The following is a 129245-nucleotide window of genomic DNA, read 5'->3' as shown; positions in this document are numbered from 1 at the left end:
TCCAAAAACTCTTTGAGACTCCCACACACAGACACCAAAAAAAAAAAGCTCTCCTCACATCTAAACAAATAGAAGAGAATGAGACATAATCTCACCATAAACCCCACCCTCAGCACAGAGACCTATAAATGGGAGAGACTCCCAAGTCCCAGCTTCTACTTGAGGAGGGGACTTGGACCCATCGCCTAGCATTCCCAGTGTTAAACTTCCCACTGAGATTGAGCTCCCAAGAAAGGAGCTCTGAGAGCCAATCAGTGTGAGGCCTTCAGACCCAAGCACTACAGCAAACAAGAAGCAGTTCTCAGTGACCTGTGAGGGCCCACTGTAGCTATCTGCCAGGGCTCAGCACGGAGGCGGCAGAGAGAAATGCCCATCTGCCAGTCTTCTTGACAGAGGCCTGTTTGGTTTCCATAAAAGCTGCAGTCTGAGGGCCAGGCTCTTAATTTAGCCCACATCTAAGGCCAACAGTCCTCTCCAGACAGCGGGGAGCTGGGCGGTATCATCTGCGCATTCTCCCTCTGCTGCACACCGGGTCCTGGTGTCCCCCTGAAGGAGCCTGTGCACACTTCTGGTCCCTTGACTCTTGTGGCTGCTGCTCGGGGGATGCAGCCACTGATGGCCTGGCTCTGGTGGCCATGGGGCTTGTGTTAGTGGGTCCCACAGGCTGGTATAAAACAAAAAAGAACAGTCCTCAACTGGCTACACTCCAAAGGCTTCGCTCTGAGACAGCAGTCAGAAACACCAGTCTCCCGGTCTTTACATGACAAGGGTCTGCGTGCATACTTTAACAGCTGCTGCCTGCTAATCTAGATTCCAATCAGCCTGCAACTGGGTGCTGACCAAGACTCTCTTCTTGGGACACTGAAATGTCAGCTCAAGTATTGGGAGCCACTGAAAACAAAGAATGCAACTTGAACAATCACAAAGTTTGAAGACACAAGCAAGTGCTAGAAAAGCACTAAGCAATACAATTTATCTCATACAGACGCCACTGAATCAAGAGTGGAAGAGGTGCCTCTTTTCTTTAATGCACAGAAAGCAACACAGAGAGTCAAGGAAATCGAAGAAGTAAGAAAGTATGTAACAATCAAAAGAATAAGACAGAACTTCAGAAATATACCTTAATAAAATGGAGACAAGTGATTTATCAGTATTTTTAAAATACTGATAAAGATGGTCACCTGTTTTGGAGAAGAATGCATGCATAGTGTGATAATTTCAACAAAGAGATAGAAAAGATGGAAAGTACCAAACAGAAATCACGGAAGTGAAGAATACAATCACTGAACTGAAAAATTCAATAGAAGGGTCAACAGCAGACCACCTGAAGCAGAATAAACAGGTGGGAACTCAGGAAAGAATGTGACAGTCATCCAATCAGGGGTTTGGTGCAGCCTCTATGGAAAGCAATATGGAGGGCCATCGAGACTGAATGGAGCTGCTATATGACCCAGCAATTCCATTTCTGGGTCTACATCCAAATGAAATTGAATCACTGTCTTGAAGTGATGTCTGCACCACCACGACCACTGCAGCATTATTCACAGTATACAGGTAACCCAAATGTTCATCAATAAATGAATTCATAAACAAAATGTATGATATATATCACATCTATGTGTTACATATAATGTGTAACATATAATACATATTAATATAATATATAATACATATTACATATATACATATGTGTCTTTCTCTGTTGAACTTAGCGTAATGCCCTTAACTTCCATTTATGTTGTTGCAAATGGAATAATTTCCTTCTTTTGATGGCTGACTAGCATTCAGTTACATATATAACTGTTTATACATACACACATATATGACAGGAAGTATCCAGCCATGTAATATAAAAAATAGAGACATTTAATGAGGAAGATACAAGAAACACTGTACATAGGACAATGACACCTCAGTCCCCTTCAAAGTAGGCACCGTCAGACCTCACACAGTTCTCCCAATTGCCATCAACTGCCCCATTGCCTTCTCCTGAATCTTGTCAATAGTCTGAAATCTCTTCCCTTTCAAAGGTGATTTTAGTTTGGGGAAAAGCCAGAAGTTGCCGGGCACCACATCTGGGCTGGGGGAGCTGAGTAACCTGGTTGATTTGATATTTCACCAAAAATGAGCAGGCATCTTGTCATGATGAAGCTGCCAATCACCAGTTGCCCGTAGCTGTGGTCCTCTGAATCATCCAAATAGTTTCCATGGAGAAATGTTCAAGCTTAACACAAAGTTTGATGCAGATTCATTGCTCTATTTGCTCATTTTGAGTACAATGGCCACACAGTACACATGCTCACTCAATGGCATTTACCGCCCTCACTGACGAGTACAGTGAAGTTGTCGTTGTTCACACATGCACATTCCAGTCTACTCTTCTTGGCTGCCAGGAAACATCAATGTCATGAAAATCATTCTCATTATATTAACAATGGTTGGACTCTTTCTGGACAGACCTTGTATGAGTGAAACCATGTGGCGCTTGCCTATCATTGGCTGGCTTATTTCACATAGCATAATGTTTATACATCCATCCAAGCTGTCACAAAGGGTGAAATTTTCTTCTTTTTCATGTCCAAGTAGTAGTTCATTGTGTAAATGTGTAAAAAAGCAGACTCTAAATGGACATAGGAGTGTGGGAAGCTCACTGTGGGGGGCTGTCAGGGTCCACATGCCTGGGGGAGTGAGGGAGCAGCAGAGGGGGCTGCTGGACTGCAGTGCAGGCTCCAGACTCGGCTGCTCCACAGAGGCCTGGATGGAACAGTCTTTGAAAATTTCATACACGGAGGAGAGGAGCCTGAGCCTTTATACTCCTAGTTCAGCCAGTTCTCTGACCTGGGCTGCCCTCTAGGAGGTGGTGTAACCTTGGCAATGAAGTTCTTCATCTGAGGGAAAGTCCCAGGGAACTCTCAGCAGGTAACTGCCATTCTCCACCACCACAGCGGAAAAACACTGAGGCTTCCAATCCTAATCCTGTATTAAAGATTATGTTAATTATAAGAAATTGTTTTGACGCCTTTATTTTTTTATTTAAACCAAAACTGCTCATTGTAAATCTACAAAGAATCTATAAGTGTGCTTTCCCAGACCCAGCTTTCTGTGTCCAATAATAAGATATCAGCTGACATCATGACTGAATGATGTCTGAAGCCCTTCACACGTATTCAACCCTCTTTGCTTGAGTCACAGGGTTTTCCCAGGCAGCAGGACTCAGGCTACTATGAGTTCTTCTTCAGCTCTTGAGAGTATTGCATTACCCAGCCCTGTCCATGGTGCTAAGCAGAGCAACATTGCAGCTCTACCACGGAAACTTGTCCTCACTCCTCCCAGATGCCCTACTGACATTGATCCAGTAACTTTGAGGGCTGGGTCTTATCCTCATTTGAAAGTCAAGGTCTGAGGGTCATCAAATGGGAAAACGGTGAAGCATTTTTCTAAGCTCGAATCCCATTAATTTATTACCCTCCCCATACGCTTTGAGCTTCAGTTTCCTCATCAGAATGAGAATACTACTTGCCCCATAGGGGTGGGAGAACTAAGTTAAGTTCCACACTGAGGTGCTATTGAGCACACATTCTCTCCACCCCTTCCCTCATAGAAGGCAACCCTAGCAAGCTAAGAAGAAGGTGATTAAGGAAGAGAACACTTTTTGAAAATCTTCAACCAAGGACATGCTTATTGATTTTAGAGAGAGAGGAAAGCAGGGAAACATCAATGGGAGAGAGACATTGCTCTGTTGCCTCTCGTTCACACCCAGTCAGGCACCAAACCCACACCCCAGACATGTACCCTGACTGGGAGTTGAATCAACTGATCACACCAGCCAAGGCAGGGAGGGTGACCTGATATCTATCTGCCTTTTGCCTGAGAGCAGAGCAGGATTCAAGAGATTCAGAGCATTGGTGGGTACAGGCAGCCACAGATAGAGTAAGTGGAGGACCCTGGGAATGGTCTCCTCTAATGACTCCTCCCGTTTCTCTGTTTTCAGGCCAAGGACCATCTACTGACATCCTCGTAGGTGTCTCCCTAGGCTTCAAGGTGCTGCTGGTGGTTGCTGTCTCTGCCCTCTATGTCCACAGGAAGTGGAGAGCCTGACTGTAAGTTGCAGGGCAGGAAGGGCAGGTCAAGGTCTGACCAAGAAGGGACAAGGTCAGCAGGAGCAGCCAGCCCACACATCACACAGCATCAGAACCATCTAGAGTAAAGAGAAGGTGACACACCTCCATTAATACTCTCAGTTGCTTCAGAGTTCCCTCTAAGAACTTTCTGGGAGAGCCCCATCTCCCAGGAAGTGTTTGGGGTCTTATAAGTTGGCTTCCTCAGGAGTTTTCAGGCATTTCCACAGAGTCCTAGGCATTCCATGGAGGAAGTGGGCAGAGGGAGCTGAATGAGGGGGTCCTGGGTGGGTGGTTGCTTAGGATGCCACCTCTAGATTATTTGATCACTGGGGTTTCTTCGGGTAAAAGGCTCCATATTTTAGAGCAATGCTGAAGTCTTGGATCAGCTGCTCTGAGGGCTGTTTCTGCTCTGACCCTCTGTGTGACAGAGTGGAAGGAATGGAGAAAGATGATCAGAACCTGGGGAGCAAGGCTGAGGGGGCAGAGTCCTGTCTCAAGGACTACCTGAGTGGGTCATAATAAACAGAAAGGTACAGTGGGTAGAGGGACATGAAGGGAGCTAGGGAGGTTGGTGAGCATCGGTTGCATAACAGGCCCAGGAGAAAAAGGCAAAGATTGTGGAAGTTGGGGTAATGGCTTCAGAGTTATGGGGATCCTGTGGACAACTGACAGCATAACTAGTGCATTTGAGGGTGGCTGGATATAGAAGACACAAGGAAAAGGCTGATGTCACTCAAATGGCTGGGGAAAGATAAAAGTAAAAAAAATAGGGGAGGAAAGTCGAAGGGCATGGGGGTGATGGGAGGTAACATGGGTTTGGCTGAGAGCTCTCGAATCAGGGCGACGGGAACTTCGTGGGAAAAGAGGTCTAAAGTGCACAGGTTGGACACAGAAGGGCAATGCATATGTTTAAACAGCTGTTTGTTGGGGAAACTGAGGTCTGGTGGATGGTCACAGAGCACTGGGTGCCACAGATCGAGGTCGCAAGAGGGGACAGAGATGAAGCTGTAGAGATGCTGGTGGACAAATAAAGATCGCGGAAGGCCGATTGAAGGTCATTGTTGTTTTTCCATTTATTAGTTCCAATTTGTATTTGATTCACAGTAACCTCACATACATGAAACACCCTTAGCAGTCTCTTCGTTTAGACATACAGATGAGGACAGGTAAATCTTAGAGAACAACGAGCTATCAGTTTTGTCTCTTCTATGGGACACTCGTTCCAAGCTGTGACCACGAAAGGGCCACTTGGAAACAGAAGACGATGAATCTTACTAACAACCAGAATGGACCTGGAAGTGAATTTTCACCCACAGGCAAGGATAAGAGCCCACGTGTGCTGCCACTTTGATTTTGACCTTGTTAGGCACTAAACAGATACCCCACAAAGCCTACCGCACTTCCAAGCTATAAACTGCAGAATGATGTTTTAAGCTGTTAAATGTTATTTTATGGCAGGGATACAAGACAGCATTACAGAGAAAAAGTGTTTTGATTACGATACAAAAAATCATAACATGTGAAAGTGTAAAACATTTAACCCATAAAATAACACAAAAGATCCCCTGATTACCACACAATCAGTGAGAATTTGATCTCTAGAAATAAACATTTTAATCAGTTTGATGTATATCTTCCTTCTTATGCGATTTCAGAGTGTATTTAATCTTGCTATTAAAATTTTATTTTATACACATGCACACACACACTCATGAAGGAATAAGGAATATGTCACCACAAAATATGATTCCCTCACATCAAAATTATTTTGAGTTGAAAGCAATTAAGATGCAATAAATACAGAAAAAACTCCCTTTTCTGCCTACAGGCAGAGAATAAATTCTTCTTTTTCTGAAGTCAAACTCTTATCTGCCCATACTTGATACCCTGATACCAAAAAATCTGAAAACATATCTTTTAAAGTAACATTATCTCCAGAGAGACCCAGGTTCCCTACCAGAAGCTCCTTTATTTTGTTACTGCTTCACAAATTTACTGTTTGTGTAAATGGTATAAGATTTACCCATTATGGTCACTTTCTTGGATCTTCATGCTCTAGTAAAGAAGCCTATTCATGTAAAAAATTAATAAAATTTGTACTCTTTTCTCCTGTTAATCTGTCTTAAAGACAGATTAGTTCTTAGGCCTAGCCAGAGACCTAAAATGGGTACAGGAGAATTTTCTTCTCCTGATAAAAGCATTAAAAATCTGTACTTGGGCCTCAACTGGTGTGGCTCAGTTGGTTGGGTGTCCCATGAAATGAAAGGTCGCAGGTTTGATTCCCGGTCAGGGCACATGCCTGAGTTGCAGATACGGTCCCTAGTTGGGGCATGTTCAAGAGGCAACCCTCTCTTTCTAGACAGGGGAAGGCAGGGAAACATCATATGTTTATATATATCTGTCAGGGAAAGAAAATATACAGGTCTTTTATGCCATTTAACTACTTTTGGTTTTTGACAAATTTTGAATACTGGCCCTAGAAAGGAGGGAGAAGCAGCCAACAAAAACTCTGATCTTTTCTAATCTGCTGTGTGAGAGCCAGAAAGATCCCAGGGAGGGGTCAGGCCTGGGCACAGCCCTGAGGGGATGGATCTGGGTACCTGGGGCAAACTGCAGGCCCTCCACTTCTTTTCTTGCATCTGGGTTATTTTCAGCTCTGGCTTCCTTAAACCTGTCCAAAAAACTTAATTTTTACAGTTGGTTTAATGTTATTCTACCTAACCTAATAGTGTATTTTAAAACATAAGCAATTTCATGTACATGCTTAGAGTTTTGGAGGGACAATTGCACTAGAAACTATTTTGTACTTAACCAGGTAAAAGAAATACAGATGTAAATACTTCTACTAATGATAAATACCTCTTTGCCTGTTGATAGCCTTTCAAAAGGTGACATCGGATTTCCCATAACAGGAAAAGGAAACTGACCAAAATGAAGCCAAAGACTCCAGTGAACCACCCCTTCCTGGCACTCCCCCCACAATCCTGATTCAACCGGTTAAGCCATTTGCTCTAGACTGAAAATTCTTGCGTGATAAGAAACACGACTGCTTCATCTGTTTCTATGACAACCAGGTAAATAGACACAATTGACTTCTCTGTCGTTGCTTGGCTCAGAATTTCTCACCTCACTACCAGAAAATGGAGCAACACCCATCTAGCTGAGATATCGATCCTACAAATGTGTTGAGCCTTCGACTTTGGTTTGTACAGAATGAAAATGGGGGAGCCACTGCCAAGGCACTGAGCCCTCAACACAGCAGTGATAGGTGTGAATGCTGCACATGGTTAAGGATATAGCTATGTCAGAAAGTATAGTAGAACAGTACTCAATATCTACAGTTTCTGTGATGTCTGTGTTGTTCTCTTGGGCCGACATATGCATGTCAACTCCCATGTCAACCAGCATGTACGAGATCCAGCACAGGGTACTGGAGGGGGGTTTACTATAAGCTCTGCCTGCCCAAATATCCTGGGGCTGATGGTGATGGACTAGAAGACACTCAATGGATAAGCAGTGTTAATAGACACACCTCTGGCCATGCTATGAACTAATATAATAAGCTTGTCCCCAAAATCATGAAGAAAATATTTTAAATCAAAAGCTGCCATGATCTCTGCTCCGGGATGTCTCTAGAAAGACTAATCAACAGTTGGCCATATTCAGATCGCTTCGAATAACCTGCAGGATTTACCCAAGTGCCAATGCAGTAAAGGAGAAGGTTATAATGTAAAGTTCTAATAAAACTGGGACTGGGAAGATCATTCAGATTTTTAAGTGCACAGAAGCATGTTTTCCAGCGTTTAATATTCACATCCAGAAAGAGAAGTTTCAGCATAAAATTATGAGTTGAGAGTTCCCATTTTCATGAAAAATACAATCTAAAATTTTCAACAAAATCTGATGTTTTTTACTGTAACCCATAATTTCCAAACTACTGATGATAACATACAAAAAATCTGCAAAGAGGATGTGGGATGGAGAGAAATGCTACAGCCACAGCACTTAAAATGAGAATGGCTTAATGTCTATGTAGACAGAAGTGAAAAGAAATGAAGAAACTGGAGGTAATCAGGTAATGGAAGAAGCATATTTATCTTAATAATTTCATTTTTTTAAGATTTTATTTATTTATCTTTAGAGGGGAAGGGAAGGAGAGAGCGGGAGAGAAATATCAATGTATGGTTGACTTTCATGCATCCCCTGTTGGGAACTGGCCTGCAACCCAGGCATGTGCCCTGACTGGGAATCTAACCGCAATCCTTTGGTTCGCAGACCCACGCTCAATCCACTGAGCTACACCAGCCAGGGCTTATCTTAATAATTTCAGAGTCAGTAGTGCAGCCTGGAAACAGGTATCCTTTCTCCACATGATTAATTCATATCAATGTTTCATCCTAGATATTTTCCATCTTTGACTTAGGACAACAATATCACCCTTATTAGAATTATTCTTCCTGCCCTGGCTGGTGTAGCTCAGTGGATTGAGCGCGGGCCTGCAAACCACATGATTGCGGTTCGATTCAGGCACATGCCTGGGTTGCAGGCCAGTTCCCAGCAGGGGACTCACAAGAGGCAACCACACATTGATATTTCTCTCCTTCTCTCCTTCCCTCCCCCTCTAAAGATAAATAAATAAAATATTTTTAAAAAAGAATTATTCTTCCCCTAATATGGAGTATCTATTACACACCCAGAATCTACGACATTCCCAACATGGTCCGTGTGTGTTTCAACTTCATATAAGTGTCAAAACACCATGATTTACGACGTCACCAAGTTTTTACCTGAACATGTTGGCAAAGAGCAAAGAGTGAGTAACTTTGGTGACATCCATAACAAGTAAAAACAATCACTAAAGCAGTGTTGACTCAAACAGTTTAACACAAGAAGAAAATAAAGTGCACAAAACAAACTAGAACTTAATATGCTCATTGTGGAATTACTTCCACTTTCACATTTCTGGACACCACTGAAGTCAACGAAAGCCATACTTCAAATGCCCGAGTATGACATATAAGCAACATGTCATCTATGGAACAAGGAAAACACATGGCAGATCTTACATGAGACAGAGAAATGTAAATAAGACGGAGCTAGAAATATTCTCAAAACTCATCAGATCTGGGAAAAAATAAATTCAATGTAAAGTACAGAAGATAATTTATTTTATAAATCTGTAAGCTTTCTTGTTTGGTACTGAATCATCAAGTATTTTAAATTACCAATATTGATCCATTATTTCCCTTTCCTGCTGAACATGTGTGTACGCACATACATACCCACTTCTCTGCTGCTCCTCTTACACCTGAGTTGCATCTGTGTATTATTATATTCACACATCGCATTTAGATCATATGCAAACCATGTAAACATGTTTGTCATGTAGGCTCAGCAAAAATACGTGTAGGGAAAATGTTATGATTCAAAATCCCCAAAACACAGCTTCTAATTACACTTTTTAAAAGTTGTTTAAGTAGCATTTGTTAAACAAAGCCCACTGGTACTGGAAGGTGACCAGCAGTCACACGAGAGACCACAAAGTAAAATGGGAAACAAAGGCTTATAAGGCAAAGGCCTGGAGGAAGTGCACCAGGACTACACGGGGAGGCCAAGACAGGATGCGGGCAGAGAGGGCAGGACGCAGGGCAGGTGCCTTTATTAGGATCTCTGTGTGGAGTGTCCGCGGTTCTTGAGCTAGGTCCGGATGGTTGAATCCAAAGCAAAAGCAGCAACATTTTGGTAAGTTCTTCAGAAATCTTATATAAAGGGCATACAAAATGCAGGCACTGAGGTTCATGAAAGACTAGTCCTCATAAAAACTGCTTGAGAAGTCGTAGGAAAAACTTACATTTACTTGTGACACCGAAAGCTGGTGTCTACTTTGTGCACTAGGGGGACATGGGAGTTCAGTTCAAGGCTCCTCAGCTACACAAAATAAATGCCAATACAGCAACCTCGCAGAGTATTTTAGAAAAACTCTCAGAAGTACTCTCACTAGACCCTTATTATAAACATCATAATATCCCAGTAGATACAATAGGAAGAAATAATATATATGCATTTAAAAAAATTTTTACACATTACGTAAGGTTTAAAGCCCCTGAGTGAAGGGTTACTGATGATATTGTTCCACTGCACCACAAATTGTTACCTGTGACCTTGAATAGGTGAGAAACGTTAACACTGATGGCACATTAATACCTCACTCATTACATGTCAGCTAACACATTTCAATTCACTCAGCTTTATGAATAAGAATATATTAAGTTCACACACAGCCCAAAGCAAGCATTGCAAACCCACTGTATTATTACCACTGGTCAAAATACACATTACAAGCATTCATAGTATGAAGTGATTTGGGATATAAATCATGTTAATACTTTTATTACAAAAAATGTACAAATAATGTTACAATAAAAGGTTCAGTGTTAGTAATTACATTTGTCCAAACATCCATCTCCTTCATATTTTGAATCATACTAAGAAGTAACACAACTTTCCTAGTTGGATTCTACAAACTAAGTATTCTGATTTAAAATAATATTCAAAAAGTGTCATCGACTTACTATTTTCTACTGTAAATTCTGATATTCTAGATTTCATTTTTGATTACATACTTTCCCACATTTTAAAAAGATTTTGTTTATTTATCTTTAGAGGGGGGGGGGAAGGAGAGAAAGAGAGAAATATCAATGTGTGGTTGCCTCTAGTGTGTCCCCTGCTGGGAACTGGCTCACAACCCAGGCATGTGCCCTGACTGGGAATCAAACCATGACCCTCTGGTTCACCAGCCCGCGCTCAATCCACTGAGCTACACCAGCCATGGCTTTCCCACATTTAACTATCAAACACAAATTCTGAGGGGCTTTCTGAAGTGTATATTTTGGACACAGGTCTTTCTTCATTTACTAAAATGTAGAATTTCTCTCCAGTATACATTCTCTGATATTCAGTAAGGCTCTACTCCAGCTAGAGGGTTTGCTATATTCTTTCAAGTTTTAAGGTTTTCTTCCAGTATGAAATCTCCTGTGTCGATGAAGGTGCAGACGCTGATCACAGGCTTTGCCCATTGCTTCCATTTGAAGGTCTCCTCTCCAGTATGAATTCACTGAAGTGACGCTTGAGCCATGGTTAAAGGTTGTGCCACATTCTTTACATTTGCATTGTGTCTATGCAGCATGGATTCTGCAATTTCAGTAAAGCTAGAGCAGAGGTCAAAGGCTTTGTCTCAACCTTTACATTTGTAAAGCTTCTTTCAAACATGCACTCTCATATGTTTGGTAAGGTCTGAGCAGTGGGTGAAGACTCCGCCGCATTCTCAACATCCGTAAGTTATCTCTCTGCTGTGAGTCCTTTGGTGACTGATAAGGCTTGCACACCATGTGAGGGCCATGCCATACTTTCTACATTTAAAAGGCCTCTCCCCAGTATGAATTCTCTGATGTGTGGTATGAATTCTCTGGGCAGGAGCCAGACTCTCAAACCGGGTTTTCTCCTGGGAATCAAGCCTAGAAAATGCATCCAGACTGTTATGGCTTGCTCTTGCTAAAACTCCCTCACCCTGATCTGAAACAGTAGACGTTCATTGCCCATCTTCAAGGTAGTTTCCGAAGCCTGCGTGCATTTTCCCTAGGATGGAATATAATCAGCTCGCCACCTTTCTCTTCTGCATCGGTTATTTTCATTGCCTTGATTGTACCTAAAATGTAGACAACAATATCCTATGTAGTAGATAATGTAGATAATTAATCCTTCTTTGATGTAATACCCGAGAAAAACAATAGAAGACTGTCCTGGCGAGGGTCAGGGCGCTCTCCTCTAAAGAGAGTGGCCAAGGCACTCTCCACTTGACAGAAGTGGTGACAGGACTCATTTTAAGAGAGTACCGTGCCTTCCCTTTTTCTCCACAGGATCGCTGTAGCCTGTGCATTTGTTTTCATTTTCAGTCACAACACATGGACTCTGCGGGCCAGAATCTGCAGGCCAGTGGAATAAAATATTAATTTATAGCTCCAAGGCCTGACCGATAAAAACCTCCACTTGCAAAGCTAACAACACCAGTAAACAAACAAACAACAAAAAAGCCTCATTTCACAAAGCAACATACAAAGAGAAACTAAAAAGAAAACAGAGTTTCCAGATGCAATGTGATCATGCATGCATCTCTCTCCAAAAACTGGTCCAAGACCCTTATAAATGAAAAACAAAAAGTACTAACCCTATAGCTCAGGAAGCTGACAGAGAACCTCTGCACCAGTGAGCATAAGGCCTAAAGAGGGTGACATCAGGTGACTGAAGCACTCGGAAGGACACATCGCCACTGCTAACATCAGTGTTATGCAAATTTCAATCCACACAAACCTCCCATATTCTGTAAATTAAGCAGTGATTCCGAGATTAAGTCTATCTTGCCAATGTGGTGAGCAAGTCCCTTCTAATTATTTTTTGTTTTCAGAACTTTCTGATCGACTCTGGGCCACTGAGGTCACCCTCATTAAATGTGGATTTTCTCAGTCCTTTTCCTCAGAGCTCATGCTGCAGCCATACAAAACCTAAACCTGCATTTCCCTTCCTCCCACCCCACCTGCATAGGAGCCCTGGATATCAATGCCTGCCCACACTGGTCTGTCAAAGAGGGACTGTCTTCAAACGTACAAGGTGTAGGGGTTCAGAACAAGCCGCCCAGATGTGCTTTGATGGTATGTGGATTGTTTTCAGTTTAAGGTACCAAAACCCTGTGGGCTCAAGAGAAACTTCTGCTCTCCCCCGAACAATCCAGAATAATTTAAATGAGGAGACTGGTCCCTGGCAAGTGTTAAAACCAAAAATGACGGTACGTAAACTAATAATTACTGAACACACAGTCTCTGGGCAATGAACTTCTGAGGTCCCGGGGTGCATTACCTGATCCCAGGCTCCAGTGTCTTTAATTTCCCCGTCTATCTCTGACCCTGTGGTGCATGGGGGTCTTCGAATCACATGTGTGGAGTTCCCACACACATTGTACATGTTAAATTTGGGTGTTTTCTCTTACTAAGCTGTCTCATGTGTATTTCATTAGATCACATTTCTTCTACCCTCAAAGGTGGAAGAAAGTACCTTCCTTTCCCACAATGGACACTAATTTGGGGAAAAACTCCTTCATGCCCTATAGGGACATGATGGAGCCATTGTAGAGATGGCTGTGGGACAAAACAGAAAAGTATTCCTGAGACAGTACAGGGCCATCACCACCCCTCAGCTCCCCACTCAACAACGCAGAGGGACCTGGCTTTATCCCCCTTCAGAATGCCTGCCGCCCTGCAGATGTCGGAGCTGCTGACGCACAGGCGCAGCTGACGGAGGCCTGAGGGCTATGAGACCTCCCTGGGGCAGCTCCATCACAGGCACCGACACCCTTCCCACAGCAGAGGTGCTCCCAGCCAGCTGACCTAGTCGGAAAAGAGAGTAACCTGACCCTGAAACGGAAAATGCAGTAAGCACGCCCTTTTCTCTTCCTTTTTTTAAAATGATTTTATTTATTTATCTTTAGAGGGGAAGGGAAGGAGAGAAATATCAATGTATGGTTGCCTCTCATGAGTCCCCTTGCTGGGAACTGGCCTGCAACCCAGGCATGTGCCCTGACTGGGAATCGAACCGCGATTGTGTGGTTCACAGGCCCGCGTTCAATCCACTGAGCTACACCAGCCAGGGCAAGCAGGCCCTTTTCTAAAAGCCCAAGGTGTCCCACCCAAGCTTACCAAAGCAGCCAAGCAGAGCCAGCCCCTGAGTCACTTCAGAAGACCTTCATTGCCTCTGCGTTGTCTCCCACATGCTTGAGCATCAGCCTAATAAAATTTGCCCAGAAATTTCTCTGGGGTTTCCTCTTGATTTCCATCTTGGGCAACCCAAAAACCATAAATGCCAGTAACATTTTAAAGGGAGAATTTGGACAACTGTACGAAAAAAAAAGCAAGTAATTGAAAACAACCTTGCTAGGCAGGATCAGCAGAAGTAGAGAAGTAAATGTTTGCAGCTTTTGAACCCACGACCTTTAGAAAGAAAAGCGGACACTGAACTGACCCAAGACAGAGCCTTTACCTGAGAGGCAGCCAATTTGCCTCTTCCTCCTCCTGCTCTGGGTGTGTCCTCAGGGGACCTCACGCTGAGGTCACATCTGCATCTTGAGGACATGCCTTCAAAGGCCAAAGCCCCTTCCTCTGCTTCCAACACACTCACAGGCAGAAGGACCTTGAAATGCTGAGAAATGTCACACTCCCCTGTCCCTCGTCGCAAGAAAGGCTCAGGAACAATGAGATCCCACAAGAAGACAAACTGAGTATTTTTCTCTCCGATCTTCCCGTGCTCTGCCCTCCCACACATGCACACAAATCAGGACACAGCAATGGGAATGTGAGCCGCACCCGTGCCCCTCCCAAGCCCAGCAGAGCCCCCCATGACCTCCCCTGGACCAAAGCCTGCTCTCCACCCTCACAAATGCATCCGGGCAGGGCCCTCCTGCTAAACACTGGCCTGATACTTGAATCACCTGGCGTGCTACATTTAAACAACAATGATGTTCCACCCAGACCAGGTGTCCAGCTCTACATGCCAGGAGAGAGCAGTCTCGTGAATCACGGGGAGAGAAAGCCTTTACAAAACTCTCCAAGAGTGAAAATGCTCAGGGTGTTCCAGTAGCTTCAGCCAGACTGGGATGGGTGTGGGTGGAGCTTTGAAAAATGCCACAGGCAAATCTAGGCCTCAAACACCAGGCAAGGGTGCCAGGACTTCCTGCCCAGACAGCAGCAGCACGGGAGGCCTGTGATGGAATAAAGAACCTGGAACAGGAGTGGGCACCGGAGGCAGTGGACTGAAGTATGTGTGTGTGTGTGGGGGGGGGGGGTGCGGGGGCGGGGCAGGAGGAGGAAAGCTCCAGTGGGTTCCTAATGAGCCCAGAAGGATCTAAGAAAAAAACATTTTGTAGCAGTCACATGCATTTTGAGGTACATATAGTGCCTCAGTGACACGGGTATGTATGTACTGGTGTTTTCTACAAATTCACGCACTTAATTACAAAGCTGGAGCCATTATTATCTCATTTCACAAAGGCTGAATCCAAGGCACAGAGAGGTAAATAATTTTGGAAAGTCACATAGCTTGTGAGTCACAGAGCCAAGATTTCACTTCACTCCAGGCCTTCTGCTTCCAGCATCTGAGCCTTTCACTCTCATGCCTGTTTCCTTAACTGTTCAAAAGACACTAATAATGGTCCTTCTATCATAGAACTGTCTGTCCCCAGGTCAATTAAAAAGACACAAGCATTTCCTTCATCTTTTCAAGGAATTCACAGCAAATTATTTAAAATATATAAATGATGAACACAGATTCTAGCACTGAAAACTTTGAAAAAATGTTACCTATAAAAATATGTTGATCACATACTTCACTATGAATAGATGAACTCTGTTAGAACAAAGTTTCGTGTCCATCTTTCAACACCTCAGAGAATGGAGAACAGGCCCTTGAGAGCAACATCTTCACGGCTCACAGCTCACTAATTAACAAGTCATATAAAGGAAAGAAAAAAAGCAGCTCAATGTCAGACTCTGTCACTAAAACTAGGTTCTGTTAAGAACAGACACACCCCTTACCACGTACACACTGGAAGAGCCCAATGGTATTTACTATGTAGCAGTGGGTGTCTCCACCTGTGATAAAGAGGAGAAACAAGGCTCATCACCTACACTGTACACAGCCTATTTAAAAGAGAAAACAATCTGGAATTTTATTTTAAAAATATAATGACTTCTAGGGTTAATTTTTTTAAACTTAAGACACCTCACATTTAGAAAAGAATGATAACAGCCGGTTACAAGATATCATCAATGCTAATTTCAGAAATTAATGCCTACAAAAAAGCAGAGATGTAATAGACTAAGATTTATTTCAATATGCTTTTGAAAACACGGAGTAAATGTAAGAGGTAGAAAGAAAAAAGTAAATCCATTTCAAAGTAACAAAAGACCGATACTTTCAGTTTTTTTGTTTTAAAAAAACGTCATGGAGTGACAGATTTGGTCTTTTCACATCCCAGTTCACCTCTCTCATCCCATCCCTGGAAACAACAGGACACCCATGACTGACTGAGGCAAATCTCTCCTGTCTGGCTGAGTAAGGGTTGCAAATGGAAGCCACCTGGTGATGTAAATAATTATTAGATGCACGAGCCTTATAAACTGGAGTCTTTCAACTCTCATTCTCATCTGTATAATTGAAATAATTAGGTGAATTTTAAATTAAATAGTTATAAAGCCATATGTCAACATACCAGAACTTAATCATTCACATCCCATAAAATCTCCACTGCTCCAGATCTCGGCTCCCCTTCTTCCTCCACTACCAGGTGTTTCCCTTCATCAGTCTGTTTAGGTGCCTCTCTCTTTCCTCCGTTTCTCCCCACTGTTGTCCTTTCCTGGGCTCTGCCCCGCCCCCCGTGCTCTTTCTCCCCTTTTCTCTATTCTTTTCCGATGCCTCATCTTCAGCAGCACTTTCTCCCTCTCCATCTCCATATATCTCTGCCTCTTTCCTCCCCACACTTGTGTCCCCTGGGCTTCCAGCTACCTAGTCTTTTCGGTTTCACCCTCCTCTGTCTGACTCACTCCTAGCCCGCGGCTAAGCTCTCAGTGCTGTTCCTTCCTCGGTTCTGCCGTCCCTCCCCCTTCCCTGTCAATGAGCTGGGCTTCTCCGACCCTTTTTCTCCAAACTCTCTTCGTCTGAAGGGCCTTGCCCTTTGTGGCCCTAACTTCTTTCTGCTCAGCAAGAACCCTTCTCCATTTCTGCGCCCCTACGTCTCGCTCAGCTTCTCCCACTCCTCCATGTTTCTCTGTTTTCTTTCCCAAGTTACTCTTCCAGTTACTGTCGATTTACAAGGCCCTCTCCCAACTTCAATTTTGCCGTCCCTTTAAGGACCCCTCACTGACCTTTGTGCCCTCTCGCTGCTCTACTTCTTTCTCATTATCTCTTTCTCGTGACCCCCTTCTCTCCCGCGCTGAGCCTCTTTCCTTGGCTCCCCCCTCGCAGGCACCGCTTCCACAAAGCCACTCACCGCGCGGGGGCAGGTGCCCGCTTCTCGGGACACCCTGTATCCATCAATCCTAAACCCCACCTCACTGACGAGTGTGCTCTTCCTTGGCAGCCAGATTCTCACTTATTAAAGGGGAGATGGGGGCGTCTCCGGGAAGTTGGGGGCGAGGTCTGCAGAACCCCAGGCCAGGGAGGAATCGGGGCCTCCCCACGCGGAGAATTGCAGGGCCGACGTGGCGGGGGGCGCGCAGGGTGTGAACCCATCCCCCAAGACTTTAAGGGCGTAGGGAGGGATGGTTGGCCAGGGAAGGTTTTAGTCAGGTTAACTGCAAGGCGGGCCGTGTCCCGTGGCCCGAAGACGGAGAGACCATAGGCAAGGCCAACTCGGAGAGAGTTTAACCAGAAACTAACTCGGACTCAACCCTGCAGCAAAGTCCTCGGAATCCGGACGTCTCGCCGGGACGCGAGACTTACCCCTCTGGGAGGCGCAGGTTTGGGGATTTCAAGGTCCCTCGCGTCCCCAGGCTTCATACGTGCAGGACTGTGGACAGAGATGCTCAGGTTTAAACGACAAAGACCAAAACTCGCAGACGCCAGAGTGACCTCCCCTCCGCGCTCCGCTTCAGGGACTGAAAGAAACTGCGCGTGCGCGCTGTGTCGCCGGAGACCCCGGGGCTCCGGCGCCCCCTGCAACCCGAGGGTGGGGGGCGTGATTGGGAACCCGGACGGCTGCGGAGACCAAGGTAGGACCGCGCGGGACCACGCTGGAGGGCGAGAGCAAGAGGAGGTGGGCCGGGGCTGCGCCGACCTCGAGGGGTGGGCTAGGCTGCTCCTGGGGCGGTGGATTGAATGAAGAACTGCTCACCGAAGTGGCGAGTCCGCGGGAAAGGTGGTGCTGCCGGTGGAAGGGTGTGGCGGGGCCGCCCAGAAAATGTGGTGTGAACGGCTCAGCAGGGTGTTTACTGCGGGAGGGTGGGATGGGGTGGGGGGCGGGGGTTCTCAGGAGGACGCCAATGTCAGCACCGCGGTAGAAAACGCTGGGCCCCCCACCTCCAGTTTTCTGGTCTCTTTGTACTGCCTGAGTCCTGAATCTGTTCAATTTCTTCCTTTTTTAATTTTTAAATATATTTTTATTGTATATTTCTATTACTATTTGCTCCCCGTATACCCCCTCCACCCACAATCATCACACAGATGTCCCTGTCGCTGAGTCCTTTTTCCTATATGCTGGATCCTTCCAACCGCTAACCTCCCCTCCCCCTCAGCTGTCATCTGCTCTCCATCTGAGTCCGTCTCTATTTTCCTCTTAGCTCAGTTTGTTCATTAGATTCCACATATGAGTGAAGTCATATGGTATTTGTCTTTCTCTGAGTGGCTTGTTTCACTTAGCATAATGTTCTCCAGGTCCATCCATATTGTTTGCAAAGGGTTAATTTTTCATCTTTTTTACAGCCAGGTAGAATTTCAATGTGCGAGTGTCCCATAGTTGCTTTATCCACTCATCTACCAGTGGACACTTGGGCTATTTCCCTGTCTTGGTGATTGTAAATAACACTGCAGTGAATACAGGGTGTTTATGTTCTTTCAAATTAATGTTTTGAGTTTCTTTGGATATACTCCGAGAAGTGGGATCACAGGGTCAAAAGGCAGACCCATTTTCAATTTTTTGAAGTATCTCCATACTGCTTTCTACAGTGGCTGCACCAGTCTGCATGCCCACCAACAGCGCAAAAGCGTTCCCCTTTCTCCATGTCCTCACCAGCACTTGTTGTTGATTTATTGATGATGGCCATTCTGACTGCTATGAGCTGATATTTCATTGTGGTTTTAATGTGCATTTCTCTGATGATTAGTGATGTTGAGCCATCTATATGTCCTCTTCGGAGAAGTGTCTCTTCAGGTCCTTTGCCCATTTTTTAATTGTATTGTTTGGTTTTTTTGGTGTTGCATTTTTTCTTTTGTGCCCTGTGAGACAAGCTACTCCCTGCCCATTTTAAATTGATGTTTCAAATCGTTTCATGTAAAATTTAGAGTTCCTTGGCCACTTATGTTGAGAGCTAAAATGTCTTTGTTTTAACCAGCAGAAAATGGTTTTACTGAAAACTGCTTTTGGGAAGTGGTGGACATGCCTGCATCTTGGCTGAGAAGCCAACTGGACTCCAGCTCCGGAGTCTGGAAACCTGGACATCCATAGCAAATTGCAGTGGAGGTCTCTTGCAATTAGAATTTAATTTAAGCAGTTAAGCAAGGAGTGCAGTTCTACACATGAGGAATGAAAACTTGAATGTGAAATTCAAAACTCCACCTGTGTGAAATATACCATCATATACCCACGTCTATCAGAACATCATTTCCATTCTTGGTCCCTGGTCACCTGGTGCTCAGTCCTGAGCTCAGCTGAAGAGACTTTATGAGGACAAGACCTAAAGGGATGAAGCATGTGATCATTTAGGTCACCATCCATTTGAAATAAATACTTCAATGACTTTTATGAAGTAGATATAAATTGTATTATTCATTATGTATTTGACACGAGTGGATTGATAAACTCAAATATTTTCAAGATAAACGTTTGAAGGAGCATAATTTGTCATTAACTTCTGCATACTAGCATAACACAATTTCAAATTCACTTTATATTTGCACACAAGTAACTAGAGAGACTATTTTTACCCCTTTTTGTTGTTGTTTAACTCTTTTCTCTGTTTTCTACTTACTGAGGTTCTGTCAGGTATGAATAATAAGCCATGTAAAATATACATACCCTTTAGAACACGGTGTCAAACTCATTTTCACCCGTGGCCACATCAGCCTCCCAGTTGCTTTCAAAGAAGTATTGGAAGTCATGAAAGGCAGAGACCTACATCCAAGATTGCTCTATCCAGCAAAGCTTACATTTAGAATGGAAGGGCAGATAAAGTGCTTCTCATATAAGGTCAAGTTAAAGGAGTTCATCATCACCAAGCCATTATTATGTGAAATGTTAAAGGGACTTATCTAAGAAAAACAAGATAAAAAATATGAACAGTAAAATGACAACAGACTCACAGTTACTAACAACGNAGTGGATTGATAAACTCAAATATTTTCAAGATAAACGTTTGAAGGAGCATAATTTGTCATTAACTTCTGCATACTAGCATAACACAATTTCAAATTCACTTTATATTTGCACACAAGTAACTAGAGAGACTATTTTTACCCCTTTTTGTTGTTGTTTAACTCTTTTCTCTGTTTTCTACTTACTGAGGTTCTGTCAGGTATGAATAATAAGCCATGTAAAATATACATACCCTTTAGAACACGGTGTCAAACTCATTTTCACCCATGGCCACATCAGCCTCCCAGTTGCTTTCAAAGAAGTATTGGAAGTCATGAAAAGCAGGGACCTACATCCAAGATTGCTCTATCCAGCAAAGCTTTCATTTAGAATGAAAGGGCAGATAAAGTGCTTCTCATATAAGGTCAAGTTAAAGGAGTTCATCATCACCAAGCTATTATTATGTGAAATGTTAAAGGGACTTATCTAAGAAAAACAAGATAAAAAATATGAACAGTAAAATGACAACAGACTCACAGTTATTAACAACAGAATCTAGAACAAAAACAAAAACAAACTAAAACAACTAGAACAGGAACAGAACCACAGAAATAGAGATCACATGGAGGGTTATCAGTGGGCGGTGGGGAGAGGGGGGGAAAAGGTTCAGAGAATAAGTAGCATAGATGGTAGGTAGAAAATAGACAGGGGGAGGGTAAGAACAGTATGGGAAATGTAGAAGCTAAAGAATTTATATGTACAACCCACAGACAGGAACTAAAGGAGGGCAATGTGGATGAGAGGGGGTACACAGGGTGGAGAAGAATAAAGGGGGGAAATGGGACAACTGTAATAGCATAATCAATAAAATATATTTAAAAAATAAAAATAAATATGCGCAAAAAATCTCTGCATGAAACCTCACAAACCACTTTTTACATGTTCAGTCAGTCACAGCACCTTCTCTATACACTGCACAAATCTTTTTCTGCATTTCAGCTGCATTTTCACCTTTCTTAAAATCACAAAGCATAATATGCCAAAATGTTGCATATTTTCTCCCATCCTCAATATTAAAATGGCCACACAAAAATTCACAAATTTTGATGAGCTTTTTAAAAAAATGCATGATGATGACATATATCACAATACAATCTAATGAAATTGTTTCAAATGAAGTTAAAGACAGCTAAGCACTACTAGAGCCACCTTACAGAAAAAAATGGGCATTTTGGCCAACCCAATATTTAGAAGAAAACATAGATATATGAGGTCTGTCCAGAAAAAGTCCAGCCATTGTTAACATAATGAGAACAGTTTGCATGGCATTAATGTAACCTGGCAGCCAAAGAGAATAGACAGGAATGTGCACCTGTGAACAATGATGACTTCACTATACTAGTCATTGGGGGCAGTAGACACCACTGAGTGAGCACATGTACTGTGTTGCCGGCACATTCAAAATAACTCAGCCAGTAGAGCAATGAATCTGCATCAAATTTTGTGTTAACCTTGAACATTCCTCCACAGAAATTATTTTAATGATTCCAAAGGCTGCAGCTATGGGCAACTGGTGATTGGCAGCTCCATCATGACAACATGTCAGCTTGTGCATCACATCTTGGGCAGAGTTTTTTGGTGAAACATCAAATCACCCAGGTGACTCAGCCCCACTACAGCCCACATTTGGTGCCCTGTGACTTCTTGGTTTTCCCATCACCTTTGAAAGGGGAGAGATTTCTGAATGTCAGTATAATTCAGGAGAATATGACGGAGCAGCTAATGGCAATTTGGAGAACTGTGTGAGGTGCCTACATTGAAGGGGACTGAGGCATCATTGTCCTATGTACAATGTTTCTTGTATATTATATTTTCTTCAGTAAATGTCTCTATTTTTAATACTGCATGGCTGAATACTTTCTGGACAGACCTCATAAATCATCCAGACATTGGGTCAGGCAATGCATTTTTTTAAATATAATTTTTATTTAATTCTTGTTAGCATTTTTAGGTATTACATAAAAGTTCAAAGAACCCTTCATAAATTAAAGTTTTATTAAAATTTAAAACCTGGGTATCAAAAGACACTGTCAAGAAAGTGGAAAGATAATGTACAACACAGGGGGAAATTTTTGCAAATCATGTAGCTGATAATAGAATATTTGTCCTAAACAAAGAATACTTAAAGCAATCCAAAAAAGACAAATAACCTAATTTAAATGCATATATAGCAAATGAATAGATATTTCTCAAAACAAGATATATTAATGGACCAAAAATAAAAGAAAAATGCTTACAATCATTTGTCATTAGAGAATGCAAACCAAAACCATGAGATGTCACTTTACATTTATATGAAATGTCCAGAATAGGGACACACGTGGAGACAGAAACTACATTAGTAATTTCCATAGGATGGATGTGGGATGTAGTAGAAGTTACGGGATTTTGTTTGAAGGTGACAATTTTATAAAACTTTGAATATAAAAATACCCATTAAGTTATACATCGTAAAGGGCTCAGTTTTATGGTATGTAATTATGTATAAATAAGAAGAAAAATCCAGTTCTTTCCTTAAACTAAAGGCATAGAGGAATCTCTTTCTTTACATTCATGGGGTATCTACTTTGTACCTGCCCTTATTCCACGAACACTTTTAAGGAAGTGACTGTCCTTTCCCCAGTGTACATCCTTGGGGCCTTGCCATCCACAGGGTTTCATCTGGGTTTTTGCACAGCAGCTGCAGACAGCAGGATTTGAAACTTTTCTTGGTTTGTTTCTGCTCTGCCTTTGTTTTGCCTTCTTACAGACTAAAGAACAAATATGTAGTTCCGGAACTAGTGAACACCAAATGTTATAATAGTAATCATAGATGTTATTTATTAAGCTCCTTCCATATACCAGGCTCTGTATTTTACATACATCCTCACTGCTCTTACCAGGGAGGTGTTTTGATCGACTTAGTGCAGAAACAGACACTGCGGCTCAAGGATAAAGAACAGAGATGCTGAAATTAACCCGAGTGCAGTGAGATGAGCTCTACCCTTTGCTCCCCGCGTGACCTTGGCCAGCAGGGTTCCCCTCTCAGCCTCCTGCCATAAGCAAGTCCACCAGGTCCAGCCAGCAGGGCGGTGGGAGGGTGAGCAACTCAATGAAGGACACAGTCCAATATCAGGACACCAAGAGCCTCTCAACCTATGGTAACTGATCCCAGTACCTCATCCCTCCAATAATATCCAGGCTTCTAGGGTTTGTATGACTTGATTTAGTCAAGTGACACCCTCTTAACTCTATCCTCAAAATCTTTGATGAGTCTTACGAAGCAAGTTAGATATTTGCAAATGCACACACTGGTGAATATTCACTATCTGCCTGCTGTTAGAGAAAGTGTTAGGTAACCATTAACGATTTTGATACACCCTACAGAATCTTTCCACTGAGAGAGTCACTCACTTTTTATTCACTGGTGAGTGGATGCTTTCAGGACCCTGGAAGAGCCCTGCCTGCCTCGTCAGCCTGTGTCTGGGTCTCTTCTCATTTAATAACAATTAGAAAACTAACAACCTTTGGCATTCTTAGCCCTAAGTGACCTTTGTCAAACCAAAACTGACCCAAGTGAAAAACTCAGATTCAGAAAAACATCCCATCTCTGCCTGTTCTTTCAAATCAGGATTGGCACCGATCAGATAGGCCCTGCTGCCAGTGTGTAGGGTGGAAGAAAACTACTTAGTAAATCAAAAATACCTGAAGGGAGAGCTCTGGATGGAAAGTAAGTCTGGATTCAAGATGGATCTGTGTTTAATTATTTTTGTAAAGCTTCTTTCATTTTGCTAAAAAAAAAAAGTGCTTCCATTGCCTGGTTTAACCCTCATCTGCTGTCCTAGGAAGGAAAATGCCTGCTCTCACACCTCACAGAGTGGGACAAAAATGAGCCCTGGCCTCACCTCTCCTCGGCTGCCAGCCTAGTTCCCCTATCACGGGGGTCCCACTACCCACTGCTTCCCCTGCATGTACTTCTGTAACATTTTCTCTGAAGTTTGGAAGGTTTTCAGAAGATGCCAGCTAGAATCAGTTAATAAAAAGAGTGAGATCACTCAGCAATTTTGTGCCTGTGTCCAGATGGGTGAGAAATTGCCTGGGGAGGAAAGAAGGTGGACTTTGAACTTGGGCCTGGAATTGTTCTCAGCCCTGCCCCATCACTCAGGGTCCACTTCTGGGGACCTGAGTGTCCTCATCTATAATTTGAGGATAATGACATGCCCTCTCAGCATTATTAAAAGCATAAAAAACAATATATTAAAAAGTTCTTAACTGTGTCACATGCTTATCATTAGGGTTGATAATCACAGCCATTTTCACGGTTCATTGTGCTCTTTTACAGCCCCACCCTCTCCCCCCGTGGCATCAGCCCACCAGGGAGGGCCCACCTGGGCAGACAGTGAGCTTCACCTTCGAGTCCCACGGCTTCTCCCCCAGGAGCATCATCCTGAGATGGTTCAAAGATGGGAATGAGCTTCCAGCCTCCCAGACCTCCGTGGACCCAGAGGAAGACAGCCCATTGTACAGCATCTCTATCACAGCCTCAATGTGGTTGGCCCCAGGGGATGATTTCTCCTAGATCATCTATGAGGTGGCCCGCAACACCCTAAAGGGGACACTGCTCTCCGTCAGACTGTCAACTTGTCTGAGACCATCCACGCTAGATGCCAACTGTCCTCTCCAGACACCAGGGGGGCGGGGGGAGTATCGTCTGCACATTCTCCCTCTGCTGCACTGGTGTCCCCATGAACTTGTGCACATATCTGGTACCTTGGCTCTTGTAGCTGCTGCTCAGAGGATGCACCCTCTGATCACCTGGCTTGGTGGCCATGGGACTTGTATTAGTGGGTCCCACAGGACTGTAGAAAACAAAAAAGAACAGTTCTTACCTGGCTGTTCCCCAGAGGCTTAGCTCAGAGGCTGCAGTTGAAACAACTGTCTCCCAGTCTTTTCATGACGATAGTCTACACAAATACTTTAATAGCTGCTGCCTGAGGATTTAGCTTCCAATCAGGCAGCAACTAGGCTTTGACTCAGATCCTCTTCTTAGGACACTGAAGGATTGGGATCCACTAAGAACACAGAAGGCAGCTTGCACAATCACAAAGTGCTAGAACAGGGATGAATTATAAGTTTCATTTCTGCAAAAGACCTCTCCCTCAAGACTGGAAGAGGTGCCTCTTTTATCTAATGCACAGAAAGCAACACAGAGAGTCAAGGAAAATTTTTTAAAAAGAAGAATATGTATCAGACAAAAGAATAAGATGAAACTCCTAAAATATGTCTACATGAAATGGAGATAAGTGGTTTACCTGATAGAGGGTTTGGGGATTTTTTTCATAAATTACTTTATTGTTGCTCAATTACAGTTATCTCCATTTTCTCCCCACCACTTCCCCCCACCCCATCCAAACCCACCTCCCTCCCTTGCTTCCACCCTCCTTCTTGGTTTCTTCTATGTGTCCTTTACAGTAGTTCCTGAAAACCCTTCTCCCCACAGTCCCCTCCCCCCACCCTTCTGGCTGTTATTAGATTGTTCTTAATTTCAGTGTCTCTGGTTATATTTCATTTGCTTTTTTCTTTTGTTGATTATGACAGCATGAATGGAACTGGAGAGCATTATGCTAAGTGAAATAAGCCAGGCGGTGAGGGACAAATACCATATGATCTCACCTTTAACTGATAGAGGTTTTTTGAAAATGCTGATAAAGATGCTCACTTGTGCAGGAGAACAGTGCATGCACAATGTAATGATTTCAACAAAGAAATAAAAAATATAAGAAAGTACTGAGCAGAAATCACAGAGATGAAGAATATAATCACTGAACTGAAAAATTCAATAGAAGAAGTCAGCAGCAGATTAAACAAAGCAGGAGAAAGGATCAGGAAACTCAAGAAAGGATGTGAAACTCATCTAGTTAAGTCTGGTGCAGCTACTATGGAAAACAATATGGAGGATCATTAAAAATTAATACTCTGCTATATAACCCAGCAATTCTACTTCTGGGTCTGCATCCAAGTGAAAGACCGTCACTATCTGGAAGTGATGTCTGAACCACCACAATCATTGCAACATTACTTATAATATACAAGTATAAGAAGTAACGTAAGTGTCCATCAGTGGGTAAATGCATAAAGAACATGTGATAGATATGATCTGTACAGGAAGTATCCACTCATGTAGTATTAAGAAAGAGACATTTATTGAAGAAGATACAAGATACAAGAAACAGGAGGCATAGATAAAGATGCTTTGATAAATAGATAAATCAAGATGGAGGCATAGATAAACACGCTTTGCCTCCTCACACAACTACAGAGAAAAATTACAACTAGATTGCAAAACAAATATCACCCAGGACCATCAGAAAATTGAACTGTATTAAAGTCTGATAACCAAGGACTTAAAGAAGCCACATTCATCCAGACGGGTGGGAGGGGCAGGGATGTGAAGAGAGGCAGAGAAGTGCAGAGCCATGGAGTGGCATGGAAGGCAACAGAATGGATGGTCCGACATTCGTGTGTGGTGGGTAAAAAGCAGGAGAGATATCTCAGGAGCAATGGATCCCAACCCAAAATCAGACCAACCAGCAGCGCATGGTCCCGGCTCCGAGAAGATACAGCCCCATAACTTCTGACTGTAAAAACCAGTGGGACCTGGGGAGGCAGAAGAAATGGCTGGATCTTAGGAGACACCTTTTAAAGGGCACACATGGACATTGCACTTATGCAGACCCACCCATTCCAGTCTTTAGCACCAGGGAAACAGCTGGGAGGTCACAAGTGAAATGCAGGAAGAAAGCGAAGTGACTGGAGAAAGGGTGAGTGTGGGGAGACAGCTTCCTCCAGGGCAAACTTCCAGAAGCCAGGCAGCAGCATTGTCTCTTCTCCATGCCCTTCTCACACAGAGCCACAAAGCAGGAAAACAGGTGACTCTGCTCTGGTGAGTACCTAAGGCTCTGCCCCACACAACTTACAGGTGACTTTTCTACAATAGGCCACACTACTGAGAGAGGAAATCAAATCAGCTCTACCTAATACACAGAAACAAGCACAGGGAGCTGCCAAATTGAGGAGACAAAGAACTATGGCCCAAATGAAAGAACAGAGCAAAACTCCAGAAAATGAATTAAATGAAATGGAGGTAACCAACCTATCACATGTAGAGTTCCAAACACTGGTTAGCCAGATGATCAAAGAACTCATTGAGTACAGAAACAGAATAAAAAAGACCCAGGCAGAAATGAAGTTTACATTAAGTGAAATAAAGAAAAATCTATGAGGAACCAACAGTGGAAGGGATGAAGCTGAGAATCAGATCAATGATTTGGAACATAAGGAAGAAAAAAAGCATTCAATCAGAATAGCAAGAAGAAAAAAGAATACAAAAGTGAGGATAGACTAAGAAGCCTCTGGGAAATCTCCAAACATACCAACATCCAAATCATAGGGGTGCCAGAAGAAGAAGAAGAGCAAGAAATTGAAAACTTTGAAAAAATACTGAAAGAAAACTTCCCTAATTTGGTGAAGGAAATAGACATACATTTCCAGGAAGCACAGAGAGTCCCAAACAAGTTGGACCCAAAGAGGACCACATCAAAACACATCATGATTAAAATGCCAAAGGTTAAAGATAAAGAGAGACCTTAAAGGCAGCAAGAGAAGAACACAGAGTTAACTACAAGGTGTTCCCATAAGACTGTCAGCTGATTTCTCCAAAAATCTTTACAGGCTAGATGGGACAAGCAAGAAATATTTGAAGTGGTGAAGAGCAAGGACCTACAACATAGATTACTCTATCTAGAAAAGCTATCATTTAGAATGGAAAGGCAGATAAAGTGCTTCCCAGACAAGGTAAAACTAAAGGAGTTCATCATCACCAAGCCATTATTGTATGACATGTTAAAGGGACTTATTTAAGAAAAAGAAAAAGATCAAAACTATGCACATTAAAATGGCAACAAACTCACAACTATCAAAAGCTGAATCTAGCCCTGGCTGGTGTAGCTCAGTGTATTGAACACAGGCTGTGAACTGAAGGGTCACATGTTTGATTCCCAGTCGGGGCATATTCCTGGGTTGTGGGCCAGATCCCCAGTGGGGGCCTGTTATCATTTCTGGCAAGATTTTATACTTTTACAACATAGGCGTAAATCCTTAAGCAATACCTAATATCACTTTGCAGGTTTTAAGTTTTATTTAAATGCTATTATACTGTGCTAACATTCTGGAACTTTATATATGTATTTTTTAATTGATTATACCATTACAGTTGTTCTATTCCCCCCTTCATTCCCCTCCACCCCCACACTCCCTCCCCAACCATTCTCCCCCCCTTAGTTTATAACCACCTGTCTCAAGTTCTTTAGATTCTATATTTCCCCTACTATTCTTGCCCTTCCCCCTATCTATTTTCTACCTACTGTCTATGCTATTTTCTGTGCCTTCTCCCCCCTTCTCCTCCTCCCACTCCCCTCTTGCTAACCCTCCAGGTGTTCTTCATTTCTATGGTTCCACTCCTGATCTAGCTGTCCTCTTGGTTTGCTTTTGTTTTAGGTGTGGTTGTTAATAACTGTGAGTTTGCTGTCCTTTCACTGTTCATATTTTTCATCTTCTTTTTCCTATATAAGTCCCTTTAGCATTTCATATAATAAGGGCTTGGTGATGATGAACTCCTTGAACTTGACCTTATCTGAGAAGCACTTTATCTGTCCTTCCATTCTAAATGAAAGTTTTGCTGGATAAAGCAATCTTGGCTGTAGGTCTTTGGATTTCATGACTTGGAATACTTCTTTCCAGCCCCTTCTTGCCTGTAAGGTCTCTTTTGAGAAATCCGCTGACAGTCTGATGGGTACTCCTTTGTAGGTGACTGTCCCCTTATCCCTTGCTGCTTCTAGGATTCTCTCCTTCATTTTAGTCTTGGCTAATGTAATTATGATGTGCCTTGGTGTGTTCCTTCTTGGGTCCAACTTCTTTGGGACTCTCTGAGCTTCCTGGATTTCCTGGAAGTCTATTTCCTTTGCCAGACTGGGGAAGTTCTCCTTTATTATTTGTTCAAATAAGTTTTCCACTCGTGGCTGTTTCTTTCCCCCTTCTGGTACCCCTATAATTCGGATGTTGGAACGTTTAAAGATGTCCTGGAGGTTCCTAAGCCTCTTTTCATTTTTTTGAATTCTTGTTTCTTCATTCTTTTCTGGTTGGATGTTTCGTTCTTCCTTCTGGTCCATTCCATTGATTTGAGTCCCAGTTTCCTTTCCATCACTATTGGTTTCCTTGCATCTCCCTTCATTTCAATTAGTTTAGCCTTCATATGTTCCTCTAATTTGTGACTATAATCAACCAGTTCTGTGAGCATCCTGATGACCAGTATTCTGAACTGTGCATCTGAGAGGCTGGCAATCTCTTGGTCACTTAGAGTTATGGGCTCTGGGGCTTTGAGTTCTTCTTGAGCCATTTTTTGGCCTGTTCGTGCCTGTTAAGTATCAGGATCGGAGCCCTAGGTGTTCACCAAAGCAGGGCAACTCAGTTGCTGGGTTGTCATGCTGTATGTGGGGGCGGGGTCAAAGAGGAGCACTGGTGGTCCCGTCTGCGCCTCCCACCGCTGCCACCACAGGTGCCGCAGCTGCCACCGTCACCGGGACCCGCGCATTTCATCCCACTGCATGCGAGTGTGCCACCGCCATCAGCCCTCGCCTCCTGGGGCCTGCGTGGTCCGTCTCACTGTACGCGAATGTGCGACCTTGGTCAGTCTGCCCCACACCCTGACTGGGTCTGGGCCACTTGCGGGCCTAGGTCGGGGGGATCTGTTCTGCTCGACCCTGCTCTGCTGCTGACTCCGCCCCTCTTACCATCCTGGTTGAAGGGTTAATTGTAGTCGGACTTCCATATAATTCAATTTTCTGTTCTTTGGCTATGTCTTTGTTCTCCAAACCTTTGTTGTATTCAAACTTGGCTGTGGGAGAAGGCACAGTGTTTCCACCTATGCCTCCATCTTGGCGGAAGTCCCACATTCTGGAACTTTTTATGCTTAATACTCTTTTGTGTATTCTAACAGTGTTGATATATGTAGCTCCATGTTATTAATTTTCCATGCTCTATAGTTTTCTGTTGTAAGACGTGCTACAATTGGTATTGTATTAAACCTCCACCTAATGTTGTGCAACAAGCACTTTGATTTTCGCTCTGTGGCGCGTATGGGAGAGTCCCTCCTGTTCCCCTAGTGTGGGCTGCACAGACGCAGGTCGGGGGCATTTGGGAGCTTTTGATTCACCAAAAATGGTTTGCAATGTCTGATCAACTTTTGCTCTTACAATTTATGCCTTTCAGATCACATTTATGCTTTTTTTCCCTAGATTTTATTTATTTATCTTTAGAGGGGAAAGGAAGGAGAGAGAGAGAGAGAAATATCAATGTACGGTTGCCTCTGGTGTGTCCCCTGCCAGGAACTGGCCCGCAACCCAGGCATGTGCCCTGACTGGGAATCAAACTGCGATCGTGTGGTTCGCAGGCCCGTGCTCAATCCACTGAGCTATACCAGCCAGGCCATATTTATGCTTTTGATTTAAGTATATTTTACTGGTGTGTGCACATGTGTATGCATGTATGTGTATGTTACAAGTGACGTGGGTCACTATTTATTCCGAGAGGATAAACGACCCAGCACTCACTGGTCCACACGGCCATCTTTGCCCTACGTCAGGTTTCTCTCAATACGTGGTTCTTTGTATGAGCTCTCTGCCCCACTGAGCTACTTGTCTCTTGTCAGAACTACTCTGTCTTAATTAGATTGGCTTTCTAATCAGTTTTCATGTCTCTTTTTGATGAATCTTCCCATCTTTTCTTGTTGTCCATCATGGTGTAATATTCTTGGTCCAATAGCATTTTAGAGTGACTTTGTCATGTTTCATGAAAAAACATTAGAATTATTATTGTATGTCACTGAACTTGTATATTAACTCAGGCAAACTGATATCTTTTCAATATTGAGTTTCCCAATTCATGGACATAGTAGACCAGTTTGCAGGTTTTCTTTTATGACTTTAAGTTTACAATTTCACATGCTCTTTTCCACAATGTTCTTATGCATCTCTAATTAGAACTAACTTTAAGACTTCCTAGTTCATGAAATTTTTAAACTTATAATCACTATTTTCCATGGTTTTTGGCTGCTGTTTAGCATGGTAATTGATTTTGATCATTATTCAGATCCACTTAACACCATTAACAGTATGGATTTTGTTTTTATTTGCAACAGTTACAACATTAATTATCCAGAATTCATTTTTATCTTTTTTGTGTTTTAAGTGTGAAATAGTTTTACAAGTTTTACTTAGGAAAACTGGTGTCCCTTTCCCCTCCTACCATTTCCCACCTCCAAGGACAATCATTTTCAACTGTTAACTGATTATTTAGATTTTACTCCCATGTCTCATATATTGTACTTCTATGCACTTCTTCATTTCTGACATTAGGATTTCATTTTGCTCACTGCTTTTTATGTGAACATTAGTTGCATTTTTCAGAGACAAATGCCTGGGAGTATAAATTGGATCATATAGTACACGTATTGTCCTGAAATGTGTGCGGAAATGATTTGTATTGTTGCATGGAAGCACATACAAGCTGTGAGGTCGCCACCACACTGGGCATTTGCATTCAGTTTCACCAGTTCCATCAATAAAGGGTAGAATATGGACTCATTTAGGAGGAGAACTGCTCCCATCCCAACGTTGACCAGGCTCTGGTGAACCCTCTTTCTCCCTCCCTCTGAGTAGTCCCTGGTGAGGCTGGTGAGAATGAGGCCACATGCCAGCTGCTCAAAGTTTGGGACACAGCCCATAGCTGCAGACCCTTCTCCTCCTGAGCATCACCACGAAGATGTCAGATGGGGTGAGGGGCTGAGCACAGAGCAGAGGCCCCAAGCAGGGGAAGCATTACTTCCTGCGGGCCTGTCCAAGTGTCTCTGAGAACAAACATGAGTAACTCCTCAGCCTGTGGCTAAAAACTAAGATGAGTATTTCCTCACTCTATATTTGTCTTCTCTGCCTGATTCTATGTCACAACCTAGAAGCAGAAACTATCTTGAATCTAGAAGTGGGCTACTGTCTCCCAGCCATTGCACCCCAGCCTGAGCACTTCCTCTTGTATCACAGGAGGTGGGGCCTCTCTCCTCTCACAGAGCAGAGTCCGGGCTCTCCCAGCACACATTAGGACAGAGCAGTCTCCTCAGGCCTCCAGGATGCCCGTCCCTGCCTCCCGGCCCCACCCTCCTCCTTGCCTGCTGCTGACTCTGCTGCTGGGCTTCACAGGTGAGCTCTCATTGGGATAGATTTTCCTCATTCTCCCCCTGGACATTTTTTTGCTTCTGAAAATCTAGAGCCTCCAGGAAAACAGGGAGCATCACCCAGTGCCATCACAGAGGGCCAACAACAAACTGATATCTGAGACCTTGAAATCAGGGACCTAATTGTTTTTTATGTGAGTCCATCACCTGAACCTGGGTACCAAAGGCATCAAAGTGGAATGTGCTTCAGACCATAACAGCAACAGTTTTATGGGTATTAAACACTCTAATAGTCACAACATCCCTGTGTGAGAACTGTGACTATCACCCCTGATTTGCAGATAAAGAAACTGAGGTAGAGAGATTAACTAGTCCAGTGTCACCTATGCAAGGCAGAATTTCAGCGAGATTCAAGTTCAGGACAAGCAGATCCAGAGCTCATTCTTTTAACCATGAGATATGGCTTCTCAGTAGAGGATGACTGTGGAAAAATTAGAAAACACAGAGAAGTAAATCAAAAAATAGTTATCTCCCATCATTCCACATATATATTTGCAGTGCTTGTATTGTGTATGTGTGCAAGGGGGTTTGAGGGAGTGTGCACACACCCACACGTGGGATTTTTTAAAAGACTCTCCAATTGTTCTCTTCAAATCCTCTTAATCTATATGCAATGATTGAAGACATGGTTAGTTCCCTCTGTCTCTTGGACACCCTCTCTCCTTTACTTCTCTAAATGCGCTCCTTACCCTCCCTCAAACTTTCAAGACAAGAAAACTTCTCTCTGAGTAAAATGAGTAGGGTTTTGTGCATTATGATCTTGGTGGCCCTCTTCCATGATGGATGAGGGTGAAGAGGGAAAATAGGAAATAAAAGATACAGAGAATCCTCCCTGTATGACCTCTACACATATCTGTGTCTACCTATGCCTATGTCCTGTAATGTCAGTTGAAGCACCCAGCCCCAGGAAGTAAAATGAGTAATAACCTGTCAATTTCACTCACCATGTACAGATACTGGTAGAAATTCTTATCTCTTTACCTCATGTGGTCATTATGTCCAAGGCGATTCCCTTCTCACCCCTAATCACAGAAGAGGAAAAAAACACAGAGAGGTTCCAGGTCACTCAGTGGTAAATGGTAGAGCTATTATTTGAACTCAAACAGCCTGATCCTAGATTCATAAATTTTATCATTACCTCACATCTGTCTTACGAGATTTCTACCATTTGTGCCAAACAGTGTGAGAAAGGGTGGGTGTTGGGGGAGAGGGTTTGTGGTTTTCTGCTTCTCGGTTCTTCCACTTCCTGCACATGGACAGGATACGTTTGTTTTCACCAGGTCATCTAGTTGGGAAACTCAGTGTCTGACATCATTTCCACCAATTTGCCCACTTAAAATAAGCTTCAGAGGTTCACAGAGAAGTTCAACGGGCTAATTCACACATACAATAAATATTTATTGGATATATACAATGTACCAAAACATGATAGGAACTTGGGCTGTATCGGTGAATAAAAGAGACCAAGTAGCTGCCTTCATGGAGCTTATGTGCCAGTGAGGAAATGACAGTAAACAATAGACAAAATACATTATATAGAATGTTAGAAAGTGATCATTGTCAGGATAAAATGAAAGTGCTAAGTAGGAGAACTGGGGAATCTGGAAGTTGGGATGTATGTTAGACAGTGTGGGTGGGCATCACTGAGAAAGGGAATTTCGAGCCAACATCAAAAGAAGTTTGCGGGGGGAATTATCTGGGGGAAGAGCCTTCCTGTCAGGGAACAGCATGTGCGAAGTCCACAGCAGTAGATTTTTTGTGCTGTTAATCTGTATTTTTTCTGTGTGAAAAAAAAATGTTTCCATGGCAAGGTTTTGAAGAAAGGAGTAACATAATGTGACATAAGGTTTAAAATATCATAGCATTTAGTTGGGAATAGAAGACAGCAGGACATAGAAGCAGGTGGAACATTCACACAAACAGAAAGAAGTGACTTGTACCAGCACAGTAGCCAGTGGAGACGGGGAAGACAGAGACTTGGGTGCATGCGAAACTGGAGCCGCAGGATTTCTGATGCACAGGATTTGGGTGGGAGAGCAAGACTCCACATGTTGGTGACCTGAGCATCTGAGAATAATGGTGCTCAGGTGAGATAGAGAGAGCTGTGGGGGGGGGGGGAATTCAGGAGTTCACTTTGGACATGTTAACTGTGAGATGTGTGTTTTCATCCAAAGAAAATGTGAGTGGACACTTAGACATACAGTCCAAGGTTCAGAGGAAAGGCCTGAACAGGGATATAAATATGAGACTTAGAGATGGACGGATGGCAGAGTTTTAAGTCCTCTTTTCTCTTTCTCTATCTACTCCACTTCTCCTGCGATGTTCATTCCCATTTCTTCTATTTTTGTCTCAGCTATTCAGCTTCCCCCTTCTCAATTTCCTTTTCATGACCTTAAAACTTGAACCAGGATATGCTTGGCACCAAAAGACCTGCCATATAGCAGTAGGTGGTGGCGATAGAGGCTGTGAGGCCACACACAGTGCAAAGTGGGAGGGTTTCAACAGCTCACACTCTGCAAAGGTGACCCACAAATTTTCTCCCTGAGGAGAAGCTGGGAAACAGAAAAGAACACAGGATTTATCTGTGGTGCCACAGCAACTTCCTTCTCTTAGTGACATTAGTTACTTTTTTTAAAGTAACCAATGCTATGAACCATTGGTTACTTCTTTTAAAATGTATTTTATTGATTATGCTAGTACAGTTGTCTCAGTTTTCCCCCTTTGTCCCCCTCTGTCTGGTACCCCCATCCTTTATAGCAATCCAACCCCCTTAGTTCATGTCCTGGGCCATACATATAAGTTCTTTGGCTTCTCCATTTCCTGTACTATTAACATCCCCTTGTCTATTTTGTGCCTACCAATTCACACTTCTTATTCCCTGCACCTCTTCCCTCATTCTCCTCCTTCCTCATCTAAGCTAGTAACCCTCAAATGATCTCCATATCTATGATTCTGTTCCTCGTCTGGTCATTTGTTTAGTTGGTTTTTTTAGAATCAGTTGTTGACAGTTCTGAGTTTGTTGCCATTTTAATGTGCATAGTTTTGATTTTCTTTTTCTTAAATAAGTCCTTTTAACATCTCATAAAATAATAGCTTGGTGATGATGAACTCCTTTAGCTTTATCTTGACCAGGAAGCTCTTTATCTGCCCTTCCATTCTAAACAATAGCTTTGCTGGATAGAGTAATCTAGGTTGTAGATCCTTGCTTTTCATCACTTCAAATAGTTCTTGCCAGTCCCTTCTAGCCTGCAAAGGTTTTGGGGTTTTTTTGTTTTGTGTTTTAGAAATCAATTGACAGTCTTATGGGAATTCCTTTGTAAGTAAATCTGCTGTTCTCTTGCTGCTTTTAAGATTCTCTCTTTATCTTTAACCTTTGACATCTTAATTATGATGTGTCTTGGAGTCGGTTTCTGTGCATCTAACTTGTTACGAACTCTCTGTGCTTCCTGGACTTGTATGTCCATTTCCTTTACCAAATTAGGAAAGTTCTCTTTCATTATTTTCTTGCTCTTCCTCTTTTCCTTCTGACATCCCTATAATTCAGATGTTGGTAAGTTTGAAGATGTCCCAGAGGTTCCTTATTCTCTCATTTTCCTTTTTTTAAAAATTTCTTTTTCTTCTCACCATTCTGATTGAATACTTTTTTCCTTCCTTATGTTCCAAATCATTGGTTTGAATCTTGTCTTCATCCCCTCCACTGTTGGGTCCCTGAAGATTTTTCTTTATACCTCTTAGTGTAACCATCATTTTTTTCCCAGAACTTTTGGTTGTTATCGTGGTACTCATTATGACTTCTTTGAACATCCTGACAACCAGTGTTTTGAACTCTGCATCTGATAGGTTAGTTATCTCCATTTCCTTTAGTTCTTTTTCTGGGGTTTTGTTCTATTCTTTCAACTGGGCCATATTTCTTTGCCTCCTCAATTTGGCAGCCTCCCTGTGTTTGTTTCTGTGTATTAGGTAGAGCTGCTTTGACTCCCTGTCTCAGTAGCATGGCTTATTGTAGAAAAGGCACCTGTAAATTGTGTGATGCAGAGCCTTAAGTAGTTGCCAGTGTGGGGCAACCCTCTTCACCACTCTGTGGCTCTGTGTGGGGGCAGGGCTCAGAGAGGGGACAGTGCTGCTGCCTGGCTCCTGGAGGTTCACCCAGCATTCACCCTATTTCCAGTCACTTGACTAACTCCCTGTATGTGACTGGTGCCCTTCCAGCTGAATCCCAGTGGGTATGGGTCTGCACACTTTCTAAGTCCATGCAGGCCCTTTAAGTAGCGTCTCCTGAAAATCCAGCAGTTTCTTGCATTTCCCCAACCCCACTGGTTTTTACAGGAAGAAGTTATGAAGATTTATCTTCCTGGGCTGTGCAGTCTAGCCTGGGGCTGGGAATGCTTGCTCCCAGGCTTTCCTCCCATTTTTATCTACCACACATGAATGTGGGCTCACCTGCTCCACTGTTGCAATCTCTCTGCACCACGCTGCCTCTCCATGCCTCTCCACACCTCTTCTTCATCTCTACCCCTTCTACCTGTCTAGATGATTGTGGTTTCTTTAAATCCAGGGTTGCCAAACTTCCACACAGCTTGCTTTTCTGAGGGTTCTGGGTGTTACTTGTTTTTAGGTCTAGATGTAATTCATTTTGTAGTTGTGTGAGGAGGCCAAGTGTGTTTACCTATGCCTCCATCTTGACCGGAAGTCCAAAACTTTCAATTCAAGTTGCTCTTCTTGTAGCATTAGTGTTGGATGTGGATGAAGCCATAATCTGCCAAAATCTGAATCATCCTTGCCAGGTTTGGGGTTTCTGCAGAGAAGTTACAGATACCAGGTCTCACTGCCATAGCTCAGGAAAATGGTGCGACCATTCCTTTTAGCATAGAAAATACTGGTGGTGCGTCGGTGCCTCCTCTATGGCAGCCCTTCTGCAGTTGCCACATTCAGAGCACCACCCTGTGGTGGGGTATGCAGAGTCTGTCAGGAGGTCTCATTACCCCATAGCACTGACACTCCTGCAAAATGCCAGTGGAGTCTGCAAACTGGGAGGTGGAGGGAAAGGGAGGGTAATTTAATGGTGACAGCTAGTTCTGTGCTGGATCTGGGAGAGGGGTGGGCGCTCTCGTCCTTCACTGCTGAATGCTCTGCCTTGGAGTCCTATAGTTCTGAGGAGGAAGGCAGTGGTGTGGTGATTCTGAGCAAGATGCACCCTCTAGCACATTGTTTATTTCTTTGAAGCCCATGCTTTCAATGTGAAATTATTGATTTTTCTGTGTTGTTTCATTTATTCACATTATAATGATCTCTACACTAATCTTTATATTATACTTCTCTTTGTTTCATTACATTAAGGGTTTATTTTGCCCTGTTTTTCTAATTTCTTAATGTGTGTAGTAAATTACTGAATTATGATATTTCCTCTCTTTAAATGTATTCATTTATAGCTATAAATTTGCCTCTGTCACTGCTTTGTCTGCATCATGTGTTTTTATTCTCATTCACCAAAAGGCATTAACTAATTTGTCCTGTGATTTCTGCTTTGACCAATGGATTTTTGGTGTGTATTGCTTGATTTCTTTTTATTTGTGAATACTCCATTTTCCTTCTGTGATTGCTTTCTAGTTTGATTTTGCAAACTGTTTCACTAGTCCATTGCTTCAATAGTTCTTCTTGTAGATTCCAGGCATGGTCTTGTCATTCATACAGTATGACAAGGCGATGTACATATGTGTTTTTACTTATAGCAACTGGTTTCTGGAAGAGTCAGAAGAGATGTGTGTATTAAACAGGGCAATGGCCCCACAAAAGAAGTCTATGTATTAGTACTCAGAACTTGTGAATAGTTTACTTTATATGGCAAAAGAGACTTTGGAGATGTCGTTAAGACTCTTGATATGAAAATGTTATCCTAGATTATCAGGTGGGCACAATATAATCAAAAGCGTTCTTACAAAAAGGTGGTTAAAAAAATCATAGAGGGAGTTCTGGCCAAGATGGAGGCATAGGTAGAGACCCTTCACTTCCTTGCACAACAAAAAGGAAGACAACGACCAATCTGAAACCAATAAACAACTCAAAGCGCTATAAAATCAAACTGCACAAAACTCCAACAACCAAGGAATTAAAGAAAAAATCAACCAGAACAACCAGACTGGTAAAGCAGTGGACCTCGCAGCCCGACTCAGAAAAACCACCCGCAGCAACACACAGACATTGGGGGCAGGCTGGCTGTGAGGGAGGGACTAACTTAAGGAGACTCAGAGGCGGCTGTGGGCTACTGCTGGGGTTGCTGCAGTAGGAGAAGCTCCCAGTCTCATAGGAGAGTCTGAGAGTCCATTGAAAAGTGCACTAGAGACAGGCCAGCCACACTGTTCCCTCTCTGGCCCCTCCCCCACAGGCAGCCCCCTGTGCAGCAAAGAGGGTTGCCCTACCCAGGTGAATACCTAAGGCCCCACCCCTTTACAACAGATTAGCTGCACTGAGACAACAAAATATGGCTCAAATGAAAGAACAGAGTAGAGCCTCAGAAAGAGAGCTAAGCAAGGAGGAGATCTCCAACTGATCTGTTGGAGAATTTAAAGCCCTGGTAATCAAAATTCTCACAGGACTGATTGAGCTTGCTCAAAAAATGAAAAACACAAATAAAGGATACCCAAAGTGAAATAAAGCAGAATGTTCAGGGAACTAACAGTGACAGGAAGGAAACTAGGATTCAAAGCAACGATTTGGAACCAAAGGAAAAAATAAACATCCATCCAGATCAAAATGAAGAAACAAGATTTTGAAAAACCAAAGAGACCCTCACAAACATCTGGGGAAACCTGAAACTTTCCAACATCCAAATTAAAGGGGTGCCAGAAGGGAAAGAACAACAGCAAGAAATTGAAACTTATTTGAACAATAATGAAGGAGAACATCCCTAATCTGGCAAAGGAAATAGACTTCCAGGAAATCCAGGAAGCTCAGAAAGTCCCAAGGAAGTTAGACCCGAGAAGGAACACACCAAGGCACACCATCATTAAGTTACCTTACCCAAGATTAAAGATAAGGAAGGAGAGAATCTTAAAAGCAGCAAGAGAAAAGCAGAGAGTTACCTACAAAAGAGTTCCTATAAGACTATCAGTGATTTCTCAAATAAAACCTTGCAGGCAACAGGGGCTGGAAAGAAGTGTTCAAAGTCATGAAAGGCAAGGACCTACATCCAAGATTATTCTATCCAGCAAAGCTATTATTTAGAATGGAAGGGCAGTCAAAGTGCTTCCCAGATAATGTCAAGTGAAAATAGTTCATCATCACCAAGCCATTATTATATGAAATGTTAAAGGGACTTATCTAAGAAAAAGAAGATCAAAAATATGAACAGTAAAATGACAACAAACTCACAGCTATCTACAAAAAAAACCAACAGAGAAGAAAAACAATGAAAACAAAAACTAAGCAAACAACCAGAACAGGAACAGAATCAGAGAAATGGACATCACACTGTGTGATTTCAGTGGGGAGGGGGAAGGGAGGAATAGGGGGGAAGGTACAGGGAAGAAGAAGCATGGTTAGTAGGCATAAGGTAGACAGGGAGAGATAAAAAATGGTATAGAAAACAGACAACTCAAAGAACTTTTATGTACAACCCATGGATATGAACTAAGGGGGGAATACTGGAGGGTTGGGGGGCAGAGCAGAGGGGGATAGAGGAGGGAAATTGGGAAAACTGTAATAGTATAATCAATAAAAATATTTTTAAAGAATTATAGAAAAGAGCAAGTGACCAAAAAAGGAAAGAGATTGGAGTTACAGGAAGCTGGAAATCATGAGAACAGGCACGTGGGCAGCCTGCAGAATTTGGAAAGGCAGGGCACAGAGCCTCCCGATGAAATCCAACTTTGGATTCTGACCGCCAGGACTATGAAACAATTAATTGCTGTTGGTTTAAGCCACTGAGATTTTGGTATTTTCTTAAACCAGCCAGGAAAACAATATAAAATGATTATACAATGGGAAAAAAAATCTCAGGAACTTGAAACCTTGTTTTTCCTCTTATTTGAATGACATGATCACTGTGTGTTGGGAGCTCTGCACGTCACTGTCACTTGGGTGCCCAGGCTGAGGGAGCAGAGCCCAGCATGACATGGGCATCTCCGTGGCAGAGGGAAGTTGCTCCATAGAGGGTCTTGCAGTTACATGCATGTCCCACAACACACATTCTCACCTGCTCACAGCTCAGTGGTCTAGAGAAGTCTCAGGGCCCCACCCTGCAATGCTCCATAAGTGGGACACTCCGTGAGGCAGAGAGTGCACAGCCAGAAATGTCTGGGGAAGCGTGGCACTTCCAGAGGTGACTCAGTACTTAAACCCACTCTTTCTGCTTATTTCAATGTCAGTCATTTTATTATTGTAATGACAACACAAATGATATTTTTTCAGATCCCCTTTACATTTATGCTAGGGATAACAATGCTTTCTCTATATGAATGTTACTTGTTCCTTTCAAAACATGTTATTTCCTATGTTTGGAATATTTTGACATCTTTAATAAAATAAATATATATGAAACATTCCAGTTGCATTACTAAGGAAAGTTTCTAGTTTTATACAATTTACATACAACTTTAAACTTTAGTAGTGGAAACAATGAAATTTTACTTCTTGTTATTAAACAATAACAACACTAGCTCCCCAAGACACGCACTGCAACCATATATCAGACTCTGTCATCAATGTGGTGTTCTTGGTATCTTAGATATTATGTTCCCACCTTGAAGTAAGTCCTATTTACTGATACAAAAGCAGGCAAAGACAATAAACAGGCAGTTCATTAAAAAAAGGATTACAAACAGCCAATAACAACACTGATAATTCGATCTTGTTTGTCATGAAAGAAATAGAAATTAAAAATTAAGTTATTATTTTTCACATATATTGGCAAAGTTGTATTATTTTAAAGAGATAGTATCTACAGTTTACCAGGGAGTATGCAGGTGGGAGGTGAAAATGTAGTCACACATATAAGAGTAACTGGAAATGTAAGTTGTGCAGCTTTTTTGGAAAACTATTAGGCAATACTTATCAAAGCTCTAAAAAAGTCTAATCCCTTTGAACCAATCGTTCCACTTCCAGAACCCTTCTCAAGGACATGACTAAGCACACACCTCAGAACGCGGTCACAGGGTGCTCCCTGCACCACTGCTCACTGTGACATCTGCAGATGATCAAATGTCTGACCCAGAGGAACACTGAGTAAGCGGTGGCCCCTCCCTTTCAGCAGGCCGTGAGCATCCCCTCGATGCCACCCTCCTAGCCTCCCTCAGCTCCTCCCTCCGCCACCCACAATCCACTTCTCACAGGGTCTAAGGATCACTTCCTCAGGGAGCTGACCCGAGTCCAGGGAACTGAGGAGGGATCTTCTGAGGACCCAGGAAAATGCACCGCTCACTGACAAACGGAGATGTGAGAGGAGGAGGAGCCTTTCCTGAGCTTTAGATGCAATTCTGTAGTTGCAGCAGCAGCTCTCGAAACCAGGAGATGAGCCTGAGGCCAAACACACTGAGGCTGAGGCCAAACAGAGTCCTTAATGACATGTCTGAGCGGCATGTGTGTGAGATAATGAATGTGCTTGGTCACTTAAGTCCATTATGTTTGGATACTTACCTCTGGTCGAAAGCGACCTAACTGATATCAACCATACAATAGAATGCTTTAGAGCAGGGGTGTCAAACTCATTTCCACTGGGGGCCACATCAGCCTCGTGGTTGCCTTCAAAGGGCCGAATGTAATTTTAGGACTGTATAAATGTAACTACTCCTTAACAGTTAAGCGAGAGCTCGACACTGCCACCGGGTAGAAACAAGGTGCTGGGCCAGATAAAACAAGGTGCACGCCCAGATTCAGCCCGTGTGTGGGCCTCGTGTTTGCCCCCTGTGCTTTAGGTCCAGTGAAAGTTATGCCACAGAAGTATTTCTGAGCAGTAAATGCACAGTTAAGGGGGGGAAAATTACAAAATAGTATGCTTCCATTTTTTATTTAAAAACAAGTATGTTAATGTGTATTTACTTGCCAAGAAAAGATTTTAGAGTTATCTCTGATATAGTTCTGTCTGAAAGCCAGAAATTAAATGTTTCTTCTTTGCATATTCGTATTTTCTGGTTTCCTACAAGTGTGTACAGGCATGCCTCTGAGATACAGAGAGTTCAGCACCAGACCTCCGTAATATAGTGAGTCATAATCTTTTTGCTGGTGGAGGGTCTCCTTGCCTTTCAATTACAAAGAACTCAACACCTGTGAACTCGACACCTGTGAAATGCAAAAAAACAAAGTGCAATTAAATGAAGCATGCCTGTGTCACTTAGAATTCTGTCACCCTTTTCCATTTCTTCTGTCTACTGAACCTGAGTCTGAGGAGAAAGAAAAGGTGAACGTGTACTCTGCTAAGCTACGTTGAACTGGGAGGGGGCTTTTTAAATAGGAAATGATGTGTTTTTCTATTTCCAAATGTTTGGTGAAATAATATCTGAATGCATCAAGCATTTAATGTTAGTCCTATCATGACTTTGTACCGATTTATACCAGATTTTTTTCTGTGAAGCAAAGGGTCCCAAAATAAAGGCCCATCAGGGGCCGTAGGAACAGCAGGTGATGTGAGTCCTTGTGGGGAGAACAGTAAACCGCCCCCGGGAGGGTTCAGACTCACCTGGAGACGAAACATCCTTGTGTCCAGATCCCCCAGGTTTCCTAAGAGCTGCTGAGAAAACATGGTGAGATCATTCTGTGTTCCTCAAACGCCCATTCCTTTTCTTCTGCTGCATCCAGAACCTAATGTGTTTTTTTATAAGCCTGACCTGTATCCAAGTTTACTGGGGACGTAGCAAATTCGGGTCACGCAATTCAAATCCTAGTCCACCACCTATGGCCTTTATGACGCTTTCTTTCAGTGCCCAAACCCAGTGAATCATACCCAGCTGAGTCCATTAATCTTTAAATCTTCTGATTGCTTCTAATTACTTATTGGTAAAGTTTTTTTTTCATAATATGAAAAGATTCTCAAATTGAACCATGTCCTGGAACACTAGTGTTCATTGTGTCAATCCCAAGTGTAGCTCAAGTTCAGCAGCAGTCACAGCACTGTCCGTTTGATGAGAGATTCGAAAGCTGAAATGGGGTAAGGATTCAGTGAGTCTTTTGCAAGAACTGGTTTTCCTTTGGCAGTTCTCTGCAAACAAACATTATTCCATGAGATACTGAATTTCTCTGAAACTCATTTCCTCATCATCAGAAGACCAGCCATGGCGGCCTTAGCGTCCCAGGCACAGACAGACTGACCAAGGAGCTCCTGCTCCTCAGGCTGGGTCAGTCACACCAGCAGCCACGAAGCAGAGCTGGGCAGCCAAGCATCACAGGAAAAGGCCCCGTGCGTGCCCTCCATCGCTGGCACCAAGGAGAACTGCTTGGCAGGGAAAGACTTAAACCCACTCTTTGCCACATCCCTTTACCTCTCTGTGCCTCAGATGCCTCATTCCTAAAAAGGTCTCACATTACAGGCTTGTTGTGAGGGTTACATGTATGGCACATGCCATGTGCTGAGCTCCAGGCCTGCTCAGGGTGTGCACTCAGTCAGTGAAAGCTGTTGCTGAGAAATAAGCCAGGCAGTGAAAGACAAATGATCTCACCTTTAACAGGAGCCTAATCAGCAAAACTAACAAACAAGCAAAATATAACCAGAGACACTGAAATAGAGAACAGGCTGACAGTCACCAGAGGGGAGAGGCGAGGGAATTTCAGGGGAAAAGGGGAAGGGTTTGCAGGAACAAGTATAAAGGACTGAAGGACAAAAACAAGTGGGGGAGGGGGTGGAAACGGGAGGGAGGTGAGGAGGGCGGGCCGGTGGGGAGGGCTGGGGGGCTGGGCTGGGCTGGGAGTATAAAAGGCAGAAAACTGCACTTGAACAACAATTTAAATAAAATAAAAATAATAAAAGTAAATTTAAAAAGAAAGCTGTTGCTGATAAAGATTTGACAAAACCCACAGGATCACACAGGGATGGATAAATAACTGCTTTGTGTTTCCCCCCAGGAGGCGCAGGTGAGGAGCTGCAGGTGATTCAGCCTGAGAAGTCAGTGGCGGTGGCAGCAGGAGAGACGGCCACTCTGAGCTGCACCATGACCTCCATTCTCCCCGTGGGGCCCGTCATGTGGTTCAGGGGGACAGGGCCAGGCCGGGAGTTAATCTATAGTTCCAAAGGAGGCCACTCTCCCCGAGTAACAAATGTTACAGACACCACAAAGAAAAACAACACGGACTTTTCCATCCGCATCAGTAACATCACCCCAGCAGACTCCGGTACCTACTACTGTGTGAAGTTCCGCAGAGGAAGGCCTGACACAGAGCTCAGGTCTGGAGCAGGCACTCGGCTCACTGTGAGTGGTGAGTACAGTATGAGATACTTCGTCCTTGCTGTGTGACAAGTCTGTAAAAAAGATCTTTGTTTATACAGCAGCAACTAGGAATCAGGTGTGGCAGTGGGTGCTTATAGCCAGGATCTGATTCATGGTTTGACTTTTTCCCTCGTGCAGGTCAGGGAACTTGAGGCCTTCAGAGGTCTCCAGGCCCGACAGCTGGTAAATGGTGGGAGACTCTGGAACCCTCATTTTCCTGATTCTCTAGCCTTAGCCTTCTTCAATCCCATCCAGCCCCCTCGTCCAGGGATGAGGGAACTTCAATACCACACTGAAGGTCTGAGGGACTTGCTCATCACGAGGTCAGCCCTCACCCCTGCCTCCAGAGAGCCCTCCCCTCAGTGTGGCCGAGCCCCCCTCACTGACACTCACTGACACCCCCTGGGAGCCGGGCTCCGCTCTGGGTGCTGTGGGAGCTGCAGGGGCCTGAGCAGGCAGAGCTCGTCCCCACGGAGCTCCGTTCTCCTCCCTGCAGTTGGGAGAGATCCATGCAGGGCAGGGAGGGGGCGTGTTCCTTTATTTCCTCCTCAGAAGCATCACAGGAGAAGATGTTCCTAAGGGGCACAGACTCCTGTCTACTCTGCCAGCCCTGCTGGGAGGAGGTGCCAGAGGTTGGGCACTCACTGTGGGTCTGTCTGATAAACCCCCTTTATTTCAGCGTCCCAGTCACACTGTCACTTAGGCTGTGAGCAGAGTTTTCTCACACTGTCCCTCACTTTAAGAGGAGGTGTCCTTTGTGGGTGACATAGGTGTCCTCCTTTTGAGACAGCAAAAATGCTTATTTAGGGGTTTTTCCTCAGAGACCCAGGGTACTGTATCCTGTAATGTCCCCACAAAGGACCTCTAGACCACGCAGCCTGACCCCACCCCATTTATAGTATGGAGCCTGAGGTCAAGAGGTGACAATAGCCTTGCTCGTGGTCACATGGCCAGTGAGTAATGAGATCATTCTAGAGCCCAATCTGATTCCAAAAGGGTTCCTTCCTACCCTGTCATAGGACCCTCTTTCCATGGAAGTCTTGGCATATGGTAGATGCAAATAAAAGCTAATTACAACAAACCATTGAATAAGCAGCCAGAATATTCCTTGCTTTGTTTTCACATGCCCCTCACATTCAGATGCTGAAGCCCAAGATCATTGAAATCCTCTCACAACCCTCAGCCCCATCCCCCCCAATCAAGCATCCACAGCAGCACCTACAGCTGCCCCTTCTTCAACTGCTACCTCACCCTCCAGCGTATGGACACAGCATCGTTCACTGACCATCTACTGATGGATATAAGTTGATTCCAACCTCTGGCTATTACAACAGTGGTACAGGGGATAACCTTATCCACGTGTCACTTGCCCAAGAGGGAGATGTCCTCTGGAAGTGGCATTCCTGTGTCAGAGAGCACATGCATTTTACTTTGTGTGGATATTGCCAATTTTCCTCCTAGACACGGTGGCAACAGTCTCCCCACAACCCCTGGACGTAGACAAAGAAGGTGGCTTTATCCTGAATTTCCAGATATTACAAAAGTTCCCAATGGGGTGTCCATTCCCTAGGCAACCACAGGTAGTGAGTGACTCCATCTGTCTCCTGGTAGATGCTCCTTCCTCTTCCCTAAACCGCCTGCCCAGATGACACCCGGGATGAGAAAGCAGGTAGGTGGGAGGGGCACAGGGGCCATGTTTTGATCATGGCATTTACCTTAGAAACAGTGCGGTGAGGGAGGGGCCTCTCTTGCCCTTTTGCTAGATGAGGACACTGATGCTCAGAGAGGGACCTGAACTGAGCAGGAAGGGGAGCTAAGATTTGAACCCCAAGCAGCAGAAGTCGCAGCCCCGCACTCGGCACTGTCCCTGTTCTTGTCAACGTGAAAGAAATCTCTAACCCTCTTCTTTCAAATCATATATTGTTTTGTTTTGTTTTGTTTTTTTAATATTTTATTTATTTATCTTTAGAGGGGAAGGGAAGGAGAGAAATATCAATGTATGGTTGCCTCTCGTGAGTCCCCTGCTGGGAACTGGCCTGCAACCCAGGCATGTGCCCTGACTGGGAATCGAACCACGATCGTGTGGTTCGCAGGCCCGCGCTCAATCCACTGAGCTACACCAGCCAGGGCTCAAATCATATATTGTTATGTTCTTCAGCAAAAAATAAAAATTTAAGAAGGTCCTGTGAGGAAGGCATCTCTAGCTTTACAACCTAAATGGGACAGATACTCAAATGTCCCGTCATGTCCAGAAACTACTCCTCAGTGACATGACTCAGCATTTAAAAACATTCATGTGTATTATCCCCAAATGCTGCGTTATTCCTTCACTGAGCAGCCTGCAGGAGCAGCCTGGGGACAGTGGCTGGGGTAGAGCAGAGATGGGCCACTGCACCCCCAACAACGCTGGACACCACCTGTCCTGTCTCCACAGACTGAGGATGAGGAGGAGGAGGCTCACCTGAGCCCAGCTGAGCAAGAGTTCATTTTCTAGACCCAGGTGTCAGGAGCCCATTCTTCCATTTATTGCTACGAGGTCCCCAGGCCTGGGCACTTGGAGGCCACCCATCCCTGGAGTATGTGGCAGTAAGTGACAGGCTCCTAAAGGTGGGCACTTGCTCTGCTGGTGGTCATGAATACTTGGGGGCCACAGGAAACAGCTCCTGAGCAGACTAATGGGGGAAACAACAGGCTATCATTTCTCAGCCTCAGTTTTCTCATCTGTAAAATGGTGTCAATCATGGATGCTTTTTAGAAGACTGGAAAGGATGTGAGGTATTCTTTCTGAGTCGCCCAGCACTGAATAGTCCCCCCAAATCAGGTGTTATGTCAGTGTTGTGACCCACTTAATTTTGCTGAGCCTCAGGTCCTCATTTGCGAAAAAGTTTCTATAGTATTTTAATGTAATGTTAATCAAATAACTGATTCATAAAATATTTATAATATGATCATACCAACCTTTACAGGATGTTACGAGATGAGCCTGGTGAGAGAGCAGACCCTCACTGAGCCATGGTCCTGTCCTCCCACCGCCGGGTGCTCTTGGGAAGTCTCAGTTGTGCTCAGTCCTCAGTTTCCCCATTTGATAAAATAGGATAATCATGGCTCCTGTTCACAGTTCTGTAAGGATTGCAGGTCAACTATAAAAAGTTAGTACAACTTCCAGTCAAGATGGCCTCATAGATAAATACCTCGCCTCCTCGCATAACCCATCAAAATTACAACTAAAATCTGGATCACCCATCGCCCAGAACCACCAGAAATCAGGTTAAATGGAAGTCTGATGACTATGGACTTAAAGAAACCACATCCATCCAGAGTGGTAGGAGGAGCAGAGAAGCAGAATGGGCTAGTCCCACACCCACATGTGGGGGATAAAAATTCAGCAGGGATATCTCAGGAGCAAGGAGTCCAAAACCAGCAACAGGTCCCCAGCTGAGGGTTCAGGTGCCAGGAAGGTAAGTGCCAATAGCTTTTGTCTGCAAAAGCCAGCAGGGATTAAGTCAGTAGAAGAAAATTCTGGAGCCCCAAGCAGTTACTCTTAGAAGAACCCACACATGGGCTTACTCAGACTCCCTCCCTCTGAGCTCCAACACTGGGGTAGTTGCTCGGAAGGCACCAGTGGCATACAGAGTGAAACTTAAGTGTCTAGGATCAAGGCAAGAGCTGGGGGGAAGCTTTCTCCCAGACAGAAAGGTAGGCAGAAGCCATTACCCTCTTCTGAACCCTCCCCCACAAAGCCATAGAGCCAGCAGGTGGGTGCCATATCTGGGACTCCATCAACCTGGCTAACTAACACTGTTTGCCACACTCTGGAGATCCCCAGAGACCATTCCACCCAACAGAAGGGCCCACCCAAGCTGCTTTTCCATATGAATGGTTAGTCTTGGCTCATGCTTCACAACTTCCTAAATCCTCTCAAACAAGCAACAGCTGGCCTCAGTGATCCCTCAGCCCCTGTAACTCTTACAAAGTAGCCCTGGGCCTGGCACTAGCAGTAACCAGCCTAGATTCACAGGTTGGTTTCACTTGTGAACCTCCAAGCCCAGCACAAGTAGCAGCCATCTCAGATTTATAGCTTTATAGCTCAGGCAGGGTGGCCCAGGACAAAACAGAGGTTGGGGCAGACCTTGTCCTGTACCACCTGGGAAACCCCACAGCCAGCGCCAGTGTACCCACTAGACAGCTACAGACCATGTTGGGGCACCACCACCCTACCCCTGTACAGCTGATCCTCCATGGAGTGGGGAGGTTGATGGTCAGTGGTAACAGCCAGTCCTTGCAGCAGACTGGCCTGGATAAATCACTCCCACTGACTTGCCACCAGCATTCAAGGCTTAACTAAAAGAGGAGGGAGTACTCAGCCCACAGGAAGGTCGCACCTCAAGTACCCAGCTTGGATGATAGGGAGGCTGTGCCACCAGACCCTACAGGACACCTACTATATTAGGTCACACTGCTAAGACAGGGAGTCATAGCAGCTCTGTCTAATACATAGAAACAAACACAGGGAGGCTGCCAAAACGAGGAGGCAAAGAAACATGGCCCAAATAAAAGAACATATCAAAACTCCAGAAAAAGAGCTAAGCAAATGAAGATAAACAGTCTATAGTGTACAAAGTTCAAAACACTGGTTATAAGGATGCTCAAGGAACTTAGAGAAGACCTCAACAGCATAAAAAGAATCCAGTCGGAAATGAAAGATATGCTAATTCAATAAAGAATGACTTACAGGGAAATGACAATAGAATGAATGAAGCTCAGAATCACATCAATGATTTGGAATATAAAGAAGCAAAAAAACAACCAGCCAGAACAACAAGAAGAAAAAGAATCCAAAAAATGAGATTAGTGTAAGCAGCCTCTGGAACAATTGCAAGTGTTCCAACATTCACATCATAGAGGTGCCAGAAGGAGAAGAAAAAAACAGCAAGAAATTGGAAATCTATTTGAAAAAAATAATGAAAGAAAACTTCTCCAATTTGGTGAAGAAAATAGATAGGCAAATCCAGGAAGCACAGCGATTCTCAAAAAGAGGCATGCAAAAGGCCCTCTCCAAGAGACAGCATAATGAAAATGCTAAAGTTTAAAGGTAAAGAGAGACTCTTAGCCCTGGCTGGTGTAGCTCAGTGGATTGAGCATGGGCTATGGACCAAAGGGATTGCCAGTTCAATTCCCAGCCAGGGCACATGGCTGGGTTTTGGGCCAGGCCCCCAGTGGGGGGCCATGAAAGAGGCAACCACACATTGATATTTCTCTCCCTCTCTCCCTCCCTCCCTTCCTCTCTCTCTAAAAATAAATAAATAAATAAAATCTTTTTTAAAGAGAGAGACCCTTAAAAGCAGTGAGAAAAAAGCAGTTAGTTATCTACAGGGGAGTTCCCATAAGATTGTCAGCTGATTTCACAAAAGAAACTTTTCAGCTTTTGGCTGAGTGGCCTGGAAAGCAGGAGAGACTTTGACTGGAACTTGGTACAAAGAACTCTTGCCAGTGGAAGGTGCCGCTTGACTTTGGATTAGTTGGAGATCCTGCCTAGACAGGCGACACAGCCCACAGTGCCAGCGACCTGAAAAACGGATGTGTGCTCTTTTCCTGATTTACGCCTTCCATGGAACACGGCAGAGCATCGAATGAGGAGTCCTCTCTGCATTTCACCACAACGGTCACAGCAGCTATGTCAGGAGTTAGAGTGCTAACAGCAAGCCTCCTACGTACATGCAGAATAGAATTTGGGTTGCAGAGATTCCATCTGCCTTTTACAACAGAGGCACCTAAGGATGATATTATAAAGATGGAGGCCTGAATTCTGATTCCAGCTTTGCCACATGTAGCCACCTGACCTTAACCTCTTAGAGCTTTAAGATCTTTGCTTAGAGTGACTTCCACCAAGATGGAGGCATAGGTGGAAACACTGTGCCTTCTCCCACAACCAAGTTTGAATACAACAAAGGTTTAGAGAATAAAGACACAGCCAAAGAACAGAAAATTGAATTATATGGAAGTCCGACAACAACGAACCGTTCAACTGGGACGGTAAGAGAAGTGGAGCCAGCAGTGGAGCAGGGTCAGGCAGGAAAGATCCCCAGACCTAGGCGCGCAAGTAGCCCAGACCCAATCAGGGTGTGGGGCAGACTGATCCTGGTCGCACATTCACGCACAGTGATACGGACCACTCAGGCCCCAGGGGGCAAACCCAGTGGTGGAGGGCTGGCGGCGGTGGCACACTAGTGTGCATTGGGCTGAAACACGCCGGCCCTGGTGATGGTAGCAGCTGCCACACCTGTGGGGGCCACAGCGGGAGGCAGCAGCCGGAAGGCCATTGCTCCTCTTTGACCCCGCCCCCACATACAGCATCACAACCCAGCGATTTAGTTGCCCTGCTCTGGTGAGTACCTAGGGCTCCGATCCTGCTACGTAACATGCACAAACAGCCCTAAAGATGGCGCAAGAAGTCCCAGAGCCAATAACTCTAAGCGACCAAGAGATTGCCAGCCTCTCAGATGCACAGTTCAAAATACTGGTCATCAGGATGCTCACAGAACTGGTTGATTTTAGTCACAGATTAGAGTATCATATGAAGGCTAAACTAATTGAAATGAAGGGAGATGCAAGGAAACCAATAGTGATGGAAAGGAAACTGGGGCTCAAATCAATGGAATGGACCAGAAAGAAGAATGAAACATCCAACCAGAAAGGAATGAAGAAATGAGAATTCAAAAAAATGAAAAGATGCTTAGGAACCTCCAGGACATCTTTAAACGTTCCAACATCCAGATTATAGGGGTACCAGAAGGGGGAAAGAAACAGCCACGAGTGGAAAACTTATTTGAACAAATAATAAAGGAGAACTTCCCCAGTCTGGCAAAGGAAATAGACTTCCAGGAAATCCAGGAAGCTCAGAGAGTCCCAAAGAAGTTGGACCCAAGGAGGAACACACCAAGGCACATCATAATTACATTAGCCAAGACCAAAATGAAGGAGAGAATCCTAGAAGCAGCAAGAGATAAGGGGACAGTCACCTACAAAGGAGTACCCATCAGACTGTCAGCGGATTTCTCAAAAGAGACCTTACAGGCAAGAAGGGGCTGGAAAGAAGTATTCCAAGTCATGAAATCCAAAGACCTACAGCCAAGATTGCTTTATCCAGCAAAACTTTCATTTAGAATGGAAGGACAGATAAAGTGCTTCTCAGATAAGGTCAAGTTCAAGGAGTTCATCATCACCAAGCCCTTATTATATGAAATGCTAAAGGGACTTATATAAGAAAAAGAAGATGAAAAATATGAACAGTGAAAGGACAGCAAACTCACAGTTATTAACAACCACACCTAAAACAAAAGCAAACCAAGAGGACAGCTAGATCAGGAGTGGAACCATAGAAATGAAGAACACATGGAGGGTTAGCAACAGGGGAGTGGGAGGAGGAGAAGGGGGGAGAAGGTACAGAAAATAGCATAGACAGTAGGTAGAAAATAGATAGGGGGGAGGGCAAGAATAGTGGGGGAAATATAGAATCTAAAGAACTTGAGACAGGTGGTTATAAACTAAGGGGGGAGAATGGTTGGGGAGGGAGTGTGGGGGTGGATGGGAATGAAGGGGAGGAATAGAACAACTGTAATAGTATAATCAATAAAATATATTTTTAAAAATTTTTTTAAAAAAAGAAACTTTGCAGGCTGGAAGAATCCAGCAAGAAATATTCGAAGTCATAAAAAGCAGGGACCTACAGCCAAGATTGTTCTCCTCAGCAAAGCTATCATGTAGAATCAAAGGGCAAATAAAAAGCTTCCCAGACAAGATAAAACTAAAGGAATTCATCTTCATAAAACCATTACTATATGAAATGTTAACGGGGACTTACTTAGAAAAAAGAAGATCAAAACTATGAACAATAAAATGGCAACAAATACATAACTATGGACAACTGAATCTAAAAAACAAACTAAGCAAACAAGAAGAACAAAGACAGAATCACAGATACAGAGAGCATATTGATGGTAGCCAGATGGAAGGGGGTTGTGGGAGAATGGGTGAAGAGGTGAGGGGATTAAGAAGTACAAATAGGTAGTTATAGAATATCCACGGGGATGTAAAGTACAGTACAGGAAATGGAGTAGGCTAAGAACCAATGCATGACCCATGGACATGAACAATGGTGGGAGGATTGCCTGAGGGGATGGGGGCTGCTGGATGGATGGGGGCAAAGGGGAAAAAATGGAACAACTGTACTAGCATAATTAATAAATTATAATTTTTTTCAAAACAGTGCAAATAATGAAACTGACCAGCAGTTTTTTTCCTGTGCCCAGACTGGTGGGAAATCACCTAGTAAGAGACGTAGGTGGACTTTGAACTCAGGTCTAGAGCTGCTTGTTAGACCAGGTTCTCACCCAGTGTTCGTCACTAAGGACCTGAGTGTCCTGCTTTGTAAGATGAGGATGATGACATGCACCTTCAGCATTCCTAGAGGATAAAAAGTAATACATGAAAATGTGTTTAACAGTGTCACACGCTCATCATGGGTGGTGATGGTCACAATCGTGTTCATTGCTTATTGTGCTCCTTTTACAGCCCAGCCCTCTCCCCCCATGGTGTCAGCCCCCACGCAGAGGGCCACACCTGGGCAGACAGTGAGCTTCACCTGCGAGTCCCACGGCTTCTCCCCCAGGAGCATCGTCCTGAGATGGTTCAAAGATGGGAATGAGCTCCCAGCCTCCCAGACCACCATGAACCCAGAGGGACACAGCCCTTCCTACAGCATCAACAGCACAGCCTCAGTGCGGCTGGCCCGGGGGGATGTCCGCTCCCAGCTCATCTGCCAGGTGGAACATGTCACCCTGAAGGGGGGCCCTCCTCTTCGTGGGACTGTCAGCCTGTCTGAGATCATCCGAGGTAGATGCCCTCACACCCAGCCCGGGCCCACACCTGGCTCCTACCCTCCAAGCCTGTGCCTCCCCCTGCCATTTGCTCTGACTTAATTTCCCTAGAATCTAATTCCTGACAGTCCTTCCCATCACCAACACCTGAATGAGCCTATCACTCACCACTGTTTAATGGCAGTGACAGGTGAACACCAACCACTGTACTTGGTAGTTTCATCTATCTTACCAAGAGCAACTCCAATAACTGGGCACCTACTATAAACCAAGCCACTATGCGCTTGGTGATTTCATTTATTTTGCTACAGTGATTATGTTCCAACTGCATGCTGTGCTATGCTTGTAGACTTCAATTATATTACCCTAATAGGAACTACCAGTTCTTGAGCACCTACTATGTGCAGAGTACTGAGCTTAGTGATTTCATTAACATGCAAAATGAGCCCTGAGTTTTAAGCACCTGCTTAGGTAATTCAGGAGAGTGCTGCTTACTTAGCACTGTCCTGAATTACCCACTTGCTGTGGTGGGGGAGCTAAGTTACAGAGCCTTCCTCTGTGATCTGTGTGTCCACAAGGTCAGAGCTTCTGCCCTGTGCTGTTTCAGTTTCGCCGACTTTGGAGGTTTCCCAACACACTGTGTCAGAGAACCATGTGAATGTGGTCTGCCAAGTGAAGAACTTCTACCCCCAGCACCTACAGCTGACCTGGTTGGAGAATGGAAAAATGTCCCAAACAGAAACAACCATGACCCTCAGAGAGAACCAGGATGGGACCTTTAACAGGACAAGCTGGCTCCTGGTGAATTTACCTGCCCACAGGGAGGACATGGTGCTCACCTGTCTGGTGCAGCATGATGGGCAGCCGGCCGTCAGCAGGAACCTCACCCTGGAGGCCTCTGCTCACCAGAGGGGCCAGAACAAAGGTAAAGTCTGGGAAAAGGACTCCACCTGAACTGACCCCACTCTATTCAAATTTTATCTTCAATTTTAATGTTACAAGTAGTAATCTGTGCCAATTATAGAATAACTGAAAAGTCTAATGATAGAAAGTAGAATTTTAAAGTGAGCTTCCCTCCCCCAAACCTTACACTCTGTATCACCACTGGTAAGAGTTTGATATATATCTTTATAGATCTTTTGACATCATTATACATTATAGAAAGGGGGGGGGGAGGGAGACCATCCTGCTCACAGTGTCCTAACTCTTCCTTCTTCACCTAACAGTTACTGTGTTCACCAACCACACCAGCCCCTCCCTCCTCCTTTTCCTTTCTAACCTCCTCCTGCAACCAAACCCAGGTTCAACTGCCTGCCACAATGAAAGCCAAAATCATGAGACAGGTGCTGGTGGGAAGGAAAGAGTTTTATTCAAGTGCCAGGCACCTGAGGAGATGGGAGAACCCTCATTCCAAAGCCCATCTTAATCTCTTTATGGAGGCAGGTGCTTTTTATAAGAAGGAAGAGAGGAAACAGAACAAAGAGAGCAAGGCAAGGGTTGCAAACGTCTCTTTGTGCAGACCAGCACAGAGAACTGTATTTTGATAAGAACCTTGAAACTGCTCGAGCAATGGTCTAGCGTGGATCATCCTGGTTTCATGGTTGAAGGTCAGCAAATCGTCCAGCACTGGAGGACCTGAAGGTCGAAGTCCGTATTTTTTGAAGGTATTTCCTAAGGTTCTGATACAAAGATGCTGTCTTATTACAAGCTAGTGTCCCTGACAACTTTTTAGGGGGCTGGAGAAGGGCAGGAGTGGGGTATGCATCAGGCTTGGGCGGCTTTGGCTGCTTGAGTTGGCCACCCGTTTTTTGATAGCTGGGCCAGGGTCTTGAGGTCAGGCTACTTCTTACATTCACACAGGAACTGAAACTGCTGATTCTAGTGAGGTATACTTAGGAAAGAGCTTTTAACATGTAAACTCTAAATTCAAGAGTAAAATTCAGGTAAAAGTAACAAGCTGGGTTTAACATTTAGTTAGATTAATATGGGTGGCTTTATATAAGTATAGCATATTCATTCCCCGTTATACACTCCTTCCTGGTCTCTGTTCATTCCATCCTAGGCTTTTCCATCTGCACCACTCAGGTCACCCCAGAAAGTGCCTGAACCTACTGTTCTGTGAAAGCCCAGAAGGGGAGCCCTGAGAATTTGGAGTTTGAGTCTGAACAGGGCCATTAAGTAACTGTGCATGGTCACAACACAGACCTTCTTTTCCCCAGATATGTTAAAGTAGACCAGCAAAAGCCTTGCCCAGGTTGCTCAGTTGGTTACAGCATTGTCCCAATACACCAAGGTTGCAGGTTTGATCCCCACTGAGGGCATATACAAGAATCAACCCATGAGTGCATAAATAAGTGGAACAACAAATTGATCTCTATCTATTGATCTATTTATCTATATATCTCTATCTCAACAAAAAATAAATTTAAAAAATAGACCAGCAATCATCACACCTGTCTGCCTACAGATTTGCTCAGACACTCCCTCATCACACTGCTGATGTCTGCAGGGTTGGTGGTGCTATCCCATCTCATTCCTGGTATAAAAATATGCCGTTCCTTTTTTTCCTCCATCAGTCTTTTTTTTAAATATATTTTATTGATTATACCATTACAGTTGTTCTATTCCCCCCCTTCATTCCCATCCACCCCCACACTCCCTCCCCCACCATTCTCCCCCCACTTAGTTTATAACCACCTGTCTCAAGTTCTTTAGATTCTATATTTCCCCCACTATTCTTGCCCTCCCCCCTATCTATTTTCTACCTACTGTCTATGCTATTTTCTGTGCCTTCTCCCCCCTTCTCCTCCTCCCACTCCCCTGTTGCTAACCCTCCATGTGGTCTTCACTTCTATGGTTCTGCTCCTGATCTAGCTGTCCTCTTAGTTTGCTTTTGTTTTAGGTGTGGTTGTTAATAACTGTGAGTTTGCTGTCCTTTCACTGTTCATATTTTTCATCTTCTTTTTCTTATATAAGTCCCTTTAGCATTTCATATAATAAGGGCTTGGTGATGATGAACTCCTTGAACTTGACCTTATCTGAGAAGCACTTTATCTGTCCTTCCATTCTAAATGAAAGCTTTGCTGGATAAAGCAATCTTGGCTGTAGGTCTTTGGATTTCATGACTTGGAATACTTCTTTCCAGCCCCTTCTTGCCTGTAAGGTCTCTTTTGAGAAATCAGCTGACAGTCTGATGGGAACTCCTTTGTAGGTGACTGTCCCCTTATCTCTTGCTGCTTCTAGGATTCTCTCCTTCATTTTCATCTTGGCTAATGTAATTATGATGTGCCTTGGTGTGTTCCTTCTTGGGTCCAACTTCTTTGGGACTCTCTGAGCTTCCTGGATTTCCTGGAAGTCTATTTCCTTTGCCAGACTGGGGAAGTTCTCCTTTATTATTTGTTCAAATAAGTTTTCCACTCGTGGCTGTTTCTCTTCCCCTTCTGGTACCCCTATAATCTGGATGTTGGAACGTTTAAAGATGTCCTGGAGGTTCCTAAGCCTCTCCTCATTTTTTTGAATTCTTGTTTCTTCATTCTTTTCTGGTTGGATGTTTCGTTCTTCCTTCTGGTCCATTCCATTGATTTGAGTCCCAGTTTCCTTTCCATCACTATTGGTTTCCTGTGCATCTCCCTTCATTTCAATTAGTTTAGCCTTCATATGTTCCTCTAATTTGTGACTAAAATCAACCAGTTCTGTGAGCATCCTGATGACCAGTATTCTGAACTGTGCATCTGAGAGGCTGGCAATCTCTTGGTCACTTAGAGTTATGGGCTTTGGGACTTTGAGTTCTTCTTGAGCCATCTTTTGGCCCTCTTTGTGCCTGTTAAGTATCAGGATCGGAGCCCTAGGTGTTCACCAAAGCAGGGCAACTCAGTTGCTGGGTTGTCATGCTGTATGTGGGGGTGGGGTCAAAGAGGAGCACTGGTGGTCCTGTCTGCGCCTCCCACCGCTGCCACCACAGGTGCCGCAGCTGCCACCGTCACCGGGACCCGCGCGTTTCATCCCACTGCATGCGAGTGTGCCACCGCCATCAGCCCTCGCCTCCTGGGGCCTGCGTGGTCTGTCTCACTGTGCGCGAATGTGCGACCTTGGTCAGTCTGCCCCACACCCTGACTGGGTCTGGGCCACTTGGGGGCCTAGGTCAGGGGATCTGCCCTGCCCAACCCTGCTCTGCTGCTGAGTCTGCCCCTCTTACCATCCCGGTCGAAGGGTTAATTGTAGTCGGACTTCCATATAATTCAATTTTCTGTTCTTTGGCTACGTCTTTGTTCTCCAAACCTTTGTTGTATTCAAACTTGGCTGTGGGAGAAGGCACAGTGTTTCCACCTATGCCTCCATCTTGGCGGAAGTCCTCCTCCATCAGTCTTGATAGAAAATTTTCAATTCTATGGATCTTTAAAAGAATCCCCTTTTCATTTCTCTACTCTTTCTCTGTTTTCAATTCCATCAACTGTTTTTCTCTTTCCTTTATAATTTCTCCTATTTGGTTTGTGCTGATTTTGCTCCCTTCTTCCTCATTTCTTTAAATGGGAGCATAGATTATTAATTTTAGACTTTTTAAAATGCCACACCTGGGATGCATTGTGGGCTGGGGTGTGAGGATAGTGCCACCTATGATGCCTGAATGCCAAGTTTCTTCTCCCATCCCCAGGTCCCGAGTTAGTGTGCCTTTTCTTCCTTTTCTCAGAATCCTCCTCTGCTCAAACCTGGTGTTATCTCCGGGATCAGAGCAGTACTGAACAAGGAGAGCAAGAGAGATGAGTCTCTGCTGTCTTCCCTGAACCACCTTGGGTTTGCTTTTCTGTCTCCTTCTCCCGCAAGGTCAAACCAGACTGTTACTTCCAAGTGTTCTCATTGTGCCTGCCCTAGCACACCTGCTAAGCTCTAAGACTAGAAATGCTTTTTTGGGGTGGTCTGTGTTGGCAAGCTGGAGCAAAGTGCAAGATGCCTAAGTGACCCTCGTCACTAGTAATCCACAGCCTACCCAAGCATCTGAAGGCTCAGGCCACTGCAGTCATGGTTCATTGGGTATGAGAAAAGAATGCACATCTTTTTGGTCATGTTTATGATATTAGGGTGTTGTACATAATTTCTAGATGAATGAACCTCTCTTCTGTCAGTATAGCAAAAGCCACACATGGTAATGCAGATTTATGCTTGATGTTGGGTTTCGATAATGGGGAAAAGGTTCTGAGTTCTCAAAATGTTTTTCTTTTTGTCTTTAAGAACCCTAAATCATATACCTCCCATAGTTTTTCCCTATAACACTCAGTTGCCAAACAGCCCTTTTTCTTCTTTTTTCTTTTTTGCTTCCCATAGAAGTTGTGCACTTTAAATGATGCCCACCCCTTTAGTTTCATGTCTTTTTAAATGTCCTTACCTCTTTGTATTATGTTCCTATGACCTCTGTAACAAATCACCACACATTCAGTGCCTTAAAAGAACACATATTTATTGTCTGCAGCTCTAGAGGTCGCAGGTCTGCAGCAGGTTGGCAGGACCAGGCTCCCCCCGGGGGCTCTAGGGGAGAATCCGGGTACTTGCCTTTTGTAGCCCTAGAGGCTGCCCACATCCTCGGCTGACGCCCCACAGCACTCTGAGCTCTGCCCCTGTCATCACGTCACCTCTCCTTCTCTGGCTCATCCGCCCCCCACCCCTTTCACTTAGTAGGATCCCTGTGAGTACATTGGCTCCACTTGGAAAATCCTGGATCATGTCCCCATTTCACTTCTTAATGACTACAACTAGATCCTTTTGCCAGGAAATGTAACATATGCACAGATTATGGGGATCCTGTGCCGACCTCTTTGTGCAGACTTACTTTGAAGCCTTCTCCTATGGTCTGTGCTCTGATCTCCAGGACACTGTGCAGTATTTCAGAGTTAGGGAGGATTCGGTATTGTTGGTGGTGCATCCCCAGTAGCTCTCAGCCCCTCTGCTGTCTTGCCCTGTGTCTTGCATCTGAGTGGGGGATGGAAAGGTACCACATGGAAGATTGTGCTGTGGGATTTGGTGATTTTTCTCTTTTGACTCAAAGGTATTTTGACTTTTTCTAGTTTTTCTATGACACACAGTTGCATGTGCAATTTACTTACTTTTTGTGTGTTTTTTCTTTGGTTTGGAGAGACCGTCTTTGGAGATAAGTAGCTGTGCTGCTGTCTCTGTCCCCAGCTGCTCAGAGGGTACTGAAGGCTGTTGGGTGCTCTGGCCCACAGGCCCCAGTCTCAGGGTCCCTTATTTCCCAACATTGCCTCATTTAAATAGAGAATTTAACTTCTCTGCCCCTTTGCTATACCTAAAATTATGCCCTTGACCCAAATCTCAGCTTTTTCTGCCCTCTGACTCTAGAAGATAAGAATCTGAAATACTACTAAGAAGTCTTCTGGCTCACACTTTTCATCGTCTTTCTCCAAAGGAGTAATGCCCCAACAATAATCATCCAATCCCATAGTCCTTATGATTACCATTTCCCAACTCACTTCCAAATATCTGATGCTCAGGTAATCTCTTCCTCTGGTTACTCCATCCCAGTTCACCATTGGTGAGAATTTTAACAGTTGCAACAACAGGGCCTGCTGGGCCACCCCTGCTTCACCTCCCACCAGTGCTGGGTCCTCTTGACCAGCCATCTGATGAGTGATGCAGTTTCCAAATTGCATTTTAGAGTTTGCTCTCCAGAATACTCACAGTTGACTCCCACAGGTCATTCGTCTTGGAAGCAGACTCTAAATGGACATAGGAGTGTGGGAAGCTCACTGTTGGTGGTTGTCAGGGTCCACATGCCTGGGGGAGTGAGGGAGCAGCAGAGGGGGCTGCTGGACTGCAGTGCAGGCTCCAGACTTGGCCGCTCCACAGAGACCTGGACAGGAGAACAGTCTCTGAGTGTTGTTTAAATGGAGACGAGGAGGCTGAACCTTTATACTCCCCGTCCAGCCAGCCCTCTCACCCTCTCCCCCCTCTAGGGGGTGTGCAAACTTGACAGTGAAGCTCCCTTCCCCTGAGGGAAAGTCCCCAAGAGCCTCTCAGCTGAGAATTGCCTTTCTCCACCTTCCCACGGGAAATATGTGAATTCCTCAGTCCTACATTGAGGATTTTTTAATTATATTAAACTGTTTAATATCTCTATTTTTATTTAAATAAAACCAGCTCACTGTAAATCTGCAAAGAATCTAAGATTGTGCTTTCCCATCTGACTTGCTGTGTCCAACAGAAAGGTTTCAGCTGACACTGACGATGGAGTCAAGGCTGGCTGAATGGTGTTTCAGCTCCTCCCAAACCTGTGAAATTTCCCTGAGTCACGGAGTGTTGCCAGCCAGCAGGTCTCATGAGATCAGGCCTGTGAGTCCTCCCTCTGCTCCCGAGGACATGGGTCACCCAGCCCTGCCCAGGGTGCCCGAGAGCAGCACAGCAGCGCTCTCACTGTGAAATCTGTCCTGACTCCACTCACGTGATCTGTTCACATTTGTTCCTGAAACTCGGAGAGTTTGGACCTGTCTCCATTCAAAAGACAAGGTTTTAGGGTCATTGTATGGACAACAGTGATGGATTTTCCTACATTTGAATCTGACTAATCTGTGCTCTCCCCAACTCTTTGAGCCTCAGTTTCCTCTTTGGAATGAGTAGAATATTAACTGCCCCATAAGGGTGTGAGGACCAAGTCAGTTAATCAGGTACTTCACTTACATGTCACTGAGCACACATTCCCTCCACTCCTTCCCTCAAAGAAGACAATCCAGGTAAGCTAAGAAAGGGTTGATTGATGATGAGGAACTTCTTTACCCCAATTTCTGCCTCGAGCCTGAGGCCAGAGAAGGACTCAAGAGATTCAGAACATTTTGATGGGCACAGGTAGCATCAGATAGAGTAAGTGGAGGCCCCTGGCAATGGTCTCCTCTAAAGGCTCCTCCTGTTTCTCTGTTTTCAGGCCCAGGACTATCTACTGACATCCTCGTAGGGCTCCTCCTAGGCTTCAAGGTGCTGCTGGTGGTTGGTGTCTCTGCCCTCTATGTCCACAGGAAGTGGAGAGCCTGACTTAAGTTGTTAGGTAAGGAGAGAAGGCCAAGGTCTGTCCCAGAAGGGACAAGGTCAGCAGGAGGGGCCAGTCCACAAGTCACACATGGTCAGGGCTTACGTGATATTAAGAGAAGGTGACATAACTGTCACTACTCCATCAATACCCTCCAAAGTCTCAGGAATCACTCTAAGGGGTTTCCAATTCATGGTAAATGTGTGGGGTTTTGTAGACTTGGTCTGTACAAGGGTTTTCAAAGGGTGTCCACACACCCTTCTGTGCAGGAAGTGGGTAGAGGGAGATGCACGTGGGGCAGCTATGAGGGTGGATCTCTCAGAGATCATTTCTAGATTTTTTTGATCACTGAGGTTCCTTAAGGCAAAAGAACCTACATTTTAGAGTAATGTTCAGAAGTCCTAGATCACCTGCTCAGAGGGTTGTTCCTAGCCTAACCCTATGGGTGACAGAGTGGAAGGGATGGGGACAAGGGTGCAGGACCTGGGGAAGAAGGCTGAGGGAGCAGAGACTTCCCATCCTCTCATAACAGACATCCCAGGAGAAAGACAGCCTAAGACATTTCTTAAATAATGAGCAGATATTTATGAGTGGATGTGTTTCCCACAAGTCCTTCCATCCTCCCCTTCCACTTGATTCCCTCAATCTCTGCCACCTCCCTCCTTCTGTGAGGGGCCCAGCCTAAGAGTAAAAGTTGATGAGAAGTTTCTGCTTCCACTCAACCCAGATCCGCTGCCCACAGGATCCTGCCGCTCCTTCTCACAGTCCTTGATGCCCCCAGAGCTGGATCTTGATACATGGTCCTCTCAGAAACAGGCACGCAGACTCCCAAATTGTCTGCTGCTCCATTTTCTCATACACATGGCTTAAACGTGGTAAGAAGGAAAAATGAGCTACTGGGAATGGAGAGCATGGGAGGGACTGTGACATTAATGCAATCAGACCTTTACCAATCACTGTCGACCAGGAGCCACAGGAAGAGAAAGTAATACTATGACCAAGTTGCACAATTGGATACAGCAAGCTAGTCACAGTAATATTGGCATTGGTTCAATGATGGATATGTCATTTAAAAAGATTTTGGTTGCTCTTTAAGGATAGTCTGAAACTGAGGAACAGGAACTTCAAGCCAGCTGAGATTTCTGAACTATTTCAACTGGAAGCTGTGTTCAGGGTGCAGGCATCGGGAGCGGGGCTGGTCCTGTTGAGCTGAACAAGGGATGAGGGGGTGGATCTTGAATCAGACACCAGAGATGCTCACTTTTCTTCCCTAGTTTTAGTAGACTTTCTCAGGCTATGTTATTTTCCTTAACGTATACCTTTAGGATTATTTCTAGAGATTTTAAAGTAATTTTTCACCAAAGGTAATCAATGACTATGACTTAAATGAATGATGAAATGAATTATTTCCTTTTATTTGGGGGGGGGTGATTAAGTTTTTTTCTTCTGTAAAATGACATTTCCTGCAACTGTCATACTATTTCAAATTTTTCTTTCTTGGAAAATTAACATATAGGATTATTTTTCAACAATGTGTTGACCTACAGTGTCCAAGTATAGAAACCTCTGGACCCGATGACCCATTAAGGACCACACCATCCTGTGATCCATCAGACATTGAGGGACAGTGTGTCCACAGTTCTTTAGAGAATCAAGCAGAGAGGTTCCCTCTGAGGTCTGGTAGGCAGAGACCTGGGTTCAGATACTGGAAAACACATACCAGCTATGTGACCTGGGCATCTCACTGACCCTCTCTGAGCCAATCCCCCCACCCTGGAAAAACAGGAATCATGCTGCCTCAAAGAACTGTGGGGGCTTAAGGGGAGAGCAATGTGTGAAAGCAGACAGGGCCTGGAAAAAGATTGTGTTTGATAAGATGCTTTTCTTCCTTTGCTTAGAACTCACACCATCTGCGGGTTTCCAGCCCTGTAAAGTGTTGACATTGAAAGGGTTCCAGTGGCCTGGCTGCCTGAAGGGGTTCTCAGACTTTTCTGGGAAAAATTTCTCTACTTGTAGCCTGGCATCTGGATCCAAGAATCTCTTTAAAGGCTGCAAGCGTGACATTTGCTTCAAAGTTGGGGACACACTTGCCAACATGAGGGGAAACTGAGGGAAATCTTAATGTAATTGAAACTAGGCTCTAACGCTGGAAGCAGACCTAATAATTTGGGGAGTTGTTTTTGTATTGTTTTTATTTGTTTCAGGAAATAACAGCAGGCCTCCTCACAGAGCCCCAGGGGCACAAGACTGAACCACATCAGACTGGTCCTAGAGGCATGGGCAGGTTCAGAAAGCAAACATACGAACTCCAACTAACCCTGCAGTGAGGCTTGAAGCTATATTTGCCCTGAGCCAGAAACTTTGAACACAGACCTGGTCCTCATAGCCAGCAGTCAGAAGTGATGGAGGCCTAGGAATTGGCACTTGGCCAGGCCCCTGTATCTCACCTGATGAGACCCTGCCCACTAGAAATTCCTTTATTCCTTCTCTCACTTTTCCCATTCCTTCCCTTTGACAACTTAGTTCCAAAATTGTGCAAGCAAGACTCACAAATTAGAATTAATTAATATGTGTATTTCCTCCTTACCATTATTTTAAAAATTTGCTTTAAGTCTACATTCCGGGATGTGGGAGGAGATTGATGTGAGCCCTCTCTCTTGTCTCCTGGTTTGCCAGTGGACAAATTATTCTTTTCTCTGTGAAACCCTATTGCCTCAGATTTTGACTTCTCTGTAAACGCTGGACATCAAACTGGTTGACGTATTGGCTAAAATGTAAAAAAATAAGTCTTTGTTCTTTTAAGCAAAACCTAATGGTACAAGATTGTGACTTTAGAGGCACCTGAACTCACCTTCACCCAGAGACTCACTGAATTTGTTACATGTGGGGAGAGAGACACCAGAGTCAGGAGGCCTTTCTCCCCTGCCTCAGTTCTTGTCCTGCCTGCAAGAGAGTAATTCAAGTGAGAAACAAATACCTATAGTGGAAGTGAGACAGCAATTTTATTTATGAAATATATGCAAGCACAAAGCTGCAAGCTGGCACCCAGCTAGTCTAAATGCCCTCCCATATAGAGGAAAGAAAGTTGTAAGTTTGTGCTATACACTTGAGCCAAGGCTACAAGTGGGTACTTAGCTAATCTATCTATGCCAACTGTTGGGGTTCAGGGTTCATACATGTTAGCTAGTTTCTAGGTTTCCCCTTATCCCTCCTTGGGAATAATGTACAGCTACAAAGGCTTTCCTTCTCAGTAAATGCTCTCTGTTTTACTTAGTGAATTTTTTACAGACGCTCCCTTTCCTGGCATAGAATCTCAAGAACTAGCCCTCCTTCCTGCACCATTCCTGCTTGTGACATCTGGGACATCCAGCAATATTAGTAAAATCATTACAGCCACTTACAGAAACCCTTTTTCTCAGCATGAGCTCAAGAACTCTCCCCTCCTCCTGTGCTATTTTGCTTGGGACTCCTGGCAGTCTTATCAAACCAAGCTCAGGACTGCTGTGTCAGTTGGTGAGACACATCTTCCTTTTGCTTCTAGCCTCTTGTATTAAGTGCTTTGTTAGACAATATGGCGAGGGCCCTGCTTTTGTTTCCCCTCTGGCTGCTCGTTCCTAGCTGCTACCTCCCGAATCTGTAGCTACTAGGGCAATGGTTCCCTGAGAAAGAAATCCAGAGACTATTTGGGAGACTCCCATCCATTGGATACCCAAGAAAAACCCCACATCTGAACAAATAGAAGAGAATGAGACACAATCTCACGAGAAACCCAACCCTCAGCACAGAGACCTACAATCAGGACAGACTCACAACCCTTAGCTTCTTGAGGAGTAGGATTTGGACCCAATGTCTAGTGTTCCAAGTGTCAAACTTCTCTCTGAGAGGTGACCAAAAGAAGTAGCTCTGAAAGCACCCCATTGGACTTTTCCTTCCTCTCACTGGTCTTTAAGTCCAGAGATGCCTGCTGTTGTCTTTGTGGCTTCTTGTCTCTGCTTCAGAGACTGATGATGATGAGTTTCACAGCCACCTACAGCTGCAAATGGTGGGAACTATAGCAGGTGAGTTGGGTGCAAGCCCAAGGTTTTAGAACAGAGGTTGGGCCATTGTCATGAGCTACCCAGAAGAATCTGGGCGCACCCACAATGCCACAAAGACCACAAGCCTATTTCAGCCTCAAAAGAAAGTTGTAAACACTTATTTTCTCCAAATAGCTCTTGGAAAGCTCAAAATCTTGCAACTCTTACTCATTGCGTAGTGCCCTAGAGTTTCAAAGTTAGGTTCCTTGAAACATGGAGGAGGGTGTCCAAGGTTTGGAGGTAAAGGGGTAAAGCTCAAAGTGTTGAAATCCAAACGGCAAATAGTCTGCATATAAATGGCTATATATTTTAGGTTTAACATAAATATTTTGGATCCACTAATAGAACCTACCTGAGAAATGTGGAAGTGTTGATTCATGACAAAGATGAATGTGGCTGTAAAAGGAAGTTCAGAACTTAGAAGTGTTGAGGTGAAGTGAATGGGGACTTCATTTCTGATTTGTACTGTGAACCAAGGCCAAGGAGTGTGTGGACCTGTGTTGCAGCCATTCAAGGCCAGACAGATTCACACAGGATTCAGGCAAACGGAATAAAATTTTTGGAGCCATGAGGATGCCTGAAATGCCTTTATTCTATGGTAGAGTGATCCGTACATGCCGCAAGCCATGTGTTGCACCAGCAGGGAGTCCCAACTCCCTTACATACTAAGCTGGCAGGGAGCCAAGATATTATATAACAAAGCATGATTTTGTGCATGCGGGTCCATGCTCAAGCTTATGGGAATACTGCTGAATATCATAGTTGTCCAGACATCTGGGTGAGGAAGCCTAACTGACTTCATTTTCCCTGCAAGGCCACATAGTGAAAACTCAATAAATATTTGTGTATTTAATATATGAATGAATGATTGGCCAAGATTGAGGTGTAGGTAGTTACACTATGCCTCCTTGCACAAGCAAAAGAAGGACAAAAACAAATTTAAAACTAAAAAGCAACCAGAACTGACAGAAAGTAGAACTATATGGAAGTCTGACAACCAAAGAGTTAAAGAAGAAACATTCATCCAGACTAGTAGGAGGGGGAGAGACCAGCAGCTGGGGTGGAGAGGACTCACACAAGGTGGCAGCTGGAGGAGCAGGTGGTCCCACATTTGCATACAGATAAACTGGGAGGAACAACAGGGCAGTGAGACAGACCATACAGCCCAGGGTTCTAAAGTGGGGAAATAAAACCTCAAAACCTCTGACTGAAAAAACCTGTGGGGGTTGAGGCAGTGGGAGAAACTCCCAGCCTCACAGGAGAATTTGTTGGAGAGACCAACAGGATCCTAGAACATACACAAACCCACCCACCCAGGAATCAGCACCAGAAGGGCCCAGTTTGCTTGTGGGTACCAATGGAAGTGACTGAAAGCTGACAGAGAGCTGAACAAATGCCAGTGTTCCCTGTTGGGCCCCTCTTCCACAACGCAGCCCAGTGGGTTGCCCCACCCTGGCTAATACCTAGGGCTCCACCCCTTACTACATAACAGACTTGCTGAGACAAAAAGAAAAATGTCCCAAATGAAAGAACAGTTCAAAGCCCTAGAAAAAAACATGACTAAGCAACAAAAAGATAGCCAACATATCAGATGCACAGTTCAGAACACTGGTAATCATTATGCTCACAGAATTAGTTGAGTGTGGTCACAAAATAGAGGAAAAAGTGACAGCTATGAAAAATAAAATTAAAAAATGAACAGAGAACTAACAGTGATGGAAAGGAAACTGGGACTCAAATCAATGGCTTGGACTAGAAGGAAGAAATAAACATTCAACCAGAATAGAATGAAGAAACAAGAATTTAAAAACAATAAGGAGAGGCCAAGGAACCTCCAGGACAACTTTAAACATTCTAACATCCAGATCATAGGGGTGCCAGAAGTGGAAAAGGAAGAACAACAAATTGAAAATTTATTTGAAAAAATAATGAAGGAGAATTTCCCCAGTCTGACAAAAGAAATAGACTTCCAGGAAGTCCAGAAAGCTGAGAGAGTCCCAAAGAAGATGGACCCAAGGAAGCCCACATCTAGGCACATCATCATTACATTACCTGAGATTAAAGATAAGGAGAGAACCTTCAAAGCAACAAGAGAAAAAGAGACAGTTAGGTACAAAGGAGTTCCCATAAGACTACAGCTGATTTCTCAAAAGAAACCTTGAAGGCAAGAAGGGGCTGGGAAGAAGTATTCCAAGTCATGAAAGGCAAGGACATTTATCCAAGATTACTCTATCCAGCAAAGCTACCATTTAGAAAGGAAGGACAGATAAAGTGCTTCTCAGATAAGGTCAAGTTCAAGGAGTTTGTCATCCCCAAGCCCTTATTATATGAAATGTTAATGAGACTTATATAAGAAAAAGAAGAAGATCAAAAATATGAACAGTAGAATGACAACAAATACAACTATCAACAACCAAACCTAAAAAAAAAAAGAACTAAGCAAACAACTAGAACAGGAACAGAATCACAGAAATGAGAAATGAACATTACATGGAGGATTATTAGTGGGGAAGGGAAGGGGAGGGAAAGGGAAAAAAAGGTACAGGGAATAAGTAGTATAAATGCTGGGTAGAAAATAGGGTGAGGTTAAGAATAGTATAGGAAAAGGAGAAGCCAAAGAAATTACATGTATGACCCATGGACATGAACTAAGCTGGGGAGAGAATGCAGGTGGGAAGGGATGTGCAGGGTGCAGGGGAATAAAGGGAGGTAATGGGACAACTGCAATAGTATAATCAATGAAAATATATTAAAAATATATATGAATGAATGAATGATTTTCTCTCCAGCTCCTGCATGCCCTGTGGTTCATTGCCTCCTGCCTTCTACAACTAGATCCAGTCAATGGAGAGAAGCTGCAAGGATGTGCGGGTTACCCCATATGCCTGCCCGTCTCTCTGCCAGCCCCACCTGCACCAAGGACATTCTTCCTCCACACACTCTCCTGATGTTTCTTCTCTCCAACGTTTAGATCAAAGATGAGCTTTGGTCAAGGGAATTCAGTGGATCCTGTACACTGAGCTTCAAACTTGCTCTGCCCCATTCGAAAGAGAACCAAGCAGATCACAAAAGCGTGTTTCCCTTTGTCCCTTGATTATTAACAACCCTTAACAATCAGAGCAAATTTTACTCTTCTCCAGAGCTTTTACAAGTACAATTTCATTTTAACATGTGGATATTTTATTTTTCATATATTTTATTGATTATACCATTACAGCCGTCCTATTCCCCCCCGTATCCCCTCCACCCTGCACACCCCCTCCCCTACCATTCCCCTCCTTTAGTTTATGACCACGTGTCACAAGTTCTTTAGATTCTATATTTCCCCCACTATTCTTGCCCTCCCCTGTGTATTTTCTACCTACCATCTATGCTACTTATTCTCTGTACCTTCTCCCCCCTTCTCCTCCTCCCACTCCCCTGTTGCTAACCCTCCATGTGTTCTTCATTTCTATGGTTCCCACTCCTGATCTAGCTGTCCTCTTGGTTTGCTTTTGTTTTAGGTGTGGTTGTTAATAACTGTGAGTTTGCTGTCCTTTCACTGTTCATATTTTTCATCTTCTTTTTCTTATATAAGTCCCTTTAACTTGTCATATAATAAGGGCTTGGTGATGATGAACTCCTTGAACTTGACCTTATCTGAGAAGCACTTTATCTGCCCTTCCATTCTAAATGGAAGCTTTGCTGGATAGAGCAACGTGGATGTAGGTCCTTGCCTTTCATGACTTGGAATACTTCTTTCCAGCCCCTTCTTGCCTGCAAGGTTTCTTTTTGAGAAATCAGCTGACAGTCTGATGGGAACTCCTTTGTAGGTGACTGTCCCCTTATCTCTTGCTGCTTCTAGAATTCTCTCCTTCATTTTAATCTTGGCTAGTTTAATTATGATGTGCCTTGGTGTGTTCTTTCTTGGGTCCAACTTTTTTAGGACTCTTTGAGCTCCCTGGATTTCCTGGAAGTCTATTTCCTTTGCCAGACTGGGGAAGTTCTCCTTATTATTTGTTCAAATAAGTGTTCCACTTGTTGCTATTCCTCTTCCCCATCTGGTATCCCTATAATTCGGATGTTGGAATGTTTAAAGATGTCCTGAAGGTTCCTAAGCCTCTCCTCCCTTTTTTGAATTCTCGTTTCTTCATCCTTTTCTGTTTGGTCATTTTTTTTTCTTCCTTTTGGTCCACTCAATTGATTTGAGTCCCAGTTTCCTTTCCATCACTAGTGGTTTCCTGTGCATTTCCCTTCATTTCAATTAGTTTAGCCTTCATTTGTTCCTCTAATTTGTGACTAAAATCAACCAGTTCTGTGAGCATCCTGATCACCAGTATTTTGAACTGTGCACCTGATAGGTTGGCTATTTCTTGGTCACTTAGAGTTATTGGCTTTGAGGCTTTGCGTTCTTCTTGAGCCATAATGTTTTGGTCTGTTCGCGCCTGTTACATATGAGGGGCAGAGCCCTAGGTGTTCACCAGGGCGGGGCAACTCAGTTGCTGGGTAGTGATGCTATATGTGGGGGTGGGGTCAAAGAGGGGCAATGGCGGTTCCCTCTGCTGCTTTCTGCCACTGGGGCCTGCGCAGTCTGTCTCACTGCTCACTCCTTCGCCTGGTTTATCTGCACACCAATGTGTCACTGCAGTCAACCTGCCGCATTACGCCTTCACTGGGTCCACCCATTGCTACCCCACACCTGGGATCCACCAACTGCTGCCTGCACACCCGGGTCAGTCTGGCCGAGTTTTCCTGCACAACCCCGCTCTGCCAGCCGCTGGCTCCGCCCCTCTTACCGGTCTGGCTGAGCGGTTCGTTGTTGTCGAACTTCCGTATAGTTCAATTTTCTGTGTTTCGGTTGCATTTTTGTTACTAAAACTTTGTTGTCTTTAAACTTGGTTGTGCAAGGAGGCACAGTGTTTCCACCTATGCCTCCATCTTAGCTGGAAGTCCAACAAATAGATATTTTAAATCACTTAGTCAAGCAAATATTTTTCTAGTCTGAAATATATAAAGAATACTGTTAAAAATGTCCACAATCTCTCTTTCAAAAATACTGTTTATTCTTTTATAACATATACATTAATACTTAAGCCATATTTAATATTACTTTGCATGTTTTAATTTTTTTACAAACTATTATACTATTATACTGTGTATATCATTCTGGGACTTCATTTTATTTTTTATGCTTAACACAGTTTGTGTAATTTACTCATGTTGCTATATGTAACTTCATTTTATGAATTACTGCTATATTGCTTCCTATTATAGTAAAATACTAAAATTTATTGATTCTTCTCATTCTGAATATTAAAATTTCATCTAATGTTTTGCTAGTACAACTTTAAACAAACATTCTTATCTTTCCTTCTTTGGTTCATATGGGAGAGACCTTGTTCCTCTAATGCAGTCACAAAGAAGCAGTGTTGGAGTCATTTTGGAGCTTTGGTTGTACTGATAACTGCTTTCAGTTATTGATGAGATTTTGCTCTTTCTATTTATGTCTTTTACCTAGCTATCTTTTCCAAGTGTGCATATGGAAGTGTGAATGTGTGTGTAATAGGTGGTGGGGGTCTCTTTTTCTTCCACAAGAATAGATTACCCAGCACTCACTGATCCACATGGCCACCTTCGCCAAATGTCAAGTTCCCATGCATACGTGCTTCTTTGTGCGAGCTCTCTGCTCCACTGAGCTGCTTGTTTCTTGTCAGAACTATTCTGCCCTAATTAATATAGTTTGATAATCCGTTTTCATGACTCTTTGGGGGAAATCTTCTTACCTTTTCTTCTTATTCAAAATGGTCTGCTTTCTTGGCCCAAAAGGATTTAAAAGTCACTTTGTTGAGTTTCATGAAAAGCCATATTAGAATTATCATTTGATTTTATTATATTTATACAGTAATTCAGGCAAATTGATATCTTTCAATATTGAGTTTTCCAGTAATGGATATGAAATTTAGGTTTTACAATATTTTATTACTTTTTTAACAACAATAACAAATTTTTTTAATTTATTTAATCATTTTTCAAGTACAGTTTTCTGTCTATTACTCCCATCCCATCCCACCCCCCGTGCTCCCCCCTCCCTCCCATTTCCACCCTTCTCAATTGTTGTCCATGTATCCTTTATATATGTTCCTCTAAATCCCTCCCCTATTTCCCCTGAAATTCCCTCCCCGCTTCCCTCTGATCACTGTCAGCCTGTTCTCTATTTCAGTGTCTTTGGTTATATTTTGCTTGCTTGTTTGTTTTGTGGTTTAGCTTCCAGTTAAAGGTGACATCATATGGTATTTGTCCTTCAACACCTGGCTTATTTCACTCATCATAATGCTTTCCAGTTCCATCCATGTTGTTGCAAAAGGTAGGAGCTCCTTCTTTCTTTCTGTGGCATAGAATTTTACATGCTTTTGTTCCTTAATCATGCATTTCTAACTGGAACTATCTTTACACTTTTAAGGTCATGAAATCTTTAAGAGTTATCATCACTGTTTGCAGTGGGTTTTTATTATGGATTAGAATGGTAATTGATTATGATCATTGCTTTTATATACACCAAGCTTATGAAACATTTATTACTGCTAATAGTATAAACATTCTTTTTATTTGCCACACTTACAACATTAATGAGCTAGAATTGGTCTCTACCTTTATCGAAGTTACATGTGCACATGTTTAAAGAGCAAAAAAGTTCTGTAAGGTCTGCATATAAAAATGGGGGTCTCCCTTACCCCCTACTATTTTCCACCTCTCAGAGGCAACCATATGCAACTCTTTTAGCTGATTATTTGAGTGTGTGTTGGGGGGGGTTGCCCCATACTTCACATAGCATGCTTAAAATGCCACTTCTCGATATCTCACTTTTAGGCATGATTATGGACTTCCCACTAAGGAAGATAGGACATAAAATTCTGTTACTCCTGACCTCATGCCACACACACACCCTTTCTACTCCCCATCACCCTACTACCATTGCTGTGGACTGCTCTGCCTGGTTCCAGGAATTGTAACCCAACCCCCTATGGCTAAGGGCTAGCAATGACCTTTGGAATGGGAGCCACAGGAGACAAAGCTTGTCTCTGGTAGCAAATGCTGCCTCAGTTTCCTCCTGCTCCCAAAGCTTGGTCGGAAGTCAGAGACAGGTAAGACTCCTCACAGTGGGGGGCAACCTAAGCCAGACTCTATCACTCGGGAGGCCATCATGGAAGGACTTGGGGAGCTGCAACGAAGAGGGAGCAATGGACTCTCGCCCCCAGGCTTTGACAAAGCCAGAGTCTCCATGTTCTCTGGGAGAAGTGCTTTCTGGCTCTAATCCCCTTAAGCCTGAATACCTGATGGGGAGGGATGCATCTCCTTGCCTTGCTAGAGCATGTCCTGGGGAAAAATCTGGCACAACAAAGACTTCCTGATAAACCTGTGAAATCTGCTTTGCTAAGAGTGCTTTCATTCATATGTTAAGGGTTTGAGCAGGAAACCCTAAAACTCTGTTCCTGATAGACTCTGACTCATACTAAGCCCTTAGATTTCTTTGAAGTGTGATCTACTGTTTGATCCTTGCCACCCTGCATTACTATGCATTACAGCCCAATAAAAGGCCCTGGAGGAGGGGGCTCAACGCCTTTTTCCCCTGAGAAACTGGCCACTGCTCAAGGCCTTTTTCCTCTGGGAAAATGGCCACCTCTCCCCCCCAAGCAGATCACATCGTATCTCTGTCATATTTACTCTCATCTGTGGCGGACAGGGTGACTTTCCTTGAAAGTCATACTACCATTATATTCTAATTTTGGATAACTGAATAGTCAATGTCTCCATTATGGCTTGAGGTTGATGTGTGCAGCTAAATCTTGTACAGTCCCTGCTGCGCTGTGTTGGTCCCTAGGGTGTATGTTGGTCCCACTGTGACCAGGATGCAGAGCAATTCCATGACCATGGAGGTCCCCTGTGCTCGCCCTTTACAGTGACCCCATCCCCATCATACCTAATCTGCAAATGCCAGTCTGCTCTCCGCTCTATAGCTTCAAGTGTGTAATATACAGGGAAGCATACAGTACATGACATTTTGAAATTGCCTTAGTTCACTTAGCATAATGTATTATGAAAATTAAAATTGTAGCCCATGTAAATAAGCCATTTCTTTTTGTTGTGAGAAACACTGAATAGTGTTTCTTTGTCTGGAAGCACCAGTTTGTTTAGTCATTTGCTTATTATTGGACATTTTGTTGGATCAAACACATACAAGTTGTGAGAGTCATACTGCACAGTGCGTTTGGGTTTTTATTTGTTCCATCCACAGTGGTTGGAAGAGGGAGTCATTCGGGAGCAGACCTGCTTCCCTGCTAACATTACCCAGGCTCTGGTGAACCCTCTTTCTTCCTTCAGCTGAGCAGCTGTTGGTCAGGATGAAGAAATGAGGCCATAAGCTGGCTACATCCTGGGAGCCTGGGCTTGAAAGTTTAGGACACAGCCTACAACTAGGGCCCCTTTTTGTCCAGGGCCCCCAAGTAGGGCATCACCATAAAGATCTCAGCTCGGGGGAGGGACCCAGTGCAGAGCAGAGGCCCCATGCAGAGGAAGCACTGTTTCCTGCAGGCTTGTCCAAGTCTCTCTGAGAATGAAGATGAGTAACTCCTCACCCTGTATTTGCCGTCTCTGCCTGGATTTCACAATCCAGAAGCAGAATCTGTCTCTGTTCTGGAAGTGGGCTACTGTCTCACAGCCGTTGTACCCCATCCTGGGCACTTCCTCTTGTATCACAGGAAGTGGGGCCTCTGTCCTCCAACAGAGCAGAGTCCGGGCTCTCCCAGCACACACTAGGACAGAGCAGGTTCCTCAGGCCTCCATCCCTGCCTCCTGGCCCTGCCCTCCTCCTTGCCTGCTGCTGACTCTGCTGCTGGGCCTCACAGGTGAGCACAAGTTGAGATAGATTTTCCTCTTCCTCCCCTGGACCTTTTCCTGCCCCGGAAAATTTAGAGCCTCCAGGAAAACAGGGAGCCTCACCCAGTGCTGTCACAGAGGGCCTAGAACAAAGCAACATCTGAGCGCATGAAATCAGGGTCCAATGTTTTTCTCTGTGAGTCCATCACCTGAACCTGGGTACCAGAGATATCAAAACAGATGGTACTTCAAACCACAGCAGTGACAGCTTTGTAGACATTAAACCTGTAATTGTTACAACATCCCTGTGTGAAAACTATGATTATCATCCCTGATTTGCAGATGAGGAGACTGAGGCACAGAGAGTAACTTGCCCAATGTTGCCTATGGGAGGCAGAGGGTGAGCTGGGATTCAAGTCCAGGCTGAGCAGCTCCAGAGCTCATTCTTTAACCACATCATACAGCTTCTCAGTGGAAGCTGATTGTGGAAAAACACAGAGAACTAAACTGAAGAGTAGTCATCTCCCATCAGGCCACACTTCTATATGTATATCTGTGATGCTTGTATCCTGTGTGTGTGTACAAGAATGTTTAAGGGAGTACCCACACACCCACAACTGGGATTTTAAAAAGACTTTTCCTTTGTTCTCTTCAAATCCTTTTCAGTCCATATGCAATGATTGAACAGGTGTTTAGTTTCCTCTGTCTCTTAGACACCCTCTCTCCTTTACTTCTCTAAATGTGTCCCTTACCCTCCCCCAATCTTTTAAGACAAGCAAACTTCTCCCTTAGTACAATGAGTAGAATTTTGTGAATTACAATCCTGGTGTCCCTCTTCTATGATAGATGTGGGTGGAGGGAAAAAAGGGCATAAAAGACACATACCATTCTGCCTATATGATCTCTATATCTATACCTAATATATCTACACTTACATCTATATATCTATATCCTGTAATATCAATTGAAGCATCAAGCCCCAGGAAGTAAAGTGAGTAATAACTTATCAGTTTCTTGAACACTCACTATGTGCAGATACTGTTAGAAATTCTTGTCTCTTATCTCATGTGATCATTATATCCAAGGTGGAATACCTTGTCACCCCTAATTATGGAGGAAAAAACCACAGAGGGGTTCGAGGTCACTCAGTGGTAAATGGTAGAGCTATTATTTGAACTCAAACAGTTTGATCTTAGAATTCATTTCCACTATTTGGACCAGGGAGTGCGAGAAAGGTTGGGTGTTGGGGGAGAGGGTTTGTAGTTCTCTGCTCCTGGGCTCTTCTGCTTTCTACACATGCAGAAGACACATTTGTTTTTTACCAAGTCACTTAGTTGGGAAATTCGGTTCCTGACATCATTTCCGCAACTTGCCCACTTAAAATAAGCTTCAGAGGTTCAGAGAGGAGTTTGACTGACCAGTTCATACATGTAATAAATGTTTATTGGATACTTCCAATGTGCCAAAACTTTGTAGGAACTTGGAATGTGTTGCTAATAAAAGAAACAAAGCAACTGCCCTCAGGGAGCTTATATCCCAGTAGAGAAATTACAGTTAGCAATAGACATAATAAATCATATAGAATAATGATATAAGTAAATGATATAGAATATTAGAAACTGTTAAGTTTTAGAGGGAAATGGAAGTATTGTTAAATAGGAGAGTTGGGGGATCTGTAAGTTGGCATGTAGGTTAAACAGTGTAGTCTGGGTGGGCATCAATGTGAAGGGGAATTTCAAGCCAAAATTTTAAAAAAGTTGGGAGTGAGCCACGGTGTCAGGGGGAAGAGCCTTCCTGTCAGGGAACAGCATGTGCAAAGTCCATAGCAGTAGATTCTTTTGCTTTGTGTGGTTATTTTAGCTTTTTCTCTGTGTGAAAAGATTTCTACTGCAAGGCTTTGAAGAAGAAAGAAGTGAGATAAGGTTAAAAATACCATAGCATTTAGTTGAGAATAGACTACAACAGGACACAGAGAGAAGTAGGTAGAGCATTCACACGAACAGAAAGAAGTGACTTGTACCAACACAGTAGCCAGTGGAGACAGCGGGGAAGATGGAGACCTGGGTGCATGGGAAACTGGAGCCACAGGATTTCTGATGCACAGGATTCAGGGTGGGAGAGCAAGACTCCACATGGTGGTGATCTGAGCATCTGGAGAAATAGAGGTGTCTCAAGTGAGAAAGACAGAGCTGTGGGGGAAATTCAGGAGTTCACTATGGACATGTTAGCTGTGACATGTGTGTTCTCATCCAAAGAAAATGTGAGTGGGCAATTGGACATACAGTCCAGGGTTCAAAAGAAAGGCCTGGACAGAGATGTAAATATGAGATTTATAGCTGCATGGATGTCAGAGTTTTGAATCCACTTCTCTTTCTCTGTTCCCACCACTTCTCTCTCGATACTCATGACCATTTCTCTGATTTTTGTTTCAGCTATCCAGCTTCCCCCTTCTCAATCTTCTTCTCCTGACTTTAAAACCTGAACCATGATGTGCTTGGTTCCAAGGGACCTGTCCTGTGACAGCACGTGACCTCCTTGGGTGCTGTGTGGTCACACACAGTGCTGAGTGGGAGGAGCTCACCAGTTCACACTCTGCAAAGGTGACCCACAGATTTTCTCCCTGAGGAGAAGCTAAGAAACAGAAAAGAACACAGGGTTTATCAGTTGTTGCATATCTGTCTCCACCTCTGAGTGACATTACTTTTTTTTCTTTTTTAAATATGTTTTATTGATTATGCTAGTGCAGTTGTCCCAATTTTTCTCCCTTTGCCCACCTCTGCCTAGTACCCCCCACCTTCCAGCAATCTCCCCTCACTCCACTTAGTTCATGTCCATGGCTGATGCTTATGTCTTTGGCTTCTCCACTTCCTATACTTGTCTTTACATACCCCTGTTTATTTTGTACCTACCAACTATGCTTCTTAATCCCTACACCTTTTCCCCCATTCTCCCCCTTCTCTCTCCCAGCTGATAACTCTCCAAGTGATCTTCATGTTTATGATTCTGTTCCTGTTCTGATTGTTTGCTTAGTTTGGTTTTTTATATGTAATTGTTGATAGTTGTGAATTTGATGCCATTTTAACGTGCATGATTTTGACTTTCTTCTTTTTCTTAAATAAGTCCCTTTAACATTTTATGTATTAATGGCTTGGTGACAATGAACTCCTTTAGATTTATCTTTTCTGGGAAGTACTTTATGTGCCCTTTTATTCTGAATGATAGCTTTGCTGTATAGAGTAATCTAGGTTGTGAGTCCTTGCTTTTCCTCACTTTGAATATTTCTTGCGAATCCCTCCTAGCCTATAAAGTTTCTTTTGATAAATCAGCTGACAATCTTATGGGAACTCCCCTGTAGGTAACTAACTTCTTTTCTCTTGTTGCTTTTAAGATTCTCTCTTTATCTCTAACATTTGGCATTTTAATTATGTGTCCTGAAATTGGCCTCTTTACATCCATCTGGTTTGGGACTCTCTGTGCTTCCTGGATTTGCATGTCTATTTCCTTCACCAAATTAGGGAAGTTTTCTTTCATTATTTTTTAAAATAAATTTCCAACTTCCTTCTCTTTCCCTTCTCCTTCTAGCACCCCTATGATGCAAATGTTGCACCTCATGAATTGTTTCAGAGGCTACTTATACTATCCTCATTTTTTCAGATTTTTTTTTATTTTACTGATTATGCTATTACAGTTTTCCCATTTTTCTTCCCTTTATCCCCCTCTTCCATGCACCCTCATTTCCGCAGAAATACACCTCCCCCTTAGTTCATGTCCATGGGTCATACATTTAAGTTCTTTGGCTTCTACATTTCCTATACCATTCTTAACTTTCCCCTGTCTATTTTGTGCCTACCAACCATGCTCCTATTCCCTGTACCTTTTCCCCCATTCTTCCCCCTCATCCTCTCCACAGATAATTCTCCATGTGATCTTTATTTCTGTGATTCTGTTCCTGTTCTAGTTGTTTGCTTAGTTTGTTTGTTGGGTTTTGTTTTTTTTTTAGGTTCAGTTGTTGATATTTGTGAATTTGTTGTCATTTTACTGTTCATAGTTTTGATCTTCTTTTGTTTCTTAGATGAGTTCCTTTAACACTTCATATAATAAGAGCTTGGTGATGATGAACTCCTTTAACTTGACCTTATCTGGAAAGCACGTTATCTGCCCTTTTATTCTAAATGATAACTTTGCTGGATAGAGTAATCTTGAATGTAAGTCCTTGCCTTTCATGACCTTGAATACTTCTTCCCAGCAGCTTCTTGCCTGCAAAGTTTCTTTGAGAAATCAGCTGGTAGTCTGATGGAAACTCCTTTGTAGGTAACACTCTCATTTTCTTTTTTTTAACTTTTAATTTCTATTTGTTTTTTTTAATTTTTATTTTTATTTAATTCTTCATCAAGTAGAGTTTTCTGTCTTATATTCCCAGCCTCATTTTTTCTCCTTATTTTTAATTTTGATGTGTCTTGGTGTGTGCTTCCTTGGGTCCAACTTCTTTGGGACTCTCTGAGCTTCCTGGACTTCCTGGAAGTCTATTTCCCTTACCAGATTGGGGAAGTTCTCCTTCATCATTTTTTCAAATAAATTCTCATTTTCTTGCTCTTCCTCTTCTCCTCCTGGCACCCCTATGATTCAGATGTTGTGACATTTAAAGTTGTCCCAGATGTTGCTAAGCCTCTCCTCATCTCTTTGAATTCTTGTTTCTTTTTTTTATATTTTATTTATTTATCTTTAGAAAGCAAGGGAAGAAGAGAGGGAGAGAAATACCAATGTATGGTTGGCTCTCGTGAGTCCCCTCCTGGGAACTGGCCTGCAACCCAGGCATGTAGCCTGACTGGGAATCGAACCGCGATTGTGTGGTTCGCAGGCCCCTGCTCAATCCACTGAGCTACACCAGCCAGGGCAAATTCTTGTTTCTTTATTCTGTTCTGGTTGAATGTTTATTTCTTCCTTTTGGTCCAAATTGTTGATTTGAGTCCCTGTTTTCTTCCCTTCACTGTTGGTTCTCTCTATATTTTTCTTTATTTCACTTTGTATAGCCTTGACTTCTTCCTTTATTTTGCAGCCATGTTCAATCATTTCTGTGAACATCCTGATCACCAGTATTTTGAACTCTGCATCTGATAGGTTGCCTATCTCCTCATTGCTTAGTTCTTTTTCTGGAGTTTTGATCTGTTGTTTCATTTAAGCCATATTTTTTTGTCCCAGCCCACCTGTTATATTGTAAATGGTAGAGTCTTATGCGTTCGGCAGGGCAGAGAAACCCTCTTTGCTGTGTTGTGGTGCTGCATGTGGGGCAGGGGTCAAATAGAAACAATGCCACTTGCTGGCTCTCACCCCACATTCAGTCACTTCCCCCACTACCCACAAGTGAATTTGGCCCTTCTGGTGCTGATTCCCATGTGGGTGTGTTTGTGTACATTCTAGAATCCCATGGGTCCCTCCAATGGACTCTCCTGCAAGACTCAGAGTTTCTCCCTCTGCCACAACCCCCATGATTTTATAGTCAGCATTTCTGAGGCTTTATTTCACCACACTGAAATCCTAGGTGCACAGTCTATCTCACTCCCCAGTTGTTCTTTCTTGCCTATCTGTACACAAATGTACAGCTGCTCTGTTTGCCAGCTGCTGCCTTGACGTGCACCCTGTACCCTAGCTGCCCATCCCTGCCCCTCCTTCCAAGTCTAGATGAATATTTCTTCTTTAACTCCTTGGTTGTCAGACTTCCATATCATTCAATTTTCTGGCAGTTCCAGTTGTTTGTTGTTTTTAACTTAGTTGTTGTCTTTCTTTTGGTTGTACAAGGAAGCAAAGAGTATCTACCTATGCTTCCATCTTAGCCAGAAGTCAGAATTCTTTTTTCTTGTTGTTCTAATCAGTTGTTTTCACTTCCTTATGTTCTAAATCATTGATTTGATTCTTGGCTTTATCCACTCCTCTGTGGTTTCCCTGTAAACTGTTCTTTATTTCAATTAGTGTATCCTTCATTCTGACTGGATCTTTTTCATGCTGATGAGGTCCTCAAAGTTTCTTGAGAATCCTTATAACCAGTGTTTTGAACTCTGAATCTGATAGATTGCTTATCTCCATTCCGTTTAGCTCTTTTTCTTGAGTTTTGATCTGTTCTTTCACTCAGGCCATGTTTCTTTGTCTCCTCAATTTGGCAGCCTCCCTGTGTTCATTTCTCTGTATTAAGCAAAGCTGCTTTGACTCTGTGTCTTGGTAGTGTGCCTAATATATTGGGTGTCCTAAAGGGTCCATTGGCACAGCCTCCGCTATCACCCAAGCTGGGTACTTGAGGTGCACCCTTTGTGTGTGCTGAATATACTCTCCTCTTGTAGTTGAGGTTTGGTTGCTGTTGACAGATCAATGGGAGTGATTTACCCAGGCCAGTCAGCTGCAGGGACTGGCTGTGACCACTGACCACAAACCTCTGCCCTCCATGGGGGATCAGCTATGCAGGGGCAGGATGGTGGTGCTCCAGTGTGGTCTGTAGCTATCAACTGGGTGCACTGGCTCTGGGGTTTCCCAGGTGGCATGGGCCAAGTTCAGCCCCTACCTGTTTTTTTGCCCGGGGCCACCATGCCTGAGCTATAAAGCAATGTGAGATGGCTGCTCCTTGTGCTGGGCTTGGAGATTCACGGTTAAACCCAAGGTGTGAATCTAGTCTGGCTGCTGCTAATGCCAGGCCTTGGGCTCATTAAAGCCAGCTACTGCTTGTTTGAGAGGATTTAGGAAGTTGTAAAGCATGAGCCAAGACCAGTCACCCATATGGAAAATCAGGTTTGGTGGGTCCATAATTTGAGTGTGGCAGAGTCTCTGGGGATCTCCAAGGCAGGTCAAACAGTTTTAGGCAGGTTGATGGAGTCTCAGATATGGCATGAGCTTGCTGGCTTTGTGGGAAGAGGGTTTCGAAAAGGGACCATGGCCTCTGCTCGTTCTGATGCCAAACACTTCAGTTTCTCCCTGTCAAGCTGCTACCCCAGTGCTGGAGCTCAAAGGGAGCAAGTGTGAGTAAATGAGTCCACATGGGGGTTCTTTAAGAGGAACTTCTTGTGGCTCCAGCAGTTTCTCCCACCGACTCAATCCCTACTGGTTTTTGCAGCCGGAAATTGTGGGAACTTATCTTCCTGGTCCTGTAACCCTAGCCTGGGAGGCCTAGTGTAGGACTGAGACCCCTTGCTCCCAAGATTTCCTTCCCAAATTTTTATTCACCACATGTGGTTGAAGGACCAGTACATTCTGCATCTGCTTCCCTCCTACCAGTCTGGGTGGATATAGTTTCTTTAATTTCATAGTTGTCAGACATCCATTCAATGCAATTTCTGACAGTTCTGAGTTATGGTTGTTCTATGTTTTAGCTGTAAATTTGCTGTGGTCATGCAAAGGGGTGAGCCATGTCTGCCTATACCACCATTGTCACCTCAAGTCCCCTCCCTGAATTTCCCCCCACACACATGGGTGCGGGACCAGTTTGTTCCATGTCTCTGTGTCTCCATGTCTCCATGTCTCCTCATCTCTTACCAGTCTAGATGGATGTGGTTCCTTTAGTTCTGTAGTTGTCAGACTTCCATTCAACTCAATTTCTCATGGTTCTGAGAGGTTTGTTCTTTGGTTTAGTTGTAATTTTGATGTGGTCATGGGAGGAGCCAAGCTCTGTTTACCTACACCAGCATCTTGACCAGAAGTTGTCGTTCCAATTGTTTTACTAAGCAAATAATCTAATCTTATACAATTATACACAACATTCCATTTAGTAATGAAAAATGAAGTTATTTCACTTCTTCATATTAAACAATAACAGTACTAACTCCCTGAGACATGCACTACAAGCATATAATCCATTCTGTCATCAATACACTGGACTTGGCATTTTAGATATTATGTTTCCACTTTAAATTAAGTCCTATTTACTGATACAAAAGCAGGCAAAGACAATGAGTAGGCAGTTCATTAAATAAAAAATACAAAGAGCCAATGACAACACTGATATATCAATCATATTTGTCATGAAGAAATAAAAACTTAAAAATTAAGCTACCATGTTTTACTCATATTGGCAAACATTAAAGATTTTAAGGGATAGTATCTACAGTTTACCAGGGAGTATGCAGGTGAGGGGGGAGGGGTTGTGAAAGGGTGGTCACACGTATAAACCAGCTGGAAGTGTAAGTTGCACTTTTTGGAGAGCTACTTGGCAATATTTATCAAAACTCTAAAAAAGTTTAATCTCTTTGAACCAATCGTTCCACTTCCAGAACCCTTCTCAAGGACATGACTAAGCACACACCTCAGAACGTGGTCACAGGGTGCTCCCTGCACCACTGCTCACAGTGACATCTGCAGATGATCAAATGTCTGACCCAGAGGAACACTGAGTAAGCGGTGGCCCCTCCCTTTCAGCAGGCCATGGGCATCCCCTCGATGCCACCCTCCCAGCCTCCCTCAGCTCCTTCCTCCCCACCCAGAGTCCACTTCCCACAGGGTCTAAGGATCGCTTCCTCAGTGAGGTGACCCGAGTCCAGGGAACTGAGGAGGAGTCTTCTGGGGACCCGTGGGAAGTGCACCCCTCACTGACAAACGGAGATGTGAGAGGAGGAGCAGCCTTTCCTGACTTTTAGATGCAAATCTGCGAAGACATGAAGCTGCAATTGCAGCCGCAGCTCTCAGGACCAGAAGACAAGCCTAAGACCAAACACACTGAGGTTGAGGCCAGAGTCCTTAATGACACCTCTGAGCTGCACGTGTGTGAGACAACAAGTGTCCTTGGTTACTTAAGTCCATTATGTTTGAACACTTCCCTCTGGTCAAAAGTACCCTAACTGATATTAGCTGCACAATAGAATACTTTAGAGCTGGTAAAAGTTATGCCACAGAAGTATTTCTGAACAATAGATGTGCAGTTATCAGAAAAAATTACAAAATAGTATGTTCCCATTTTATTCAAAAACAAGTGTCTTAAATGTGGATTTATTTGACAAGACAAAGATTTTAGGAATAGTTATCTCTGACATAGTTATATCTGCAGGACAGACATTTAAATGTGTCCCTGTTGTACACCTGCCTTTTCTAGTTCATCTTTAACAGGCGTGTGCAGGCAGGCGTCAGAGACACTCGGGTTCAGCTCAGTCCTCTGCAGTAAAGCGAGTCACAGTCCTTTTGCCAGTGGAGGGTCTCCTTGCCTCCCATTTGTAAAAAACGCAAGCTTGTGAAGCGTGATTAAAAAAAGTGCAAAAAGCAAAGTATTTCTGTGTCCGTTAAAATTGTGCCACACTCTTTGATTTCTTCTGTCAATCCACTGCACACTGGGGAGGAAGAAAAGGTAAATATGTAATCTACAAAGCTATGTCTAGTGGGTGTATAGTCTTTTAATTGAAAAAGTGGTGTTTTTCTTTTACAAACTCTTGAGTGAATATGGAACATTACAGTTTTCATTTTCCTTTCTTATCATAACATGACTTTGTACCATTTTGTATCGCATCTTTTTCTGTGAAGCAAAAACAGACTTGAAATAAAGGCTCTTCAGGGGCCATAAGAATAGCAAATTATATAAGTCATTGCGGGTGAGAACAGTAAACTACTCTAGGAAGGTTCAGACTCATCTGGAGACAAAACATCCTGTGTGTAGACCTATCAGGTGACTTGAGAGCTACTGAAGAAGCAGAGTGCTCATCTATTTGGGGTCCTTCAAGTGTCCATTCTTTTTCTCTTTGTCGTCATCCATAAACAAACGTGTTTCTTGATGACCCTGGTCTATATCCAGGTTTAGGAAGAATCTATCAAATTCAAGTCATTGCAATGCAAATCCCTGTCACTTTTACAAAGGTTTCTTTCAGTGCCCAGTCCCTCTATAACATATCCAGCCAATTACGTTCATCTTTAAAGCTTCTGATTGCTTGTCTCTCTTGGTTGGTAAACTTTCTTTTCATAATATGAAAGCATTCCCAAATTGAACTGCACCCTGGAAAACTAGTGTTCATTGTGTCAATCCCAATGTGTAGCTCAGGTTCACCAGCAGGTACAGCACTGTCCCTTTAACAAGAGAAAGGACTGACATGGGGTAAGGATTCAGTGAGTCTTTTGCAAGAATTTGTTTTTCTTTCACAGTTCTTTACGAACTAATATTATTCCAAAGGATACTCAATTTCTACGTAACTCATTTCCTCATCATCAGAAAACCAGCCACGCCACGGCTGCCTTAGCTTCCCAAGCACAGAAGGACTGGCCGATGCCCTCCTGCTCCTCAGGCTGCATGGGTCATACCAGCAGCTCAGCTCAGCTCAGCTGGGGAGCCAAGCTTCCCAGGAAAAGGCCCAGCACACACCCTCCATTGCTGGCACCAAGCACAACCACTTGGCAAGAAAAAAATTAAACCCACTCTTTGCCACATCACTTTACTTCTCTGTGCCTCATTTTCCTCATTCCTAATAGGGTCCCACATTACAGGCTTGTTGTGAGGGTTACATGTATGAAACACGCAATGTGCTGAGCTCAAGGCCACTCAGGGTGTGTACTCAGTCAATGAAAGCTGTTGTCAATAAACACTTGGCAAAACCTACACAATCACACATGAATGAATAAATAATGGCTTTGTGTTTCCCTCCAGGAGGGGTAGGTGCGGAGCTGCAGGTGATTCATCCTGAGAAGTCAGTGGCAGTGGCAGCAGGAGAGACGGCCACTCTGAGCTGCACCGTGACCTCCATTCTCCCCGTGGGGCCTGTCATATGGTTCAGGGGGACAGGGCCAGGCTGGGAGTTAATCTACAGTCAAAAAGGAGGCCACTCTCCCCAAGTAACAAATGTTACAGATGCCACAAAGAAAAACAACATGGACTTTTCCATCCGCATCAGTAACATCACCCCAGCAGACTTCGGTACCTACTACTGTGTGAAGTTTCGCAGAGGAAGCCCTGACACAGAGCTCAGGTCTGGAGCAGGCGCTCGGCTCACAGTGAGTGGTGAGTACAGTGTGGGACCCTCTGTCCCTGCTGTGTGACAACAAGTCCATGAGAATAACCTCCATTTTTTGAGCATCATCTACGAATCAGGTGCAGTGGGAGGTGCTTATAGTCAGGGTCTGATTCCTGGTCTGATGTCACCCCTCCTGCAGGTCAGGGAAGCTGAGGCCTGAGCAGGTCCTGCTATTTTCTCAGGGCCCACGGCTGGTAAATGGTGGGAAATGTTTGGAGCCCTCTGCTCGACCCCTCTCTCTGCACTTGCCTTTTCCAATCCAGTCCAGCCCCTTGGACCAGGGATGAGGGAGCTGAAGGTCTGAGGGACTTGTCCATCATGAGGTCAGCCCTCACCCCTGCCCCCAGAGAGCCCCCCCCCAGTGTGGCCGAGCCCCCCTCACTGACACTCACTGACACCCGCTGGGAGCTGGGCTCCGCTCTGGGTGCTGTGGGAGCTGCAGGGGCCTGAGCAGGCAGAGCTCTTCCCCACGGAGCTCCGTTCTCCTCCCTGCAGTTGGGAGAGATCCATGCAGGGCAGGGAGGGGGGCGTGTTCCTTTATTTCTTCCTCAGAAGCATCCCATGAGAAGACGTTCCTAAGGGGCACAGACTCCTGTTCACTCTGCCAGCCCTGCTGGGAGGAGGTGCCAGAGGTTGGGCGCTCACTGCGGGTCTGTCTGATAAACCCCCTTTATTTCAGGAACACACTGTCATTTAGGCTCTGAGCAGAGTTTTCTCTACTGTCCCTCACCCTGAGGGTAGGTTCCGCCTGTGGGTGACTTAGGTGTCATTCCATTAAGGCAGCAAAAGAGCTCATTTAGGTTTTCCCCAGAGGCCCAGGGTCCTGAATCCTGGAATGTGAGCCTACAAAGGATGGTTTGACCAGCCTGCTTGACCCCCCCACATACAGAAGGGACCCCGATGCACAGAGGTGACAATGTACTTGCCCACCTCACATGGCCAGTAAGTGAGAGTATTATTCCAGAAACCAATCTTTTTCCAAGCAGGTTCCTTTTTCCCTTATCATGCATAGGACCATCTTTCCATGAAAGACTTGGCACATATTAGGTGCTAAATAAAAGCTAATTACACCAAACTAATGCGTGCACTGACAAGCAGTGCCCACGGCATCATGGATGAGACAGGAGACAAATTCACACGGACTACCGAGTCCCGTGGAGGAAAAGGGCCAGCAAGGCTACTCCCTCAAGTGGGGAGAGCCTCAGAATGGCCTCGCCACACTCTCAAGGGGAGAGCGGCTTGGAGGGGCCAGGCAACCCTCTCACCAGGGGAAAGAGAGTGCCCCGATCCTTGCCTGGTCAGGCTTTTATTGGGATTTTTGCACAGGAGTTCAGGTACAGCTTATTAATCATTGTCAAGCAGTAAACAGTAAATAGTATACAAACAATCATTAGGGATTCTTCTAAATCAGGGCCTGTCAGCTAAAAGGCTACAAAACTTTGGGAACATAAACTCTTTTTCTTCTTGGCCCCTTATCATCTAACTAAAAGCATTCTTAAACAAAGCAGGTCTCACAGGGTTTCACATATTCCTTCTCAGAACTAATTACCCAGGGAGCCTGCCATTCCCAGCACAAGGCTTGCACCACCTTCCTCATCATAGGTTTTTAGGCTTAAATGGATTAGAGACAAGAAGCACTTCTCCCAGAGGACATGGGGACTCGGGCTTCCTCAAAGCCAGGGGGCAAGGGTCTATCACTCCATCTTTGTCACAGCCCCCTGAGTCCTTCCTTGATGGCCTCCCAAGTGATCATGTCTGGCCTAGGTTGCCCCTCCTCTGAGGGGTCTCACCTGTCACTGACCATACTCTGGGGGCAGGGAGATGAAGCAGGGGCAGCATCTGCTGCCAGAGACAAGCCTTGTCTCCTCACCGGCTCTCATTCTGGAGGTTGCTCACAGCCTTAGACATGGGAGACAGTTTACAATTCCTGAAACCAGGCAGGGTGGTCTCCAACACCAAACCATTGAAAAAAAGCCATAATATTCTTCTCTTCATTTTCTCAAAGGCTCAGAAACCCCTCACATTCAGACCCTAAAGCCCAAGATAATTAAAATCCTCTCCCAGTCTTCAGCCTTATCCCCCAAATCGAGCATCCACATCAGCACCTACAGCTGCCCCTTCCTCAACACCTGCCTCACCCTCCAGTGTATGGACACAGCATCGTTCACTGACGGTGTGTTAATGGATATAGGTTGGTCCCAACCTCTGGGTATTAGAACAGTGATGCAGGGGAGAACCTTGTCCATGTGTCACATGCTCAAAAGGGAGATGCCCCCTGGAAGTGGCATTGTGGGTCAAAGGGTGTGTAATTTTAACTTGTGTAAATATTGCCAAATTTCCCTCCTAGACTTGGTAGCAGCAGAGTCTCTCCACAACCCCTGGACACAGGCAGGGAAGGCGGCTTTATCCTGAATTTTCTGATACTACAGAAGTTCCCAATGGCGTGTCCCTTGCCGAGGCAATCACAGACAGTGTGTGGCTCCATCTCAGGTCTGCTGCCTCCTGGTAAAGTCCTGGCTCCTCTTCCCCAAGCTGCCTGCCCAGAGGGCGCCCTGGGTGAGAAGGCAGGGAGGAAGGATGGCGCAGAAACTGCATCTTCATCATGGCATTTACTTTATAAGCAGTGTGGTGAGGGAGGGGCCTCTCTTGCCCGTTTGCTAGGTGAGGACACTGATGCTCAGAGAGGGACCCAAACTCAGAGGAAGGGGAACTAAGATTTGGACCCCAAGCAGCATAAATCACAGTGCCTGCTCTCTGCACCGCCCCACCGTGCTTGTCAACATGAGGAGAAAGCTCCAATCATCTTCTTTAAAATCATATATTATGTTCCTCAACAATAAGAAAGTAAATAAGTAAATAAATAAATAAATAAGTTTCCTAAGACGTCCTGTGGGGGAGGCAGGGCCAGCTTTACAACCAAGACGAGACATATCTCATGTTGTCCCGAAACTATTTCTAAACATGGCGTTCTTCCTTCACTGAGCAGCCTGCTGGAGCAGCTTGGAGACAGTGGCCAGCAGAGAGCAGAGAAGGGTCACTGCACCCCCAGCAACACTGTGCACCACGTTTCCTGTTTCCACAGACTGAGGATGAGCAACGTAGGCATCTCCTAGGAAGTGCTTGGCCCCCAGAGGAGCAAGAGTTCATATTCTAGACCCAGTTGTCAGGAGCCCATTCTTCCATTCATTGCTACAGGGTCCCCAGGCCTGGGCACTTCTCCCTGGAGTGGGTTACCTGGAGTGTCAGGTTCCTGAAGGTGGGCACTTGCTCTGCTGGTCATCATGAATACTTAAAGGACCACAGGAAACAGCTCTGGGACACAGTCGGGGGAGGTGACAGTCACTTGGTTTCCCTCAGCCTGTTTCTCATTTGTAAAATGGTGATAACCACAGGTGCTTTTGAGGAGAGTGGAAAGGGTCTGAGGTGCTCTGCCTGAGTCACCCAGCACTGAGTAGCATCCCCAAGTCAGGTGTCATGTCAGTGTCATGACCCAGATAACATTGCTGGACCTCCATTCCTCACCTGCAGAAAGTCTGTACAATATGTTAATAATGTAATATAATCAAATTATTGGTTAAATATTGATACTATGATCAAATGAAACTTTACAGGGTGTTAGGGGGTGACCCTGGGGAGAGGACAGGCGTGGCTGAGCCACTGCGTTGTCACCCCACCGCTGGGTGCTCTTCGCTCAGTCCCCAGTTTCCCCACATGATAAAAATGATAATCTCAGCTCCTGGTCAGGGGTCTGTAAGGGCAGAAATCAGCTGAAAACTGTCAGTGCAAATACTGAGACTGACCAGGAAAGTTGTTCCTGAGCTCAGAGGGGTGGGAGATCACCTGGGGATGAAATAAGGTGGACTTTGAATTCACACCTTTGAACTCAGGATCTCACTCAGGGTTCGTCTCCAAGGACCTGAACGTCTGGCTCAGTAAGACGAGGATGATGACACGCACCTTCAGCATTCCTAGAGGATAAAAAGTAATACATGAAAATGTGTTTAACAGTGTCACACGCTCATCATGGGTAGTGATGGTCACAATCGTGTTCATTGTCCATTGTGCTCCTTTTACAGCCCAGCCCTCTCCCCCCGTGGTGTCAGCCCCCACGCAGAGGGCCACACCTGGGCAGACAGTGAGCTTCACCTGCGAGTCCCACGGCTTCTCCCCCAGGAGCATCGTCCTGAGATGGTTCAAAGGTGGGAATGAGCTCCCAGCCTCCCAGACCACTGTGGACCCAGAAGGAGACAGCCCTTCCTACAGCATCTCCAGCACAGCCTCGGTGCAGCTGGCCTGGGGGGATGTCCACTCCCAGGTCATCTGCCAGGTGGAACATGTCACCCTGAAGGGGGGCCCTCCTCTTCGTGGGGCTGTTGGCCTGTCTGAGATCATCCGAGGTAGATGCCCTCACATCCAGCCCGGGCCCACACCTGGCTCCTACCCTCCAAGCCTGTGCCTCCCCCTGCCATTTGCTCCAACTTAATTTCCCTGGAACCTAATTCCTGACAGTCCTTTCCATCACCAGGCACATAGATTTGCTAATCAAAAAAGCTACTATTTAATAGAACCTGCTAGGTGAATACCTACCACATGCCAAGCAGTGTGCTTGGTAATTTTGTCTACTTTACCAATAGTAACTACAATTACTGAGTACCTACTACAAAAAAGCTCATATGTGCTTTTCAATTTCGTTTACTTTGCTAATTATGGTCCTGCGCCACGCCGGCACTGTGCTGGTTGATTTCACTCATATTAACCTAACAGGAGCTACGAGTCTTTGAACAGCTACTATCAACAGGCACCGTGCTTAGTGATTTTATTCATATGTAAAGAGAACCCTGAATTCTGAGCACCTGCTGCCTAGTTAGCACTGTCCTGAATGCCCCCTTGCTGTGGTGGGGGAGCGACGTTATGGGGATCCTCTGTGATCTGTGTGTGCATGAGGTCAGAGCCTCTGCCCTGTGCTGTTTCAGTTCCGCCCACCTTGGAGGTGAGACGCGCCGTGTCAGAGAACCAGGGGAACGTCACCTGCCAGGTGAAGAACTTCTACCCCCAGAGCCTACAGCTGACCTGGTTGAAGAACGGATACATGTCCTGAACAGCAATGCCCTTAACTCGAGTAGAGAACCAGGATGGGACCTTCACCTGGGGGAGCTGGATCCTGGTGAACTCATCTGCCCACGGGGAGGCTGTGGTTCTCACCTGTCTGGTGCAGCATGACGGGCAGCCGGCCATCCGCAGGAACCTCACCCTGGAGGCCTTCACTCACCGGAAGGGTCGGAGCACAGATGGATCCTCTGGTGAGGCTTCCACCCCAACTGACCATCTCTATTTAAATTTTATCATTTTTAATAAGTATTCATTCATGCTTATTATAGAATAATCCAGAAGTCTATCAATAGAAAGTAGAATTTTGAAGTGAGCTTCCCCACCTCCAACCCCACAATACAAGAGTCATCACTGGTAAGAGTGGTACAAATCTTTATAGATCTTTTGATATCAATACACATTAAAGAAAGAAAAAATGACTGAGGGTAATCGTCTTTTCAGTCTCCTGCCTCTCCCTTCTTTCTCCTAACGGTCACTGCGTCCACTGTCCACATCCGCCCCTCCCTCCTCCTTGCTCTTTCCAACCTCCTCCTGGTCTCCATTCCATCCTAGACTTTTCCATCTGCATCAGTGGGGTCACCCAGCAAATGCCTGAACCTGCTGCTCTGTGAAATTCCAGAGGGGGAGCCCGGAGGACGTGGAGTTGGAGTCAGGATGAGTCATCCAAATGACCATGAGTGGTCACAGCACAGGCCTCCTTTGTCCCCAGTGTTGTGACACTGAGCCAGCAATCATCACAAATGTCTGCCTGTGGGGACGTTAATACTATTCCCTCGGTGTCCTTCTGATGATGCAGGGTCTATAGTGACATCCCCAGTTTCATCACCAATATTAGAAATGTGTCATTTTATTCTTTGTCAGTCTTGATGTGATTTTGTAAATTGTATTGCTTTTTTCAAAGAACCTGCTTTTTTTTGGCAATTTTCTCTACTGTTTCTCTGGTTTTGATTTCATTGATTCCCCCCCCCCTTTACTTCACAAATTCCTTCCTTCTGCCCTTTGGGTTGACTTTGCTCCCCCGTTTCTTGTTTTTTTTGAGATGGGAACGTAGATTGCTGATTTGGGCGTTTTTCTCTTCCCTAAGCCACACCTGAGTCACCTTCTGTGCCTGGAGATCTAGGGGAGTGCAACCTCTGAGGCCTGTCACTGTGTCCCTCCTCCAGTCCTCAGGTCCAAGCCCATCTGCCTCCCTCTTCCATCACTCAGAGTTCTCATCTGCGTGCACCTTGTACCTGGCGTCGTCTCTAGGGGTCGGAGCTGCACTGAGCGGGGAGAGCAGGAGAGCTGTGTCCACACCATCTGGTCTGGAGCCTCCTCGGGTGTTTTGAGTTTCATCTCCTGCTGCTGCTCAGACCAGCCTGTCACTTCCCAGTGCTGTTGGTGCATGTGACCCAGCACATCTGCCACGTCCTGAGATTGGGAATGGTGTTCAGGCTGTCTGGGTTAGCGAGTGGGGCAACGTGTAAGAACCTGTGTGACTCTGCACTGCGGTGCCACTCCCTGCGTGGACCCTGAGGTCTCTGGTCACTGCAGTCCTGGTGCAGTGGGCTCAGTGTGAGGGTGCACACCATTTTGGTCATGTGTATAATCCTGGGGAGGTTTACAATATCTGTAGATTGATGGACCTCTCTCTGCCAGTGTCGATTAATCCATGTATGTTGATGGAGTTTATGGGCTAGATTTGATAGTTGGGAGAAAGATTCTGAGTCTTCAAATTTGGGGTTTTCTTTTGTCAAATTTGGACCCTAAATTTGCCCCCCTCCCTTTTTCCCTTTTTCTCTTCACCATTTAATTATGAAATAGCATTTCTTCCTTCTTTTTTGCCTTATGCCTCCAGCAATTATACACTTTATTTTTAAATAATGTTTTATTTTTGGATTATAGCTCATACACAGTATTATATTAGTTTCAGGTATACAACTCAGTGACTAGACATTTATATAATTTACCAAGTAATCACCTCAATAAATCTAGCACCCATCTGATACCTAATTATTACAATATTATATACAACTTATATCCCTGTGACCATTCTGTAAGTATCAACTTGTACTTCTTTTTTTTTTTTTTCAATGTATGGTTGCTTCTTGTGCATCCCCTGCTGGGAACTGGCCCCTGCTGGGAACTGGCCTGCAACCCAGGCATGTGCCCTGACCGGGAATCGAACTGTGATTGTCTGGTTCACAGGCCCGCGCTCAATCCACTGAGCTACACCAGCCAGGGCACAACTTGTACTTCTTAACCCCTTCACCTTTATCACCATTACCCCAAAACCTCTCCCATCAAAATGTTCTCTGTATCTATTGGTCTGTTCCTAGTCTGTTTGTTCACTTATTATTTTTTTAGAATCTGCACATAATTGAAATCATATGGTATTTTTCTTTCTGTGCCTCATAGATTTTACTCACTACAATACCTCTACATCCATCCATGCTGTTACAAATGGCAATACTTCATTCATTTTTTATGGCTGAGTTATATTTCATTCATATATACACAAATTTTTCTTCATCCATCCATGTATTGAGGGACACTTAGGTTGCTTCCAGATCTTGGCTATTGTAAATAATGCTGCAGTAAACATGGGTGTATATATCTTTTGAATTTAATGTCCTGGTCTCCTTAAAAAATCCCTAGAAGTACAATTGTTGGGACCTTTCTTGTCTCTTGTTATAGCCTTTGTTTTAAAGTCTATTTTGTCCTGTATGAGTATTGCTGCCCCACTTGTTTGGTTTTCTTTTGTTTCCATTTTCATAAAATACCTTTTTCCTTCCTTTTACTTTCAGTCTGTGTGTGTCTTTCAATCTGAGGTGAGTCTCTGGTAGACAGCACCTGTAAGGGACTTGTTTTCTTATCCATTCAGTCACTGTGTGTCTTTTGATTAGAGTATTTAGCCCTTTTGCATTTAGTGTAATTGTTATAGAAATATATTTATTGTTATAGAAATGTATTTGTTATAGAAATTGTTATAGAAATGTATTTGTTAGTGTTATAGAAATGTATTTATTGCCATTGTATTTTTCATATTTTTATCTTTTTTCCTTCTTCTTCTTCTTTTTTTAAAGATTTTATTCATTTATTTTTAGAGGGGATGGGAAGGAGAGGAGAGAAATATCAATGTATGGTTTCCTGTCCTGTGTCCCCCACTGGGAACTGGCCTGCAACCCAGGCATGTGCCCTGACTGAGAATCGAACCGCAATTGTGTGGTTCGCAGGCCCGCGCTCAATCCACTGAGCTACACCAGCCAGGGCTTCCTTCTTCTTAAAGAAGACCCTTTAATATTCCTCATAATACTGGTTTGGTGATGATGAACTCCTTTAGCCTTTTCTTGTGTGGGAAGCTCTTTATCTGTCCACTGATTCTACATGATAACTTTGCTGGGTAGAGTAATCATGTTGTAGGTCCTTGCTTTTCATCACTTTGGTGTTGGGGTTCTTTTTATCCCATTGAATATTGCATGCCAATCCCTTCTGGCCTACAAAGTTTCTGTTCAAAATCAGCTGAGAGAGTCCTATGAGAGCTTTCTTATAAGGAACTAACTGCTTTTCTTTTGCTGACTTTAAGAGTCTCTCTTTGTCTTTCACTTTTGTCATTTTAATTATGATGTATCTTGGTGTGGGCCTCTTTGGGTTCATCTTGTTTGGGCCCTTCGGTGCTTTCTGAAATTGTTTGTCTATTTCCTTCACCAGGTTAGAGAAGTCTTTTGTCATTATTTTTCCAAATAATTTACTATTTCTTGCTCTCTTCTCTGTCAGACACTCCTATGATGTAAATGTTGGTATGCTTGAAGTAATCCGAGAGACTCCTTAAAGTGTCTTCGTTTTCTTTTTTTTTTCTTTTTGCTGTTGTGAATGGGTATTTTCTGCTCCCTTATCTTTTAAATCACAGATTTGATCCTCAGCCTTGTCTGCTCTACTGTTGATTTCTTATCATGTATTCTTCACTTCAGTTATTGTATTCTTCATTTCTGAATTTTTTAAATGTTTTTCTATCTCCATTTTCTTGAATCCTTGCCCAAGAACATATTTATTTATTTTAAAGAGAAAGGAATGGAGAGAGAGAGAGAAACATCAATATGAGAGAGAAACACTGATGGGTTGCCTTTCCCACACACCACAGCTGGGGATTGAATCCACAACCTAGGTATGTGCCCTGGCCAAGAATCAAACCTGCAAACTTTTTGTGCATGGGACTAAACTCCAAGCAACTTAGTCACCTGGCCAGGGTGTCTAGCTGCATTTTTATGTTTCCTATCCTTTTGTTGACTTCTCACTAAGCCCACCTAGTCTCCCCCTACGTTCATTGAGCATTTTTATAACCAGTGTTTGAACTCTACATCTAGTAGATTACTTGTCACCATTTTTTGTAGTTCTTTTTCTGGAGTTTTGTTCTGTTCTCTGATTTGGGCCATGTTTCTTTTCCCCCTCATTTTGGCTTCCTCCCTGTGTTTGTTTCTATGGATTAGGTAGAGCTGCTATGACTCCCAATCTTTGTAGAGTAGCCTTGTGTAGTAAGTGTCCTGTAGTGCCCAGTGGTGCAGCCTTCCCAGTCACCCTACCTGGGTGCTCTAGGTGTGCCCCCAGTGTGGGATGTGTGCATCCTCCTGTTGCGGCTGAGCTTTGTTTGCTGCTGGTACATCAATGGCAGGAACCTGTCCCCAGGCCAGTCAGCTGGGAGAACTGGCTGTGAGTACAACAAAGGAGCTGCTGACCCCACAGAGCAGGACTCACTTCGTTGGGGCTCTGGTGCCCAAAGAGCCCATCCCTTGATTGTACCAATTTGGGAGGTGGCTGGGTGGTGCTCCTTTGTTGTCTAAAGCTGTCCGCTGGGATCCCTGACTCTGGGGGTCTCCCTGGAGGTGCAGAAAAAGATCAGCCACTGCCTGGGCCCATCTTGGGGCTACCTGGCATGAACTACAAAATAATTTGCAGATGTTTGCTACTTGTGCTGGTCTTGGAGGTGCCTGGGAGAGGCCAAGCTGTATAATGAGGCTGGCTGCTACTAATGCCGGGCCTGGGGCCACTTGGCAAGAAGTTTGAGGCACACTGAGGCCAGATGCAGATTATTAGAGGTTTGTGGACCTTTGAGAGATTTTAGAAAAGTCTGAAGAATAAGCCAAGATAGGCCATTTGTAGAGAACACCATAGAAATGGCCTGGGTAGCCCCACAACTTATGTGGGCTAGGGCCTCAGGGAGTCACCAGGGAGGGGCTAACAATGTTAGCCAGATTGATAGAGACTCAGATACAGTGCCCACTGCGCCAGCAGGGGAGGGGTCAACAGAGGATCGATGGCTTCTGCCAGCATTTCTATAGGGAAAAAGCTGCCTCTCAAGCCTTGCCACAAAGCCAGACATTTCAGTTTCTTCCGTCCCCCAGTACCTTTCAAACTGCTGCCCCAGTGCTGGAGCTGTGAGAGAGTAAGTTTGATTAAGTCTGAGTGGGGGCCCTTTAGAGGGATGCCTGGTTTCTACTTTGTTTGTCAGATTATTTTGTTTATTGAATTTTATATATATTTGTGAAGTCATACGGTATTTCTCTTTCTTGGACTGTCACCCCAATAAATTCAATAAAAACAGTATTTAAAGAATTATTTTTTAAAAAATAAAAAGAGGAATGCCTGGGACTCCAGCCACCCTGCGTCTCTCTCAGCCACCACCCCTGCTGGTTTTCACAATAAGCAGTTATGGGCACACTCTTCCAGCACTGGATTTCTGGGGCAGCTGGCCCGGTGCAGGTCAGGGACTCATCGCTCCTCAGGGGGAACCTCCACCATTCATATCCCTCCAAAATGTTTTAACCACCACACGTGGCTGTGTGACCAGTCCATTCCACATCTCTGTTTCTCCTGCAAGAATAGATGTGGCTTCTTCTATACATAGAACTTCTGTTTAGCTAGAAGCCAGGTGGTTCTAAATGATGACTGTGCTGCAGTTTAGTTGTAATTGTGATGTGTTCGTGAGAGGATGCATGTACTGCATTTACCTATCCCACCATCTTGATCAAAGACAGAAGTTATGAACTTTAAATTGTGTCTGGCCCTTTAATTACATCTGTCCTATTTAAATGTTCCTGCATCTCTGAATGAGATTTCTGTTGGCACTGTAGCCATATGTTTAGTGGCTTAACACAAGACTAATTTATTATCTTGCAGTTCTATTGATCAGAAGTCTGCAATGGGTGGGCAGGACTGGGTCCTTCTGGAGGCTCTAGGGGAGAGTCTCCCTGAGTATGACACCTTTTGGTATGCATTTAAGTAGAACCATGCAGTATTTGTCATTTGGCGACTAGCCTATTTAACTTAGCACAATGTCCTTAAGTGCATGCCATGTTGTAACCTGTGACCAGATTCCAAATTGGAATAGAAAGAAAAGAGTAGGATGTCTTTGATCCCATTCAGATTCCCATTCATTCTTCCTTCCTTCCATCCATCCATCCATCCATCCATTCATCCATTCCAGCATGCATTCACTTATGCATTCACACTCTCATTCAGCTGTGCATTTACTTAGGCACACAGCTGTTAACCAATGCCCACATCCTCCCCTGTACCAGGCCCTGGAAGATGACCCATCCTCAAGGAGCTCCCAGTCTCCCACAGTGCACTTCCTACAGTAATTGTCTGCTTTCTCTAAGCTGTGTCAGTTCCCCATGCAGTGACAGTGTCCCAGTCTTCATTCTCCTCAGACTGGGTGGATGTTACCTGCCTGGTGCAGATATTCTATCCACAGAGCAAACATCTCACCTGACTGGAGAACTGTCATATGTTTAAGGGAGCTGAGTAACCTGTGTCTATAGAGAAAAATAATGAGACCTATCACCTGGAACATTTGCAGTGGTTGAATGTGTCATTTCAAGGGTCTGAGCTGATGCTCAACTATATGGTGTAGCATCAGGTACATCCTCCAATCCAGCCACCCTCATACTGTCCCCAGCAATCACACCACATAGAGCCTACTGGGAGTGCATAGAAGCTCACTCACCTCCACTCCTGTGAGCATCTGAGTCACCTCTGTCTCCTGAGTAGTGTGAGGTATTTAAACTCACAGAGATTTCTTTCTTGTCCCCTTCTGCCCATTGGTGTTTAGGTCCACAGACATCTGCCATTATTTTCGTGGTGTTCCTCCTGGGCCTCAAGGTGCTGCTGGTGGTGAGTTTCACATTCACCTATATCAGCAGGTGGCGGAACCTGTAACAGGTGAGTTGGAGGCAGGCCTTAGTCCTTAAAGAGGAAGGTCAGGGCAAACCTCACGGGCTGGCAGGAGACGTCCAGAGTGTGGCTGCGTAGTCACGTGGCCTCCACAAGGTTGATTCAGCAGTAAGACAAGGTTGTGAAAGCTCTCATTTTCTCTAAATGTCTTTGTAATCTCAGAGGGTTCCAACTCTTCCACATTGCATTGTGTCCTGGGATTTGGAAGTTTTCAAATAAAGTTTTCTGGGACCCTGGAGATGATGGTCCAAAGTATGTAGGAGAATTAAAGACCAAAGCTTTGAGACCCAAACTGAAAAGAGTCCCCCATAAACTGTTATATATTTCAGTTTTCATATGATATATGTTTTGTACAAACAAATAAGTAGAACTAAAATCAACTAATACAACCCGAGAGACTTGGGGGTGCTGACCAGTGGTGAAGATGAATGTGGGTATGAAAGGGGGAGCAGAACTCAGAGGAGGGGCTTAGGTAAACTGAGTAGGGGCTTGATTTCTGATCTCTGCCACCAACCCAGGCCAGAGTGCTTTCCACTTAGTATGTGCTCAATAAATATTTGTGGAAATAAGACAAGAGTGAATGAATGAATGAGTTTCACCCCATCTTTCCATGCCCTGTGATACCTTGTCTCCTGCCTTCTCCAAGGGACTCAACTGGAGAGAAGAAGCTGCAAGGACCTTCAGGTGACCCAGGACCCTGGCCCTTAACTCTGCCAACCCCACCTGAACCACAGACATGTTCCTCCACACACCTTCCTGATGGGCCTGCTCTCTGATAATGAGCGTGAGTCAAGGATGGACTTTGGTCACGGGGACTCCGAGATGTTTGGACCTGGATGCGCTGAGCTTCCAACTGGCCCTGCCTCCTCGGAAAAGAGAACCATCCAGAGCAAGGCAACAGATTTCCATTCTTACTGATTGTAAACAACCTTTAATATTGAGAGAAGGTTTTACTTTATCCAGAGATTATGTAAGTATGATTTCATTTTAGCACATAGATACTTAAAGTCACTAAGTTGAACAAGCATTTTTATATTCTGAAATCTGTAATGAATAATGTAAAAATTATCCAGGACTCACCGTTCTATCTTTCCAAAGTAGGAACACTTTGCCTGTATTCTCTGTTCCTTTTGAAAAAAAATACTGTTGGAAATTTGGTGTTATCGTTCCTGGCAAGATTTTATACTTTTATAACATATGTGTAAATCCTTAAGCAATACCTAATATCCCTTTGCAGGTTTTAAGTTCTATTTAAATGCTATTATACTGTGCTAACATTCTGGAACTTTTTATGCTTAATACTCTTTTGTATAGTCTAACAGTGTTGATATATGTAGCTCCATGTTATGAATTTTCCATGCTCTATAGTTTTCTGTTGTAAGACGTGCTACAATTAGTACTGTATTAAACCTCCACCTAATGTTGTGCAACAAACACTCTGATTTTTGCTCCGTGGCACCTGTGGAAGAGTCCCTCCTGTTCCCCTAGTGTGGGCCGCACAGACGCAGGTCGGGGCATTTGGGAGCTTTTGGTTCACCAAAAATGGTTTTCAGTGTTTGATCAAACTTTGCTCATGTAATTGATGCCTTTAATCTAGGCAAATTTTCCGTGTGTGTGCGTGTGTGTGTGCGTGTGTGTGTTGTACATAGTCGGGATCTTTTCTCCCTCCACTTATGGGTCCGTAGGGCCGCCGTCACCTGTCAAGTCTGCATGAACACGTGCTTCTTTTCATGAGCTCTCTGTTGCATTGAGCTACTTGTCTATCTCCCTGTCAGGACTTCCTTGACCTAATTAGAATAGTTTTATAATCAATTTTCATACCTCTATTGGGAAATCTTCTCACCTTTTCTTGTTTTCAAAACAAGAAAACCCCTCACCCTTCACCACCACAACACCACACTGCTGTCTATGAATGACTTTCTCATATTTTATGAAAAACTACATTAAAATTATTATTTGACTGTATTAAATTTATATATTAATTCAGATAAATTTATATCTTTATACTATTAAGATTTTTGAATTCATGGACATGATATACATCTATTAAAGTTTACTTTCTGACTCCCAGTACACAATTTTCCCCCTAAATGGTCTTAGGCATCTTTAATTAGAACTATGTTTAACACTTTCTAGTTCATGAAAACTTTAAAAACAATAATTACTATCATTAGTGGTTTTTTACTACTGTTTAGGATGGTAATTGATTTCAATCATCACTCTATACCCACCAAGCTTATGAAACCCGAACTAGTGCTAAAAGTATGTACACTTCCTATTTGCAACACTTCAGACAGTAATTATCTAGAATTGTTCTCTACCTTGATCAAAGTTCCATGTACATGGGTTTAAAGAGTCAAGTAGTTCTACAAGTCCTACATGTGCAAACTTGAGTCTCCCGAGCCACCCACTGTCTCCTACTTCCAAGAAGCAAACGTTCTCAACTCTGTGAACTGGTTACTTTAGAGTTCACTGTCTCATCTCCCATGATGCACTTCTATTGCGCTTCTTGGTCTCTGACCTTCCGGGTTTATGTGTGGATGTCCCACTAAGGAAGATTGGACATACGTGTTACTCCTGACCTCATGTAGCACACACACACTTTCTACTCCCCACACCCTCGATGTCAATTACAGTATAATTTTGGATAACTGAGTAGTCCATGTCTTCATTGCAATGACTATGAGATTGGTACTTATAGCTAAATCTTGTAACATCTTCAGCTGTGCTCTGTTGGTCCCTCAGGTGTATGTTTGTGTCACCACTGCCATGACCAGATGCAGAGCAATTCCACCACCACAGAGGTCCCCTGTGCTCGCCTTTACAGTGACCCCGTCCCCAACCTCTGCAATTGCCAGTCTTCTCTCCACTCTGTAGCTATAAGAATATTATATGAGTGGAATCAAACGGTATGTGAAATTTTGAAATTAGCTTTACATACCCAACATAATGCCTTTGAGAAACTTACAAGATGTTGCACATGTAAATAATCTATTTCTGCTCTGGCCGGTGTAGCTCAGTGGATTCAGTGCAGGCCTGCAAACCAAAGGGTCACTAGTTCAATTCCTGTTTATGGCACATGCCTGGGTTGCAGGCCCAGTCCCCAGTAAGGGGCACGTGAAAGTCAACCACACATTGATGTCTCCTTCTCCTTTTCCTTCTCTTCCCCTCTCTCTAAAAATAAATAAGTAAAAACAACTTTTTAAAATAATCTATTTCTTTCTATGGCTGAGTAGCATGTCCTTGTATGAAGGCATTGCAAGGTATTACAGTTTGATTAATTTTTTACTTATTATGTAACCTTTCTTATTGTTTCCAATTTTTTGCTATTACAGAGAAAGCTGCTAAACACCAGCACACAGGTTTTGGTTGTAACATAAGTTTTATTTCTCTGAAATAAATGCTTGGGAGTGTGATTCGTGGGTCTTAATAATTCACTTCCTCTTTCGAAAGAAGTCAGGATATTATTCCTTTAGTTGGATGGAAGCACATACAAATCCTGAGGTCCAGAGCACGCTGCATTTGGGCTACGTTTTACCAGCCCCATCAATAAAGGGTAGAATATGAACTCATCCAGTAGCAGACCTGTTTCTGTCCCAATGTCAAACAGGCTCTGATAAACCCTCTTTCTTCTTCAGCTGAACAGCTCTTGGTGAGACTGGTGAGGATGAGACGACAAGCTGGCCAAATCCTAGGGTCCTTGACTTGGAAGTTTGGGACACAGCCCACAACTGCAGACCCTTCTTGTCCTGGGCCCCAAGTGGGGTACCACCATGAAGATCTCAGATGGGGTGAGGGGCCCCGTGGAGAGCAGAGGCCCCAGGCAGGGGAAGCACTACTTCCTGTAGGTGTGTCCAAGTCTCCCTAACAACTAAGATGAGTAACTCCTCAACCTGTGGCTGAAAACTAAGATGAGTATTTCCTCACTCTATATTTGTCTTCTCTGCCTGATTCTATTTCACAATCTAGAAGCAAGTACTGTCTCGAATCTAATAGCGGGCTACTGTCTCCCAGCCATTGCATCCCATCCTGGGCACTTCCTCTTATATGACAGGAAGTAGGGCCTCTCTCCTCCCACAGAGCAGAATCCGGGCTCTCCCAGCACACATTAGGACAGAGCAGGCTCCTCAGGCCTCCAGGATGCTGGTCCCTGCCTCCTGGCCCCTCCCCACTCCTTGCCTGCTGATGACTCTGCTGCTGGGCCTCACAGGTGAGCATGCCTTGGCATACAATATACTCTCCTTACTCTTGGACCTCCTCCTACTCTTCAGAAAGTTTGGAGCTTCCAGGAAAGCAGGGTGAATCACCCAGTGCTTTCACAAAAGGCCCAGGACAAGACGTCATCTGAGAGCGTGAAATCAAGGATCTGAGCATTTTTCAGAGGGTCCATCACCAACACTGGGTTACCAGAGGCAACAAAATAAATGATGCTTCAAACCCCACCTGTGTGAGGAAGAGATTCAGCCAGTATTCAAGTCCAGGCCAAGCAACTCCAGAGCTCATTCTTTTAACCATGTGATACAGCTTCTCAGTAGAGGCTGTTGCAGAAAATTCAGAAAACACAGAGAGGGAACCAATATTCACTGCCTACCCAGCCACTCAGAGATTGGCAGAGTTCAGATTCTGCTGTGATTATTTGCACATTTTTATTAAGGATGTGTTGAATGGTTTCTGTGTTCCTAATTTTTACTAAGTTTCTAATATATATTATAATTTCATTAATCCTCAAAACAACCTGTGCACCAGCGTGATGGGCCACACTTCTATATACGAGCATACTTGTGATGCATATATGTGTGTGTGTGTGAGATGGCACAAGGAAGTGCACCCTCACACACGCACATGGAATTTTTTAAAAGCTTTTTTTTATTGTTCTCCTTAAATCATTCTCAGTCTACATGAAATGTCATGACCAAATCTTTAGTTCTCTCTGTCTCTCTGCCACCCTCCCTCACTTCTACTTCTCTAAACTTACCCCCAACCCTCTCCCAAACTCTTAAGACAAGCAAGCTTCGCTTGTGGTGAAATCAGTAGAACTGTTACGCACTAGTCTCTTGGAGGTCCTCCTCCATGATGGATGGGTGTGAGGAGGAAAGAATGAAGGCGATAAAAGATACGGATGCCTCTCTGTGCGATGTATGTAAATGTAATTACATCCAGGTCCACATCCGTGTCTACACCTATATCCAATCCATATCATCTAATCCCAGTTAAACCCCCAAGGCCTCAGGAAATCTAATGCGTAATAACTTTTCAATTTCTTGAACACATACCGTGTGCAGACATTATTGCAACTGCCTGTGGCTGTTATCTCATGTGACCATTATATCTAAAATAAAACATCTTCTCATCACTACTATAACCAGGTACAGCCAAGAGGGGGGCCCCAAATAGGGATTTGGAATGGGGTCCAGAACTCAAGGTGTCTAGGAAATATTCAAAAGACATAAGATGTCCTTACCCCTTCCCCCACCACAGGTGTGGGGAAGGGACAAATGGAGCAAGGCCATTGAGAGCTGTTTTGTACAGCCACAACTTTGCTGCCAGCTAACCTCTGGCATGGTCATTTAACATACCTATGACGTTTAACTGGCTGCATAGATATGTTAAATAGCTGTGGCCATGCTCTGAGCCAGGGGGATAGAAAGGGACTTCCCCCCAAGATGTAACTGGGGGCAGGTCCCCCAGGTGACAGTGCCTGCATGAGAGCTTGGACGAGATTGGCTCCATGCCATGGGGCCACACCTGCCCAGACTCACCATGGCAGCCCAGTAAACTTGGAATAATACAGGAATGCTGGCAGGTGTAGGAAGGGTCAGAAATGGGGGCACAGAGGAAGATTGCCATGGGGATTTAAACCCAGACTCGGCAGCCATTTAAAGGCGGAGCCACGCTCTTTTGGCAGAGTGAGGACCCCCACAGCCATGTGAGGGAGAGAAACGCACATTTGGTCAGAGTGGGGACCCCCGAAGTTTGGGAGGAGAGAATCACCATGTGGCTTTAGCAGAGAAGCGCCACTCAGCTCTGGCAGAGTGACAAACCCTCCTCCCCACAGCTTTGGTGGAGAGAAAAGGACCATGCGGTTTGGGCCAGAGTGGGGACCCCTGCAGCTCTGGTAGAAGAGGACCATGTGGCTTTGGGGCTCTCCCTTTGGCCATGTTGCCTGGGAAGCAGGAGAGACTTTGCCTGGAAGAAAGGTGAAAAAACTCTTTGCCAGTGGACTGTGAGAAGATGCCACATGGCTTTGGATTAACTAGAGATCCTGCCTGGACGGTGACATAGCTGATGGTGCCAGCAACCTGAATCATGGACACCTACTTCTTTTCCTGACTTACGGTACCCCAAATTAGGGCAGGGGGAGAAGGAAGCACTGTGGGCATCTATGGGTATCCAAAAGGACTTTGATATTTTAATGAAGACATTAGGTCACTACTTTAAGTCTGTATAGCTTTAAATAAACATTTCCTTTCCTTTTCACAAATCTCTGGCATTGAGAGACATCTTTCCTAAGGTGGGGGACAACTGAACCTGGTGGGGTGTCCTTTCGGTAATTGTACATCATACACCCTATGGCCCTGTGTGTGTTCGAGTTCTGTAGCAGTTTTTGGCATCCCTGGGTGGGCCAGTAATTAACCCCCTTGGTCTTTTGTTTGGTAACACTACCTCACAGATAAGAAAAGGAGAGTACAAAAGGTTCAAGGTCACTCACTGGTAAATGGGAGGGCTATGATTTGAACTCAGGCATCTGATCTAGAGCTCATGGGTTTATCATTACTATTCTCAAATGTCTGTAATCTCACTTCCATCCCAGGGTATTTCGGGAGCTTCTGCTAATGGGAAAGAGCGAGTGTGGGGTACAGGGTTTGCGGTTTTCTGCTCCTGGGCTCTTCTGCTCCCTGCATATGTACAAGATGCTTTTGTTTTTCAACAAGTTTTCTCTTGGGAAACTCAGTTAATGACATAATTTCCACAGACTTACCCTTAAAAGAGCCTTCAGGTCTCAGGGAGGTGTTATGCTGAGCAATTCACATATACCATACAAATGTTTATAAGATACCTACTGTGTGCCAGGAACCATTTCAGGAACTTGGAGCATTAGTGAGTAAAAGAGACAAAGCAGCTGCCTTCATGGACTTATGTCCTAGTGAGGAAATGATAGTAAACAATAGATATAATAAATAAGTACATAATAGAGTACATGGAAATTAATAAGCATTAAGGAAACATGAAAGTATTGCTAGACAAGAGAATTGGGGGGATCTGTCAGGTAGAATGTATTTTAAACAAGGTAGTCTGTGTGGTCATCACTGAGAAGGGGAAGTTTGAGTGCAGACGTAAAAAAAGAAAAAGAAAAGATGGGAATGAGCCCTGTGGTTACCTGGCAGAAGAGCTTGTGTGACAGGAAACAGCATGTGCAAAGTCCATGAGAGTAGAATCCACCTGCTGTGTTCAAGAATTTGGGCTTTTGCTCTGAGTGAAATGGTTGCCATCACAGGGTTTTGAAGAAGTGATGTGAGTTGACATGAGTTTTAAACATTCTAATTTGTGGTTCAAAGTAGATTACCCAGAACATAGAGAGAAGCAAGATTACCACACTGGAGCACCACCCAACCGTCTCTACCAGGGACCCATTCAAGGGGTGAACTCAGGGGGCACCAGAGCCCCACTGAAGCAAGTCCTGCTCCACAGGGTTGGCCTCTGCACAATAGCTCCTCTGCTAGAGTTGCAGTCACTGTTTCAACAAATCAGTCTGGGAGCCATGCACTCTCACTGATCTGTGAACAGTAATCAAGGCTGGACTACAACGGAGGGTGCTCAGAGCCCACACGGGGATGGGAGGGAGGCACCTGGAGTGCCTGGCTCAGATGACTGAGGAGGCTGTGCCACTGGACCTCACAGGATGCCTGCTACCTAAGGCTGCTCTACCAGGCCTGAGAGACATAGCAGCTCTACCTAGTACACAGAAAGAAAGAGGGGTGGCCAAAATGACAAGACAAAGAAACATGTCCAAGTGAAAGAGCAGAACAAAACTACATAAAAAGAACTAAACAAAATGGAGACAGAGCAAACTATCAGATGCAGAGTTCAAAACACTGGTTATAAGGATGCTCAATAAACTTAGAGGAAAAGTAGATGAACTTAGAACTCCAACAAAGAGATAGAAAACCTAAAAAGGACCACTCAGGTAGGAAGAATGCACTGGAAAGAACAATGGTAAATTAGATAAGGACCAAATCAGCAATTTGGGAAGCATGGTAGCAGAAAACATCCAATCAGAACAGCAAAATGAAAAAAATGAAGATAGCTTAAGGGGCATCTGGGACATCATTGAACATGCCAATATTTGCATTATATGGGGTGCCAGAAAAAAAAGAAAGAGAGCAGAAACTGGAAAACCCATTTAAAAAAAGAGTAACAGAAAAATTCCCTAACCTGGTGAAGGAAATAGACATACAAGTTCAGGAAACACAAAGCCCAAAGAAGATGAACGAACCCAAAGATTCCACACCAAGACACATCATAATTAAAATGGCAAAAGTTAAAGACAGAAGAGAATCTCAAAAGCAACAAGAGGAAGCGGTTAGTTACCTACAGGGGAGTTCCCATAAGACTGTCAGCTGATTACTCAACAGAAATTTTGCAGGCCCAGAGGGATTGGCTTGAAATATTCAAAGTGATGAAAAGAAAGGACCTATAACCATGATTACTCTGCTCAGAAAAGCTATTATTTAAAATCAGAGAACAGATGAACTTCCCAAACAAGAAAAAGCTAATAATTCATTACCACACAGCAGATATTATAAGAAACAAGTATTATAAGAAAGGTGAAAGGGTGTTTTTTAAAGAAGAAGGGAAAAGTGATCAAAATATGAGTAATAAAATGGCAATAAATACATATCTATCAACAATTACTTTAAGAGTAAATGGCTAAAATTTCCAATCAAAACACACAGGAGGAGACTTCTGGCCAAGATGGAGGTGAAGGTAGACACACTGTGCCTCCTCACACAACCAAAATAAGGACAACAACATTTTGGAAACAAACAAAAAAAACCCACCAGAACTGACAGAAGTTCTGTCAGAAAATTAAACTCGTATGGAAGTCTAACAACCAAGGAGTTAAAATAGATACATTCATCCAGACCGGTAGGAGAGGCGGAGTCGGGCAGCTGAGCAGAGAGGGGTTGTGGAAAAAAAAAAGCTGTGGCACCTGGCACACACATCAGCAGAGGTGGACCCTGGGCGTGCAGGCGGCAGCTGGAGAATCCCTGGTGCAGGGTGGCAATGAGCAGACCCAGCGAGGCAGCAATTGTGAAGCTGGGCACGGCACTCAGGGTAGGGCTGGCTGACCAAGCGATCCCACATTGGCACACAGATAAACCAGTCAAAACTGGGAAGTGAGACAGACCATGCAACCCAGGGTCCCCGAGTAGGACTGATTGAAAACATCTGTGGGGGCTGAGGTGCCGGGAAAGACTCCCAGGCTCACAGGAGAGTTCGTTGGAGAGACCCACCGGGTCCTAGAATGTACACAAGCCCATCCACCTGTGAATCAGCACCAAAAAGGTCCAGTTTGCTTGGGGGAAGCACAGAAGGGACTGAAATTCAACAGAGAGCAGAGCAAGTATCACTATTCACTCTCAGACCCCGCCCCCACATACAGCGTAAAAACCCAGTGACTGGGTTGCCCTGCCCTGGTGAACACCTAAGGCTCCACCCCTCATACATAACAGGTACAACCAGACAAAAAAAATGGCCCAAACTGAAGAACAGATCAAAGCTCCAGAGCAAATACAACTAAGTGACGAAGAGATAGCCAACCTATCAGATGCACAATTCAAAGCACTGGTGATCAGGATGCTCACAGAATTGGTTGAATTTGGTCACAAATTAGATGAACAAATGAAGGCTATCCTAAGTGAAATGAAGGAAATTGCATAGGGAACCAATGGTGATAGAAAGAAAACTGGGACTCAAATCAATGGAGTGGACCAGAAGGAAGAAAGAAACAACCAAACAGAAAAGACAGAAGAAACAAGAATTCAAAAAAAATGAGGACAGGCTTAGGAACCTCCAGGACACCTTTAAACATTCCAACATCCGAATTATAGGGGTACCAGAAGGGGAAGAGGAAGAGCAACAAGTGGAAAATCTATTTGAACAAATAATAAAGGAGAACTTCCCCAGTCTGGCAAAGGAAATAGACCTCCAGGAAGTCCAGGAAGCTCAGAGAGTCCCAAAGAAGGTGGACCCAAGGAGGAACATACCAAGGCACATCATAATTACATTAGACAAGATTAAAATAAAGGAGAGATTCCTAGAAGCAGGACGAAAAAAGAAGACAGTCACCTACAAAGGAGTTCCCATCAGACTGTCAACTGATTTCTCAAAAGAGACCTTACAGGCAAAGGGGCTGGAAAGAAGTATTCCAAGTCATGAAAGGCAAGGACCTACATCCAAGATTGCTCTATCCAGCAAAGCTTTCATTTAGAATGGAAGGGCAGATAAAGTGCTTCTCAGATAAGGTCAAGTTCAAGGAGTACATCATCACCAAGCCCATATTATATGAAATGTTAAAAGGGATTTATCTAAGAAAAAGAAGATAAGAAACATGTATAGTAAAATGACAACAAAGTCACAATTATTAACAACCACACCTAAAACAAAAACAAAAACAAACTAAGCAAACAATTAGAACAGGGACAGAACCACAGAAATGGAGATCACATGGAGGGTTAGCAACAGGGGAGTGGGAGGAGGAGGGAAGGGGAAAAAGTACAGAGACAAGTAGCATAGATGGCAGGTAGAAAATAGACAGGGGGAGGGTAAGAATAGTATGTGAAATGTAGAAGTTTGTATGGACATGAACTAAAGTGGGGGAATATGGGTGGGAGGGGGTGTAAGGTGGAGGGGAATGAAGGGGGCAAAATGTGGCAACTGTAATAGCATAACCAATAAAGTATATTTTAAAAAGGAATTTCTTTCCAAAAAAGATACAGGGAGGCTGAATGGGTAAGAAAATAAGACCCTTACATATGCTGTCTATAAGATACTCACTACAAATCAAAAGACACACATAAACTAAAAGTAAAGGGATGGAAAAATATTGCAATAAAATGGGAACAACAACAAGAAAATAGGTGAGGTAGCAATACTTGTACCAGACAAACTGGACTTTAAAACAAAGGCTACAACAAGGCATGAAGAAGGACCCAGTGATTCCACTTCTGAGTATTTGTCTGAAGAGTACATTGAAAAAGTAAATTGAAAAGACATAAGCATCCATCTGCTCATTGCTGCATCATTACAATAGAGAATATAGTCAATAGTATTGTAGTGAGAATGTATAGTGTCAGACTGGTACTAGACTTATCCAGGGAATCAATTCTTAGATTACATAAATGTCTAATCACTGGGTTGTATACCTGAAACCAATATAATATTGTACATTAACTGTAATTGAAAGAAAAAATATTGTTTAAAAAAACTAATATCACATGATCATGCTATGAAAAAAAATCCCAAGAACTTAAACAATGTTTTTACTTTTTCCCTGGCTGGTGTAGCTCAGTGGATTGAGCATGGGCTTGTGAAGCAAAGGGTCACCGGTTTGATTCCTAGTCAGGGCACATGCCTGGGTTGCAAACCAAGTCCCCAGTAGGGGACACATGAGAGGCAACCACACATTGATGTTTCTCTCCCACTCTTTCTCTTTCCCTTCCCCTCTCTCTAAAAATAAATAAATAAAATATTCTTTTAAAAAAACAATGTTTTTACTTTCGACTTAAATGACATTTTCACTGTGTGGAGCTCTGCACCTCACTGTCACTCAGGTGCCCAGGCTGATGAAGCATACCCCATCATGACACATGGATCTTCATGGAGGAGGGAAGTTGATCCATGAAGGTTCTTGCAGTTAAATGAATATCCCACAAAATACTGGGAAAATGGCTGGACAAATGGAAACCATGGAAAATGACCTCCGTAATCAATGGGGAAAATCATGATTGCTCTGTGACCTTTCATTTTTTTTCCAAAACATTAGAGACTCTCTTACTGTCATTTATAAAAGTATAGGGAAATAAAAATAGTAAAACATTTATTTAAAATACTGTAATTTGAAACATTAAAAACATTGAGAACTGAAGGGCTTTCTTTGTAAAAAATTTATCAAGAGTATTTTGAATGGCACTTGCCTTCTTTTTGTTGTGTGATTTACAATACAACAGCCTCTTTGCTGTGCCTTGATGAGCTACCACACTCCCTTGTAAATTTGGATGCCCTTCCAACATTTTATCCCTGTACTCTCAATGCTGTGAAACCTTTACAAAAGTTCCATCGATCTGAAGTCTTTGAGGTGTCACTTCCTCTAGGACTTTCTGTTTTCCTCCTTCTTGTGGTGAGTTTGCTTTCACCAAGTTCCCCTGGCTGGTCTTCTAGACTCTTTCTAACAGCATTGGTGTCAACATTCCCACGGGCAGCAATCTCTCCTGTTAACTTCACTTGCATTCTATTTCAATTTTACTTTCAGCAGAATCCCTTTTTGTTTCCTCATTGCCCTTCTATCTTTGTTGCCATGTGCCTTTTATAATTATTCATTTTTTAATGTCACGTGGGAGACAAGGAGACAACACAGCAATACGCTGTCTGTGTGTAAACTCAGTGGCAGTCACAGGAATCCATCACTACAGACTTTGAAAGAAGTGACGTGATGGGAGGCTGATCGTGATGAGCAGTTGTCGGCTACATCATGATTTGCAGACTGAAGAAGAGCTAGCAGCAAACTGTGTGCTTTAGGCAATCGCTCCTGATAAATTCACTGTGGTAACTGCAACTGGAACTGTGTTGGGGGACTGATGTTATTTAACCAAACTGTAGTAACTGAGATTCATGCATGCCAACACTGTGCAAAGGGAGAGCTGCCTGTATGCATCTGTCTCCTCTGCAAACAGGATGTTAGTTCTAACAGGGAAGGGAATGTCTGTCTGTGCCCTGATTCCAGAATACAGACTGCCAGGTAATAGGCCATTACATTTTGGGGGGAAAATACATAAATGAATGAATACTTCTTTAAGGACATTAGTTTCTACTAGATGATGGATTTCAAAATAAAATTTTTCTTAATTTAGTCAGCTGGCTTTTGTATCCTAAACCCTTTCAGTAAAGATGACTCTCTTCTTTGTGTTTAAGAAGTCCCGTTAAAAATTCAACATTCTCCAGAAAAATAAGAAGGGAAAAAACCACCAAGAAAACCCCAAAAAACAAATAATTAGAGTACTTCAAGGGACATGGAGACCAAGTAAAAGCCCCTCCAAAAAGCTAAGGCTGGAACAACTTGAGCAAAATAATTAACATAAAGCATTCGCAGAATATGCTATGGTCTAATTCACGTCAGAATTCTAATGCTTAATGTGGATGGCATTAGAAAGTGGGGCCTTTGGAAGGAGAGTGGGTCCTTCCTATGAACGATATTAGTGCTCTTATCAAAGGGATCCCAGAGAGCTCCCTAGTCCCTTCCAGCATGCGAGAATATAATGAGAAATCTGCGACCCAGAAAAGAGCCTCAACCCAGTCATGCTGCCACTCGGATCTCAGACGTCCAGCCCCAGAACTGTGAGTGATAAGTTATGTTGTTTATAAGCCAACTAGTCTGTGATATTTTATTACATCAGCCCAAATAGACTATGACAGATTGTAGCCCCAAATATGAAATAAATATGAGTCCTGTGCAAGAAAGCCCCAATGTACGTAGCTGCTCCATCCTAAAGGAGGGGAAGCCTACCTCCCCACTCCTGAAGTGGGGGCTGCACGTGAGGACTCCCTTCCACAGAGGATGGAGAGGAGGAAAAAGAGCAACTGGACTGTGGGGAAACCTGACAAATACAATTTAGCCAGGCGAACAAAGGTGCCTCAGCAGTCATACATCAACACCAACAATCACAAGTCATGTCAATCGCATATACTCTTGATATAGTGTGTTGAAAATGCCACTTTTCCTCTGTGACCTTCCTCCTCCAAACCCAGAACCCCAGGCTAATTCTGAAAAAAACCTCAGACAAATGGAAGTAGAGGGGCATTCTGTAACATACCTGACCGGTGCTTCTCGAAACTGTGAAGGTCATCAAAAACAAGGAAAGTCTGAGCAGTTGTCACAGCGGACGGGTGCCTCAGGAGACGTGATGACTAAGTGTAATGTATCCTGGATGAAACACTTGAACAGAAAAGGATATTAGGTAAAAACTAGGGAAATCTGCTACAAACCGAACGCTTGTGTCCCTCCAGAAATCCTAGGTCGAAATCTAATCCCCAATGTGATGGTATCTGGAGGTTCAGTATTTGAAAGGGAATTAGGTCATGAGGGTGGAGCCCTTATGAGTAGAGTTAGTGCCCTTGTAAGAAGAGGCCAGAGAGCTGGCTCCCCCTTCCACCATGTGAGAAAGGAGAGCTCAGGAGCCTACAACCCAGAGGAGGATTCTCGCCAGAACCAGACAATACTGGCACCCTGGTCTCAGACGTCCAGCCTCCAGAACTGTGAGAAATAAGTTTCTGTTGTATGTAAGCCACCCAATTTATGGTGCTTCATTATAGCAGCTTCAAGCCTCCATACCCACATTTTTCAGCCTGAGAGAAATATGTAACTTCTCCATGGTCAGTTGGATGCCATGGAATGTGGCTGGACTTGAGGAAAATGTTACTGGGGAAGACCAGTTGTCCTGGCAGACAGAGGGACACTCTCATCTCCCTGTTTTTCATGACATTAACTCAGAGTGTGGTGAGGAGATGAAGACACGAGGTGTCCTTGCAGAACAAGAGAACAGCAGGGCTGGGAGTACCCTCCATGCAGACCAGGGATAGATTGAGTGGCAAGAAAGTGACTCAACTCCTCCAGGAGGGCTTTTCCAAGCAAGACCTGGAAGTGGGTGACACTCCAGACCCATCCTTCTGGTCTCACGATTCCTGGAAGCCACCTCTGACATAGGAAGAGACCACACCTACTCACCGTCTTCCTGCATGGGGAAGAACACCCTCATCTGAATTATGGTGACTTCTTAGGTACTTGCTACCTGGCTCCAATCACATTCCAGTTGGAAATGGGTGAGTAGAATCATCAGTCTTGTCAACATGCTGCCTGCCCGAGGATTCCCTTTGTTTTGGCTCAGGAGATATTGGGCATTTGGGAACAACTTCAACCATGTTGCTATTTCATCCTGAATCCAGCAGGTAAGATGTGACTGCCAAGTGTTTGTGATGGATGTTCAGGTCTAGGAAATAGATTGTAATAGACTCAATGTGTTCCCGAGCCCAGGTTTGCCTTGAAACCTTGGAAAGCCTAGTCAATCTTCTAGGTATCAGTTTTCCAACTTTTTAGACCATGCAGTGCAAGCTTATAGTTGCATTTTACCTACCCCACATTTTTTCATTTGGGGATGTTCATGACCTATGTTTGGGTTTTGACATCGTTGGCCATCAGAGAAGGGCGTGGCTTGTCAACATGGCCAAAGTCAATATTGGGCGTAGCAATGTGGAATGACCGAACAGAAGGGCCATCGCAGAATCTTAGCCCACAGGGTTATTTGTGAAGAAAGGGGCACATTGTCCAGTGTGTGGTAATGTGTTGGTGCATGTTGCTGACTTTTATAAATTTACCTGTACAAGCCAAGGGGGTGAAGTTTATCAGACTGTACTCACCATTCATGGCCCAGATATACACTCCATGTCAGGATGTCAGTAATGGGTGCGGATGGAATAGTCTGCTTGGTTCGCCATTGATTTTCCCACTTGAGCTACTCAAGGGAAGGGCCTTCCATTGAAACGTAGATTAATTGTCATTCTGTCCCAGTCTTCTTGTACCACAAGGTGTGCCCTGCTGGAGACAGAACAGACACGTTGCAGGCCATGGTTAGGACATCTCCAGCACTGACTGGCACCGAACTCAGGCTGGTTTACCTGCAAATCTTCACCTGAAGTTTCTGGGGAGAAATTCTGCATCATTTCCTAGGTCTCCTGTCTGGGCCAAGGTGTTCTGAGGGTCTGGTTCTGGGTCAAGGCGGGGCCTCATTACACACACGTTTAGCGACAATACTGGCACCAATGGTATGAAAGTCACAAATGGGATGAAGGGAAGGGGACCAATGTACTGAAAGGAAGATATCACCTTCCTTCTGCATCAGGATACGAGAATGGCCTGGAGTACAGTAGGCACTAAATAAACATTTTCAGTAAACAGAGTAATACATTTTCTATTAAATAAAAATATAAAACATGATTTGCCTTTTTTGTGCCTTTTATTTACTCATTATGGCAGTGGAGAGGAGATTCTAGATACAGAATTATGGACCCAACGAAGCAAATGCTCGACAAAACGAGAACAATACATGTCTGCTGCAAGGTCCAAACCCTTCATTTAACATGAGGAAGCTGAGACCCAGAGATCAGACTCACTGAAGTTACACAGATGGTGGATACCAGAACCCAGACCACCTGCTTCCAGAAGCCTTTGGATTCATCACTTTTCTTTCTCACCATATATAATTTTTATTGTTGTTATAGTCACCTTTATAAGTCTTTAAAGTCAACTTTACAGATCTCAGTGAGTTGTGTTTTTAGGATCTTCTCTGAAAGTTCTTTCCCATCCCAAAGACATAAATATATTCCTTTATTTTTTTTCCTCCAATGATTTTGTCAGATATTTATGTCTGTGTTCACTGACATTTATAAAAAGACAATTGTCCCCAACACCAAATGTTTCCTAATCCACTTTTGTCACTGACTCCCAAATTCCCACGTATGTGTGGGTTTTCTAATCTGTTAGTCTTTAGGTCAATACATTTACTTAGATTTTCTTTGTAAGTTTATATTATATTTGTCTTCCTTCCAAGTTATTATTTATTCCTTGCTGTCTTGTCTCATTGCATGGGCCAGGATCTCCAGTACATTGTTAAAAAGTACGTTAAATAGTAAGAGTGTGTGTCCCATTGTGCTGACTTTAAAGTACATCTTCGTAAAGTTGCACATTAAACATGATATGCTGTTTTAGGATTTGGGTAGATAAGTATCAGGTTAAGAAATTTCTCTTTAATTTTTATTGTCTAAACTTTATTAAAGGAGAGTGAGTAGTAGGAGTAACCAGTACCAAAAGGGAGAAAGATGTAGGAATGTGGCTCCTGAACAGAGAGACACTGGCCTCAGCAAAGACCACAGGTTACGTGGTAGAGAAGCCTGTATTACCTTTCCAGCTCTGCCAATTGCTGATATGTTCCTTGCCTACATCAGCCTTCATTTGCTTATTCATAAAATGAACAGAGCCCTGGCTGGTGTAGCTCAGTGGATTGAGCACAAACCTGTGAAGCAAAGGGTTGCCGGGTTTGATTCCCAGTCAGGGCACATGCCTCGGTTGCAGGCCAGGTCCCCAGCAGGGGACACATGAGAGGCAACCACACATTGATGTTTCTCTCCCACTCTCCCCTTCCCTTCTCTCTAAAAATAAATAAGTAAAATATTTTTTAAAAAGGAACAGAGTTGTCAGAATTAAAATTATACAAAGCACATACAATACCGCCTGGCTCACCAGCATCCATTGTTCATTCTTCCTCCTTCTCGTAGCTCCACCCTCTTTGCCTACACTAATAGGCCCTTGGAGAGGGCCCTAAATGGACAGTCTGTGAATTTCAGCTCCATATCCTCCAGCTTCTTCCCAAAATAGCACCCTCAAGTGGTTTAAAAACAAGGATAAAATCCCATCCCTCCAGACCCACCTGGTCTGGAGGGAGCACAGCCACGTTTACAAAATCTCCAGCACCACTGAAGTGGTCCTGAATCCACAGGACTTCTCCTCTTACGTTGCCTGTGACGTGGACCACCTAAGCTTACATTATCCTCCTCAAGAGAGTGCTGATTTGTCTAAGACAATATAGGCAGTTGACACGTCCTATGCGCAGACTTTCACCTGGCTTTGGAGAATAGTTCTCCCCAAATTTACTTCAAGGAATAGGCCTAAATAATAGTGAGATCTTCCATCTATTGAGCACCTACTATGTGGTNAAGTATATTAAATAGTAAGAGTGTGTGTCCCATTGTGCTGACTTTAAAGTACATCTTCGTAAAGTTGCACATTAAACATAATATGCTGTTTTAGGATTCGGGTAGATAAGTATCAGGTTAAGAAATTTCTCTTATATTTTTAATTGTCTAAACTTTATTAAATGAGAGTGAGTAGTAGGAGTAACCAATACCAAAAGGGAGAAAGATGTAGGAATGTGACTCCTGAACAGAGAGACACTGGCCTCAGCAAAGACCACAGGTTACGTGGTAGAGAAGCCTGTATTATCTTTCCAGCTCTGCCAATTGCTGATATGTTCCTTGCCTATATCAGCCTTCATTTCTTATTTATAAAATGAACAGAGCCCTGGCTGGTGTAGCTTAGTGGATTGAGCACAAGCCTGTGAAGCAAAGGGTCGCTGGTTCGATTCCCAGTCAGGGCACATGCCTGGGTTGCAGGCCAGGTCCCCAGCAGGGGACACATGAGAGGCAACCACACATTGATGTTTCTCTCCCACTCTCCCCTTCCCTTCTCTCTAAAGATAAATAAGTAAAATATTTTTTTAAAATGAGCAGAGTTGTCAGAATTAAAATTATACAAAGCACATGCAATACCGCCTGGCTCACCAGCATCCATTGTTCATTCTTCCTCCTTCTCGTAGCTCCACCCTCTTTGCCTACACTAATAGGCCCTTGGAGAGGGCCCTAAATGGACAGTCTGTGAATTTCAGCTCCATATCCTCCGGCTTCTTCCCAAAATAGCACCCTCAAGTGGTTTAAAAACAAGGATAAAATCTCATCCCTCCAGACCCACCTGGTCTGGAGGGAGCACAGCCACGTTTGCAAAATCTCCAGCACCACTGAAGTGGTCCTGAATCCACAGGACTTCTCCTCTTACGTTGCCTGTGACGTGGGCCACCTAAGCTTACATTATCCTCCTCAACAGAGTGCTGATTTGTCTAAGACAATATAGGCAGTTGACACAACATGTGTGCAGACTTTCACCTGGCTTTGGAGAATAGTTCTCCCCAAATTTACTTCAAGGAATAGGCCTAAATAATAGTGAGATCTTCCATCTATTGAGCACCTACTATGTGGTATAGACTGCCGCACGCTGGGTAGACACCAAGTAAATGGCCACCGAGTAATAAGCAAGATGGATCTAATTGTTTCATGAAGACCGAGCCTTTGTCCTATGCTATTGCAGTTCCACTCACCATGTCTGTTTTTTAACAACCCATCTCAAAGAAGAAAATCAATGTCACCTGCCAAGCAAAGAAGCTCTACCCCCAGGGCATACAGCTGACCTGGCTGAAAAGTGGAAATGCCTGCCAGAGAGATCAGACCTGACCTTCACCATGAGCAGAGACGGGCTGCACACTGTGCGGAGCTTGATCCTGGTGAACAGAACTGACCTCACAGAGGACACCGGGTTCACCTGCCAGGTAGAACAAGATGGACAGCATGTGGTCACAGCAAAAATGACATTTTGGGTTTCTGCTCATCTGGATAAATCTGAGAAGTAGCCAATGGCAAGGCCTCCATGACTTAAGGAGACACCATCATCTTTCCCTAAAACTCTCTTTTCAAAATTATGACATTTTAAATTATGAAAGCAAAGCCTGCTCTCTCTCTTTCTCTTTCTTTCTCATAAACATACACACACACACACTCCAAACAATCTTAAAAACTAAATTTCCGTTAGAAGTCAAGTACACACAATACAACTCCCCAGAGAGCTACTTACAATTTGCTGCACACGCCTTTATACCTCATTTACCTGCAAGTGGGCTTCAGGTACCGGGTAGTGGGAGGACTCCGCAGACAGATACTGTGGTGCCAAAATATGTTCCTCTAGTGCCCTCTGGGGGACTGGATGTCCTGTCCTTTCTTGATCTACAGGGAAAGCAATGATGAGCACAGTATTTCACAACATGGATTTGATTTGCGCTACTCTAGCCCTGGAAAGTTTCCCAAACTCTCTGAACCTCAATTTCCTCACCAACATGGAGATAACAATACCCATCTGAGGCACTAACAAGGTCGTGTGAGATCATTAAATGACTGAGGCTGCCCCTGCTTTTTCCACAGAAGCCTGGCCCAACAGTGTCAGATGCCTGTGTTTGGGCTCCTGCCTCAGGTTTCCATGCCAGAAGGGCACAAGGCGGCTGGACCAGTTGTCACCCTTGATGGGAAAGTGAAGAGCTTGGAGAACGGACTCTCACGCCCTCTGGTGGCTGTTTCTGGTAGCTGTTGCCTTAGGCGCAAGGCGCTGCTGTGAAGGACTCTAAGGCCTCCCGTTGTGCAGGAACCAAGCTGCCTGGCTGTAAGTGGAGAGAAGGCTGAGAAAAGTAAAGAAGGTGGTGACCACAGCCTGACCTGGGAGCAGGCTAAGGTCAGGAGGAGTCAGCCCACCAGGTCACATGGGGCCAAGGGTCACCAGGAGGTAAGGGAGGGACACATAACTCCTACTTCCCCAGGAATTTCCTAGAATCTTCTAAGAAGCTCCATACTAGGTGTGATAATAGGGGAAACGGGGCATGATCAAGGGTTTGCAAAAAACGCCCAAGACACAATAGAGGAGATTAGGGCCCAGAGAGGGGCAGTGTCTGACCCCACAGAGCTGGACCTCCACTCCCTACTCCTCCCCAGGCTGAGCACAGAGGCTAGCCTGTGCAGACACCCAGGAAACCTGTGCTGACTGGCTGAGCAGATGCATGGACACATTTCCCCACAGCCTCTCCCTCCCATGCACTGAAGGGACCTCAGTCTCTGCTACCTCCTTTTCCCCAGAGGAACTCAGCAGGAGAGAAGGAATAATGGAGGCAGGGGGACCTCCACATGGCTCCCCTCCCTGGTCACCTGCCTCCCACACTCTGCACTCAACAGCGCCCCCACGGAGAGGTCTCAGGACAAGACCTGGAGCGACGAACAGGAGACCTTGGGGGACTCATCACACCTCCCTAGTTTGGAGAACAAGGGCCTGAATTCCACTCTCGTGTCCAGTTTCTCAGGAGCTCTATGCATCTCCCTCTCAGCCTAAGCTCTAACATCCACTTAAATGGTTTGTTTTGTAAATCTGTAAAATGGGAAGTGATTTCATAACATCCTACATTCTTCCCAACCCAGCTTTTAAAAGAGTATAAACGCTCTAGCATACTGAATTAGGTTTCTATTGCTGCATTTTACAAAAATTACCCCGTAACTTAGCAGCTTAAAACAATTATTTTCTCATAGTTTATCTGAGCCAGGAATCTGAGTCTGGCTTAGCTGGGTCCTCTGGCTCAGAGTCTCATAAAGGCTACAGCCAAGGTGTCAGCCAGAGGTACCACCAACTCAAAGCTCAACCGTGGTTGGGATCTGCTTCCAAGCTCCCTTCCAGGGATGCTGACCAGACTCAGACCCTTGCTGGCCACTGACCGAAGGCATCAGCCAGTCCCCCATCCCATGGATAGTTCCACAGGGCAGCTCACGACATGGCAGCTGATTTTCCTCCGAGTAAATGAGACATGAGACAGAACGAGCAAGATAAGAGTCACAGACTTTTTGAAACCTAATTCTGGACGTGACGTTCCATGACTTTGCTGTGTTCTAGTCGTTTAGAGCCGAGTCCCTAGGTGCAGCGCCCACGAGGGAGAGAGATTGCACGAGGATGTGCGAGTCAGGAGGCAGGATCGCTGGGAACCACCTCGAAGGCTGTCTTCTCCAGAGGCCGCAACTGCTGACACGATCCTTGATTCTCACCTCTCCCATACTCCACAGCCAAGTCACACCCCAGCATCTTACCATCTCAACATTCAAAGCAGCCCCAGAATCCGGTCACTTCCCAGCACCTCCAGGTTACAACTTGGATTATTGCAATAGTCTCCAATTCCGGTATCCCTGTTCCCACCTTTATACACCTCCGGCTATTCTCAGAGTCAGAGGGGTCCCATCACTTTTCCAACCTGCCAGTGCCTTCCTGTCTCCAAGGGGAGTTTGTGATGACCTAGGAGCCCCGAGCTGTGTTGCTCTCAACCTCTCTGACTTCATCTCCTACCACTTTCCTACTTACACACTGGGCTCCAGCCACAACAGGCCCCCGGCTTTCACAGTCCTCTCTCAGGAACTCGGACTTGCTATCCTCTTTCTAGAACTTTCTTCTCCAGATGTTAGCAAAGCTCACTTTTTCACCTTTTTCCCAAGTCCCTGCCTAAACATCATGTGATTTGTAAGATTCCCAGCGGTTGTGTATAAACAGTACCCCCCACCCCAGCACTCCCATCTCCTTTATTACATGGCCCCGCCCACATGCACCTTAGCTCCTTGAGGACAAGAATATTGTCCAAAGGGTCACTGGTTCGATTCCCAGTCAGGGCACATGCCTGGGTTGCAGGCCAGGTCCCCAGTAGGGAGTGCAGGAGAGGCAACCACACATTGATGCTTATCTCCCTCTCTCTCTCCCTCCTCCTCTCTAAAAATAAAGAAATAAAATCTTTAAAAAACTTACTGAGTGACTGACTCCATGCTTTATTCAGAACTTTGGTTACCATTTTCAACCTAAAACCATTGGAATTCAAAAACGCTTCTCTACAAGTCACCTGACTCTGGCCTGCAAAGCCTTAGCTCTACAGTCGATCACCTTGGCTTTGAGTTTGAAAGACCCACTCAGAAACACAACTCGTGTCTCAGCCACACCTGCCTCATCCTTAGTAGTGCCACTTGAGCCTCACAGTCTGATTCGAATTGAGTTTAGGGAGATAATCTGTGTATTCATGGATGTACAAATGTTTGTACATCCCAAACCATAACCTACAGCATCAGGCGTCCTCCCCTTCCCTTTCTGCGAAACTCCCAAAGTTCACCCACGAGACAGGCACCGGCCATAGGGACACCAAGAAGTCTGCCTCTTTGTACCCAGGAACGTTCACCCAGGAAAGCTTTCAGTCCTGAGGCAGGGTCCAAGTGCAGCTAAGTGGGGTCAAGGATGAGGTCGCATGAGGCCAACACTGTGGTGTAGTTATAACGAGTGTCAGGATCCCATAGTGCCAAGAAATGGAGGAGCCCCAAGAAGGAAGAAGGGAGGAGAGGGCAACTGTGGGATCCAAAAAAGGTAGGGGTCCTGTGGCCCCGACCCTTCCGGGGAGGTCACAGGAGGATGACACCTGAGGCCGCTGCACACACACCATGAGTCCATTAGACATTCCAAGGTCGAAACACCTGTTGAACATTCTCGCCGGGAAAAAATGCAGATCGACCCTCCGTTGCCATGGAGGCATTTGCTCCAGCGGGCAAGGCAAACGCTGGACATAGATGTATGACTACAAATCCTGATGAGGTAATTAAGGTGCTCTGGATTTATCTGTAGCGAGGAGGACAGGGGGTGGACAGCCCCGTCCAAGGGAGGAAGGGGGCAGGGAGTACAGACAGTCTGCGTCGCTGCGGAACGGCCAGGGCAGCCGAGGCCGGTACAAGGGGATGGGCTCCCGGCCGGGGCTGGCAAAACACTTGGGTCAGATCCGTCGGGCACAGGAGAGAATCGCATTCTACCCAACAGCGGTGAGAAGCCACTTAGAGAGAAGGACGCCTTCAGATTTCTCTTTAAAGCACCATTCAGGCTTCGGTGTGAGGAAATGACTGAAGGAGGGAGACAGGGAGTGAGGCAAACGGATAGACTGTCCAAGCCAGAGATGACGGTGGAGAGAGACACACACAAGACTTAAGGCATTATTTACATGCAAGTATGTGGGGGGATGAGAGGAGTTATCGAAGATGACACCAAGGTTTTCCAGTTTGACTAACTGAGTCAGTGGGGGTGTCAGACAGTGAGAAGAAGACACAGCCAAAAGCCCGATGGAGGAGGTGAGTGACGAGAACGGTTTGCAGATGCTAAGAATACAGTAGGATTAGGCATGTCGATGACTTGCCTCCTGTCATGCACACACCAGAAGCCCAACAAATGTCCTTCTAGCCCCAAAGCTTGTATCTTAATGCCATGTTCCCTAGTCCCTGCCGGCAACAGCACCAGTCCGGGTGAAGCAGGAAGACTCCATTGAGCGGAGATGGGAACAGGTTTACCAAGAGTGGTGTTCTAGTTTCTACTGCTGCGTAACAAAACAGCCCAAGTCTTGGGGACAATAAACAACCATTTCATTATGATCACTGATGCCGTGGGTCAGAAATTCAGACAGGGTGCACGAATGGTTTATCTCTGCTCTATGCTGTCTGTGGCCTCAGCTGCGAAGACTCAGCTAGAGGTGACAACTCCTGGCAGCTGGAATCACCTGGAAGCTTCTTCACCTGGAGGTGTAACGAGTAATGCTGACTATCACTGGCACCTGAGCTGGGCTTTCAGCTACCAGCCCTACAGCCACGTGTATGCGTTAGTGTGGGCTTCCTCATAGCAGGTAGGCAAGAGTCCAGGAATGAGCATCCCAAGGCGGCCAGGGAGAAGTGCTGGGAAGGTTAGCTGTCCAGCCTCCAAAGTCACATCACATCACCTGTGTTTTCATTACAAAGCAGCGCAGATTTTGGAGGAGCAGAGATTCACCCATTTTTCCATGGGAGGCATGAGGGGAGGGGAATGTCACTGCACTCTGGAAAATGGAACCTGTCACCATCACAAAGAAGGAGTGTGTTGAAATGATGGATGCTAAAGAAATACCCTGGCCAGTTATTTCAGTTCCTTTTAAAGGGCCCACATTCAATCTCCCTCCAGGAAATACATACATACCCCCAAAACTAGAATAATAAGCCTCAAGAGGAGATAGAACTTATCATATGACAGAAGAATCTGACTCTATCTCCAACTTCCTTTTTCCTCCTGCCCTCTCTCATCACCAACGTATAGTCTGCCATGGGGATGGAGCAGCAGGGAACTGAGTCACAGGAGGCCCCGGAGAAGGGAAGGGCTCACAGCTGGGAGGCTCTGGACATGATCCTGTGTGCTGACTGTGCCTGCTCACGAAGTGGGAGGAGGCGCACTCTGATGTGGAGGTTTCTGCGGCTAATCTGCTCCTTTCTGCCCACGGCTGGCCCTGGACGGGACCCACAGAAAGGACACCCCTGCTGCTCCCAGCGGTGTTTCTGGGTATGTTGTTCTCCTTGCAAGATGATCATGCTAAGGCCCCTCCCCCTCCACAGGTCTCCCCCTCTGAAGACCTAACTCCTCGCTCACTCAAAGCCGCTTCCCCAAGAAGGGTACTCTTGATGCCAGGGTGCCCATCGGACGTGGTTCATTCTTACCACTGACACCTCTGGAGAGGAGAGAACAGGATCCCAATCCCTTGAGGCCCCATCCCAGAAGCCCTCCTCCTGAGTAGCTGTGCAGTTCATCTAAACCCTGCGGTTGTACCATTACAGAAAACTGAACACACCCTGAACAGCAACAAACTCTGGTCCTGGGGCTTGTGGTTGAGGAAGGGCCACCGGGACCTCCGAGAAGGGATGAGTCAGCCAGGCGACAGAGCCTACATCCTAAGGAGGCTGCCAGGGCCGCTCCAAGCATCTTGGAGCCCTTGCACCAGCAATTTCTCAGCTTATGTCCAATTCCTATTTCACAATCTAAAAACAGGAACTGTCTTTTCCTCCATTGTAATCACTTCCTCTCTCACTGCACAGCACTGATTCCAGGCCTCTCCAGCGCCTCAGTCAAACAGAGCAGGCTTCTGAGGCCACCACGATGCCTGTCCCTGACTTCCTGCCCCAGTTACCTCTGCCATCGCTGCCACTGCCTCTGCCGCTGCCTCTGCTGCTGGGACTCACGGGTCAGCGCCATGCCCTGGGGTACCACTCTGCAGAGGGGCTCACAGGAATTTGAGAGCAGCAGTCGGGTGAATGGATGGTTGTTCCAAGGCCTCTTACTGACGCTTCTTCTTTAAGACATTACTCTCAATATTTTCTTTTAAAACAATACTTCCTAAACAAATACCCCCAGAATTCTCCTTATGTGGGGGAGGCGGGTGTCCTTTCTTCTCTCACCCAGGTCATAACAGGATTTACCCCACCCAGGAATTTCCCAGTGACAGACGTTCCCGGCCCCTCCTCATCTCCCGCACCCCTGACACCCTGTGCGGGTTCCGTGACCCCTGGGACTGACCTGCAGGACCTGTTGCCATCCTGAAAGAGAAGACAGAGGTGTGGCATATGACAACTCTGTCCTGCTAAAGGCTGTAGACCCTGGGAGGCAGGGCCAACTTAATTAAGAGTGAATATGTATATTTACTCAGGGAGAGAGAGACAGAGAGACTGAACATGCAAAGTAGAACTACTAGAAAGAAAATGCTAAGTGGTACTTCTGAGACTATAAGCTGCCCAGATCTCAGCATCCTACGCTTACATTCTTTTTTTTTTAAGATTTTATTTATTTATTTATCTTAGAGGTGATGGGAAGGAGAGAGAGAGAGAAAAAAAAATCAGTGTATGGTTGCCTCTCATTCATCCCCTGCCATGAACCGGGAACTGGGAACTGGCCTGCAACCCAGGCATGTGCCCTGACTGGGAATCGAACCGCAATCGTCTGGTTCGCAGGCCCGCGCTCAATCCACTGAGCCATGGTACACTTATATTCTTGATACAGGAATCAACCCTGCCCCTGTCTACTCCTCTCTCCGCAGAGCTGCCCGGGATAGGGCAGGCAGGCGGGACGCCCCTCCCCCTCCCAGTGGTGCTAAGGTCTCAGTTAAGAGGCCGTCCAGCAAGGGCCCCGTCCAGTAAGGCACAGAGCGGAGTGCATCTCAGCGGTTTCCCAGTTCAGTCTCGCAGCAGCACCGAAGAAGTCTCGTTCCTGCTGCGTGTGTTGCACAGAGAGGGAAACAGAGGCTCAAAGAGCGAGTCATTTTCTCAAGGTCAGACATCAAGTCAGCCCTCAGGAGGCATCTGAGCTTTGGACGGCAGGACCCACAAGCCCTCACTTTAACCTCTTCAATGTGCTGTTTCCATCTCTATTGAATTTTTAACAAAATAGGAGTACATTGAATGTGTTCTGCTGTTTCCTCTTTCACTAATGATAAATTTAAAAACTTTTTCTTGCCAATGTATCTGTCAACATAATCATCACACCCTAGCATGTATTTCCACATTAGCAAGCTACATATTTTTCCAACATCGGGTGCATCTTCACTTATTTAACTCCCTATTCTTGGACACAAGCCTTTCATCAACCCTTTCTATATTGCCACTAAGCTGTGATTCCCATTCCTTTCCAAAATATGTTCGCCTTCTGTGATTGTTTCTTATGAATAAGTCCCAAGAAGAGGAGTTTCCAGGTCAAAGGGTATGATTTCAAAGGCTTTTGAAATATAAAATTTCTTAATAAAATACGGTACCTCGGTGTCATATTACATCAACCGTACAACACAGGAGCAGCAATAGATAGAGAAGGTTTTGAATGTTTGTGACCATAACAGACATGGTTAGTCTTCGCTTCTGCTTATTAAAGCCCGAGTTTGTCCTGAAAATGGTGCCACAGCGCCATCTAGGGAAACGTCAGTTCACCTTCCCACCAGCAGCCCCGGAGAGTGCGGGCCTGCCTGCTCAGCCACACCCCGCAACCCCGCCAAACTGGCGAGCTTTTTCATTTTCTGTCAGGCTAATATTTTTTAAATTGCATCTGTTTTGCTTACAAAAAGGGGAATGTTTCCTTTTGTTTTCTTTTTACTATATTACAGGCCTGTTATCCAAGAATCCCACCAAGGAAAAAATGTATTAAGTAAACAGTAAGAGTCCACATTCCCTTCCCACTCCTTGGAGGCAACTGCCCTTTAAGGATTTCGTTCGTTTTCTTCCAGATAGCTTTCTGCCAACACCATATGGTGTCCCCTTGATCACAAAGTCATTTTGAATATTTTCTTGGGTCCGGTTCTAGGCTCTGTCTTCAGCCTCGTTGACCCCTTTGCCTGCCTTGCGATCCACCGTCTCTGTTATTGCAACTTGGTAACGTGCCTTTTACTGTTGAATACACTGAGACTGGTGTTCTTTTTTTTTTTTTTACATTTTTTGTTGTTGTTCAAGTATAGTTGTCTCCATTTTCCAGCCACTGCTTTCCCCAGCCCCACCCCCACCCCACCTCCCACCCTCAGTCTTACCCTCTTTGGCTTTGTCCATGTGTCCTTCATACATGGGCACTTAGGTTGCTCCCAGCACTTCACAATTGTAAATTGTGCTGCTATGAACCTTGGGGTGCCCAGGTGCTTTTGAATTGGTGTTTCAGGATTCTTAGGGTGTATTCCAAGCAGCGGAATCGCCAGGTCAAAAGGCAGTTCCATTTTTAGTTTTCTGAGAAAATTCCACACTGTTTCCACAATGGCTATACCACTCTGCATTTTTTTTCCTGTGAGTATAATATGTTTTTTTGTTTTTTTAATTTATCTTTAGAGGGGAAGGAAAGGAGAGAGGAAGAGAAACATCAATGTATGGTTGCCTCTCCTGCGTCCCCTGCCGGGAACCAGGAACTGGCCTGCAACCCAGGCATGTGCCCTGACTGGGAATCAAACCGCAATCGTCTGGTTCGCAGGCCCGCGCTCAATCCACTGAGCTACGCCAGCCAGGGCCCAGTCTGCATTTTTTAAAAAACCTTTCCAGCTATTTTATTATGAACATTAGCACTTACCTTCTGGTTTATATGTACATTCAATGGGGTCGTTGAGTGTCTTTTCACAGATTTGTTTCGTCTCCTCTGACTTCCCTGTCTGTGCGATTTCAAGGCTGTCTGTCTCATTTCTGTACCCCTGTCAGCACACAGTCCAGCAATTTGTCCATTCCAGTGGCTAATACATGATGTGGAAAGAAAGGGTTAATTGAATGTCAATTTGAATCTGGACCCAGGCCCCTGGACCCCAGCCTCAGCCCAGCAGGGCCAGGGTGGGGACTTGGAGCTGATTTGTGTTTCCCTCCAGGAGGGGCAGGTGAGGAGCTGCAGGCGATTCAGCCTGAGAAGTCATTGGCAGTGGCAGCTGGAGAGACAGCCACTCTGAGCTGCACCATGACCTCCATTCTCCCAGTGGGGCCCGTCATGTGGTTCAGGGGAACAGGGCCAGGCCAGGAGTTAATTTACATTTACAAAGGAGGCCATGCTCCCCGAGTAACAAGTGTTGCAGGCCCCACGAGGAGAAACAACACGGACTTTACCATCTGCATCAGTCACATCACCCCAGCAGATGCCGGTATCTACTACCCTGTGAGGTTCCGCAGAGCAGGGCCCGACAAAACAGAGTTCAAGTCTGGAGCAGGCCCCAGGATGTTTGTGCGTGGTAAGTCCAGGTCCCTGAAAATCCACCCCACTCCTCTAAGACAATAATCCCCGGCTCTCAGCCCCGTGTTCCCTCATTGTTAGTCCTTGGGTCGAAATTGATGATAGAAGATGGGGACAGCAAGAAGTCATAGTAAAAGAACAGAGTGAAATGTGGTCTCTGGACCATATTAACAGGATGCTAACCCTCTAGAACCTTATAGCTTCCAAAGGCCCACAAAATAGGCTGGCAGGCTGAGCAGGTAAAGTACAGACTCCAGGGTCAAATGATCTGGGTTCGGCTTCCGGCTCTGCCCTTTGCAAGCTATGGAGCCATCGTGAGAGTCTAAGTTCTTCGTGCCTCGGTTTCCTGTTACCTTTAAGATAAGGGTAATTCTAGGACTTGCCTCATAGATTTGTTGTCAGGATTGTAAGTATAAACGAGTTTATAAATGCAAGACACTTAAAGGAGTGTCTTTAACAGAATAATTATTATATCTGTGTATATTGCCAATATTCAGGATACTAAAATCAGTAATATTTGAAATTATAACCTTAAAAATATGGAACCACAAATTCATGAAAGGAAAAAATGTTGCATTATTGAAGCAGAAAATTATTTTTTCATAATTTTATTTATTTACTTTTAGAGAGAGGGGAAGGGAGGGAGAAAAAGGGGGAGAGAAACATCGATCGGTGGCCTCTCTCACACCCCCAACTGGGGACCTGACCCACAACCCAGGCCTGTGTCCTCACTAGGAATCGAACCAGCGACTCTTCAGTTTGCAGACCAGCGCTCAATCTGCTGAGCCACACCAGCCATGGCAAGACAGAAAATTATTTAAATCACATTTTGGATGTGGAATATGCAATCCTCATGTTGCTTAAATTTTGACCTTGATTCCTATATGTCCTTTATATTCTTGGAGGTGGTCCTGGCTGATAGACTCACCCCTGAAGACAAAGCCTGCAGAACTATAAAGCATCCATTAAAGGAAAGCCTGGGAGACAGAGCAGTCAGTTCACGCCTGTTTGTATTGATGGATTAATGATTATAATGTTTTCTCTGTTAAAAAAAAGCAGCATGATAGTTTTCTCTGACAGGCCCATAGAAACAAACATGAACAGAACTCTCGATCTTTAAATGTTTTACACCACAGAGCCATCAAGAAACCAAGAGAATGGCAGGCAGACTTTGGAGACAAAGAAATGGTCATAACATCTTTAAGATTTGAAAATAGTGGAACCTCAGTTCTTGAACTTAATTTGTTCCGGAAAACCATTGGAGAAGCAACGTGCGGGCAAACGGAATCGCCTTTGTTTGTTGCCTACGAGACATGTGACTGTTCCTACAGGTATCGGCCTGAAAGACTTGTCAGGCCAAGAAGAGACCCAACGTTTTGTGAGATAACCAAGACATATTTTTCCATGAACCACTTGGTAGAGAATCAAACCGTTTCAAGAACCAAGGTTTGGCTGTAAAAGGCAGGTTGTACATGGAACACTGGGATGAGAGCAGCGTGAGCCAGCCAAGGGCAACACCGGGCACCAGAGGACAAGAGAAAACGCCTTCACAGTCTTCAGGAAAACTATTTCCAATCTAAACTTCTATGCCCAGCCAATCTGTCAAGTCTGCAAATCATCAAGAACTACCTTTTGTGCACCCTTTTTGTTTGACCAAAATAGGGATTAAATCAAGAAAAAGTAAGAATGGGAACCATAAATAGAAGATTACAGATCTCATGATAACAGCTGTGAAGGCAGCGTAGGAATGGCCATGGAGCTTACCCAGGAGAGATGGAATAGGGCTATGAGAGGGTCATCTCAAAAAAGACAGAATTGCTAGAATATTTCTGGAGTCCTCACACT

General features: G+C 44.5%; 3 protein-coding genes and 1 pseudogene across 3 annotated transcripts; 3 read left to right on the top strand and 1 right to left on the bottom strand.

Moving 5' to 3' along the window:
- Window positions 1–32475: 32475 nt before the first annotated feature.
- LOC118985604 (signal-regulatory protein beta-1-like) lies at window positions 32476–61928 on the top strand. The gene is made up of 5 exons (XM_037044291.1): window positions 32476–32576; window positions 44660–45010; window positions 53593–53913; window positions 54505–54822; window positions 61822–61928. The coding sequence occupies exons 1-5, from the start codon at window positions 32507–32509 to the stop codon at window positions 61926–61928; spliced, it is 1167 nt and encodes a 388-aa protein (XP_036900186.1). The 5' UTR covers window positions 32476–32506.
- LOC118985605 (L-aminoadipate-semialdehyde dehydrogenase-phosphopantetheinyl transferase-like) lies at window positions 43151–44033 on the bottom strand (annotated as a pseudogene).
- Window positions 61929–66212: 4284 nt separating the features above from the next.
- Window positions 66213–90911, top strand: LOC118985992 (signal-regulatory protein beta-1-like). Its single transcript, XM_037044771.1, has 5 exons — window positions 66213–66231; window positions 74735–74881; window positions 85450–85800; window positions 89890–90210; window positions 90787–90911. The coding sequence occupies exons 1-5, from the start codon at window positions 66213–66215 to the stop codon at window positions 90909–90911; spliced, it is 963 nt and encodes a 320-aa protein (XP_036900666.1).
- On the top strand, window positions 90790–98116 carry LOC118985991 (signal-regulatory protein beta-1-like). The gene is made up of 2 exons (XM_037044770.1): window positions 90790–91113; window positions 98010–98116. The coding sequence occupies exons 1-2, from the start codon at window positions 90918–90920 to the stop codon at window positions 98114–98116; spliced, it is 303 nt and encodes a 100-aa protein (XP_036900665.1). The 5' UTR covers window positions 90790–90917.
- Window positions 98117–129245: the final 31129 nt, after the last annotated feature.

The sequence above is a fragment of the Sturnira hondurensis genome, unplaced genomic scaffold (assembly GCF_014824575.4).
Source record: "Sturnira hondurensis isolate 20B ecotype Veracruz unplaced genomic scaffold, ASM1482457v3 Scaffold0004136, whole genome shotgun sequence".
Classification (NCBI taxonomy): Eukaryota; Metazoa; Chordata; class Mammalia; order Chiroptera; family Phyllostomidae; genus Sturnira; species Sturnira hondurensis.
This window is presented reverse-complemented; position numbering and strand designations above follow the sequence as displayed.

Bases quoted from the DNA above. Each gene is read 5' to 3' on its own strand.
- LOC118985604 (XM_037044291.1), top strand. From the start codon at position 32,507: ATGCCCGTCCCTGCCTCCCGGCCCCACCCTCCTCCTTGCCTGCTGCTG. The intron at 53,914-54,504 runs GTAGATGCCCTC...GTGCTGTTTCAG, and splicing joins CCTGTCTGAGATCATCCGAG to TTTCGCCGACTTTGGAGGTT. The intron at 54,823-61,821 runs GTAAAGTCTGGG...CTCTGTTTTCAG, and splicing joins CCAGAGGGGCCAGAACAAAG to GCCCAGGACTATCTACTGAC.
- LOC118985992 (XM_037044771.1), top strand. The intron at 74,882-85,449 runs GTGAGCACAAGT...GTTTCCCTCCAG, and splicing joins TCTGCTGCTGGGCCTCACAG to GAGGGGTAGGTGCGGAGCTG. The intron at 90,211-90,786 runs GTAGATGCCCTC...GTGCTGTTTCAG, and splicing joins CCTGTCTGAGATCATCCGAG to TTCCGCCCACCTTGGAGGTG.
- LOC118985991 (XM_037044770.1), top strand. From the start codon at position 90,918: ATGCCCTTAACTCGAGTAGAGAACCAGGATGGGACCTTCACCTGGGGG. The intron at 91,114-98,009 runs GTGAGGCTTCCA...ATTGGTGTTTAG, and splicing joins GAGCACAGATGGATCCTCTG to GTCCACAGACATCTGCCATT.